Source organism: Schistocerca americana, chromosome 3 (assembly GCF_021461395.2).
Source record: "Schistocerca americana isolate TAMUIC-IGC-003095 chromosome 3, iqSchAmer2.1, whole genome shotgun sequence".
In the NCBI taxonomy this organism is placed as follows: Eukaryota; Metazoa; Arthropoda; class Insecta; order Orthoptera; family Acrididae; genus Schistocerca; species Schistocerca americana.
This window is the reverse complement of record NC_060121.1, coordinates 956,198,442-956,342,620: the sequence shown is the minus strand read 5'-3', so window position 1 is coordinate 956,342,620 and position 144,179 is coordinate 956,198,442.

Below are 144,179 nucleotides of genomic sequence, written 5' to 3'. Positions count from 1 at the left end.
GGACATGTGTCCGGAAAAGCTTAATTTCCATGTTAGAGCTCATTTTAGTTTCGTCAGTATGTACTGTACTTCCTCGATTCACCGCCAGTTGGCCCAATTGAAGGAAGCTAATGTTGACTTCGGTGCTTGTGTTGACATGCGACTCATTGCTCTACAGTACTAGCATCAAGCACATCAGTGCGTAGCATCAACAGGTTAGTGTTCATCACGAACGTGGTTTTGCAGTCAGTGCAATGTTTACAAACGCGGAGTTGGCAGATGCCCATTTGATGTATGCATTAGCACGGGGCAATAGCCGTGGCGCGGTACGTTTGTATCGTGACAGATTTCCAGAACGAAGGTGTCCCGACAGGAAGACGTTCGAAGTAATTGATCGGCGTCTTAGGGAGCACGGAAGATTCCAGCCTATGACTCGCAACTGGGGAAGACCTAGAATGACGAGGGGACCTGCAATGGACGAGGCAATTCTTCGTGCAGTTGACGGTAACCCTAATGTCAGCGTCAGAGAAGTTGCTGCTGTACAAGGTAACGTTGACCACGTCACTGTATGGAGAGTGCTACGGGAGAACCAGTTGTTTCCGTACCATGTACAGCGTGTGCAGGCACTATCAGCAGCTGACTGGCCTCCACGGGTACACTTCTGCGAATGGTTCATCCAACAATGTGTCCATCCTCATTTCAGTGCAAATGTTCTCTTTACGAATGATGCTTCATTCCAACGGATCAAATCGTAAATTTTCACAGTCAACATGTGTGGGCTGACGAGAATCCGCACGCAATTGTGCAATCACGTCATCAACACAGATTTTCTGTGAACGTTTGGGCAGGCATTGTTGGTGATGTCTTGTTTGGGCCCCATGTTCTTCCACCTACGCTCAATGGAGCTCGTTATCATGATTTCATACGGTATACTCTACCTGTGCTGCTAGAACATGTGCCTTTACAAGTATGACACAACATGTGGTTCATGCACGATGGAACTCTTACACATTTCAGTCGAAGTGTTCGTACGCTTCTCAACAACGGATTCGGTGACTGATGGATTGGTAGAGGCCTGACCAATTCCATGGCCTCCACGCTCTCCTGACCTCAACCCTCTTGACTTTCAATTATGGGGGCATTTGAGATCTCTTGTCTACACAACCCCGGTACCAAATGTAGTGACTCTTCGTGCTCGTATTGTGGAGGGCTGTGATACAATACGCCATTCTCCAGGGCTGCATCAGCGTATCAAGGATTCCATGCGACGGAGGGTGGATGCATGTATCCTAGCTAACGGAGGACATTTAAAATTTCCTGTAACAAAGTGTTTGAAGTCACGCTGGTACGTTCTGTTGCTGTATGTTTCCATTTCATGATTAATGTGATTTGAAGAGAAGTAATAAAATGAGCTCTAACATTGGAAGTAAGCGTTTCCGGACACATGTCCACATAACATATTTTCTTTCTTTGTGTGTGAGGAATGTTGCCTGAAAGTTTGCCCGTACCTTTTTGTAACACCCTGTATATTGCCTGTGCAAGTAGTCAGTGGCGCCAGCGGAATGGCATTCCCACCAAAATGAAAACCACCACGGCATAACCTGGTCCCTCAATTGGAACTAATGAGATTAAGGCAGACGTTGGTGATGACACAGCATAATAAACTTTCAATAGAAAACTAAGAATTAGGTAAGTAAGCAGGGAGAAAGATAATTTTGTAGTTAGCAGATTGTTATGACGTTATGAAAAGACACTTAAATTGTCTGTGTGTGCTTTATACCTATCTTCGCCGTTTACAACAGCCATAAAACAATTTTTGCGTTCGGCCAGGAAACGATGGAGAACATACTGAGCATAATTTAGAGTCTGCAAGTCCATATTACTCTTTGTTTGCACTGCATGAAAATGATCCTACTTGCTCTTTACCTAACGGGATCAGGAACCATGACTATAAATAAAAGTTTTGGGTGTTAACTGATTGATCTATTTAGTAAAAGTTCATATGCACAAAATGTAAGTGCTAGTATTCTATTTAACATACCTATCGGGAACAGCACTGTTAAAAGTTCAGAAGCGACCTCTACAGGAAGCTTCAATCAAAGTGATCTATCGCCCTGACTTCTAATCACAAAAAGTTAATTGCTCGTCATAAAAGAGGAAAGTAATCTCACCGCTTGCCACGCGGTTTTGTCAGCATTACAGGCCGTACACAAACAGTTACTCCCGTGAAATCTAAGTGATACTGGATGGTATACTATCTTCGCGAGTTCACTTCCTGCTTTTAACGAAAATAGTTTTGGTGGCTGCCCAGCTCTAACGCCACATAAGGCAGAGCGTACGCAGGCGTTTCATTGACGCGGATAGATTGATATCTCGGTGCGAAATGTCGTATCTCCTTCCTCTATGGCTGTGTTTATTTATGGGCACAGCGAACCGCAGAACGGAACATCTGCTATCAACCGCCCTAGACACAGGTAATGGCATCTGAATGGCCCTCTTCGTCATGTATTAATTCTCTGTCATTTAACAATTTACAGTCTTCTCAATTTTTATACAAATGGAGTTAAGTTTGCTTTGGTTACTGAAAAAGTCTTAACTCGACTTCATTTAAACTTTACTGACTAGAATATTTAGAACTGAACAGACAGTAGAACATGATCTCTGAAGTGCCACTTTAAGATTACTTGTAATTGTTATTATGTAAAATACAGTCTTGAAACTTGGTACATACGTATTATTTCGTGAATGGAATCGGTTGCTGTAACTAGAACTTTCTATAAGTAATGCAAATGAAACTTAATCTACCATGAATAAGGAATTTTTAGTTCAAAATCTTGTTTTTAACAAATAACCTGAAAACTAATTGAGGTAGCTTGTTGGTGCTACATACATAAGTTTTTTACATCCATCTGAGGTTACATACGAATTTTCATCTTCCTAAGTACAACATTTAGCGCCTTCAATTTTTCATAACAACACCGATTGTAACCAAAATATTGCTCTGATCTAGTTGAGGATCGTTAAGTATTAATTTTGACATATTCTGACGAATATTTAGCTACCTAATTTTATTATTTAGCGCTTCTTATTTTTATCTTATGTTCATTTGATCATTTCTGAGACCTTACAATGCTAACATCAATGTATGGAATTATACACTGACGAAGTTTGGAAGAGTTATTTTTATTTTTAACTTCACTGTTAAATAAAGGTGGAATCCTTTGTATGTTAAGCACAGGCACGTTATGCTGACTTGGCGCTGGCATTAGTGAACTAGGGTAAGAGCCGGCCCACTCGCTCGCCTCTGTACTTCTTACAATGATACAGCGCTTGTTTCGCCTCTAGGTCTCATGCTAGTGGTGTAGATCAACATCTGCAGAATGAATTAGAATCAGGATACCAGGTCACCAATTTTCTTGAACATAATGAAGGTCTGGGTCAAGCGACAGAGGATTTAGGTTCATTCTATAAAAACTTCACCAACGAAGACACTGTGGTTATTGTAGGCGTTCTGGGCAGTAGTATTGGCAGAGATCTTGGGTGCGATACGGAGTGTGGCCTGTTATAGACTGTATCAGCATTGATACATACTGGTGTGGGGTTTGCATCTGTTCTGAGATACCATGACTGACCTCATGACCTCATTTGAACTCTTCTCTCAGGGTTAATATCGAGTTGGAACGGCTGTTTGGATCAGGTGCGGTATCACATATTAATGTGATCCCTGTTCATTCTCTCACTAGGTGGGACTATACTAGGCATGATATGGCACGTCAAGTGGAGACGGAAAGGTAAACAGGCTGTCTAATAGCATGAAATTTTATAGGGTGGGGGGGGGGGGGGAGGGGGCGGAGGAATGTCATGTGTGCTAAATATCATTGGTGACAGTTTTATAAGATAGATAGGCCAGAAAGAAGTCAAGTTCTAAGAGACATCATGATTGAAATGTACCTTCACTTTAAGAAAGAAATTTTACAGCATAATTCCGCCACATTGAATTAACAAACACAACTATTGGTTAAAAATTTTCATCAATCAGCAGAAATGTTATTTTCATCCAGTTTTATTTCAATCAGAGTTAAATTCCAGCTACCTTCAGTACATCAAAATATTCGAGGGCTAAGAAGTAAAATTAATGAACTGCTTATCTGCAGTGATGAGTTAGAATTATCCAATCAGTTGAAACAATCGGTCTCTCTGAACATTATGTGACTACTGGTACAGATACGTTAAGCACTGCAGGATTTAGTTTAGCTTCTCACGTTTGTAGGACAGAAATCGAGAACGGAGGAGTTGCCATAAATTTAAAAACGTAGACATTCATAAAATTTTTCCTAGAGCAGCATATGGAAGTTAGTGCAACAGAAGATGAATTTCATAATATATCATTTGTAATAAGAAATGTACACAGAGTACCAGCAAGAAATTTTAATCTGTTCATCATTTTGAAGCTCTATTGATCTATTTAACAGCAGAAAAAAAAGCAATTATCGGTTGCTGGTGATTTTAATGCAGATGTTTTTGAAGACTATTCCAGTAAGAACTTATTGCAGTCAGAATCATTGTTATTCAACATAATTCATATTGTTAACTTCCCAAATAGAATAGGTAAGGGCTGAAAGACTGCTATTGATACCATCTTCATGGAAATACGTAACGAACAACGTTACATTATGAAACAAATAATAAGTAGCCTATGAGACCATGAAATGCAGTCCCTTTTTCTAAGTGTTAATACTGATCCGGATATAAAATCTGCTATATATGAGTTCAAGTGAGTACTCAGTAAGGCTAAAATTGATTGTTTGAGGAAACTCCTCAAAGACATGTTGGAGTGGTGTGTCCTTAACTTACTTGAAACCTGTTTCCCCCAAAACTAACCCAGATTAGACCAAATTCTGCAAAAAAGCTGTGGTTTGCTCAAGGAATAAGTATATCCTGTAAGACAAAAAGGGAACTATATCTGTCTGTCAGAAACAGCTCTGATGTAAATGCTGTAGATCATTACAAGTCAAACTACCAAATATTGAACACAGTAATATGGACATCAAAGCAAATGCGTTGTTAGAACAGGATACTCACACCGGATAACAAAATAAAAACAGTATGGGATACAGTGAAGGAAGAGACAGACAGAACCATAGATGAAAAGTAACAAACGTGTGCAGTGTTGTAGAACTTTCCAGTAAGCAAAGATGGGGTTGTCAGATTCAGTACACGCTGCCACAGAGTGTCACAGACCAATTGCTGCAAATAACTAGAAGAATATGAGTACGAAACTAACAACACCAGTAGAAGTAATGTTCACTATAGAATCCTTAAAATCATACATTTCTAGTGGCTATGATGATATATCAACAAAGTTGATTAAAAATGTGCCTTAGAGTTTAGTGAAATTTTAAGTTATTAATGTAACCAGTCTTTTATCAGTAGAACGTTCCTGAATAGTTGAAATATCCTGAAGTTAAGCCTTTGTATAAGAAAGGAGACAAAGAAATTCATTGACACTTCCATCCAATTTCACTTTTACCTGCATCCTCCAAAATTCTATAAGAGATAATATACAGTCGTCTTCTTAACCATCTGACTGCAAATAAAATGTTATCCAAGTTACTATTCGGATTTCTAAAGCGTTCTGATATTGAGAAGGTCATCTACATTCTGATATTGAGAAGGCTATCTACACATACAATGATAATGTACTTAATTCATTAAACAATAAATTACTGGCTACTGGTATATTTTATGATCTGTCAAAGGCATTTGACTGTGTAAATCACAATATCCTTTTAAGTAAATTAGAATATTGTATTGTAACAGGACATTCTGAAAAATGGTTCAAATAGTATATCCCTGACAGAAAAGAAAGGATGTCAGTGGGAAAGAGAGATGTATGAAGCTATAAGGCATCACCCAGCTGGGAACCTATGACATGTGGTGCTCCCCAAGGTTCCATATTACGACTCTTACTTTTCCTTGTGTACATCAATGACCTTTCGTCAGTAACATTACCCTGATGCCAAATCTGTTTTGTTTGCACGTCAAATAAACACTCTAAAATAGGGTATGAAGTATAGTCTTAGGATGAAATTTTCATGCACGTTAATAAATGGTTTCTAACCAATTCTTAATAACTAAACCTTGAAAAAACATACTATATGCAGTTCAGAACATTTAAAAAATTTCCTGGAAATATACGCCCAAATTGTGCCGACAAACAGATAGAAGAAGTTGACAGTGTTAAATTCTTGGGGTTACAGCTTGATAATAAATTTAACTGGTAGGAGCACACTACAGAATTGCTATGCAGATCTTGCAAGACATAAAATTAAAAAAGCTAGCGTACTATGCTCACTTTCATTCTGTAAAGTCATACGGGATTATTTTCTGGGGTAATGCATCAAGCCAAGATAAAGTTTTCGAAGCCTAGAAGCGTGTGGTACGAATTATTTGAGGTCTGAACTCAAGAACGTCCTAATTAGGGCTGTTTCAGGACCTGGGATACTAACTACTTCCTGCCAATATATTTATTCCTTAATGAAATTTGTCATTAAAAATAAATATTTTTTCCAAACCAGTAGGTCAGTTCATGGAAACAATACAATAAATAAGAATAAGTTTTAGAAACATTTAAAGTCACTTACTTTAGCTCAATTTTCAATAACATGCTAGCAACCATAAAAAGTGTAACTAATAATAAAGTTCAGTTTGAGAAGAGTCTAAACGATTTATTGGTGGCCAACTCCTTCTACTCCATTAGTGAATTCCTTAGCAGAACCGATTGATGTGTGTATGTTATTAATAGTATCATCTAATCTGAATACTGCGTGCAACCTGACTTCTGTACAAATTTTGTGCTGTAATGCAGTTCTGTAAAGTGATTTACGTTTTATTTTGTTTTTATTTGATGACAAGTGGCTGCAATAGTCTAAGAACTATCATATGCAAATAAGAGCATGTAATATTCTGTGACAAGTTTTATATCCATTTTAATTATTTTTTTTAACATCCACACGGGCAATTTCATTTGAAACCTATGGAAGCATACCTGTTCTTCTTTTCTTCCAAATATTTATTGTGTATCCAGGTTTTCTCACATGTTCCACATCCCGGAGGATCTCCCCACTATGGATCAATTGGAATGAAAAATACATCTAATTTTATCTAATCATGACCCTGACCAATGCAGAAGCTGGTCAATAAGCTGGCCCTTGCTTGGGAACTGTTTGCCGAGGCTACTCTTGCATGAGGCCAGAATTCGGCAGCAGCAGGCAACGGTCGTCTCCGCCGCGGGCCCCCGCTGCCCCCCTCAGCTCCCTAACTCGCCCCACCCCCGCTTCCCCACACCAATACGCCGCCGTTGCCTACTCAGCTTCCGAAATCCCCTCCCCCCACACATACAAACGCTCTCACAAATTCAATCACGCGTAAGCCCCTAATCCGCCGCTACGCGCAACGCCTGCTGACCGGAGAAGCCAGGTTCCCCCTTGAGTCAGGTGTTTGGGCGTGTACACGGCACGTCCTAACTCTCGCTAGCAATCGGGACCGTGAATACAAGATGTGGGTTCGATACATGGATTGTTCTTGCTTTCCACTGAAGGCTATCGTAACAAAAATAATATTATTATCCTTGTTCACTAAAAGTTTTGCTTGCCGTCGCTGTATGTATAAGTTACGTAAACTTTCAACATAGGAATTCGTAAGCTCTGAACATAAGAATTGGACTGCGAGAATGTGTCGCAAAACCGGATTATGAGAAAGTAACTTGAAAGTGCCTCTCTGGTTTCCTGTCTGCTCAAACGTACTGTCTGAATTCAAAGCTGTAAGTCATCAAACTTTAAAACTGATAACTTTGCCTTGGAGAAACTAAGTGCTCCCTTTCTTTTATATATATATATTTTTATTTTGGTGTACGTGTTGCACAATAGGAACGCCATGACTTTGCTCTTATCCTGTAAGCGTGTCGCATTTTCTGAGCTACAAATAACTACTCAGATGACTGTGGGGCAATGAGCTCTTTTTTTTAAAAAAGAAAATCATACTCTCTTCATAACGAATCTGAATAATTCAAAATGGTAACTCATATTTTGGCATGGACTTTGGATGCGGACAATGACTTGGGATAAATTATAACGTCAAATGTAATTAATTTTCTGCTTAAAAAAGTTCTGTATTGAAAAATTATCTCTTCTTTGCTTCACAAACATTAATACAAAAAAATTATATTTCTTAAATGGACAAACGTAAGTAATCTGTAACATCAGATGAGATCTTCTTAGAAATTACATTAAATATTCAAGAGTTATTCTTACCCCCAAATTCAAATTCAATGTTATGCGTTGCAGTTTTTTTTTTTTTTTTTTTTTTTTTTTTTTTTTTTTTTTTTTTTTTTTTACCCAAGTCTTCAGATGTCTGAACCAAGAATGCCAAGAATGCGTAACTACAAGCTGCCGCACCGCAGTGAAGCACAAAATCTTAAACCAATTACCTTAAATTAAGTCCTCTTCTATTACTCATCAAAATAATCACAATAAAATATTCTTTTCAAAATGCTTCAATCTCTTTCCTCGTCCTAAACAATTAATCAGTAAATCAACAGGTTCCACCTCCTTAGAATATAATTGAAACCGTACCACTTGGGCTATATCGTACTCCAACTCCGACCACTGTGTTTCATCATCTCACGATTAACAATGCGCATCGTCTCCCGCGCAACTTGCACAGCAGAAATGATCCTGAGAAGATTGCAGGGGACACAGTATCTCTGATGACACTGCACGCTTATAATTTCAAACAGTACAAAGTTTGTTACGCGTTCATATTATTAGCCGCCTATCACAACCCCACGGCCTCCCCGACCAGAATTTTGCAGAGTGAGATTTGTAATTGACTAAAATTAATCTACAAATTCTCTACCTAAGTTAAAAATTTCTTGTTAAGTACTCCAATGATGATGAAAACATACATAATTCAATAACAATATTGATTAGAAAAGGAATAAACCGTTATGCACAGGCGCACAAACATAGTCGTAAATATCAGTGCCCATGCTACACAAGTTAACAAATGTGAAAGTCTTTATGAGAAAAAAATTGCCAGATTTAATATTTTATCTGTTCTTGTCGTATAGTTCCTACTAATTTGTTTTCACAACAATAGTTGCTTCAAGAAAAGCGCACTGCATGCAGTCTGTAAAATTTCTTGCTAAAAATTTCGTTTCGCCACATATGTTAGATTTTCACTACACAAGTATTTGCACTGTCTTGGATAAAGAGCACTGTCAGCGGTAAAATATCTGCAATAGAATTCGGCAATATCATGACTGTACACAGTACAGTACCGAAGTCTTGTAGAATCGTTTTTAGGAGTGACCGTTGTCGAAGACTCGGTGTAAGAGACAAATTTCTTTCATTCCACTGACGTCGACAACTATAGCTCAAGCAGATTAGATCGTGTGTGAGTAGACCAGTAGCAGACTCCGGGGAAACTGTGTTAAATTCTTCGCTCACAATTCAAAGCCAAAGATATCTCACAACCATTGTGCTCAGCGTAAAGTTGCATATTTGACACAAAAGTGTTTTTTTCAGTGCAACTGAAGAGAGCTGTGCTTTCACTGTTGTAAAGTCGTAGGTTTTTTTGCTTAGACCGATCACAGTGCAAGTGCCCAAGCATAAATCTCAATTATATGTGCAATCAAAGAATTACATAGAGCTAAATGTTGTAACATATTTCATACGTGAGCAAACGTAAACGCTACATTTATTCTCGAAATTTGTGGTAAGGTCTTATGGGACCAAACTGCTGAGGTCATCGGTCCCTAAGCTTACGCACTACTTAATGTAACTTACGCTAAGGACAACACGTACCCCCAAGCCCGAGGGAGGATTCGAACCTTCGAAGGGGGGAACAAGACGGACCGTAACAAGGAGCCCCTGATCACGCGGCTACACCCTGCGGCATAAAAGTTACAGAATCAGTCAACAGTGCTTAGTCAGAGTTTTACAAATCCTCACTTTAAACAAATGACACAATCTTACATGTAACACACAATAAAAAAATTGAAGTTCGTCCCTTATCTATAAAATAAAATACTGTCAATGAATCAGCATTAACATACAATGACATCATCGGTGAGAATCCATGTGACAGATATCAGTTACAAAAGAATGTACCTGCCTTATACAGTCATGAATTAATGTTTTTCTGCTTAAAACTATCTTAGATACTTCGAAACACATCTACAATAATTGTATCTAAGAAATTCTACTTCCTGAGAATTTAACGAGCTCGTCTAACTACTGGGAAGGAAAGTAGGTGAGAAAGGAGAAAAAGGGTTCATGCAGTTGTGCACAGCATGCTATCTGTCTCTGTTGAAAGAAATATGTTGTTACAGAGTCAGTAGTCAGTCTGACAAACATAACCTAAGTTAAATTTGTGGCTGCCAGGGTATCTAATCTACATAATACTGACTAAGAAATCTTATCTAAGCAGCATTTGCTTAATGTACTTCAATTATAAGTCAGGTAGAGGGTAAACAATAAGCAGGTGGTGTACGAAGATTACTGCTAAACATCATAGAATAAACTGAAATAAGTGAAACAAAGCGGTGTTGACCTGCTGAGAAAAACAACTGTAGAGTTAGGAACATGAACACAATTTGAATCCCTCGTAACTAGAGTGAACGACCAGTTACCTACAGGCAAAAAAATTCGTTTGGAACATCAAGGCAAATCTGATGTCGTATCCTCTCCGCAGCCTTGTCAACAACTACTTTCTCATTGCATACGAAATCCCTTTCTCAGGAAAAGAAAAAAAATAATTTAACTGTATCAAAGTAAAGTCTCCATAACATCATGTCGTGTCTGATTCATAAGTGTCGGCATAATTGTTCTCTGACTGTCGGTATGGACGTAAGTGTCCTGTATCATTGCATCTAAACAAAGTTTCCTCTTATTACCAACTATATGAGCCGAAATAAGGTTAATGTTGTCTGCTGACTTTTGCACATCATCTTTATGATAGTTGATTATGGTACACGGCCTAGTATTTCCAGTATCGCGTGGCATTTTAGCAAACACAGCAATACATTGATCAGATCAAAATTATAACAGTTGTCCTCTCTAATAGTTGGCGAGAAATACAATTTTTAGTCACTAGCGCAGCGGTATAACACAATTATGAATAATGTAGGAGAAGAGCAGTGCACTTAATTGAATTGAAACAACAGCTCCCTGACGACATGTCCTTGCAGAATGGTTGGCAAATGAAACTTACATATACTTCTTGCTGACATCAGTTACTTCCAAGCTAACGAAAACTTTCAACACAGGAATTCGTAAACATTGATATAAGAATTCGAACGCTAGAAATCAGACTGCGAGAAATTAAACTGAAAGTGCCTAACTGGTTCCCCGTCTGTTTGAACATTCATCATGGCAAGAATACTGTATGAATTCAACACTGAGAATCACTAAACTTTTAAACCGATAAACTGGCCCTGCAAAAAACTCAGTGTTCCCCTTTCTATTATTTAATTTAGGTTTTCCTGTTGCAGAATGGAAACATTACACTGCATTTGCCTGTTGAGATGAGCCTGGTGCAATGAGCTCTCTTTAAAAAAAAAAACCGAAGCATACTTGGTTCTGCTCTTCTCTTACTCATCAAAATAATCGTAATGAAATATCATTCTCAAAGTACTTCAATCTATTTCCTCGTTTAAAATGATGGATAGGTAAATCAACATACACTCCTGGAAATGGAAAAAAGAACACATTGACACCGGTGTGTCAGACCCACCATACTTGCTCCGGACACTGCGAGAGGGCTGTACAAGCAATGATCACACGCACGGCACAGCGGACACACCAGGAACCGCGGTGTTGGCCATCGAATGGCGCTAGCTGCGCAGCATTTGTGCACCGCCGCCGTCAGTGTCAGCCAGTTTGCCGTGGCATACGGAGCTCCATCGCAGTCTTCAAGACTGGTAGCATGCCGCGAGAGCGTGGACGTGAACCGTATGTGCAGTTGACGGACTTTAAGCGAGGGCGTATAGTGGGCATGCGGGAGGCCGGGTGGACGTACCGCCGAATTGCTCAACACGTGGGGCGTGAGGTCTCCACAGTACATCGATGTTGTCGCCAGTGGTCGGCGGAAGGTGCACGTGCCCGTCGACCTGGGACCGGACCGCAGCGACGCACGGATGCACGCCAGGACCGTAGGATCCTACGCAGTGCCGTAGGGAACCGCACCGCCACTTCCCAGCAAATTAGGGACACTGTTGCTCCTGGGGTATCGGCGAGGACCATTCGCAACCGTCTCCATGAAGCTGGGCTACGGTCCCGCACACCGTTAGGCCGTCTTCCGCTCACGCCCCAACATCGTGCAGCCCGCCTCCAGTGGTGTCGCGACAGGCGTGAATGGAGGGACGAATGGAGGCGTGTCGTCTTCAGCGATGAGAGTCGCTTCTGCTTTGGTGCCAATGATGGTCGTATGCGTGTTTGGCGCCGTGCAGGTGAGCGCCACAATCAGGACTGCATACGACCGAGGCACACAGGGCCAACACCCGGCATCATGGTGTGGGGAGCGATCTCCTACACTGGCCGTACACCACTGGTGATCGTCGAGGGGACGCTGAATAGTGCACGGTACATCCAAACCGTCATCGAACCCATCGTTCTACCATTCCTAGACCGGCAAGGGAACTTGCTGTTCCAACAGGACAATGCACGTCCGCATGTATCCCGTGCCACCCAACGTGCTCTAGAAGGTGTAAGTCAACTACCCTGGCCAGCAAGATCTCTGGATCTGTCCCCGCATTGAGCATGTTTGGGACTGGATGAAGCGTCGTCTCACGCGGTCTGCACGTCCAGCACGAACGCTGGTCCAACTGAGGCGCCAGGTGGAAATGGCATGGCAAGCCGTTCCACAGGACTACATCCAGCATCTCTACGATCGTCTCCATGGGAGAATAGCAGCCTGCATTGCTGCGAACGGTGGATATACATTGTACTAGTGCCGACATTGTGCATGCTCTGTTGCCTGTGTCTATGTGCCTGTGGTTCTGTCAGTGTGATCATGTGATGTATCTGACCCCAGGAATGTGTCAATAAAGTTTCCCCTTCCTGGGACAATGAATTCACGGTGTTCTTATTTCAATTTCCAGGAGTGTATTCCACTTCCTCAGAATATAACTGCAGCCGTATGCCGTACTTCAGCTTCGACCACTGTCTCTCCTCATCTTACGATAAACAGTGCACATCATCTCCCGCGCATCTTGCAAAGCAAAGAGTGTCCAGGCAAGCCTCCAGGCGACACGGCATCTGTTGACACTGCGCGCTTGTAATTTCAAACAATACAAAGGCGCTTACGTGTTCGAGACATTCATGTACTAGAGAAACGCCGATGATATCATCTACGGCCCCCTACCACCATTTTGGTTATCTCTTACAGAGGGAGTAGTTCGTGTGGTCTATACGGACAAGCCGAAATCCCTTAGGGCCAGTTGCTTAACAGCACGTTGTTTCACTTTTGGAACGAAATACAGCAGCTGCTCTACGTGACTTGGTGTCGACAAGACTTTGGTCAGTTTCCGGTTGTGTGTTGCACCAGATTATTACCCACAGGTCACGCAATTATCGTAAATTACGAGCCATTAGTATGTGGGCGTGGAGCTGGTTTCAGTTGGTGACCGAGAATGGTTTCCTCGGGTTCAGTTGAGATGAATCTGTAACCTAAGATATCAACGCGACTTCAGTATCATGCTTCTCAAACCACTGTGGCAGAATTCAGAGTTTATAACACAGACATTTGACCATATGCAGATCAGTCATTCGCCTCGATGACGGCGTACCCGGACACCACCAATCGGATAGGTACCGACTGTGCGCGAAATGGTTTCTGTGCGCGAAATGGTTTACTTTTGCCAGTTTCACGAAGTGAGATTCAGATTCTCATTGATTCTTGGCAACAAAAAGCTGACAAACTCGATGAGATTGTTGATTTCATTCCTCTGCAGACTAAGAGCTATAAGCTGTCAAAGAGGTAACAAAAACAACGATACCCAGAGGACACAGGAAACACTACATCTACATCTACATTTATACTCCGCAAGTCACCCAACGGTGTGTGGCGGAGGGCACTTTACGTGCCACTGGACATCCCAGGATGGTCGTATGAATGTGATGAGCTTGAGGAGTAATATCAACTTACACTTTCAAATAAAACAGCAGACTAACTTCTTCAAGCTCTGAATGACCGCAGAAGAGGGAAATGGCAAGAAGCTGCAGGGAGCCTCAACTCCGCCCATTAGAGTCGTAAAGCGTGGGAGCTAATGAAGAAACTGGATGCACATTGTAGCCCTGAGAGATCCCAACACAACATCGCACCAAACGAAGTCGCGACACGCTTGTTCCAGAGCTCTAAATCAGGTATGAACAAGAGCAGCATTAGACTTGGGAAGACACAGTTACGATCTAAGCGCTCTCAGCGAGTCCCCCATGCAAAGTTCTCACACGAGTTCACAACCGATGAGCTGATAGACATTTTGACAAGTTTACGTACAAATAAGGCGACTGGTTTCGACGAAATGTATCCAGAGTTCCTGAAAAATGCGGGTCCGAAAAATAAACCGTGGCTGTTACAGCTATGTAACGTGACACTGTTAACCGGGAATTTGACATCACAATTTAGGGCTGCAAAGGTAATAGCAGCCAAAAAATCTGGTAAAGATGGCAGCGAAGAATCACATTAAAGACATGTACTACTACTTAGTGTAGTTTATAAACTTACAACACTAGCGTGTGTGTCACTCTTCACTAACAACCGAACCTTAAGTCCTGTCACGGGAAAAGCCACATACAACACTAACGTGCAGTGAAACACGCTAATATTACCCTCTGAGAGGATTTCGAAATTTGACAGCGCATGTGTCTAATGGACAAAGGTATCGGACTATAATTTTGAATATGATGAAATTAACAGAAAAACCAAACGGACTTTAACTTTCGTGGTTAGTGAAAGGTAACATCGTAAGTGAATGAAAAAAAGACTGGTTGCCAACACAGTAGGGCACATTAATTAGGAAATATATATTTGAGAAAGTTGAATATTGGTTATTGAAGTTGCCTTCGTTGAGATTTCCCTTTGAATAGCAAACAGGATACAAACTGAACAGTGCACTCTGCACTGTGTGTAGCATCAGTTACGAATAACATACAAGTGAACTGCAGGAAGCAAATATGCAACAAGCTTATACTAACGACTCCTACACTCAAGAGCTTTACCTAATCAAAGCCAGTGGCCACGCAGAGTGGCCGCACGGTTTGAGGCGCCTTGCACGGATTTCGTGGCCCCTCCCGCCGGAGGTTCGAGTCCTCCCTCGGGCATGGGTGTGTGTGTTGTTCTTAGCAAAAGATAATTGAAGTAGTGTGTAAGTCTAGGGACCGGTGACCTCAGCAGTTTGGTCCCTTAGGAATTCACTCACACACACACACACACACACACACACACACACACACACACAAAAACACACTTAGTCAACTACTGAAATGTTACTGCATGAAGTGCAGAACTAAGTTTGGACATAAGGGGCTTTTATCTTAACTGACATGAAAAAACAAATAAAAATGAATAACATCATAAATACATTGTTTATACTCCTCTACATGCATCAGTATTGCCTAGCAACAGTAATAGTTCATTTTATTTTCTAATAGGTGGGTAATATGATGATCACCCATAAACTAGTATAGTTTCACTAGTCAAGCTCTCTGATTATTACAGTAGAAAAGACTAATTCAAAAATCAAATCATTCACTTCACTTGGAGTAGTTCATAATTTATTTTGCAAGACAATAAAATACAACACTGGGTTTAATTAACTTCAAAAAGGAACCATTCATGATAGAAATCACACTATTTTCAAATGAGCTTAACTTATTTCCGTTTATACCACCTGTGAAGCAGGTATTCTAGACAATAATATTTACAGAATCTTGCAGTGTAAGCCTACAAAACGATATTTTGTAATAAACTAAGGATACTTTAACAAAAGCCTATCCAACTTTACTTTTGTAGTTTTAACTTGAACTTTTACTACTCCTCTTATATTAGACAAAAAATCACTTTTAAACATTTGAATGCAAGAATTGTTCATTTAAATCAGGATACTCGGTTTTAGTAACACTGAGGTTCTGTACGTGATCAGGATAGAAAATATGGTTCCGGACACGGATTTATAATGTTGTGAGTATCATTAAAACCACACACAAGTTAACTGGTCCATGCGCATACACATTACTGAATGTATGAAGCTAGTGAAGCAGTGGCGAAGTTTTGGCGGCAAGCGACTTGGAAGCTAACTTTACTCACGGCTCTTGATGTTCGAATGCTCTATAAAATCTGTTCTTCGCGTCGGATTTTCAACATATTAGAGCCATTCCTTTATGCCGAGAATACCAAATAATAGCCAGAACCACATCCGAGGCAAATACTTCGTAAAGTAGCACCGGCCAGAGTGGCCGAGCGGTTCTGGGCGCTACAGTTTGGAACGGCGCGACCGCTACGGTCGCAGGTTCGAATCCTGCTTCGGGCATGGATGTGTGTGATGTCCTTAGGTTAGTTTGGTTTAAGTAGTTTTATGTTCTAGGGGACTGCTGACCCATAGTGCTCAGAACCATTTGAACCATTTGTAAAGCAGCTTCCAGTTGCCAGATCAGAATACACATTCCATAATTGCAGATACACAGTTACATAATAAAGCCTACTTCTAATCGATACAAACTACTAGAAAATATGTTGCTAAACCGAATTCAACCATTAATCGAGAGAGTAACTCCATTGCATCAATCCGGTTTTCGAAAGAATCGTAATTGTTGTTATCAGGTATTGGCACTAATACACTATGTGATCAAAAGTATACCGACACCGCCTAAAACATACGTTTTTCATATTAGGTGCATTGTGCTGACACCTACTGACAGGTACTCCATATCAGCGACCTTAGTAGTCATTAGACATCGTGAGAGAGCAGAATGAGACGCTCTGCAGAACTCACGGACTTCTAACGTGGTCATACGGCTGTACACGAGATTTCCACACTCCTAAACATCCGTAGGTCCACTGTTTTCTATGTGATAGTGAAGTTGAAACGTGAAGGGACACGTACAGCACAAAATTGCTATCCAGACCATCACACAGGATCCACTGCAAGTACTATGACAGTTAGACGGGAGGTGAGAGAACTAGGATTTCATGGTCGCGCGGCTACTCATAAGCCACACATCACGCCAGTAAACGCCTAACGACACCTTGCGTGGTGTAAGGAGCGTAAACATTGGACGATTGAACAGTGGAAAAATTTTGTGTGGAGTGACTAATCACGTTACACTATGTGGCGATCCGATGGTAGGGTGTGGGTAATGGCAAATGCCCGGTGAACGTGATCTGCCGGCGTGTGTAGTGCCAACAGTAAAATTCGGAGGTGGTGATGTTATGGTGTGGACGTCTTTTTGATGGAGAGAGCTTGCGCCCCTTGTTGTTTTGCTTGGCTCTATCACAGCGCAGGCCTACACTGATATTTTAATCCACTATTGAAGAGCAACTCGCAGATGGCGATTGCATCTTTCTTGTTCATAATGCCCAGCCTGTGGCAGAGTAGTTGCACGACAATAACATGCCTGTAATGAACTGGCCTACACAGAGTTCTGACCTGAATCCTATAGAACACCTTTGGGATGTTTTGGAACGCCGATTTCGTGCCAGGCCTCACCGACCGAAATTGATACCTCTTCTCGATGCAGCACTCCATGAATAATGGGCTGCCATTCCCCAAGAAACCTTCCAGCACCTGACTGAACGTATGCCTGCGAGAGTGGGGGTTGTCATCATGGCTAAGGGTGGGCCAACATCGTATTGAATTCCAGCATTACCGATGGTGGGCGCCGTAAACTTGTAAGTCATTTTCAGCTGGGTGTCCGGATACTTTTGATCACATAGTGTATGTTTCTTCGAAGCAGGGTACCAATGCAAATCAAAGACTGCAGTAGCATTTCTTGATCTTACGGCGGCATTTGGCACCGTATGGCGCAATGGCCTGTTACTTAAATGCCAACGCAGAAAACATACGAAATAAAAATACGGTAATTTAATTGATAGCAACATTCGATTTCAAGTATTCGTTGGAGACACAGGGAGCTGATGGCGAAGGCTGAATGACGGGCTACCGCAGCGCTCTGTGTTATCACCAACCCTTTTTATTTATACCAACGATACCAGAATTAATATTGTCTGAAAACAGGCTGGGTCAGAATCGAGTGTAAATGCAGATATTCTTCGCAATGTTACATTGGTATTACTTTACTCCACGGCAGTATATTGTGTTCCAGTATGAAAAAATATTGCGTGACGTCAAATTTCATCAAGCCATAAAAATAATCAGTGGCACTACCAAATCTACACCACTTCCATGGCTACATATATTATGTAATATTGCACCTCCATCAATAAGATGAGAAGCAGCGGCTATAAGAGTGTTCCAAAAGTGTTTCACTCACTTTTACATAATCAATTACAGAATAGAACTGCCAGAAGACTCAAATCTAGGAAACCACGCTGACCAACGGAAGATGCGCCTCTTGCATATGATGTTTGCCAAGAACGGAAAGAGGTTTGATAGGAGTTTCCTCCGACTAATTCTCATGTTATAACTCACGCTAACAAACGTGTCAATAGATTTGGTCTTCCCAGAAAACTGTGGACACCCCGGAAACGATTCCATACAAAACATGGAAGATGTGGTGCCTGTTGTTTCAATGAGGCTTCAAAGATGCCCCGGCGTGTGACTGCGGTGATCTAGTGAAAACTAAGGAGCACCTGATTGAAGAGTGTATACAACGAAAATTTCCCGGTGGACTCAGAAAGCTGTATTTAGTGACACAAAGAGCTATAGAATGGTTCAGATACCTACATATCCAGTTATAATATTTTCTTTGGATTTGTTTGTTTGCTTGTTTACATTACGTATATTTTTCTGTATATTTAACCTTTTATACATAAAGTCCTCAAATAAGACTGTAAAATCACCCTGTAAGCCATATGAGTAAATAAATAAATAAACACAACGAAAGAAAATAGTTTCCGCGTCTCTTTAAATGGCTTGAGATGTGGCTCATTATAGGTGTGAGTATTTTATTAAGCATTTCTAGCTTAGCAGTCATAGAGAGCTCTGTCTCTGAAAATAAGAAGGAAAATGCCGTAGTGCAAACTTAAATTGTGTTTTACTCCTCGCGCAGTTGATTTTACTCATAACCACTAGCACAGTTGACCTATTTCGAAATGTAAAGGCACGCGCAGTTTACTACCTCAAAAGCGGGTAAAATTTTGGGTATGCGGCCATCGACCTGGCGCAACAAGAAACGTGATTCATCTAATCAGATGACACGTTTCCAATGTTCCACGGTCGAAGCTCGATGATCCCGTGCAACAAAAAATCGTAGTTGATGTTACCGTTGGGTCAGCAATATTGCCTACAACAGCACTGTACTATGTCGTCAGACCTGTGACAGATTTGCGTTAATATGTGAACAAGTCTCCGACCGTCTCGTTGTATGATGACTTGCAACACCTTGTCGGCTAGTTGTTTCAACGGTCACCAACCACTTTCAACACATCCTCAGCTTCCTCGTTCCATTCCCAGGAACAGGGCCAGAACAATCTGCGCTTTATCGTTGCACTTATGTCAGTGCATTTCCCCATCTCGGGCCCATATTGTGGCTAGAATGGTTCCCCATTCGCGTCTGTTCCACCTATGTATTTTTCCAGACAGTAGTCAATCTCAGGGTTCAGTGGTCATAATGTTTTCGTTCATCAACGTAAATAAATTAACATACAAAATCAAGTAAATTACTTGCGTAACATAAACAGTTCATTATACCATAGTATAACTTCTTCTTAAGCATGATCACATAATGGGAAGGACATCGTATTGGAAGCCTCAAACTTTATCACATAACTGTACCCCAGTATGAGTTTCATAACATTACAGAAACATGAGCAAAACTCTAGCATTTCAAAATTATTATTCCCGTTCGGCATAGTAAAAGGGAGCAGAGTTTAGGTTTACTGTGTCAACGACGACGAGATTATTACAGCCGGAACACAAGTTCGAATTAAATAAGCATGAGGCAGGAAACTAACATTGACCTTCCCCTGAGGAGTTATCCCGATGGTAGCAATAAGAGTTAACCATGAAAAATCTAAATCTGGATGGACGGAAAGGGATTCGAATCCTGCTCCGTCCCAATGTGATTCTAGCGGCGCCAGCTCCAGTTCTCCAAGCCAGCAGTAAATTGCAGCTTGTGTGTTAGTTGCCGACCGCACCCCATTAGCTCCGACCGATACAAATCATCAGACACACTTGACCCCCGTTTCACGCAGTTGCACAAGGGCGTACACCACATGCAGTTTTCAGCCACCAACGCGCAAAATGATAACAGCTTAAAATAACAATAAAAAGGCAGCCACTGTATTTTTATTCACGTAATACCCTCTGTTATATGATTCGAGAAATAATTAACAGCTACCGTGAAATGCAACAAAGTTAGTTCCATGTAATAACTTTCATCCTTACGTAACGAAGTAACTTTTGTGTGAAACTTAGAGCGCGGAGCACCTGTACCATAACGTTTGCGCTACGTAAGAAAAGATTTTGCGACAACGTACAGAAGATATTTCCTTATTCCAGGTCTATAAAACATCACAAGGCAATATGTACGTATGATAATCACGTCGCCGGCCCTGGTGACCGAGCGGTTCTACGCGCTTCAGTCCGGAACCGCGTGACCGCTACGGTCGCAGGTTCGAATCCTACCTCGGGCATGGATGAGCGTGATGTCCTTACGTTGGTTAGGTTTAAGTAGTTCTAAGTTCTAGGGGCCTGATGACCTCAGAAGTTAAGTCTGATAGTGCTCAGAGCCGTTTTGATAATCACGTCAGTCACTCGCAAAGGGTCATAACCTCAATCAAAGCGTTTTCTTTTGAGTGTACAGTCGCTGACTGCGTCGGGTTTCAACATCAATTCATAATATTAATGTAACCACAATTCTGCTGGGGTTGTGAATATGTGAGGCGTTTTAGTTTTGGAAGTGGATCATTTTCTTGGAATTCCTGATGTTTGTTGAAGAGCTGATACAAAGTTCTGTTTAAGAGATACTTTCTTCGGTTAAATTTTTCACGGGTTCGTCGTTCTACGCCACGCTTTTGACACCTCTGTTTTGTCCGCAGCTCGTGGTCGTGCGGTAGCGTTCTCGCTTCCCACGCGCGGGTTCCCGGGTTCGATTCCTGGCGGGGTCAGGGATTTTCTCTGCCTAGTGATGACTGGGTGTTGTGTGCTGTCCTTCGGTTAGTTAGGTTTAAGTAGTTCTAGGGGACTGATGAGCATAGATGTTAAGTCCCAGAGTGCTCAGAGCCATTTTAAACATTTTTGAAACTCCTCTGTTGTTCTCATTTAAAATGCAGCTACAATCTGCTACGTACTTGACATGTAATATGTTTCACTTTTGAATAGCATTTTGCACAAATACTGTTTATTTCGGTACATATAAATTTTCCCTTCAGCACTTGTTCAGATGGAAAGTAATTGTGCATGGGCAACTAATAATTATTATTACAATATGTCCACTACAAGGTACCAACACCTAATGAGTTTGGTTACTAGGCCTATGCCTGCCACTTTGGTTCCCTTTTCTTTCTGCACCTATTAATTTCGTTCTTTATGTATACATACAGATGAGGGGAAAATGTGACTACGTTCAAAACCTTCCCTGCCCGACACCTCTCTTCACGAAACGGTACATGACTGTGATGGAAAAAACTGAGGGTGGACACACGATAAGGTGAATATACATCTGCTTCTACTTACATACATCGCAAGCCACCGTACGGTGCATGGCGGAGGGTATGTTATACCACTACTAGCCATTTCCTTCCTGTTCCACTCGCAAATAGAGCGCGGGAAAAACGGCTGTCTGTATGCCTCGGTACGAGCCCTATTTTCTCTCATCTTACATTTGTCGTCCGTACGCGAAATGTACGTTGGCTTCTGTAGGGTCGTTCTCCAGACAGTTTCAAATTTCGGTTCTCCAAACTTTGTCAGTAGCGTTCATCGAAAAGAACATTTCCCTCCCACCTGGGATTCCCGTTTGTGTTCCTGAACTATCTCCGTAGTACTTGCGAATTGATAGAACCTATCGCTAACAAATCTAGCAGCGAGTCTCTCAGTTGCTTCTATGTCTTTCTTTAATCCGTCTTGGTGGGGATCCTAACACTCGATCAGTACCCAAGAATGGGTTGCACTAGCGCTCTGTATGCGGTCTCGCTCCATTTCATATCGCTTTGCATCGTTACGCCTAGATATTTAATCGATCTGAAGGTGTCAAGTAGCACACGACTAATGTAACGCGATTGTTCTTCCTACCCATCTGCATTAACATACATATATCTACATTTAGAGCTAGCTACCTTCACTACACATACTAGAAATTTGATTTAAGTCATCTTCTATTGTCGTGCTGTCATTAACCGATCCCTTCCCATTTACCCCAGCATCTCAGAGTAGCACTTGCAACCTACGTCCTCAATTATTTGCTTGACGTATTCCTGTGGTGTCACCGCCAGAAACCACACTTGCTAGGTGGTAGTTTTAAATCGGCCGTGGTCCATTAGTACATGTCGGACCCGCGTGTCGCCACTGTGTGATCGCAGACCGAGCGCCACCACAAGGCAGGTCTCGAGAGACGGACTAGCACTCGCCCCAGTTATACGGACGACTTTGCTAGCGACTACATGGACGAAGCATTGCTCATTAGCTGAGCCAATAGTTAGAATAGCCTTCAGCTAAGTCAATGGCTACGACCTAGCAAGGCGCCATTAGTAACATTGCATGTATCTAAAGAGTCTCACTTGTATCGCCACAATCTCCAGATGTACCAAAAGGATGGATTAAAGTTAAGTATTCCAGAAGCTACGTACTTTTCTTTATAGCATTCATTACGTATCCTGTTTCAGACCTCACGCCCATCTGCGTGAGCGTAGCGTGTGCCTTTCTGCTTCCTCTCATTGTGTCTAGGCTGTCTTGTCTAGACACAACATTTTTTTTGGCGACGAGTCAACGGAAAGGGTCTAGTTCTTTCTAATTGCTTCCATTTACTTGTGTCATGGCTTCGCCAGATGTACTGTCCGAATTTTATCGCTTGCAGAATCAGCAGACGCAGGCGTTATTGGATGCCCTTGGGCAGCTCGTCCAGGGTCAACGTGCACTGCAAAACGATGCGGCTGCCGCCGCTCCACCGAAACCGCAGCCACAACTCGCAGTTCCACCGCCTTTTAAGCCGTTTGACCCAGCTATGGAAACATGGACGGAGTGGTCACGCCAGTTTGGATTTCATCTCGCCGCCTACAGAATTGAAGGTAACGAGCGGCAGCCTCATTTATTGTCGTGTGTAGGGGTGCAAACGTACCGTGTGATAGTGAAATTATTTCCCCGACGCGACGTAGCAACTCTGTCCTACGAAGAAATTTTGTCTGCTTTAGATGCCTATTTCAAAGAAACAGTTAATGTAGTTGCAAAAAGGTATACTTTCTTTCGTACAAAACGTACGGCCGGTCAAACTAATAGGGAGTGGGTTGCAACATTGCAAGGCCTTACAAGGGATTGTGCTTTTGAGTGTGAATGTGGACTCCCTTATTCAGATACTATGGTATGTGATGCAATAGCACAGAACGTTTCTGATGTTCGCATAAGGGAACAGATTTTGAAACCAGTCAATCCCTCCCTTCAACAAGTGATAGACATATTGGATAGACAAGACACGCTTGACTTTGCTCAGGAATCTTTTGCAACTTCGCCAGCCGTGTGTACCATTAACCGGCCCGCCGGGCGCGCTCCGCGGACCGGTAAACTGCCCTCGCGCACGTCCACGCAGCTGCCGCCACGCTCTAAACCAGGGGTGCCGCGCCAGCATACAAATGCAGTGAAATCATGCCCGCAGTGTGCTACTAGACATTCGCGTGAAAATTGCCCATCACGCCAAGCTATTTGCTTTTTCTGTAATAAGAAAGGACATGTTCAAAGTGTTTGCCAGAAAAAGCTCAGATCAGACAATCACAACCATTCCAGGCCCTTTGCTTCACGCCGGAATCGAACCAAGACTGCTCAGGCTCGTGACCCTTCGCCCATGGACATTCAGGTAGTTAATTCCACTTCGTCCAGTGCCATTGTCTCTAACAGTGACTGTGTTCGGCCCACAAATACTGTGCGTCGACGTTGCTGGAAATCACGTCAATTAGCGAGTGATGCTGTACCTGTATCAGTTCAAATTGCACAAGACAGTCGCTCTTGTCGTCAGCAGGACAAATGTGTTTTTTTTGCTTGTGACTTACCATATCTGGGACATGTCATAAATGCACAAGGCATACATCCGAGTCCAGAGCACCTCCGTGCCATACAAGACTTGCCTTCGCCGCAGAATATGAAGCACCTACAGAGTGTGTTGGGAAAAATTAACTATTATCATCGCTTTCTGCGCAATGCCCCTTCCATTTCAGTGCCGCTTCATCGCTTACGCCGTAAAGGTGTTCCGTTCGTCTGGGCGACGGACTGCGAACGCGCTTTTCGCCAGTTGAAATCGGCGTTGCATTCAAATACTTGCCTTACGCCATTTGATCCCCGGAAACCCCTTTTGTTGATGGTAGATGCATCGGATTTCGGGATCGGTGCTGTGCTTGCGCACAAAGATGGATCGCATGATCGCCCTATTGCCTTTGCGTCCAAATTGCTCTCGTCTGCGCAACGAAATTATTCACAGATAGAGAAAGAAGCTTTGGCTCTCGTATTTGGTGTTACTAAGTTTCATGATTTCTTGTATGGTCGTCACTTCACTACCGTCACAGACCACAAACCTTTGACATTGCTTTTTCATCCGAACAAGCCTGTACTTCCCCGTACAGCGCAGAAATTCATTCGCTGGTCTATTTTCCTCTCGCAGTACCGCTACGATATCTTGTATCGGTCCACTGCTCAGCACGGAAACGCCGATGCGTTGTCCCGTTTGCCTGTTGCTGAGGATAGAGCTTTCGATCCTTCCGAACTTGCTTGCATGTTCATTGATTCAGAAACCGATGACGTGGTCGAATCGTTTCCGATTGATTTTCGTCGTGTAGCTACAACCACAGCTGCTGACCCGGTTCTTGCTACCGTTTTGCGTTTGTTGCTACGCAATTGCCTTAGTCAAAGTCTCGGATCGAGGATCCGTTGGTTCGCAGATTTTTTGCTCACAAGGAGAGACTTTTTGTACGACGTGGTGTTTTGTTGTTGCGTTCTGATAATGATCAGTCCAGAGTCGTGGTCCCACGTTCGTTACAGTCCTCTGTTTTATGGCTTCTTCACCAAGGACATTGGGGTATAGTGCGAACGAAACAACTTGCTCGTCAGCACTGTACTTGGTTCGGAATCGATGCTGCGATTACGAATATGTGTTCTTCTTGCATGGCATGTGCCGAACAACAATCCGCACCGCCGCGGAAAGTCTTTGCATGGCCAAAAGCCACTTCCCCTTGGCAACGCTTGCACATCGATTTTGCTGGTCCATTCTGGAATGCTCGATGGTTGGTTCTGGTAGATGCCTTCAGTAATTTTCCTTTTGTTGTCCGGATGTCTTCCACGACATCAACTGCCACCATCCAAGCGTTGTCTGCTATCTTTTGCATTGAAGGTCTTCCACACACTATTGTTTCCGACAATGGCCCGCAATTAATGTCCGCAGAATTTCAGTCATTCTGCCAGGCCAATGGTATTCGACATCTGACATCCGCGCCGTTTTTGCCTCAGTCAAACGGTGCCGCTGAACGATTGGTCCGGACTTTCAAGTCGCAGATGTTGAAGTTGAAAGAGTCGCATTCTTGGGAGGACGCGTTGTTGCTCTTTTTGTCTTCGTATCGCTCTCAGCCCCGAGATGGTCGCTCGCCGGCTGAATTGCTCGACGGTCGTCCTCATCGAACCTTGATGTCTTTGCTGCATCCGCCGCATCAGGTTCCTGTGCAGCGGCAGACTTCTGCTTTTGCTCCAGGCGACGTTGTATTCTATCGCAACTATCGAGGTTCACGGCTTGGCTCGCAGGGCGCATTCGTCGCTGCCTCGGCCGCGCGATGTATTTGGTTTTGGGGCCTCTGGTGAGGTGCGTCGGCATCTCAATCAGCTGCGCCTCTGTCGTCGCACGGGTTCTGCCGCTCCCCGTCTGCTTTCAGCGACGGTGCCGTCCGGTCAGCGCCCTGGGGACCCATCTACTGGCTCGCCTCATCCCCAGGTGTTATCGACGATGCCTTCCATTTTGCCCCATGGCGACGCGCCACCGCCGCTTCCGCCGCCGCCGCCTGTCCTCCAGCCGGCGCCGCCCGCAGTGGACGCCTCGCTGCAGCCGCCAAGCGCCTCCCTGGGTCACGCGCCGCCGATCGCTTCCCGTGACCAGCTGTCCTCCGCCATGGAACTCTTGCCCGCTCCGGACCACATGACGTCTTCGCGCGTCGGGTACCCCGACGCAATGGAGGTCGACCCTTCGGCCCCTCCTGTCTCTTTACGGGCGCATACACCGCATGTTGACGTGCACCCTGGACTAGGTTTTCAGGCGTTTCCTAGATCCCCTCGGACCGAATGGCCGGGTGCGGGTGGCACAGCCTCGCCTGTTGTTAGGCTCCCCACCTCGTCGCATACGTCAACATGGGGTCCTCCCCACGGCGGGCGGAAGCCTTATAACACGACCGTTCGCCGATTTGCGGGGGAGGAATGTGGTGTCACCGCCAGAAACCACACTTGCTAGGTGGTAGTTTTAAATCGGCCGCGGTCCATTAGTACATGTCGGACCCGCGTGTCGCCACTGTGTGATCGCAGACCGAGCGCCACCACAAGGCAGGTCTCGAGATACGGACTAGCACTCGCCCCAGTTGTACGGACGACTTTGCTAGCGACTACATGGACGAAGCATTGCTCATTAGCCGAGCCAATAGTTAGAATAGCCTTCAGCAGAGTCAATGGCTACGACCTAGCAAGGCGCCATTAGTAACATTGCATGTATCTAAAGAGTCTCACTTGTATCGCCACAAAAGGATGGATTAAAGTTAAGTATTCCAGAAGCTACGTACTTTTCTTTATAGCATTCATTACGTATCCTGTTTCAGACCTCACGCCCATCTGCGTGAGCGTAGCGCGTGCCTTTCTGCTTCCTCTCATTGTGTCTAGGCTGTCTTGTCTAGACACAACAATTCCAATCTCTGCTTCCTCTACAGTTTTTGCCCTCTACAGCTCCCTCTAATACCATGGAAGTCATTCCCTCATGTCTTAGCAGATGTCCTATCATCCTGTCCCTTCTCCTTATCAGTGTTTTCCACATATTCCTTTCCTCTCCGATTCTGCGTAGAACCTCCTCATTCCTTACCTTATCAGTCCACCTAATTTTCAACATTCGTCTATAGCACCACATCTCAAATGCTTCGATTCTCTTCTGTTCCGGTTTTCCCACAGTCCATGTTTCACTACCATACAATGCTGTACTCCAGACGTACATCCTCAGAAATTTCTTCCTCAAATTAAGGCCGGTATTTGATATTAGTAGACTTATCTTGGCCAGAAATGCCTTTTTTGCCATAGCGAGTCTGCTTTTGATGTCCTCCTTGCTCAGTCCGTCATTGGCTATTTTACTGCCTAGGTAGCAGAATTCCTTAACTTCATTGACTTCGTGACCATTAATCCTGATGTTAAGTTTCTCGCTGTTCTCATTTCTACTACTTCTCATTACCTTCGTCTTTCTCCGATTTACTCTCAAACCATACTGTGTACTCATTAGACTGTTCATTCTGTTCAGCAGATCATTTAATTCTTCTTCACTTTCACTCAGGATAGCAATGTCATCAGCGAATCGTATCATTGATATCCTTTCACCTTGTATTTCAATTCCACTCGTGAACCTTTCTCTTATTTCCATCATTGCTTCCTCGATGTACAGATTGAAGAATAGGGGCGAAAGGCTACAGCCTTGTTTTACACCCTTCTTAATATGAGCACTTCGTTCTTGATCGACCACTCTTATTATTCCCTCTTGGTTGTTGTACATATTGTATATGACCCGTCTCTCCCTACAGCTTACCCCTACTTTTTTCAGAATCTCGAACAGCTTGCACTGGGTACTATCACTTCAGCAGTCTTCGACCTTCTCACAAATATGGAAACCTATTCCGTATCCTCGTCTTCATTAACATTCTGCAGTGGGGCACCGTGTCAAACGTTTTTCGTAATTTTAAGAATACAGAATCTGCCCATTGGCGTTCATCTATAGTTCGAGGATATTATATGATAAAGGAGCAAGCAGAGTTCCCACGAGCGATGGTTTCTAAGCTTTTCCGTGTCAAGGAGCTTTAATTGAGAATATATTCAAGAATCCTCAAGTAAACCGATATTGATTACATTGGCCTGTAATTTTGCGGTTCAGTTCCTTTACGCTTCTTATAAATAGGAGTCACAGTATGTGCTTTTTCCTAGTTGGTTGGGACCCTACGCTGGGAGACAGATTCACGGCATATGCACGGTAAGTGCGGTGCTGGGGCCGTGCAGTACTAATTTTAATACCTAACTGAGATTCCATTCGAACCGACGATTTATTTGTTTTCTTATCTTTCAGTTGCTTCTCTACGCAAAGGATGCCAATCATTAAGTCCTTCAGTGGAGTGCGCGCGACGGTCACATGATATGGTTGAACGATCCCGCTGCGAGAATAATCTGTTAATGAGAAATTAAAAATTCGGCTTTCCTTTTGCTGTCTTCTATTGCTATACCAGAGAGTTCAGTGAATGAGTGGATAGACGATTGTATGTGAGACCAGTATTTTCTCGGGTTCTCAGCACGGCCTTTTGCTAATGCAGGACGGTAGAAGTTGCTGTATGCTGCACGCACCGCAGAAGCAGGAATTTCTACTAACTTCTCCCTGTCGTCATTCGCGCACAGTCTCTTCTTCTCAGGATTTTCAGAATTTTGTCATTAAACCGCGGTGGTCTTTTCCGTCTATAATCCACTTACTGGTCACATTATTCTCCAGAGCGCGATTTACAGTCCGTTTAAATTTTGCCCATACGTCTCCAACTTCAGTCATACTAGAACGCAGTGCTGTTCAATCACTGACTAAATGGGATGCTAGCAACTACTTATATGATCTTTCTAGCAAAAATACCCTCCTAGTCTTCTTGATTGGTCTTTTAACTTTATTTATTTATTTATTGAAACTGATGTTCCATCATGGCCTTGCTTACATCGGACCAGGGTTTCATACAAAAGTACTTTTTTACATTATAGTTGCCTCAGAAATAAATATGACAAGTAATTTTACAATTATCCGTGTGTCTATGGAAACAATGTCAGTAAATAATACTGACTATGAACTAATAAAGATTCTACTGTCAGTACTTCTACTACTGCTGCTGCTACAACTAATGATGAAAATCAAAACATTAATAACAATAATGTCAATGATAACAGTAATGATAGTAGCAGGTATAAAAAAAATTTAATGTATGGGCATACATGAGTTTAGCATTTCTCACAGCTTGACTGACACTATTCCCCTTATGATTATACGCAATATGATTTTTCATGGTTAGGGCATAGCTTGTATGCCGATGTGCAGCATCTCTGAGATCCCTGATTTGATTTAATTCTTCAACTAGCCAAGGAGCAGGTTTCTTTCTTACTTTTCCTGTCTTCAGGGCAACATATTTGTCACATTTTTGACTAAATTGATGGCCGAGAAGGGAATCGAAGGTGCCCCCATAACCATTAACTGCACCTCAGTTGCAAGTTCAGATAAATTAATGAGTTTGAAGTCTCGGTATGTAGTCAAATGTTTCTCGGACATTCTAGTGTGTATGTCAATGAGATACATCGGGACAGATACCGTGTGCTCGCAAGAACCATCCCACCGGGGACGGACCTCACGAAAGTGGAAAGAGAATCATTCGAAAACTACGGAACGATTCTGAAATAGTCATCCCAACTGGGGACAAAGGAAATGCCACTGTACTACTACCGTTGTCAGAGTACAATCGCCAAATGTATGACCGTCTCGAAGATCCATCATACAGAAAATTGCAGGAAGGCCTGACCATCAGAGTGAAGAAGAAGAGTACTAAAATTGTTCACCAGTCCCTGCCGAAGGAAATGATGAAGGAGCTTCGGCCACGAGCTGCTGTCCCATCAAGGCTCTATAGCTTACCAAAGGTTCAGAAACGGGATGATCCCGTACGTCCTAGGTAAACAACAAAAGCACGCGAACGTTCCAGCTGTCCAAACGTCTATCGGTAGTATTAAGCCCCTACGTCGGTAAATGTTAGCACCACATGTGGAACTGTGTTCATTTCATTCAATAGATGTAAGAACTACGCCTCCATAATGAGGACTTTATAGTGAGCTTTGATGTATACGTCTTTGCCACAGTGTCGTTAACTGAGTCCCTCAAGTTGATCAGGGAGAAATTCGACCTAAAAATGGTTAATTTCTTCGAATTTGCCCTCACATCAACGTTGTTTTCTACGTTTAGTATTTTATCCATCCTCAGTAACTGTAGTTGTATGTAAGGTAATGATAAGAAGCCAGTCACATAAACGAAATTTAATGTCTTTACCGGTTCGCGCACTTAGTGCCCTTCTTCAGAAGGTTATACCTATCGCATTACGGGTGAAGAAAATAAATCTCTTTTATGGAAGTAATTGCTTATCATTTTGCAAATTTTTTCTCTTCAGTGGCGACCGTTATGAACAGGGGTGCCATCGCCACGGAGAGCCCTGCAACAGCAGTTGAGGCAAACTTGTTTATGGCGGATTTCGAAGAGAAAGCTCTGGGAACATCTGCACCTAAACCTAAATGACACGTTTGTGGTGTGGCCACGTGGATTTGAAAATTTTCATGAGTGAACAGAGTATAACGGAGGCGAGATGTAGTGACGAGGCTCGTTGTACAGGTATCACCTGAAGATGAAGGCAAGGTAAGTTGTCGAAATAGCGTGTTACGAAAATGACTGCACCCAGCTGGACACCCGACAACAGTACATGCAATGTCATTCAGAGTTTCCCGCAGGCCTAGCTTACCGCAGGCAGGATTCGTTAGTAATTTGTCGGTATTCTCTCTGCTATTCTCTGGAAAACCTTACAGCCTGAGATTATTGGGTCTCTGATAGCGTTCAATCTCGTCAGACGTCTCAACTAGTTTCTGTTGGAGCAACCGCGCCCTATCCTTTTTTTTTTTTTTGGTCATCAGTCTACTGACTGGTTTGATGCGGCCCGCCACGAATTCCTTTCCTGTGCTAACCTCTTCATCTCAGAGTAGCACTTACAACCTACATCCTCAATTATTTGCTTGACGTATTCCAATCTCTGTCTTCCTCTACAGCTTTTGCCCTCTACAGCTCCCTCTAGTACCATGGAAATTCCCTCATGTCTTAGCAGATGTCCTATCATCCTGTCCCTTCTCCTTATCAGCGTTTTCCACATATTCCTTTCCTCTCCGATTCTGCATAGAACCTCCTCATTCCTTACCTTATCAGTCCACCTAATTTTCAACATTCGTCTATAGCACCAGATCTCAAATGCTTCGATTCTCTTCTGTTCCGGTTTTCCCACAGTCCATGTTTCACTACCATACAATGCTGTATTCCAAACGTACATCCTCAGAAATTTCTTCCTCAAATTAAGGCCGGTATTTGATATTAGTAGACTTCTATTGGCCAAAAATGCCTTTTTTGCCATAGCGAGTCTACTTTTGATGTCCTCCTTGCTCCGTCCGTCATTGGTTATTTTACTGCCTAGGTAGCAGAATTCCTTAACTTCATTGACTTCATGACCATCAATCCTGATGTTAAGTTTCTCGCCGACTTACTCTCAAACCATACTGTGTACTCATTAGACTGTTCATTCCGTTCAGCAGATCATTTAATTCTTCTTCACTTTCACTCAGGATAGCAATGTCATCAGCGAATCGTATCATTGATATCCTTTCACCTTGTATTTTAATTCCACTCCTGAACATTTCTTTTATTTCCATCATTGCTTCCTCGATGTATAGATTGAAGAGTAGGGGCGAAAGGCTACAGCCTTGTCTTACACCTTTCTTAATACGAGCACTTCGTTCTTGATCGTCCACTTTTATTATTCCCTCTTGGTTGTTGTACATATTGTATATGATCCGTCTCTCCCTATAGCTTACCCCTACTTTTTTCAGAATCTCGAACAGCTTGCACCATTTTATATTGTCGAACGCTTTTTCCAGGTCGAAAAATCCTATGAAAGTGTCTTGATTTTTCTTTAGCCTTGCTTCCATTATTAGCCGTAACGTCAGAATTGCCTCTCTCGTCCCTTTACTTTTCCTAAAGCCAAACTGATCGTCACTATCCTTAGTTTCTTCTAATGAATTGTTCAGAGCATGGACCTCACTCTCATTCGCCTCCAGAGTTTCCTGTATTTTGTCCTTCACTGCTGCGGTGAACAGCATCAGTGATGGTCTGGGCAACAAGCAGGAGCGTGTCCTGTGCCTCCGGGCTGGCACTAACCTCAGCCTTGACGAGTGCGCTGAAATCAGCGAGGGCGGGCGATGCGGTCGGTCGCAATTCCCGTTCTCCGCTCGAGCCCAGTGGTCTCGGGGGCACGGCTGTTGGCGATGCTGCCCTTTGTTCGAAAATTTTACATTTAAAGGCCAGATTCACGTGAGATACAATCATAATGAATTGCTCATGTAACACTAGACAATCACCTCACGAATCTCAGATGTATAGAGCATCGTAATTAAATAGTAACACCTCCGAATTTCAGATAAATTTGCGAGCCGAGCTAGTGCACGTCAGTCTTTTTGCGGCTAGTAATTATCATCTCTATGCTGCCTCTATACCGATGTGATCGATAAAGACAAGCGTATCTGCAGCTACAGGCTCTAGTTCCTTTTGATTGTTTGCAGGCTTTTGATTCCAGCTGTTTATCGAAACTGAAATGTCCATACATTTACTTCTCCTTGTGTTTTCTAAAGCTCTCTCGGCGTGATTACGAGAAGGTGTATTTTCAGCCGACAGTCTTTACTGACACTGCACTTTCACACATAAATATGGAATCATCACCGCTGATGGGTATTTACGAGTAATTCTTTATTGCAATTGCGAATTAACTCACCAGGGTAGCCGATAGCGCTAATGCGCTGCTTTCTGGACTCGTTTAGGCGCGCCGGCCCTGGATCGAATCCACCAAGCGGATTAACGAATAGGGCCGGTATGCTGGCTTGGTTTGATGTCGTTTTTAGGCGGTTTTCCACATCCCGCTAGGTGAATACCGGGCTGGTCCCCACGTACCGCCTCAGTTAGACGACTCGCAGACATTTGAAAAACGTTCGCACTATTACATGGTTTACACTAGACCCAGACAGCTGGGGTACAATAATTCCGTCCTGGAGGCGTTCGGGGTGGTGGCAGGAAGGGCAACCGGCCACCAACTAACACTGCCAAATCAATCGTAACACGGCCGACCCCGCGCTCACGCGGAACAAAGGCCCGAAGAAAGGGAGAAAGGATTGCTGTAGCCAATTTAACCACTACTCTGTTTGCGTAACGTAGAGTGAATAATATATATATGCAGTTGTAGCGATAACTGAAAAAAATAACCTCATAAAATCATTAGCAAATTCTAAGTCTCAGTAATACAGGTGGAATAATCTATCTTAAGAACAAGTAATGTAACTCTTTAAAATCAAAGATGAGCTTGATGCATTTACTTAAATTGGATTTGCCATGTTGCACAGGAACTATTAGCTATTGTTGGAACTACAGGTACTCCGATACTCGGGGGTCTATACTGTTTTGGTCAAAGATAACAAAGCATGGCTGCACTTGACGAGTACATTACGGCACTAGAGCTACTACAAATGTCTCTGTTACATGTTATATTACCCACTCTCTAACAAGGGGATCGTGTCTACTCGTTATCAATGATTTCCTCCAAATTTATTCTACACTATTGGCCACTAAAATTACTACACCAAGAAGAAATGCACATGATAGACGGGTATTCATTGGACAGATATATTATTCTAGAACTGACATGTGATTACAGTTTCACGCAATTTGGGTGCATAGATACTGAGAAATCAGTACCCAGAACAACCACCTCTGGCCGTAATAACGGCCTTGATACGCCTGGGCATTGAGTCAAACAGAGCTTGGATGGCGTATACAAGTACAGCTACCCATGCAGCTTCAACACGATACCACAGTTCATCAAGAGAAGTGACTGGCGTATTGTGACGAGCCAGTTGCTCGGCCACCACTGACCAGACGTTTTAAATTGGTGAGAGATCTGGAGAATGTGCTGGCCAGAGCAGCAGTCGAACATTTCCTGTATACAGAAAGGCCCGTGCAGGACCTGCAACATGCGGCCGTGCATTATCCTGCTGAAATGTAGGGTTTCGCAGGAATCGAATGAAGGGTAGAGCCACGGGTTGTAAAATGTAACGCCCACTGTTCAAAGTGTCGTCAATGCGAACAAGAGGTGACCGAGACATGTAACCATTGGCACCCCATACCATCACGCCGGGTGGTACGCCAGTATGGCGATGACGAATTCACGCTTCAAATGTGCGTTCATCGCGTTGTCGGCAAACACGGATGCGACCATCATGATTCTGTAAACAGAACCTGGATTTATACGAAAGAAATGACGTTTTACCATTCGTACACCCAGGTTCGTCGTTGAGTACACCATCGCAGGCGCTCCTGTCTGTGATGAAGCGTCAAGGGTAACCGCAGCCATGGTCTCCGAGCTGATAGTCCATGCTGCTGCAAACGTCGTCCAACTGCTCGTGCAGATGGTTGTCTTGCAAACTCCCCCATGTGTTGACTCAGGGATCGAGACGTGGCTGCTCGATCTGTTACAGCCATGCAGATAAGATGCCTGTGATCTCGACTGCTAGTGATACGAGGCCGTTGGGATCCAGCACGGCGTTCCGTATTACCCTCCTGAACCCACCGATTCGATATTTTGCTAACAGTCATGGGATCTCGACAACGCGAGCAGCATTGTCGCGATACGATAAACCGCATACGCGATAGGCTACAATCCGACCTTTATCAAGTCGGAAACGTGATGGTACGCATTTCTCCTCCTTACACGAGGCATCACAACAACGTTTCACCAGGCAAAGCCGGTCAACTGCTGTTTGCGTATGAGAAATCGGCTGGAAACTATCCTCATGTCAGCACGTTGTAGGTGTCGCCACCCGCCGCAACCTCGTGTGAATGCTCTGAAAAGCTAATAATTTGCATATCTCAGCATATTCTTCCTGTCGGTTAAATTTCGCGTCTTTAGCACGTCATCTTCATGGTGTAGCAATTTTAGTGGCCAGTAGTGTATATGCAGGGCTCAGCCAGAAGTTGAACTGACAGTAGTGGGAGCTCCAAGTGTTTCGAAGAGATAGCATTTTTGACGCAGATCGGGCGACGAATGAGCCATTTATATGGGGACGGGTTTGAAACACTTGCACAGGGTGACATTTGCACGGATCCTGGGGCTCTTGTCGGGATAACCAGCTTTCACAGGTACAGTCTAGGAGCTCAGCACAGCTGCTCGTGGAAGCTGGCTCGCACTCACACGATAGCAGTGAGCAACCACGTATCACTTCAGGAGAGCTCCTTAACGCGTTTCGTGGTAAATTTATTTTTAGGCCTGTTGTATTAATGAGAAATGTCAATGAAATTCAGCCTAATGAGAACTGACAGTGAAATTCGCCTCCTCTTTTAATATTTTGACGATGCTAAGAACGGGTGCCAGGTAAGTAAGAAACATGGTATTTCTTACGACTGTTGCACCCTTACGATGACTGCCGTTTTGCGAGGAAATTTGAACTGACAAATTTACACTTCGTTACAATTTTATTCAAACGTTAAACATAAAAACATATAATGTCAACGAATATTACTTATTTTATCTTTCACTAAAGGATCAACGTCTGGTACCACTTTTCGAGTAATGCTACTTCGAAGACAAGCTCTTAAGTTGACGTCTTCCAGTGAGCTTCTGGGGGTGGATTTTGTTCTCTTCATTGCATGAAAAGCAGCCTGTACATGCAATTTTAGACGTCGAGAAAACAGTAGCTGCAGATTTATAAAGTAGTGAAAATTTACATTGTGGGAACACACGTCTACAAGACTAGTTTTGCTATGAAGTTAATCACGCAAACGTTACACTGTACGTTTATAAGCTCTAGCTGTAGCCGAGTTGTCAAGGTAACCCAAAAATCAGTGAAACTGTGCAACCCTTTACAAAACTGAAATGTAGTGTGGTAACTTGATGTAACTGCAAATTCATTACCTGAGTGTTCCTCCTGAAAACAAAACTGTATTTTCATAGTGAAATCGTTGCAACTATTATTGTGACGTTTATTTCTCTGCTTCCATATGATGAATACTTTCTTCAGTCATATCACATAAAAGTGTTCTTTCTCTCTCTCTCTCTCTCTATGAAATAATCTTCTCGTTGTTTGTCTTCCAAGTGTCCATAATCTTTTGCATCGAATCTGTTGGAATGCTCTTGTAAACTGAATTTTTTCGTGGTGTTCGAAGTTTTGAATCACATTAATAGAACACTAATCGTATGAAGACACCATCTCACCATCTCACACAATAGACCTATAGATTAGACAGGCGGCACTGATACGTTGATGTTGATGTGTAAGACCGTTTTCAAGATCCTAAACGAACCATCAAGCTACCTTTCATTCCTTTAAAAGCGGGTGCTCTGCATTTTAAGGGCAAACTCCAACCCAAAGCTTCAGTTTTTTCGAAAAAAAAATTAAAGGCTATTTCATATCTTTGGACTGTTTACTCTTTTATCCCAAAACGATTTGCATACATTCGAATTACAAGTACGTCTAAGAAATGTTTGACATACGGACTGCGTAAGAGGCTGTGGAACACCGAAGGATGTCAAATATAATTTTTGATTTCCATCACTTTTATTCCGAACTTGCCATAAATTCAAACTGGCAAAAAAAGTAGAAAGATTTCCAGGAAAAGAAAAGCTAAACAGTTATTAGCCAGTCGCTGGAAATCAATTACTTTCCTGTTGGTTGTGTAAATACAAATTTAGGGAATACAGTGACATCCTGTTCTTGTTTGCTTGCAATCGGAATCCCTACCACTACACCTACTCAAGAGTAGATTTTTATTCACAAAATTCGAGAACAAGGCTACCCTGACGTTAAAATTACAGGAAAAAGCCTCATTTAGGCAGTAAGCGAAAAATTTATGGAGCCTGTGAATTTTAATGGGTATGTGTCTTGTGGTAACATTCATTTTTTGAGAAAATGTTAAAATGCATTTCACTGTCTGTTTGGTTTTCTAAGCTGAATAACATTTTTACAGGAAGTAGTCTTGATGTGTTTGCATACTTCTGTGCATTAATATTATCGAAAGTGTAAATTTTTTTTTATTTTTACCAACGCATTTATGTACCTATAATTAAAGAAAATTTAAGACTGAAATTTGATATAAACACCGAAAACGATTTATTAACTTTTCTCATAAAATGAATACACAGAGCCGTTGAGCTATGTCTTGTGAATGTACCTATAAAATCTGGCATGTCAAAATTGAGGTGTGAGTACCAAAAGTTGGTTTTCAAGAATACCATTAAAATCATACTAGCCGGCCGAAGTGGCCGTGCGGTTAAAGGCGCTGCAGTCTGGAACCGCAAGACCGCTACGGTCGCAGGTTCGAATCCTGCCTCGGGCATGGATGTTTGTGATGTCCTTAGGTCAGTTAGGTTTAACTAGTTCTAAGTTCTAGGGGACTAATAACCTCAGAAGTTGCGTCCCATAGTGCTCAGAGCCATTTGAACCATTTTTGAAAGTCATACTAAAAACTGAAAACCCGAAAACCGGAGAAGTTATCAGCTTCAGAACATGGGTATTGGCACGTCTTTACATAACAGACACGATTTTAAATTCTGGTTGCTATTGGCAAAGTAGAAGAAAAGTTAAATTTTTGGGTGGAGTCTTCCCTTAAGCACTGCAGCGTATATACCGTATGTTCGTATCTACCAAGCGGGTCCTGAAGGGCACGACGCTGCCCACCGATCGCCGTGTCATTCTCAGATGATAGGCGTCACTAGATGCATATATGGAGGGCGTGTGGTCGGTGCGCCGCTATCCCAGCCGTTGTCGGTTTTCGTGACCGAAGCCACTACTTTTCAGTCAAGTAGCTTCTCAACTCGCCTCACAGGCACTGAGTGCATGCCGTGTCTAATAATGTGCCGAACCTAATTAAGGCGACTGCTCTGAAGGTAGCGCGGCGTTTGCATTCCTCCTGCCTTGCCAGTCGCCCATGCCGCGCTTCCTAACCTCCCTCGCAACGCAGGTTGCGAGCGAGAGTGGGCGCTCTTGCTCGTCTCGAAAGGCCTGGTATGGTCAACGCCGTGGGTTACTAGAAATTAGTTATAACATGTGTTGAAAGGTTGCAAAATTGCGACTAGTAATCTTCATATGACAATTTATTTGGTATTTACTAGTTTCATGCTGGTTTGCTTATCTTCTAATGGAGGGAGAAAGTAAGGAATTAACTCATGTCATTTGCCTGATAGTCGGTGTACACCCACATAGATTTTGATTCTAAGAACGTCTAAATGCGAATGCTGCGTTTATTCCTGGAAAAGTGTTGGCCACTCAGACAGTCTTGTCAGTGTTGATTAGGAAACGTTTTACTAATTTCAAGAGACATTTAGTAGACATTGTGTCATTTCTAGGGAACACCACCAGAGGAAATCTCTTTTCGTCCCACATTACATTTATTTACAATATTTACAGGATTTTCAATTATTAAATTAAACTGCTTCTCAACATTTAAGATTTTTTTCCATGATTCTGACGTTGTCTTCGTCATTGCAACTTCTGTGTCTAGACCACACAATTCAGAAACGATGTTAAGTTCGCATTAGTTTGGAATTTTGTTAAAGGCTTTACAATCTTTCGTCAGTCTTCATTGCTGACACGTTTCCTATTTTCTTCTAAGTTTAAAATTAGTCGATCAGTCCGGTGCCTTGGTATTCCATCTTTTCGAAGATCTTTCACTAATGAGTAAACATTGAAATGTGGTTTTGATATTAATACATTTATTCTTCGGTTCCAACCTTCTGAGAGTTATTAGTGTGATGGCGCTTTCCACTACTGTTCCTCATATCTCTTGGAATATGTTCATTACCGAGTCACTGGCCCTCAAAGTAGTCACAAAAGTCCTGAAGATTTTGGTTTCATTCGTTCTGTCCTGAATACACAGCCAACCACCATCCAGCATTTCCTCGGGAATATGTGCTGGAGCAGAACACATTCTTATGTAGCGGCGTATTTCCTCGTTTTCCTTGGAAGTTGGAACGACGACGCAACAGTGAACTTGTTTCCACAAACATTGGTTAAAATGATAATTGCAACCAGTAATCTCTGTTGCAGGAAACAGGAAACAAACTGTTAGCTGCTTGGACGATGGCAAACTCAAAGTCCGTCATCAGAAATGCAGCTTTAGAAAACCGTTGGTATGCGTGGAGTATAAACTAGTGTCCAAACTGCTTGCTCGAGCTCTTGAACGTTCCATCCACTAAGAACGAAGCGCAGTTTGATAAGCACGCATTTCCCTATTCGTTCGCAAACACCAGTATTCTGGCATTCGGTCCTCTGCTGTGTAAAAAACAGCTACCATCATTCATAAGTAAATTAGTTTCTTGGAGGAACATTCCTAAATGGTTTAAATGGATCTGAGCACTATGGGACTTAACATCTGAGGTCATCAGTCCTCTAGAACTTAGAACTACTTAAACCTAACCAACCTAAGGACAACACGCACATCAGTGCCCGAGGCAGGATTCGAACCTGCGACCGTAGCGGTCGCGCTGTTCCATACTAAAGCGCCTAGAACCGCTCGGCCACACCGGCCCGTCCACATTCCTCCAAAATCTGTGGGATCTTATGTATTTACCATACATTTTCGCCTAATGCGATGTAAGGGTTGTTCCGCACTTCTGTGTGATGGCAACAATGTTACTAAGTCGTGATCTGGACTGAAGAGCTGCCCTCTTTCTTCAGCGTGACTGATGTAACTAACGTCTGTTTCTTTTTCCCACTTCTTTGCGCTGACAAAGTGTTTTCGTATTTCGTTTGCTGCGTCATCTGGAATACAAATATGGTTATCATTCCCCAAAACAGAGTTATTTTTTGTGGATAGTCTTTCTTTCTTTGCATTTATTATTTATTAAGGTTACCCAAAGGCAGTAAGTCACTTCCTGTTTCTTTGTACAGTTTACTATATATTGACGGCTGTTGTAGATCGGTAAAGGCTTCCCGTTACTGGTCTCGATGAACTACATTTTCTCAGCACTGAAACATGGAACACTAGTTGCCAGCCAGAGATCAACTGCAGCTCTGAACTCTGGGAGAAAGCCACCCACAGTAGGAACTGGTGCGGGGACAGGGAACTTTGTGCAAGAAATGGGCTTTGGCCTCCCCAGTACACGTAGCTTCTAGCGGCGAAGAGGCCAGTGTATCCTGCTTCTGAAACGCCCTGTCCACTACCTACAGTATCCTGGGCTCGGTACAAATGTCAACACATTCCCTGTCCGTACAAGTGTCGCTTCATGCAACGGTCACAAATTCGTGAGGATAGTCCCAAAGCAGCGGTTAGCGCAGCTGAAAGAGTTCAGGACGGCAATCGGAGATTCGTGGCGCCGAGTCCATAGGTGAAGACCTTCTTTTGTTATTTTCAATTTTTCGTTACCTACCCTGCAAGTAAACCGAAGCAATCCTCGGTATAATGAAAGTAGTAATATTTTAATTAAATACATGAGAAAGAAAGGAACAGAAAAATCGTGGTTGCAAATGAATTACCAAGAAAGTATTGTACCTACAGCGTTCACAAGGACTCTACAAACAACTTTCCGAGAAGATAGTTTAATCAAACGCCACGGGACTTCGTATTCCGTTAGTCTCATATTGACCGTTCAGCAGCCGTCGGCAACTGCACGCGGACAATTGGTTTCCGGTACGGGTGAGATTGGCCCAGCGGCCGTAGCGTACAACATTGGCTACGACTAGGAGCTCATTCACTTGCTAACTCTCGACTCCTGTTCATTCCATGTTTAAACAAAAAACTGTTGCACACAGAGTAAAAACAATTTTGGTGAGCCCTGTACTTAGTTCTTGTAAAGTGTTAACTTATTTACATTCAGCGCATATATGTGTTCACATACAAAAAAACTTTCACATAAAGAAATCTTAAGATGCAGTTTGCACGTGTAATACAGTACAAAAATATTTCATTTGTGAATCTAGCTCCAGTCTCTTTTAAATCTAAATTGTGTTTGTATTCAGTGCTTACTTATGTAGGTGTGTGTTAAAGGGATCATATGTAATAAAAAATATTTATAACTACAAAAATTTATAAAATTTTTGAAAACAATATCAGCGATCTTTTAATATTAAAATTTAAAGATTAAAAACAGTCTTGATCGCAACTTTTTCTTTTTATTGGAGTGACCGGTTTCGATTCTATTTAAGAACCATCTTCAGACTCTGAAAATTCATATTACCAGATAGAGGTATCGGTAAATAGTAAGTATATATAGCAAAATGTAGAAATAATAATTAAATATACTGAGAACGATGGGTGGACTCCGTAGAGCAAGTTGCGCCGAACTTCGAAGCTGGAATAACTGCTATTCGGCCAAGGAGGGAACGGTTATTATATAGGCTTGGTCACGCCCACCATCCTAAGTGTGACATCATTGCTAGCCAATCAGAAAGACGTCAATGATTAGGTAAACACAAGAAGTAGATTAAAAAGTGCATTATAATTAAATTGCGTTGTAACATCATTATAAGTGACTATTCGTCATAAAATATAAACTATAAAGGTTCCATGGTTTAAAATCAGCTAAAAGTATGCTGCCCTCTAACGTCTATTCTGCGAAGATGCACCAAAGGCAGTCTTCACATTAGTGCATAGCGAAAGACATCTCCCAGTACCTACTGCAACCTACATACTTCTGAATCTGCTTAGTGTATTCATCTCTTGGTCACCCTCTACGATTTTTACCCTCCACGCTGCCCTCCAATACTAAATCGGTGATCCCTTGATGCCTCAGAACATGTCCTACCAACCGATCCCTTCTTCTAGTCAAGTTGTGCCACAAACTTCTCTTTTCCCCAATCCTATTCAATACTTCCTCATTAGTTATGTGATCTACCCATCTAATCTTCAGCATTCTTCTGCAGCGCCACATTTCGAAAGCTTCTATTCTCTTCTTGTCCAAACTATTTATCGTCCATTTTTCACTTCCATACATGGCTACACTCCATACAAATACTTTCAGAAATGACTTCCTGACACTTAAATATATACTTGATGTTAACAAATTACTCTTCTTCAGAAACGCTTTCCTTGCCATTGCCAGTCTACATTTTATATCCGCTCTACTTCGACCATCATCAGTTATTTTGCTCCCCAAATAGCAAAACTCCTTTACTACTTTAAGTGTCTCATTTCCTAATCTGATTCCCTCAGCATCACCCGACTTAATTCGACTACATTCAATTATCCTCGATTTGCTTTTGTTGATGTTCATCTTATATCCTCCTTTCAAGACACTGTCCATTCCATTCAACTGCTCTTCCAAGTCCTTTGCTGTCTCTGACAGAATTACAATGTCATCGGCGAACCTCAAAGTTTTTATTTCTTCTCCATGGATTTTAATACCTACTCCGAATCTTTCTTTTGTTTCCTTTACTGCTTGCTCAATATACAGATTGAACAACATCGGGGGGAGGCTACAACCCTGTCTTACTCCCTTCCCAACCACTACTTAGCTTTCATGTCCCTCGACTCTTATAACTGCCATCTGGTTTCTGTACAAATTGTAAATAGCCTTTCGCTCCCTGTATTTTACCCCTGCCACCTTTAGAATTTGAAAGAGAGTATTCCGGTCAACATTGTCAAAAGCTTTCTCTAAGTCTACAAATGCTAGAAACGTAGGTTTGCCTTTCCTTTATCTTTCTTCTAAGGTAAGTCATAAGGTCAGTATTGCCTCACGTGTTCGAGTGTTTCTACGGAATCCAAACTGATCTTCCCCGAGGTCGGCTTCTACTAGTTTTTCCATTCGTCTGTAAAGAATGCGTGTTAGTATTTTGAAGCTGTGACTTATTAAATTGATAGTTCGGTAATTTTCACATCTGTCAACACTTGCTTTCTTTGGGATTGGAATTATTATATTCTTCTTGAAGTCTGAGGGTATTTCGCCTGTTTCATACATCTTGCTCACCAGATGGTAGAGTTTTGTCTGGACTGGCTCTCCCAGGGCCGTCAGTAGTTCCAATGGAATGTTGTCTACTCCAGGGGCCTTGTTTCGACTCAGGTCTTTCAGTGCTCTGTCAAACTCTTCACGCAGTATCGTATCTCCCATTTCATCTTCATCTACATCCTCTTCCATTTCCATAATATTGTCCTCAAGTACATCGCCCTTGTATAGAGCCTCTATATACTCCTTCCACCTTTCTGCTTTCCCTTCTTTGCTTAGAACTGGGTTTCCATCTGAGCTCTTGATATTCATACAAGTCGTTCTCTTATCTCCAAAAGTCATTTTAGTTTTCCTGTAGGCAGTATCTATCTTACCCCTAGTGAGATGAGCCTCCACATCTTTACATTTGTCCTCTAGCCATCCCTGCTTAGCCATTTTGTACTTCCTGTCGATCTCATTTTTGAGACGTTTCTATTCCTTTTTGCCTGCTTCATTTGCTGCATTTTTATATTTTCTCCTTTCATCAATTGAATTCAATATTTCTTCTGTTACCTAAGGATTTCTACTAGCCCTCGTCTTTTTACCTACTTGATCCTCTGCTGCCTTCACTACTTCATCCCTCAAAGCTACCCATTCTTCTTCTACTGTATTTCTTTCCCCCATTCCTGTCAATTGTTCCCTTATGCTCTCCCTGAAACTCTGTACAACCTCTGGTTCTTTCAGTTTATCCATGTCCCATATCCTTAAATTCCCACCATTTTGCAGTTTCTTCAGTTTTAATCTACAGGTCATAACCAATAGATTGTGGTCAGAGTCCACATCTGCCCCTGGAAATGTCTTACAATTTAAAACCTAGTTCCTAAATCTCTGTCTTACCATTATATAATCTATCTGATACCTTTTAGTATCTCCAGGGTTCTTCCATGTATACAACCTTCTTTCATGATTCTGAAACCAAGTGTTAGCTATGATTAAGTTGTGCTCTGTGCAAAATTCTACCAGGCGGCTTCCTCTTTCATTTCTTAGCCCCAATCCATATTCACCTACTACGTTTCCGTCTCTCCCTTTTCCTACTACCGAATTCCAGTCACCCATGACTATTAAATTTTCGTCACCCTTCACTATCTGAATAATTTCTTTTATTTCATCATACATTTCATCAATTTCTTCGTCATCTGCAGAGCTAGTTGGCATATAAACTTGTACTACTGTAGTAGGTGTGGGCTTCGTATCTATCTTGGCCACAATAATGCGATCACTATGCTGTTTGTAGTAGCATACCCGCATTCCTAAAGTCCTATTCATTATTACACCTACTCCTGCTTTACCCCTATTTGATTTTGTGTTTATAACTCTGTAGTCACCTGGCCAGAAGTTTTGTTCCTCCTGCCACCGAACTTCACTAATTCCCACTATATCTAACTTTAACCTATCCATTTCCCTTTTTAAATTTTCTAACCTACCTGCCCTGTTAAGGGATCTGACATTCCATGCTCCGATCTGTAGAACGCCAGTTTTCTTTCTCCTGATAACGACATCCTCTTGAGTAGTCCCCACCCGGAGATCCGAATGGGGATCTATTTTACCTCCGGAATAATTTACCCAAGAGGACGCCATCATCATTTAATCATACAGTAAAGCTGCATGCCCTCGGGAAAAATTACAGCTATAGTTTCCCCTTGCTTTCAGCCATTCGCAGTACCAGCACAGCAAGGCCGTTTTGGTTATTGTTAGAAAGCCAGATCAGTCAATCATCCAGACTGTTGCCCTTGCAACTACTGAAAAGGCTGCTGCCCCTCTTTAGGAACCACACGTTTGTCTGGCCTCTCAACAGATATCCATCCGTTGTGGTTGCACCTACGGTACGGCTATCTGTATTGCTGAGGCATGCAAGCCTCCCCACCAACGGCAAGGTCCATGGTTCTAGTATTGATTACGAAAAAGTTAAAAAGTAGAAGCATGATGCTAGTAGATAATCTTTGACAGCCCTGTAGACTGCCACACCGGAATAGGACGCAGTTTCCACTGCAACCCTCGATGTATCTTTGCTAGTAGCGTCTTCCTGTCGATTTAGCAACCTTTGGTGCATCTTCGCAGAATAAACGTTACAGGGCAGCATACTTTTAGCTGATTTTAAACCATGGAACCTTTATACTTTATATTTTATGACGAATAATCATTTATAATGATGTTACGATGTAATTTAATTATAATGCACTTTTTAATCTACTTCTTGTGTTTACCTAAACGTAGACGTCTTTCTGATTGGCTAGCAATGATGTCACACTCAGGTAGGCGTGACCAAGCCTATTTAATAACCGTCCCCTCCTTGTCTTATTAGCTCTCCCCCTGAGCGGCTTCCCCCTCCTACTCCCCCTCCCTCTCTTGTGTCCCCTTTCAGTGTCTCTACACTCCCTCCTGCCATTTCTTCCCTCTTCATCTCCCACCCCCCGTGTCTCCTGCCTCTCCGTTTCCCTGCTGACGCCCCACCTCTCTTCATCCCGCCGCTTCCCCTGCTGCCCCATGCTCTCCCCTCCTTTTCCATCCTCTCTGACCTTTCCCTCGGCAGGTCCCACCTGGCAGTTTTATTCTTCGTCATGTGTGCTACAAGTGGGTTTTAAGTGTGTTGTTCTGCAGTGTTTTTAATACTGTGGCCGACTTTTAATCTGTGCATGTCCATTCAGTGTCTTCTCTGTGTTTTAAGATTCGCCAACTTTGTTTCTTAAGTTTCTGGTGACTTTTTTTGAAATGTCCCCCATTAACGTCTCCATGTCAGTCTATGTTTACCTCCATTTTCTCCCTTTACTCTGTTTCATGTTCCCCTTTTTATCGCCTTATGTATGTACCATTTCATTCTTATTTTAGTTGTCATGTCACTCGGCTGAAGAGCGGCGGATTGTGCCGCTGACAGCCCTCCCCTGCCCGTATGGGGCAGAGGAATGAAATCACAATAAAGAAAAAAAAAAAACCTTGTCCGATTAGCAGTTATTCCAGCCCCGAAGGTCGGCGCAACTTGCTCCACGGAGTCCACCCACCGTTTTGGGTACATTCATTTATTAGTTCTACATTTTGCTATGTATACTTACTATTTTAACGATTCCTCTACCTGACAATATGATTTTTCAGAGTCTGAAAATGGTTCTTAAATAGAATCGAAACCGGTCACTCCAGTAACAATAAAAACTTGCGATCAAGGCTGTCTTTAATCGTTAAATTAAAACATATTCAGTTTTACTTATGCTTATTTGCAGTGTAAGTAAAGTAAAAACGAAAATAAAATTTTCGCCATGACACTCGACCTCACGACCCTCGGATAAGCTTCCTGCTGACTGGATAGCACGCTGATATAAATGGTTCATTCCTCACTTGTGCCGCACCAGAAATGCTACTTCTTTCTAACCCCTCGACCATCTGGAGTTCCCATTTCTGTAAATTTCATTTCTGACCGAGTCCTGCATGTTCCATAGATTTGGTGACGACTAGGCGTGGTCCCCTTGCAAGGGAATATTCTACAACATACGAAAAAATTCCTTAATATTCGAGCATTTTCGTAGTGTCCACTGTGTCATCAGTGTTCTTATTATCACACAACCTCTGAGTGTCTCATAGGTACGACACGAAATATCCAACCTGACAATGAAAAGAATGCGATTATCAGTGGAAAAAAAGAGTTGTAACTGAAGTTTAATTGTGGATGGTGTAAGGTTTACTACTTGTAGGATGTAGAGTTGAATTACTTTAGTTCTGTATGTATTATTGACACCTTTAGATGGGTAGTTTCGAGGAAATCCCTATTTCGTTCTGTTAGGAAGCGTCAGGTTTGTAAGAAATCTCGACTCTGTTTAGATAAAACCTTGCGTCCGGCCTTCCCCCTCAGTCAGACTCACAAAAATCTCCCTCTATTGTCTGTTATTTGTCTCCATTTTTCCACAGACTCGACTACTTGAATCGTTTGAAAGCCTACATCTTGATATTGTTATTTCCTTTTCTGTAGTGGTCGTCAAAACTTCCTTCTTTGTAATTCCTAGTGAACTCTCCAGATGATTGGAACTGACTCCACTTTCATGCTAAGATAAACTGTCGGGAAGCGTTACTCAAGTCGTACTGTTTAAGGAAGAATTATTGTATTTCGTACAGTAGTTTACACAACACAATTTTTTTTCTTATTCTATCAACCAGCTTCCACAAAAATAAGAAAATCTTTTCTCGAAATGAAAAACAATAAAGTTTCCTTACAGTTTCCTCATATTGTACACTGTCTTCGTCACATTGATCAACTGAAACAAATAGTTTTTAGTTCGTCTGTAATCTTCATCAACGCGTAAGTTTTACCTGTACGATTTACAAATTCTCCACATGTACGACGTATGCAGTGAGACCTTTAATGTTTCAAACCAGAACTACAGACATAACCTCAAATTTTCTACCGGTTGATTATGTTTAAATGAATGGCAGAGTAACACTAAAATAGATATAATACAGAACAATTACTTTATCATCATATTCTTCTCTGAAATTGCTCACAATTGAATAAGAGAATGTAATAAAAATAGCGGAAGAAACGTACTTGTTAATTATTTACTCGAGCGGTCTAAGGCGCTGCAGTCATGGGCTGTGCGGCTGATCCCGGCGGAGGTTCGAGTCCTCCCTCGGGCATAGATGTGTGTGTTTGTCCTTAGGATAATTTACATTAAGTAGTGTGTAAGCTTAGGGACTGATGACCTTAGCAGTTAAGTCCCATAAGATTTCACACACATTTGAACATTTTTGAATTATTTACTGCCACGACAACCAGCCGTCTGCTCACTTGTTTTTGCTTACTCGTACGATTGTTTAGTTCAATTTTGCACCATTTCATGTCGCATTTTACAACTGTCGATTTTTATAAACTGAAGTAAGATTTAGAAAGTGGTACGACTAACGCAGCTGTACGCCACAAAGTGGGTGAAATATTTGTGAGAGTGCCACGCAACTGACTCACATAAAACGTTAAGAACCTTGATTTCGATGTACCAGTCGGCTGTTGTCACATGTCTGTGGATGCGTGTCTCTGGCATGCTCTGTCTCGAGCAGGTTCCTGTGTCGTTTTGTCTAATAGTCATACAGGACTGGAATGCAGTTGCAGGGGAGCGAATAGAAGAAAAGGTTACAGGAGTGAGAGAGGAGAAAGACTAATTGAGTTCTGTAAATTTCAGCTAGTAGTAACGAATACTCTCTTCCAGAATCACAAGAGGAGGAGGTATACTTGGAAAAGACAGAAGACACAAGATGAAGCAGGAACTGTACGAAATTAAGACCAACTTCAAGAAAAACAAAAGCAGACACTTTTTCGGGAAATTCAAAAAGAGTCTGATTGCATACAAGGGTAGAGAACTGTTTATAAAAGATAAGAGAGGGGCGCTGGCTGTTAGTGCGAAGGAGAGCTGTAGGATTTTTGCAGAGCACTTTCACGACCTGCTGAACTGTGAACCACCTGAAGAAGAGCTGGAATTGTGGACTCACACAGAAGAGAGAGAGCCATGCCCTCCAACCAGGGATGAAGTCGCACATGCCATAAGCGATCTAAAGAATAATAAGGCAACTGGAGAAGATGGTATAGCAGCCGAGATGATAATGTGGGGAGACAACAAAGCAATAGTCAACATCTCCAACATAATTCACCAGATCTGGTGAACAAAGAAGTTGCCAGAAGGATGGAAGAATGCAACTGTAGTACCAATACGTAAGAAGGGGGACCAGAGAGATGCAAACAACTACAGAGGAATATCGCTAATAGAGGTCGGATACAAGGTGCTGTCAAAACTATTGCTCAAGAATTACTTTTGAATGCATTACGGGAACAGCAGTGATCAATGTCTTATAAATATTTACTATTAAAAACAGTCTTGATCACGATTTATTTATCAAGGTGACCGGTATCGACCACTACTGTGGTCATCTTCAGACCATTGAGGAGGAACCTCTTTCTGTTGGAGATTCTCCAACAGAAAGAGGTTCCTACTCAATGGTCTGAAGATGGCCACAGTAGTGGTCGAAACCGGTCACCTTGATAAATAAATCGTGATGAAGACTGTTTTTAATAGTAAATATTGCTCAAGAGAGTAGAAGAATAGGTAGGAAGTACAGTTGGCGATTACCAAGCGGGATTCAGGAAAGGAAGATGATGTATAGAACAGATATTTATCCTGAAGCAACTGATAGAACATAGGGCATTAAAAGACTTCGTGGACTTCACAAAGGCATATGACTCCATCGACAGACAGACTCTTGTTAGGATCCTGAAGAACAGAGGACTTGATGGAACCACAAAAGAACTCATAAAAGAAATTGTGACAGACACAAAACCAAGGGTGAGATTCAGAGGAGCACTGTCAGGAGAATTTGTGAGCAAGCCTGGTGTTAAACAGGGAGATGGACTGTCACCATTGTTATTCAAAATGGCACTGGACGAAGTGATCAGGAGGTGGAGAGCAATAAACGAGTAAATGGGAATACCAAAGACCACTGTGGGGGACAAAAAGGACAACAGGGCTCAAGTGGACTGCCTAGCCTTTGCAGACGACATAGCAATAGTAAATGAGACAGAAGAAGACGCAAGGACACAACTAGACAACTTAAGTAAGGTAGTCAGAAAAGTGGGACTGACAAAGACATTAAATACCCCTGCAGACTGGGAAACACCGAAAGGCACTGTGCAAGTGGTGGACCTGGGAGAATTTATAACACGAAGGAATAGGAGCAAGGAGGGAATAACAGAGAGGATAAAGAAGATGTAGTCAGCCTTCTGTATGACGAGAGAAAAAGAATATATCCACAGAGGCAAAGATAAGCCACTACAAGGCAACGGTGAGAAATGCAGTATTACATGCTCCTGAGATGATGACACTAGGAAGAAATGGGGCAGAACAATTATAGAAATAAGAACTAAGTCCCAAAAGATGTGGAGAGAGATGGATACAAAGACCTAGGGAAGAACTGTACCGAAACATGAGAACAATATCCGGGGGAATGAGACTCAAAACGGCAAGGCTTGCTGGAGATGTAATTAGGATGAGTATGGACAGAATGACGACGAGAGTGTGGGAAACAACAAGGAGTACAAGGGGAAAGCCTCGGGCACGGGTGTGTGTGTTTGTCCTTAGGATAATTTAGGTTCAAGTAGAGTGTAAGCTTAGGGACTGATGACCTTAGCAGTTGAATCCCATAAGATTTCACACACATTTGAACATTTGAACAAGGGGAAAGACAGGAACCAAGTGGGTTGTTGAACTTTCGAAGGACTGGTTGGAATCGAGGATCAAGGTCGAAGGAAAGGAAAACTGGAGGATCACATACACACCGTCCAATATGCCGGAGATCAATGCCAGAGAAGAATACAGGAAAAGATTAGAGTGTCACCAGTGAAGCCGACAGGAGAAAAGGACACTTAAGATCTCGGAAAAAGAAGAGAGTTCTGGGAGAAGAAGAGGGAAACGCAGTCCACGAAGCTGCTACCCGTGTTCCTACAGAGGCCGTGACGCAAGAGAAAATGAATATGAAGAAGAAAAGACAGGGTGATACTGGAAGATTTAAGTTAGATTACAACATGGTCAGACATAGATTCCGAAATCAGATACTGGATTGTAAGGCGTAGCCACTTTCAGATACTCAGATCGCAATGTGGTAGTGATGAAGAATAGGCTGAAGTTTAAGAGAATAGTCAGGAAGAATCAGTGCACAAAGAAGTGGGACACGGCAGTACAAAGAAACAAAGAGATAAGCTTTAAGTGCTTTGAGGCTATAAATACTGCGAAAATAAATAGCTCAGAACGCAGTACAATTGAAGAGTAATAGACATCTCTAAAAAGGGCCATTATAGAATATGGTAAGTAAAACGTAGGTACAAAGAAGATAATTGCGAAGAAGCCATGGGTAACACAAGAAATAGTTCAGCATGATAGACGAAAGGAGGAGGCACAAAAATGTTCGGGGAAATTCGGAATTTCAGAAACACAAGTCACTAAAGAACGAAATAAACAGGAAGCCAAGGAAGCTAAGGAGAAATGGTTGAATAAAAAATGTGAAGAAGTCGAAAAAGAAATAATTGACGGAAGGACAGACTGAGCATATACGAAAGTCAAAAACAATCTTCGGTGACATTAAAAGCAAGGGTGGTAACATTAAGAGTGCAACGGTAATTCCACTGGGTTAAATGCAGAGGAGAGAGCAAGTAGGTGGAAAGAATAGATTGAAAGCCTCTATGAGGGGGAAGAATTGTCTGATGTGATGGAAGAAGAAACAGGAGTCGATTTAGAAGAGATGGGGGATCCAATATAAGAATCAGAATTTAAAAGAGCATTGGAGGACTTAAGATCAAATAAGGCACAAGGAATAGATAACATTCCATCACAATTTCTAAAATAATTTGGGAAAGTGGCGACAAAACGACTATTCGCGTTGGGGTGTAGAATGTATGAGTCTGGCGACATACCATCTGACTTTAGGAAATATATCATCTACTCAGTTCCCATGACGGGAAGAGCTGACAAGTGCTAGAATTAACGCACAGTCAGTTTAACAGCTCATGCATCCAAGTTGCTGACAAAAGTAATATACAGAGGAATGGAATAGGAAACTGAGGATGTGTTAGATGATGATCAGTCGGCTTTAAAAAAAGGTAAAGGCACCAGTGAAGCAACTCTAACGATAAGGTTGATAATAGAAACAACACTAAACAATAATCAAGATACGTTCATTGGATTTGTCGTCCTAGGAAAAGCGTTCGACAGTGTAAAATGGTGCAATATGTTCGAAATTCTGAGAAAAATAGGGGTAAGCTATAGGGAGGGAGGGGTAATATACAATATGTACAAGAGCGAAGAGGGAATAATAACAGTGGATGGCCAAGAATGCTGTGCTCTGATTAAAAAGGGTGCTCGACAGCGATGTAGTCTTTCGCCCCTACAGATCAATCTGTACATCGAAAAAGCAATGATGGAAATAAACGAAAGGTTCTGTTGTAGAATTAAAATTAAACGTGACAGGATATCAATGATACGATTCGCTGATGACATTGCTATCCTGAGTGATATTGAAGAAGAATTATATGATCTGTTAAACGGAATGAAAACTATAATGAAAACGTCTTCTGAAAGTATTAAGAGGGGTTCCGAAAACAATTATCGTGTGAAGCCCAGTCCACTCAGTTCGTCAACGAGACCCAGAAAGCATGAAACGTCACAATGATATGTTTTTTCTTTCTTAGCCTGTATAATTTATCTTGAATAGAGAGATAAATTTTACTGTGCATAAAACAATATGTTTATGACGAGAAAAGAACTCTCGTAACATTATGGCTTGAATCGTAATGTCACTGATTTAATTTTTATCTCCATGAGTGAAAAGGAGAATATTTACAATGTTTTGTCTCGTGCTATTCATTTTTCTTTTGTTAGCTATTCTCCAGGTCTTCTTCTTACTTGTAGACTACCTGTACAGACAATTCTTTAACAACAGGTAATGACAAACGAAATCATTGTATTGCGCTTCTTCACTTTAATGTTAACATTGAGTTTGAGTATCCCATTTCACGGATCAAGTAGTGAGTTCTTGCGATCAGAATTAATCGGCTTGGTCGCGATCTGTTCAGTTGCCACTGTGACCATCTCACCACTGGCGGAGGTGGCTGAGCGGTTCTAGGAGCTTCAGTCTGGAACCGCGCGACCGCTACGGTCGCAGGTTCGAATCCTGCCTCGGACATGGATGTGTGTGATGCTCTTAGGTTGGTTAGGTTTAAGTAATTCTAAGTTCTAGGGGACTGATGACCTCAGCTATTAAGTTCCATAGAGCTCAGAGCCATTTGAAACATTTTTTGAACCATCTCACTGAGGTAATTACTATTTATATTTATTACACTGAACTTGCTTGTTTTCTCTTGACGAATTCCGATTTGCAAGAGAACACAAAAATCGGCGCACTTGTAACTTTAAATTTTACGGTCATAGAATTTTTAACCAAACGAGTTAATTCCAAAGGTAATATTTCGTGTTCTCATTACTTAGTTACAACTTGAGACAAAGATATATTATCGTAAAACATTTGTTATGAGAAACTTAAATATTTTCTCTCTCATCGGTGTGACGGACCTTTTATGTGATTTGAAACAACGATTCGTTAACGAATTGGTCGGACTTTGGACAGTATTTCATCTGAAAGATTTTTCGTATTTGCTTCTTTGCTGAAATCGCGTGTAGCAGACGTTACAAGAATTAGATACAGGCGGCCAGGTAGATGCCGGGAGGCGTTCGATACAGTTTGCATTCTGCCACCTAATGAACAAAACACAAGCGTACGGAATTTATACTAACTGGTTGACTGAACTGAAGAGTTCTAGCAAACTGAACACAGCATTTCATTTCCAACAGAGAGAAGTCTTCAGACGTAAAAGTAATTTCTGGGGTCCTGCCGATGAATTTTGTATAGGACCATTACATTTCACAATATCTATAAAATGCCTCGAAGGTAATGCCGGGAGTCCCATGAGGCTTTCCGTAGACGATTTTCTTGCATGTAGGAATGTCGCAACGTTAGAAAATTACAGCGAAATGCTGGAAGATCGATAGGGTATCGGCATAAGGTGCAGGTGTGACAACTGACTCTCATCATAGGCAATTGTATCGTATAGTGCATACATAAGCAGAAAGACCCATTATTGTGTGGTTACACGATGGTAGATCAATCACTGGACACAGTTACTTCCATACAAATCTAGGAGAATGCGTACGGAGCGATTTGAAGTGGAACGATCAGATAAAATTAATCGTGATAAGGCTGATACGAGAGTGAGATTCATTGGAAATCCTCCTTCTGCCAGAGCTTCAATACTGTTCGTTAGCTGGGATCCGTACCAGATGGCATGCTAGAAGAAACAAAGAAGTTATAAAGAAGGACAGCACGTTTCGTCATAGGCCGATTTAGTAAGCACGAAGGCATCATATACCTCGTACATGTTCACCCAACTCCTCTGGCATGTGCTGCAAGAGAGACATTGTGCATCACGGTACAGTTTACTGTTAAAATACCGAGAGCTCACGGTCCTAGAAGAGACAACATATCTAGTGCTTTCTCCTACGTATATCTTGTGAAAACACCATGCAGGTAAACTTACACAGTTAGGAGCAAACACAGAAGCATACCAACAATCATTCTTCCGGCGAATCATTCGGGACTGGAAGATTAAAGCGGTAAATTACAATGGAATACAAAGTGCCCTCCGCTAGACACCATAAGATTTCTTGCCTTGTGTAGAAGTAGACGTACACTGCCGGAACACTATAAGGACTGCGTTCAGTGGCACCAAAGTGTAATATGTGCATTTTGAGGGGTTAAAGTGTTAGTGATTCGTTTGTGACGGTCATCAGCGATCAAATTGCGCTGAGAAGTCCTGCAACCTCTGGTCCGAATCTGCAGGCAGTAACTGTCCTGAGTTTACAGGGGAACAATGCTTGGAACATTCATTCTCGGGTACAACCACGATGCACCGACGAGTACTTACTCCTGTTGAACAACTTCAGTCATTTGAAAGAGGTCACATTGGAGGCGTGCTCGGAGCTTGATGGACGTATCAACGGACTGCTGTTGGGCACAATGTATCGGTGGTGTGTCCCTGCTTTCAACAGTGTTCTGTGGAATATTCTCACTTACGTAGACCAGGTTGTGAACGTCCGCGTGGGACAGTCCCACGTCAAGATAACGTATTGTGCAAACAGTGGTGGCCGATCGAACATCATCCTGCCATGAAATCCGGCCAGTTTTGCACCTGCTGTATCATCAGAGACAAATGGGAGTCGCCTGTTTGCAGCACGTTTAAGATCACGTGAGCCTCTGCCCAGACTACCGCTGACGCTATGTCATCGCCAAGCTCGGCTACTCTGTTGTCATGAGACAGTACACTGGGCAGTGGATAGACGACCTCTTGTCTTCATTTATGAGAGTAGTTTCTGTCCGTATGTGAGTTATGGACCTACGTGTAAGGTGTAGACCTGGTGAGCTGCCTATTCCAGAGTTGCTTCACCAACGACACGCAGGCCATGTTCTATGCATCATGGTGTCGGGTGCCATCAGTTATTCGGTTTTTCTGCAGATTAAAGTAAGCAGTTGGTTGGGTTGATTTGGTGGATGAGACCCAACAGCGAGGTCATCAGTCTCATTGCATTAGGGAAGGATGGAGAAGGAAGTCGGCCGTGCCCTTTCAAAGGAACCATCCCAGCATTAGCCTGAAGCGATTTATGGAAATCACGGAAAACCTAAATCAGGATGGCCGGACGTGGGACTGAACCGTCGTCCTCCCGAATGCGAGTCCATTGTGAAAGTAAGCTGTGCCCGCTACATTTCACAAGCTGTTAATTCCGTGCTGCTACCATTGCTTCGACAGGAAGGCGACGTGCTGTTACAGTAGGACAATGGACATCCGTATACGGCTACTGCGACGCACCGTGCTCTTCGAGGTGTTCAAAACTGTCCTAGCTATCAAGATCACCGGATCTCTCGCCAATTGAACGACATTGAACTTGATGAAGCGGGAATTTTTTCGTTCCGCGGGGCGTGCAAGACCCATCGCAATAAAAGGTGCAACATGCTTATGACAATCTATCGCAGGATGACATTCGACACTTTCATGATTGTTTGCATGTGAGAAGATACACCTGCGTTGTCGTCAGAGGGGATACATTTTGTATTGATGCCACTCCTTGGGCGCCGTTTACTGTGACATGCGTGTTTCATTTAATTTGAATTTGTTGTAATTGTCCTCCTGCAGTGTTGAACTACCTGTAACCCCACTTCTCAATAAAATAATTTTGTCCTCGAGAACGTTGCATTTTTTCCGGCAGCGTATGTGAAGTGGCGATTGTGCTTCGTTTACTGGCCCTGTCGGGTCATTCAGTACCGTCCAGTCGCCGTGTCATTCTCGCAAATTGCGTCATTCGGTTGCGGTATGGACCGACAAGGTATACGCACACCTCTCTCTCTCGGTGTTGTCAACTTTCAGAACTTGGAGCTGCTACTTCTGATTGACAAAGCTCCTCAGTTGGTTTCACGAGACTAAGTACACCCCGTTCCACTCTTCCCGCCAAGAAAAATCCCTCGCACTAGCGGGAATGTAGGTAATTATCGTAGTGTTAATTACTACCCGTGTTAATAACTGGAGAAACCTCCTAATATGAACATAATTATCTCATCAGTTTGTACGGGAGTGGTGTAGGGTATAGCCCAGTGATCAAGAGCGATACGATGCGAGCTATCGTGGCGTGATCGCGGTGTCGTGCGAAGACTTTGAAGGAAGGCAGCGAAGGGGACAGCAGAGCCTCAGACTAATTGGGTAGGCGCTCGCCGCCTCCCTTAGTTTAATCAGCTCTGTGAGGCCGTCGGCTCGCCTTCCGCCTGGAGCAGCTTGCCTGCTCCGTTCTGCCGTGCCCTCGCGTGGCCTGGTCTCTGGGAGTCCCTGGAGGGCCAGCCGAGCCGCCGCCTCAGCGCCGTCCGCCCACATGAATAAAACAGGTGGCCGTAGACGCCGCAACACGCCTTGTTCCACTGGGGGCCCTACATCTGTAACGCACTGGCCGTCACATTCATATCCGCCTAAGACAAAAAAAGCGCAGCTCGTACTTGTTATTTCTTTTACAATTGTCTTTATTAATCAGTTCCCTGTAAAATATTGATATCAAATCAGGGGTTCAAAGTGAACACCTGTGCTTATCATTCGTGCCCAGTGTAACAAAGAATCTTCCCTCCCCTACACACACCTTTAACCAAGTAATTACACTACTGGCCATTAAAATTGCTACACCACGAAGATGATGTGCTACAGACGCGAAATTTAACCGACTGGAAGAAGATGTTGTGATATCCAAATGATTAGCTTATCAGAGCATTCATAAAAGGTTGGCGCCGGTGGCGGCACCTACAACGTGCTGACGTGAGGGTAGTTTCCAACGAATCTCTCAAACAGAAACAGCAGTTGACCGGCGTTGCCTGGTGAAACGTCGTTATGATGCCCCGTGTAAGGAGGAGAAATGTGTACCATCACGTTTACGACTTTGATAAAGGTCGGATTGTAGCCTATCAGGATTGCGGTTTATCGTATCGCGACATTCCTGCTCGCGTTGGTCGAGAGCCGATGACTGTTAGCAGAATATGGAACGGGTGGGTTCAGGAGGATAATACGGAACGCCGTGCTGGATCCAAACGGTCTCGTATCACTAGCAGTCGAGATGACAGGTATCTTATTCGCATGGCTGTAACGGATCGTGCAGCCACGTCTCGATCCCTGAGCCAACAGATGGGGACGTTTGCAAGACAACCACCATCTGCACGAACAGTTCGACGACATTTGTGGTAGCATGGACTATCAGCTCGGAGACCGTGGCTGCGGTTACCCTTGGCGCTGCATCACAGACAGGAGCACCTGCGATGGTGTACTCAACGACGAACCTGGGTGCACTAATGGCAGAACGGTATTTTTTCGGATGAATCTAGGTTCTGTTTACAACACCATGATGGTCGGATCCGTGTTTGGCGACATCGCGGTGAAGGCACATTGGAAGCGTGTATTCGTCGTCGCCGTACTGGCGTATCACCCGGCGTGATGGTATGGAGTGCCATTGGTTACACGACTCGGTCATCTCTTGTTCGCATTGACGGCACTTTGAACAGTGGACGTTACAATGCAGATGTGTTAGGATCCGCGGCTCTGCCCTTGAATCGATCCCTGCGAAACCCTACATTTCAGCAGGATATTGCACGACCGCATGTTGCAGGTCCTTTACGAGCCTTTCTGGATACAGAAAATGTTCGACTGCTGCCCTGGCCAGCACATTCTCCAGATCTCTCACCAATTGAAAAAAAAGTCTGGTCAATGGTGGCTGAGCAACTGGCTCGTCAGAATACGCCAGTCACTACTGTTGATGAACTGTGGTATCGTGTTGAAGATGCATGGGCAGCTGTACCTGTACACGCCACCCAAGCTCTGTTTGACTCAATGCCCAGGCGTATCAAGGCCGTTATTGCGGCCAGAGATTGTTGTTCTGGGTACTGATTTCTCAGGATCTATTCACCGAAATTGCGTGAAAATGTAATCACATGTCGGTTCTAGTATAATATATTTGTCCAATGAATACCCGTTTATCATCTGCATTTCTCCTTGGTGTAGCAACTTTAATGGCCAGTAGTGTATTTAGTAATGCGGTAATTTTGTATAATCTTTGCTTTTCTCCGGCGGATTTTCCTTAGAATAAACTATGCCTTTATATCTTTTGTAAATTGTAATTCGTGGAACACAAAGCTTTGCATATACTTCTGTACATGCGAGCGTTTGTATGAATGGGTGTCTTGCAGAGTATGTACGTAGATGTAGATAAATTAGAGCTGGTGCACCGTCTACTGGATATGCCGGGCCATTTGGCACCAGACGGCCGCCATGTCCCACTGATAATTTTGTCAGTTGGGTGCATTATGGCCAGGCATGAAGTCAACGCAACATTCTAGCGGCCTTTGTCAACTTCCCAGATTGTTGCCGCTGTGCATCATTCAAGTAACTCCTCAGTCAGCATCACGAGGCTGAGTGCTCCCTGGTCTAGTCCTCCCAGCAAGGAAACTCCCCGGCAGCGTTGGGAAAGGTCATATTTATTATGGAATTCTATACCTACAGAAGTTAATATACATTCTCTAAACTCTGTCCGAAAAGGTCTACGAAGAACCCAACGCTACTGACCAACAGCATGTCATCCGCAGCCTTGAGCATCACTGGATGCGGGTGCGAAGGGTCATGCTGTCAGCACACCGCCCGCTCTCATAGCCGTTGTAAATTTCTGTGACCGGAGCTGCTGCTTCTCCATCAAGTGCAGTTCGCCTCACAGGTTGAGAGGTGGCACACCACTCTCTCACTTTAGCTACACTGTGCTCTGATTAACATTCATACTTTAGGTTATGATCTCTGTGTTTCCAAGTACTACATTTGGTACGTGTGATTTACGAGTTTTCTACATGAGGAAATTGTGGGCAGAATGTTCGCATAACTGCATGTGCAGCCTGTAGATAGCTTTCACCCGAGGTGCCATAGTGGAGGTGACAGGGAACAGGGAAAAGGATGAATTGTGGGCCATAACTGCTGTGTCCAGCGACGTGGTTTTGCGAATGATTCGGCGAAGCAGCACTTTGTGAACTGTACCAGCAGAGAGACTTCCCACTTAAGGATGGAGCAGGAGGGCGCCAGTTCGAAACACATTTTATCTGAGCCATGTGACAGACTGTCTCGAAGGCGGCCATTTGGCAGAAAGTGAATGGAGGAAGCAATTTAAGAGAGACTGGTGTAATCTGAGCTTTTGTGCAAATGGCGGGACAGCATTCTCATGTTAGAAGCTGGGACGACACAGAGTGGCTGGTGCATGTGTTTAGTGGAGGCAAGACTGTAACTCCCCCGACGCCAGGAAGCGGCCAGGATCTTTTAGCAAAAATATATATTTCATAGGCACAACTTTTACAGAAATTGGAAGTGATCGGCCAGGAAACATTAGATATCTTTGTGAATGAGATACTGTGGTCCTGTCTACGTAGACTTTTTTTCCGAAACATGACCGTCCTTACCGTGAGAACGACGCCTCCCAGGTCTAAAATCTTCTTTTTACAGACAAGACTGATTTTAAGTTTCTGATTGGCTCCTCTCAGGACGTACAAAGCAGAGGCTTGCTCCCCCATTGTGGAACACCGGTACTGTGTCTGGATTGCCTCCAAGGCTAACAGAACAGTCAAGAGGGAAGATTCAATGAGTAAAGGATAGTTCTGTTGGTTTGTACAACGTGGAGACGGCTTTTTTCTGCTGATATGGCTCCCGTACTGAGGCTTGGTTGAAAGTGATTGTGATTCTTTAGGAGCTTCGTCTTGATCCTCCCTTGGTGGAACTTAAGGTCTTTCCCCAGCGGGTGAGACTTGTGGTCTGCGATTTGTGGTGGACCAAGATTCAGTGGCAGTTTCCAACTACACTGACAGTGGAACTGCGTATCTTCTCAGACATATCGTGTTTCACGAGCGTGAACTTATTCGTCCTGAGTCGGCTGCCTGACGTTTGACGATTCCAGTACGCGCCGTCGTGCATGTGACTCAAATTTGTGGGCCAGACCAGCGAATGGCTGCACCTCACAAATCTGCGGGGATTTCAGGGGTCTGATACGGAAGTTTTCCGCGTTCTAGTAATCAGAATGCCAGTCCGTGTAGTTTGAAAGATTTCGTGGACGCGTCAGAACATTATGGCTGTACAGCGCGACGTTTTCTGCTGCCGCCTGAATCAAGGTGAAAGGGTAAAGTATTGCTACACTGGTGTAGGCAGGTTAAATGATATTCACTGTTCCCTGTTCTCTGGTGAGCCTTAGTTTATGGTGTACTTGGTCGTAATTGATTCCATTTGAATAGAATTGGGCCTCACAGTGTATACATGTAGACGAAGTCGGTTTGCGTTGTAAAAGTGATTAATTCAGGGAAGAATTTGTGTAGTTTCCACCCAAATTAATGCTTTGCCAATCAAACACCATCCCTTTTCTGATTTTTGATGTCATTTTTTTAAGGTTTATCAGCTCATTGTAAGTATGAAAGACTTAACAAAAACTTGTCATTATTTTTGTAAACTTAAATACGCCACTGTTCTCATTCATATTACCTCAACTAATCACTCTCTTTATTTTATTGTGGTGATACAGGGATGCACCTCCAATTCAAAACTGAATCGTATTAAATTAGTTAATTTGACTATTAATTTGAGTTCTGAAAGTGACCACAGATACAGGCAACAAAAGCGCCATGCTGGATTCAGTAATTTCATATATAAAACTTAAGGGTGTACCTCACGATTTGAAGATTGTCGAAAAGATAATAATTTTCTTCATGTAAGGATAATAACATTTTGCTCATCACTTGGACCAATATTTATGATTAAAGCGAGCGACTGTGTGCAAGGGCTGAGTGCACCCCACTTGCCAACAGTGCTCGACAGACTGCACGGTCACCCACCCAAGTGATAGTCAAAGCCAGACAGCAGTGAACGTGTGTGGTCTGACGGGAACCGGTGCCACCGCTGCGCCAAGGACTCTGGCGTTAATATACACACATCAAAAAAAGTTTTGCATCACCTCAGTTCCGAGAGTTCCGCTACCTGTACAGATACTTTGAATTGAGATGAACATAAACATCATTTCCGCCCTTTTTATTGCACATGAAAACCACAAACTACATGCTGTACCACCATAAAGCGGGACCTTCAGAGGTGGTAGTCAAGATTGCTGTACACACCGGTACCTCTAATACCCAGTAGCACGTGTTCCTGCATTGACGCAACCCTGTATTCGTCGTGGCATACTATCCACAAGTTCATCAAGGCACTGTTGGTCCAACTCCTCAACGGCGATTCGGCGTAGATCCCTCCGCGTTGTTGGTGGATCACGTCGTCCATAAACAGCCCTTTTCAATCTATCTCAGGCATGTTCAATAGGGTTCATGTCTGGAGAACTTGCTGGCGACTCAAGTCGAGTGAAGTCGTTATCCTGAAGTAAGTCATTCACAAGATGTAACGATGGGGGCGCGAATTGTCGTCCACGAAGACGAATGCCTCGCCAATATGCTGCCGATATGGTAGCACTATATGGTAGCACTATCGGTCGGAGGATGGCATTCACGTATCGTACAGATGTGTTAGCATCCGCGGCTCTGCCCTTGAATCGTATCGTACTTGCTGCACTCGCTGGACAGTGTGTCTAAGGCGTTCAGCCTGATCGGGTTGCATCCAAACACGTCTCCGACGATTGTCTGGTTGAAGGCATATGCAACACTCATCGGTCAAGAGAACGTGATGCCAATTCTGAGCGGTCCATTCGGCATTTTGTTGGGCCCATCTGTACCGAGGTATATGGTGCCGTAGTTGCAAAGATGGACCTCGCTACGGACATCGGGAGTAAAGTTGCGCATTATGCAGCCTATTTCGCACAGTTTGAGTCGTAACACGACGTCCTGTGGCTGCACGAAAAGCGTTATTCAACATGATGGCGTTGCTGTCAGGGTTCCTCCGAGCCATAATCTGTAGGTAGCGGCCTTCCACTGCAGTAGTAGCCCTTGGGCCGCCTGAGCGAGGCATGTCATCGACAGTTCCTGTCTATCTGGATCTCCTCTATGTGCGAACAACATCGCTTTCGTGTCCGTCACCTTAGCTGGGTGCTAACGTGTTCGCCTCCCATGCAAGCGGGCCCGGGTTCAATTCCTGGCCGGTTTGGGGTGGTGTTGTGTTGTCCTCGTCACCATTTCATCCTTATCAGCGGCGCACAAGCCGCCCAATGTGATGTCGAATGAAATAAGACTTGCACTTGGCGGTCGAAATTCCCCGAATAGGGGCCTCCCGGCCAACGATGACATACGTTCATTTCATTTTGTCGCTTTGGTTCACTCCAAGACGCCTGGACACTTCCCTTGTTGAGAGCCTTTCCTGTCACAAAGTGACAATGCGGGCGTGATCTAAGCGCGGTATTGATCTTCTAGGAATGGTTGAACTACAGACAACACGAGCCGTGTACCTCCTTCATGGTGGAATAACTGGAACTGATCGGCTGTCGGACCCCCTCCGACTAATAGGCGCTGCTCATGCATGGTTGTTTACATCTTTGGGCGGGTTTAGTGACAACTCTGAACAGTCGAAGGGACTGTGTCTGTGATACAGTATCCACAGTCAAGGTCTATCTTCAGCAGTTCTGGGAACCGGGGCGATGAAAAACTTTTTTTGATGTGAGTATATTGGAGAGTTTGACTGCCGGCAGGCATACGGTGTCAGGTGTGAACCTCTTCTGTGTCCGGCGGCGTCCTCGCGGTGATCAGCGTACAGATATCGATTAATACCTGATCTGTATGATGTTATAGGGACTTTTTCTTCTCCTCCTCGTTGTTCTTTGAAGGTAATAGAAAGTAATTATATCTGTTGTACTGTTGAGCTATAAATTTACACGATCTTCTTAAAAAAAAAAAAGGTCAGTCCTCAGAATGGTTTGATTTTAATGTATGCTGCGTTCTTTTCTCGCAAGAAAACCACCTTCATCTCCCAGCAGTTGAGTATGGGTGTTGATAAACTCGCTCTTGAGAGTCCTATACGTGATACGCGAGAAAACAGACAAAAGCTGTAAATGCAACTAAATACTTAGGGATTACAATTACGACTAAATTAATTGGAACCATCACGTAGGTCATGTAGTGAGGCAAGCAAACCAAAGACTGCGGTTTATTGGCAGAAAAAAATTCAGCACGACTATTAAAGAAACTGCCTACACTAAGCTTGTTCGTCCTCTTCTGGAGTAACGCGTCGCGGTATGGGATCCACAAAAGACATGATTCAGGGAGGACAGTGAAAATGTTCAGAGGAGGGCCGCTCGTTTTGCACCACTGTGAAATAGAGGAGAGTGTGCCACAGATATGTTGTTGTTGTTGTTGTTGTTGTTGTTTGGCCTTCAGTCCTGAGACTGGTTTGATGCAGCTCTCCATGCTACTCTATCTTGTGCAAGCTTCTTCATCCCCCAGTACCTACCGCAACATGCATCCTTCTGAATCTACTTAGTGTATTCATCTCTTGGTATCCCTTTACGATTTTTACCCTCCACGCTGCCCTCCAATACCAAATTGGTGATCCCTTGATCCCTCAAAACGTCCTACCAAGCGATCCCTTCTTCTAGTCAAGTTGTGCCACAAACTTCTCTTCTCCCCAATCCTTTTCAAAAATTCCTCATTAGTTATGTGATCTACCCATCTAATCTTCAGCATTCTTCTGTAGCACCACATTTCTAAAGCTTCTATTCTCTTCTTGTCCAAACTATGTTTGTCCATGTTTCACTTCCATACATGGCTACACTCCATACAAATACTTTCAGAAACGACTTCCTGACACTTAAATCTATACTCGATGTTAACAAATTTCTCTTCTTCAGAAACGCTTTTCTTGCCATTGCCAGTCTACGTTTTATATCCTCTCTACTTCGACCATCATCAGTTATTTTGTACCCCAAATAGCAAAACTCCTCTACTACTGTAAGTGTCTCATTTCCTAATCTAATTCCCTCAGCATCACCCGACTTAATTCTACTACATTCCATTATCATCGTTTTGCTTTTGTTGATGTTCATCTTATATCCTCCTTTCAAGACACTATCCAAGTCCTTTGCTATCTCTGACATAATTACAATGTCATCGGCGAACCTCAAAGTTTTTATTTCTTCTCCATGGATTTTAACACCTACTCCGAATTTTTCTTCTGTTTCCTTCACAGCTTGCTCAACATACAGATTGAATAACATCGGGGAGAGACTACAACCCCGTCGCACTCCCTTCCCAACCACTGCTTCCCTTTCATGTCCCTCGACTCTTATAACTGCCATCTGGTTTCTGTACAAATTGTAAATAGCCTTTCGCTCCCTGCTACCTTCAGAATTTGAAAGAGAGTATTCCAGTCAACATTGTCAAAAGCTTTCTCTAAGTCTACAAATGCAAGAAACGTTGGTTTGCCCTTCCTTAATGTAGCTTCTAAGATAAGTCGTAGGGTCAGTATTGCCTCACGTGTTCCAACATTTCTACGGAATCCAAACTGATCTTCCCCGAGGTCGGCTTCTACTAGTTTTTCCATTCGTCTGTAAAGAATTCGCTTTAGTATTTTGCAGCTGTGACTTATTAATCTGATAGTTCGGTAATTTTCACATCTGTCAACACCTGCTTTCTTTGGGATCGGAATTATTATATTCTTCTTGAAGTCTGAGGGTATTTCACCTGTTTCACACATCTTGCTCACCAGATGGTAGAGTTTTGGAAGGAATGGCTCTCCCAAGGCCGTCAGTAGTTCTAATGGAATGTTGTCTACTCCGGAGGCCTTGTTTCGACTTAGGTCTCTCAGTGTTCTGTCAAACTCTTCACGCAGTATTGTATCTCCCATTTCATCTTCATCTACATCCTCTTCCATTTCCATAATATTGTCCTCAAGTACATCGCCCTTGTATAGACCCTCTATATACTCCTACCACCTTTCTGCTTTCCCTTCTTTGCTTAGAACTGGGTTTCCATCTGAGCTCTTGATGTTCATGCAAGTGGTTCTCTTATCTCCAAAGGTCTCTTTAATTTTCCTGTAGGCAGTATCTATCTTACCCCTAGTGAGATAAGCCTCTATATCCTTACATTTGTCCTCTAATCATTCCTGCTTAGCCATTTTGCGCTTTCTGTCGATCTCATTTTTGAGACGTTTGTGTTCCTTTTTGCCTGCTTCATTTACTGCATTTTTATATTTTCTCCTTTCATCAATTAAATTCAATATTTCTTCTGTTACCCAAGGACTTCTACTAGCCCTCGTCTTTTTACCTGCTTGATCCTGTGCTGCCTTCACTATTTCATTCCTCAAAGCTACCCATTCTTCTTCTACTGCATTTTTTCCCCCATTCCTGTCAATTGTTCCCTTATGCTCTCCCTGAAACTCTGTACAACCTCTGGTTTAGTCAGTTTATCCAGGTCCCACCTCCTTAAATTCCCACCTTTTTGCAGTTTTAATCTACAGTTCATAACCAATAGATTGTGGTCAGCGTCCACAACTGCCACTGGAAATATCTTATAATTTAAAACCTGGTTCCTAAATCTCTGTCTTACCAATATATAATCTGTCAGTATCTCCAGCTTCCTTCCATGTATACAGCCTGCTGTTATGATTCTTGAACCAAGTGTAAGCTGTGATTAAGTTGTGCTCTGTGCAAAATTCTACAAGGCGGCTTCCTCTTTCATTTCTTACCCCCTATCCATATTCACCTAGTACGTTTTCTGCTCTCCCTTTTCCTACTACCGAATCCCAGTCACCCATGACTATTAAATTTTAGTCACCCTTCACTATCTGAATAATTTTTTTTATTTCATCATACATTTCTTCAATTTCTTCGCCATCTGCAGAGCTAGTTGGCATATAAACTTGTACTTCTGTAGTAGGCGTGGGCTTCGTATCTATCTTTGCCACAATAATGCATTCACTATGCTGTTTGTAGTAGCTTACCCGCAGTCTTCATTATTAAACCTACTCCTGCACTACCCCTATTTGATTTTGTGTTTATATCCCTGTAGTCACCTGACCAGAAGTCTTGTTCCTCCTGCCACCGAATTTCATTAATTCCCACTATATCTAACTTTAACCTATCCATTTCCCTTTTTAAATTTTCTAACCTACCTGCCCTGTTAAGGGATCTGACATTCCACGCTCCGATCCGTAGAACGCCAGTTTTCTTTCTCCTGATAACGACGCCCCCTGAGTAGTCCCCGCCCGGAGATCCGAATGGGGGACTATTTTACCTCCGGAATATTTTACCCAAGAGGACGCCATCTTCATTTAACCATACAGTAAAGCTGCATGCCCTCGGGAAAAATTACGGCCTTAGTTTCCCCTTGCTTGCAGCCGTTCGCAGTACCACCACAGCAAGGCCGTTTTGGTTAGTGTTACAAGGCCAGATCAGTCAATCAATCAGACTGTTGCCCTTGAAACTACTGAAAAGGCTGCTGCCCCTCTTCAGGAACCACACGTTTGTCTGGCCTCTCAACAGATACCCCTCCGTTGTGGTTGCACCGACGGTACGGCTATCTGTATCGCTGAGGCACGCAAGCGTCCCCACCAACGGCAAGGTCCATGGTTCATGGGGTGGCCGGGGGGGGGGGGGAGGGGTAGGGGGCACAGATATAATAAGCAAATTTCGGTGGCAAGCATTAAAACAATAGCGGTAGGATCCTCTCGAGAAAATTCAGTCACAAACTTTTTCCTCCTAGAGAGAAGATATGTTATTGGCTCCCTCCTGTAAAGGGTGAATGGTAATCATAATAGAATAAGAGAAATCAGAGTTCGCAGGGAAACATTTAAGTGTTCTTCTCCCGCGCGCTTTTCGAGAGTGGTAGAGAAATACTTGAAGGTGGTTCGAGGAACCTTGTACCAGGCATTTCATTGTCAACTGTAAATCATGTAATGGTAGATGTAGACTATACCATACCGACGTTACGAAATCCTCTCTTGTGACAAACATTTGTTCTTAGGGTGGTGTTCACACTACGACCTAAATTAATTGTTGGATGTATTTAAATCTCTGTCTTCCTCTACAGTTTTTGCCCTCTACAGCTCCCTTTAGCTTCATGGAAGTTATTCAATGGTGTGGTAACACATGTCCTATCTTCCTGTCCCTTCTTCTTGTCAGTGTTTTCCATACGTTTCTTTCTTGAGCGAGTCTTCAGAGAAAATTGTCATTCCTCCTCTTATTAGTCCTTTCAGTTTTCAACATAAATCTGTATCACCTCATCTCAAACGCTTCTTCTCTTCTTTCCCGGTTTTCCGCAGTCTGTGATTCACCACCACACAATTTTGAGCTCCAAAATTTTGTTCTTAGATATTTATTCTTCAAATTAAGGCTGCGTTTGATGCTGGTAGACTTCTTTCGGTCCTGTATGATCTCTTTGCCTGAGTTATCTTGCTTCTCATTTTTATATCCTCACTGCTTCGTCCGCCTTGTTTTCTTTTTGCTTCCAAGGTAGCACAATTCCTCCACATCGTCTACTTTGTCCTCATAAAATATAATGTTAACCTTATTACTAATCTCATTTGTGCTACTCATCCCTGCTGTCATCTTCCTTCGCTTGAATCTCACTTCATATTCTGTATTCATTACACTGTTCTTTGAATTCATTTGGTCCTGTAATTCTTCTTCACTTTCACTGAGGATATCAGTGCCATTAGCGAACCTTACAATTGATATCCTTTCACCCTGAATTTTAATTCCACTCTTGAAACTTCCTCGTATCTGCATCACTGCTTCTTCGATGTCTAGATTGCGCTGTACAGGTGCGAAAGACAACATCCTCATCTTACAGACTTTTCAATCCAAGCACTTGGTTCTTGATTTTCCATTCTTACTTCCTTCCCTCCGTTCGTGTACATTTTGTATATTAGCACGTCAGTCGCTATAGGCTACTCTTATATTTCTCTGAATTTCGAATATATTGCATCATTTTGCATTGTGGAAAGCATTTTATGTGTCGAATACGTCATTCTTACGCAGATAGAAGGTGCAATTCTGGTGCACTTCGTGATGGTGTATATACTGAGGGACACATACACTAAAGAACCAAAGAAACTGATACACCAGCCTAACAACGTGGAGCGCCCCCGCGATCACGCAGAAGTGTCGTAACACCACATAGCATGGACTCGACTGATGTCTGAAGTAGTACTGCAGGGAATTGCCATCATGAATCCTGCATTCATAAGAGTACGAGGGCGTGGAGATCTCTTCTGGACAGCACATTGCAAGGCATCCCAGATATGCTCAATAATCTTCATGTCTGGGGAGTTTGGTGGCCATCGGAAGTGTTTAAATTCAGAAGAGTGTTCCTGGAGCTACTCTGTAGCAATTCTGGACTTGTGGGGTGTCGCATGGCCATGCTGGAATTGCCCAAGTCTGTCGTAATGCACAACGGACATGAATGGATGCAGGTCAACAGACAGGATGCTTACGTGCGTGTCACCTGTCAGATTAGTATCTGGATGTATCAAGGGGCCAATATCACTCCAACTGCACACGCCCCAAACCATTACAGAGCCTCCACCAGCTTGAAAAGTCCCCAGCTGACATGCAGGGTTCATGCATTCATGACGTTGTCTCAACACCCGTACACGTCCATCCGCTCGATAAAATTTGAAACGAGACTTATCCGACCATGCAACATGTTTCCAGTCATCAACAGTCCAATGTTGGTGTAGACGGGCCCAGGTGAGGCCGAAAGCTTTGTGTCGTGCAGTCATCAAAGGTACGCGAGTGAGCTTTCGGCTCCGAAAGCCCATATCGATGCATGTTTCGTTGAATGGTTCGCACGCTAACACTTGTCGATGGCCCAGTATCAAAATCTGCAGCAATCTGTTGAAGGGTTACTCTTCTGTACGTTGAACAGTTCTCTTCAGCCGTGATTGATTCCGTTCTTGCAGGATCTTTTTCCGGCCGCAGCGATGTCTGAGATTTGATGTTTCACCGGATTCCTAATGTTCACGGTACACTCGTGAAATGGTCTTACGGTAAAATCCCCATTTCATCGCTGCCTCGGAGATGTTGTGTCCTACCGCTCGTGCTCCGACTGCAACACCGCGTTCAATCCACTTAAATCTTGATAACCTGCCATTGCAGCAGCAGTAAACGATCTGACAACTGCGCCAGACAGTTGTTGTCTTACGTAGGCGTTGCCGACCCCAGGATTGCATTCTGCCTCCTTGCATCTCTCTGTATTTGAATAAGCATGCCTATACAAGTTTCCTTTGTGTTTCAGTGTATAATTCCTGTAATGAATAACCATTGCTCAAATTGTTCACACAGATATTTGTTATGTTTGTAAGTTTACTAACAGGCCGGGGCTTAATAACATCCATGTGCGGGAAGAGGAAGTCAGTTCGTATCTATGGGATCAACAATGTTCGTAACACCTGTTTGCCGATCGAGGTAGAAGTACCAGAGATCTGTTCTTCCTAGACCAGCGTATTTGCTAGGCTGTTTGAACTGGCGTATATAAGCTGTAATTTTACTACTGGCTTTACATGAATTTTTCATATTAGGTATTGCGTTAACACCCCTGTGACACAGTTTTTCTGGGTTCATATACCATGAAAACCGAGCGACGTCGTACACTGCAAACAGATTAAGCCTGGTTCCCACAAGCATGAATTTCTTACATATGTGCCTCCCCACCACTACACTTACATGCACGTTAGCGTTTCCACATGTCGAAGTTGGAAATGCTACTTATGCATTTTCAAGATGGCGACAAATTAAATTATCCATACGGAAGCTTAGCAGCTTTTCCCCGAGGAACTTATAGTGACGTTGATGAAGAAACATGAGACCCAAATGTTGGGTATAAAAATGGGCATCTCGAAGAAATTGTTTGGAGCATGCAATACGCTAGAAAGAGTGTTATCTTCGAGGATAACGTTTCGTTCGAAAGTCACTTTTAGATGAGTAAAATCAATTTTTAAATTTTTTGAGCTATATTTCTGGTTTTGTACCGAAGTCTAATCCACGTATGTAAGATGCCCTATCAGTTCACATTAAATTACAAGTAAAATTGAAATATCTGTCAACCGGTGTCATTCCAATACATGTATTACATTCCGAAGATGACTGTTTCTAAATTTTTATATTATCTACAACACGCCGAAGATTCATCGGAAAGTAGTGTCGTCGTCACAACAGCTCAGTTTTGTTTTTATTTTCAGTGTCAGTCAAGCTTCTGATTGGTCACAGGTTCTGCAAATATACGTTTTATTCGGGATAAGTACTTCATTTTGGAAACAAAGTTTGTGCTACTGTGCAGAACAGTCTCTACTCAATATTAGCACCATTACAAACACTTTTATACTTACATTGTATTTTAATGAGGATCGAGTATTTTTAAATCTCTAAGGCCACAAATAAATTACCAGTTCACCGTAATATTTACACTTAGTGACTAAAGCAAAAAAAAAAAAATTTTCATTATACATTAATAAAAATTGCCTGCACAATGTGGACTATTCTGCAGTAATATGAATCTCAGCAAGGTCACACTCTCATTTACAATAACTTGTAATCCATTTTGTCTCTTCTAACGATGTTGTGTAACTCACTACAAATAAGTGATTACAAAGAGTTCCTGAATGCTAGAAAGATGTTATGTCGCACTGCTTATGAATAATTTGCCACTTTAGAAAGTACTTATCTACGTAGTTGAAGAGTAAGAGTATTATTCTAGTATGAGGCTAATTGTTCACGTAAATAAACATTCGGTTGTAGATCCACGCTGTCGAAGGAACCAGATCAGATTGAGAGCAGGCCCACCCATCGGCTATTGCTGAGGCTTGTAGGCGATGGTGCGGGAAGCAACGACAAGAGAAACTCTTTAATTATTGCTAGTAAAACTGAATACGTGGAGAAATTTTTCGAAGACAATGGCATCGTGCCGATTGAGATAGACCCCACTCCCGCGTTGCAAAAAGAGATTATATCAGGACTCCATAACACTAAAGAAGTAATCGGTGAATTTCGTAAAAAATGGCTTATAAACATGAACCCTAAACCGCCTATTTTGACGAGTCAATTTAAGATTCACAAGATTCATCACCCTATCCGTCCTGTTGTGGATAGTACCAACAGTGCGTATCGTAAATCAGCCCGGTTCTTACATCATAAATAAAACAGAGAATTTTGTATTTAGGGAAAATTACACTGTTAAAAGCTCGGTGGACTTAGCTAATAAATGGAAAATTTTAACCTGTTTCCATTTGTCTAAACTCGTGTCTTTTGGTATCACAAGTTTATACACTAACATCCCTGTAGACCAAACCTTGGATGTATTAGGAGCCAATTTTCGTTTTCATAGAAAATTATCCATTATCGAAATAGACGAATTAATGACCCTTATACGCATCACTCTTAAGTATAACTATTTCTCATTTAATGGCAGACTGTATTCACAACCATTTGGTCTAGCCAAGGGTACCCCGTTCGCAGGTATTTTGTCAGAAATCTCAATAAATTCCATGGAGCACCCTTTTTCTTAAAATTACCCTGATTCAGTGAACAGAATAAGTTTTTATGCAAGGTACGTAGATGATTTACTTTTTGTAACTGAAGGTATCCACGTTGATATGCATCAGATTTTCGCTGCGTTTAACAATCTTCATAAGAAAATAAGCTTCAGCCAAGAAACTGAAACAGCTAATAGAACTTTGAATTATCTTGACCTAACTTTGACAGTAGCTGACAATAAAATAAGTTTTAACATTTTCCGTGAAGACACGTTCTCCCATAATATTATTCCTGCTGATACCACACACCCACAAGCCCACAAAATGGCCTTTTTCCACTCAAGTATACAGCGAGCACTATCTATTCCGCTTTCTTTAGACAATTTACAGAATGAATTGAGGACACTTGAATATATTGCCCAAAATAATGCTTACAATCCAAATGTCGTGAAACAGACCTATGACAAGAAAACACATTGAAACATTGCGACCTTTTCTACACTAGGTACCGCTTACAAACATTACTCCATTAATTTCATTTTCATCCCGTTTACAGGCAAAGCTTCTTACATAATAGGGCTCATCTTAAAGAGTCGGGGTTTTAAAGTCGCCTATTCCGCTAATAATAGCCTTAAAAACCTAATCCACTCTCTAAGTAACACCAACGATAAATTGTTACGATAAGGTTTTTACGACATTACTTGTAGCGATTGCCCTCGTTATTAGATAGGTCAGACAGGAAGAGCTTTATCGGTTAGATACAAAGAGCATTTACCACAAAAAGTGAAGATGGCACCCATGGCTCGACATTTGCAGAAAATCTATTCCAAATGGCCCATGCCCTTAACCCACTTACAAACACAGAGCTCTGAAACCAAGAAGATAAAGGCTGCAGGCTGGATATATTCGAAGAAATGCAAATGTTTCAAACACCTTCTTTATGATAATGATAACTTGCGTAATGACCAATTGCAGTTAAAAAATAAGAATTTCTTCGAAGGATGTCAGCCCTTGCTTTTCTACCATGATGATGCGGGACTTTCTATGTCACCCGATGTCATTGCCCTTTTATCTTTATGTTTACATAAGCATTTCACGTAATCGTCGTTATTTTCTGTAAGTTTAAGGCTGTTTCACAATTTGATGCACGTCAAGTGGTGTATCTCTAATTGTGAGCTTAGTAAAGATTGCACGCAACATGACTTGTTATAAGTGCCTTTATAATTACTTGTGGCGTGGTACTCCCCTATGTATTGCTTATTAAACCGTTAAATCTAATACTGTCTATTACTTATCACCCACGCCAATACCTGGCTACGGCATCAAGCCTTTTTGTTCTTATTTTCCGATTATACACTGCATATTTAATACACTTATCTATGTCCAATGCTGTTTCACAGTTTGTTACACATAAAATGATGTATTTATATTTAAGAGCTTCATAAAGTTTTCATATAACTCCACTGGCTATACTGTCTTCATAATGTTTCGTGGCGTTGCACGCACCTATTATCTGATAAATCCAGGAAAATCTCCGATTTTCTGTTTTACAGAATAATCTTACTGCTCGTTCCTGCCGGACACATACTTTATTTACTTTAGAGGTGTTGCCCCAACAGATAACTCAGTAAAAGAGAGTGAAAATATGCAAAAATAAAACATCTTGTCTTCAGGTCAACACAGTGAGGGATACTTCTAAGAGCAACTCGTTTTCTTGATTACTTTATCTACTTGGTTACCTTGCCTGAGCTTCTCATCCATCTGGATCCGACGTGGAACAAGTCAAAGGCGTTACGGCTACACTTCTGTTGTGTTTTCACTCGCGGTGAAATTAATCTGTAGGTGTTCTTGTATTACTTCGCTGTACTGTGAAGTTGCCAAAGTCTTATTTGGATTAATGGCGCCGGAAAATGATGAATGGGGGCAGTAATCATACATTCAGATAACAAAAGATGAAACAGTTTACTACCACAGTAATACAAACAGGAAAATAAAACTGAGTTATCACAAATGCTGGACTCGGAGTCACTTTGAGGAGCGTAATGTGCCAGCCACCCCAAAACACCGCAGCAGTGGATGAAAGATTCCTGCTTGCTCAAGGCCTAAGCTGTCTTCGTTACCTCTTCTGCCGGAAATTTTATTATTATTATTATTATTGACATTTGAGGATTCCCCACGCAGCCATCTACGTAAGTAAATCATATCAACATGCAGCATGTATAAATACAGAAGCGAACTGATAAAAAAAAACACTGATGATGATGACACAAAGCAAAGGCGAAAGTAGCTTGGAATAAGACACAGACATTACGCTGAGCTATTTAGTTTATGTAAATAAGTTCGAAACTTTCTTTTCATTTTCGTTAGAAGGAAGTAAGTTCTTAATGTGCTGCAAAGTCTACGGTTGCCGATAATGTTGAAACAGATATTGGTAACTGATATTTCTTGCATACAGCATTCCTTAACAACTGTGGTGTGAGGTCCCACCGGCTGATGCATCAAAATATGTGTAATAGGTTCACTCTCGGCTGACTGGGAAGTGACGTGAAAAGGATGTGCCATTCGACGCGACAGACACAATATTTATTTCGTCGAAAGTCTCTGTTTACGTATTATAATTGGCTGTATTATTTTTCAAGACGACGGTGCATTGCAGATTTGTCTCAAACACGTCACCCTTGATACGATTTCTTATAGTTAGGTGTCAGGTAACGACCTTGTAGAACAGTGGTCGTCAAACTACGGCGCGCGGGCCGCATTCGACCCGAATCAAGTATTCGTGCGGCCTGCGGTATTCAGGCATATTTTATAATAATGTGTGTCTAGCAGATAACAGCCACATCCAAAAATGTCAAGTGATATTACCAGCCTCTTATGAGTATACTTTTTCTGCTCAATAACAAACAAAAATGCTTAAAGAGACACTAATATCTTACGATGCGCCACATTTTAATTGACGTTGGTGAATTCGGCGGTGAGCTCTATCAAGCTGGCCGCTTACCCCAGGGGCAGACATGTAAATAGTGCGACCACTGCGGGCTTCGCTGTTAAATTGGGAGGGAGACCGTTTTATTGTTCGTGTAGCAGTATTGACAACTCACGGTCGTGCGTGAGTCGTACCGGTCAGCTGCTATGATATAAATTTTGACACGGAAGTAACATGCATTCGTGAATATACAGACGGTCCTTATTTGTAGTTGGGAGCATTAAATTAATTAAGGCTGTTGTAACACAACGCAGTAAGTAGAAGATTTGAATCATTTATCAAACTTCTCTAGTTATGTCTCAAATTCAATAGCGCGGTTGAATAAAAGTATAAATGCCATTATTAATTAATTAATTACCCGCTAACACCGACAGCGCAACAACACTTCGTCGGACAGTTAAAGTGTCAAAACTTTAGGTTTGCAGAGGTAGGCGGCATTCTGAAATAGAGAACAATCGACACGATGTGTCCCAAAACGATGTCGACTTTTAATGATCATCACTACGGGCTCGGGTGTCAACTAATCGCTCCCTTACTACAGCTGTTCTGTTGAGAGCTGAAATGTACTAAATTATGCAGTTTACCAACTAATAATAAGATCGGTACACATGCGGCTCGAGATGCTACCATGTCAGTATTAGTTTTCCAGCAAAACATTTGACGACCACTGCTGTAGAGGGCTTCAAGAGATATTAAGATGAATGATAGCGAAGTCAAAAGTTGCATTTGTTCAGCATCACGTAGCGTTTAAGGCTGTGGAATACAAAGACTAAGAAAGAAGGTTCTATTGTGCTAAGTGCCAACTTTTTTTCTCTTTTTTCCATTTAACTTTATTAATACATTCCAGACAACGTAGTGTAACTCTGTTCCGCAATATTCGATGCTGTATACAGGGTATTACAAAAATTTACGGCCAATCATTCAGGAAACATTCCTCACACACAAATAAAGAAAAGATGTTATGTGGACATATGTCCGGCAACGCTTAATTCCCATGTTAGAGCTCATTTTACTTTCGTCAGTATGTACTGTACTTCCTCGATTCACCGCCAGTTGGCCCAATTGAAGGAAGGTAATGTTGACTTCGGTGCTTGTGTTGACATGCGACTCATTGCTCCACAGTACTAGCATCAAGCACATCAGTACGTAGCATCAACAGGTTAGTGTTCATCACGAACGTGGTTTTGCAGTCAGTGCAATGTTTACAAATGCGGAGTTGGCAGATGCCCATTTGATGTATGGATTAGCACGGGGCAATAGCCGTGGCGCGGTACGTTTGTATCGAGACAGATTTCCAGAACGAAGGTGTCCCGACACGAAGACGTTCGAAGCAATTGATCGGCGTCTTAGGGAGCACGGAACATTCCAGCCTATGACTCGCGACTGGGGAAGATCTAGAACAACGAGGACACCTGCAATGGACGAGGCAATTCTTCGTGCAGTTGACGATAACCCTAATGTCAGCGTCAGAGAAGTTGCTGCTGTACAAGGTAACGTTGACCACGTCACTGTATGGAGAGTGCTAAGGGAGAACCAGTTGTTTCCGTACCATGTACAGCGTGTGGAGGCACTATCAGCAGCTGATTGGCCTCCACGGGTACACTTCTGCGAATGGTTCATCCAACAATGTGTCAATCCTCATTTCAGTGCAAATGTTCTCTTTACGGATGAGGCTTCATTCCAACGTGATCAAATTGTAAATTTTCGCAATCAGCATGTGTGCGCTGACGAGAATCCGCACGCAATTGTGCAATCACGTCATCAACACAGATTTTCTGTGAACGTTTGGGCAGGCATTGTTGGTGATGTCTTCATTGGGCCCCATGTTCTTCCACCTACGCTCAATGGAGCACGTTATAATGATTTCAAACGGGATACTCTACCTGTGCTGCTAGAACATGTGCCATTACAAGTACGACACAACATGTGGTTCATGCCCGATGGAGCTCCTGCACGTTTCAGTCGAAGTGTTGGTACGCTTCTCAACAACAGATGCGGTGACCGATGGGTTGGTAGAGGAGGACCAATTCCATGGCCTCCACGCTCTCCTGACCTCAACCCTCTTGACTTTCATTTATGGGGGCATTTGAAAGCTCTTGTCTACGCAACCCCGGTACCAAATTTAGAGACTCTTCGTGCTCGCATTGAGGACGGCTGTGATACAATACGCCATTCTCCAGGGCTGCATCAGCGTATCAGGGATTCCATGCGACGGAGGGTGGATGTATGTATCCTCGCTAACGGAGGACATTTTGAACATTTCCTGTCACAAAGTGAAGTTACGCTGGTACGTTCTGCTGCTGTGTGTTTCCATTCCATGATTAATGTGATTAGAAGAGAAGTAATAAAATGACCTCTAACATGGAAAGTAAGCGTTTCCGGACACATGTCCACATAACATATTTTCTTTCTTTGTGTGTGAGGAATGTTTTCTGAAAGTTTGGCCGTACCTGTTTGTAACACCCTGTATATACACTGTCCAGTCACATTAACGTGACCACAGTCTATGTTCGATGTCAACGTGCAATAACCACCCACAGAGGGCAGGTGGCAGTACTAGGATCGGAGGGTATGTAAAGCTTGTCGGGGGATGCAGTAAACAGTGAAAAAATTATGTAATGCGGAAACGAAGCGATTTCTCTAATGTCCGAAAGAGCGTGAATATTGACTTCCGAGGGAAGGGGTGGAAGCAAGTCTGAAACTGCTATGCGTGCAAACTGTTCTCTTGCCCCCGTGGTTAAAGTACACCGCACCTGGAAAATGGCGCTATCCAAAACCAACACCGTGGCAACTGTGGTGCACCACGGCCAGAGATGACACGGGTGAACGACGGCTACGGATGTCTGTACGGGCGAACAGACGTGCAAGTTCTGTGCACCGACTGCCCACATAAACCAAGTGTCCTCAACTACTGTTCAGGCGAGCGTGCAGCGGGCGCCTGGCCCATACACGCGCCCTGACCGCTGTTCACGAGCGACGAAGGCCGGAATGTGCACGCCGGTACCACAAGCTTGGTGACCACTCAATGGCGACAGGTGTCCACGTGTTAAGCTCCATCGGACAGACTGCCTTTGGTGTGTACAGTGTGAAACGTCTGCAAACAAACGCCTTGCAGTAATCATCGGAAGTGTCCAGGCCGCTGGAGGGAGCGTTATGGCCGGGAAAATGTTTTCGAGACATTCCGTGAGTGATCTCGTCATTCTGGAAGCCACAATGAACCAACAGAAGTATGCGCCAATCCTTAGGTAACATGTCCACCCCTACGTGCTGTTTGTTTTTCCTCGGTACAATGGCATCTACCAGCAGGAAAAAGCAGAGTTCTCAGTGTACGTGTCTGATTCGAAGAGCATCAGGATGCGTTGTCATACTCCCCAGGCCGTTAAACTCCCCAGATTTAAACTCAGTAGAGAATCTGTGGGACCACCTCGGTCGCGCTGTTCGCGCCACTGATCATCGAGCGAGAGATAGAGCGCAGATGGCCTCAGCATTGGAGTCGGCATGGCTCCACATTACCGTCTGCACCTTCCAGAACCTCACTGAGTCTCTTCCTGGACGGCTTGCAGCGGTCCCCGCTGCAAAAGGCAAACTATCAGCCTTTTCACAGGCGGTTACATTAATGTGACTGAATACTATATAGGAGCGCACTCTCTCAGGAATGAGTTTCTTCGATTTTTTGACATCCGTCTCAATTGTAAATGAAGGATGAAATTGCTGTGTGTGAAACGAGGGTATAGTTAGACAGGAACTTAATAGGACAGCTCAAACTGCTGCCAGTGGAATATTTAGCTGTTGTTCCTGCGATTTCCGATGATCCGCGCTCTCAGGCGATAATCTGGTGTCAGCGTGACGTTCAGCTTACTCTAAACCTGGTACTGCAGACGCAGACGTCATTTTCACTTCACTTCTGGATACGCCGAACGTGGAATAGCTTCTCCCACAAAGGGGTGCCGGCTCCATCTTGGTATCACTTCTCAGAGACTCACCAGCAGCACCGTCTCACTGAATGTTGCTCCGCCGAAATATTGTGTCACCTCGGCTTGATGATCAGATTGCAAACCAGGCAAGATTATCGTAAGTTATTTCAAGGGAAATAAATGTGTGAAGTCCTAAAGGACCAAACTGCTGAGGTCATCGGTCACTAGACTTACATACTACTTAAACTAACTTATGCTAAGAACGACACACACACACACCCATGCCCGAGGGAGGACTCGAATGTTCGGCGGGAGGGGCCGCGCATTCCGTGACATGGCGCCTCGTACCGCGCGGCCGCTCCGCGCGGCTCACGGGAAAGCTTGCGAAGCCACAGTTTTGCTTCTTTGGAAACCTGCTTCGCATAAGGGAGTAGTGGTAACCATCAGACATCTCTGTTCGAAACTTCGCTCTTTGTTAGCCCCATTCAAAATTCTTCCCGTGTTTACCGGATGATCAAAAAATCAGTATAAATTTGAAAACTGAATAAATCACGGAATAATGTAGATAGAGAGGTACAAATTTACACACATGCTTGGAATGACGTGGCGTTTTATTAAAACCAAAAAAATACGAAAGTTCAAAAAATGTCCCACAGATAGCGCTTCATCTGATCAGAATAGCAATAATTAGCATAACAAAGTAAGACAAAGCAAAAGTGATGTTCTTTACAGGAAATGCTCAATATGTCCACCATCAGTCCTCAACAATAGCTGTAGTCGAGGAATAATGTTGTGAACAGCACTGTATAGCATGTCCGGAGTTATGGTGAGGCATTGGCGTCAGATGTTGTCTTTCAGCATCCCTAGAGATGTCGGTCGATCACGATACACTTGCGACTTCATGTAAACCCAAAGCCAATAATCGCACGGACTGACGTCTGGGGACCTGGGAGGCCAAGCATGACGAAAGTGGAGGCTGAGCACACGATCATCACCAAACGACGCGCGCAAGAGATCTTTCACGCGTCTAGCAATATGGCGTGGTTCTAATAAAACCCCATGTCATTCCAGCATGTTTGTCAATTTTTACCTCTCTATCTACATTATTCCGTGGTTTATTAAGTTTTCAAATTTATACTGCCTTTTTGATCACCCAGTATAATTCTCGTATCCATGAAACAAAAATCTGAAAGGCAACAATGCCAGATGTTAACTCATACTCGTATTTTACAACAGGATGCAAGCTATTAGTGTAGTGAAAGTGCACACTGTGACAATGTGGCAAGTGAATACAGTCCTTTTTTTTTATTTTCATTCGCGTAGACGTATTCTGCAATAACGCTGAGAAGAATTAAATGATCTGTAGCTAAATGTTTAAATTTTGTTTATTGTCAACAGTCATATTTCCTTTTGTATGTATCATAGCATGGTCGGTGCTGTCGGCGCACGTAACAACAAAAAAGCGGTATCATGAATCATGTTGCCCGCCTGGAAGATGATCGAGCTGATTTTTGGAACACTTCCCGATTTCCTTCAAATGTCTTTGTAACTATAATCCAATTTTCAGTAAAACTGGAGTGGTTCTCACCGTTCGTTCTTCTCGTCCACACCCCGAATGTACGAGTATTAATCATCACCTCGAAAAAACCTTCACGTAATTAGTATTTGTATGTTTGGTGTTTGGAGGTACATGTTGTGGTGTCACCGCCAGACACCACACTTGTAGGTGGTAGCCTTTAAATCGGCCCCAGTCCGTTAGTATACGTCAGACCCGCGTGTCGCCACTATCAGTGATTGCAGACTGAGCGCCGCCACACGGCAGGTCTAGTCTAGAGAGACTCCCTAGCACTCGCCCCAGTTGTACAGCCGACTTTGCTAGCGATGGTTCACTGTTTACATACGCTCTCATTTGCAGAGGCGACAGTTTAGCATAGCCTTCAGCTACGTCATTTGAAACGACCTAGCAAGGCGCCATATTCAGTTACAATAGTTACTATCTTCAAGAATGTATTCTGAACAGATAATATTGTGAATCATGTACCGTCAAGAGCGACGTTCATCATTAATGGATTAAAGTTAAGTATCAAACTAATTACGTCTGCTTTCTGAATTCCCATTCCTTGTCATGTTCAAGACCTCACGTCAGTATAGTTCTTCCCTCCTCACGCCAGCCTGCGTGAGCTAAAGCGCGTGCATTTCGGCCTCCACTCGTAACTCGGTGTTGGCTCTTCTGCTAACACGAAACATGTCTTCAGTCCTGATACGCAGTGAAATCCCAGCGCCACAGTAAGCCTGCCGTAGCACGCCGCTGGAACTACAAAAAGAAGATGGCGGAGCCCATCGCTAAAGTGGTGTATCGTGTGGAAACTGGATTTATATATTTGAAGGGGAACAATGCTGAGTTGGTAGAACTGAAGGAAAACAATGCGTCATCATACGACACAGTAGTCAGAAATGTACAGGATACATTGTGAGGGGTTCACTGGTACGTTGAGCCCGATTTTGCAATATATTTAATGAAAAATGACATGAAATGCTTATCACATGTAGAAGAGGTTTATCTTGAGCATCAGTGAACCAAAGATGTTGCCTGAGTGGCAGAATAGTTTGTGCGTAAGTGTGGCAGTTACCATTGCACTCTGTTAAAGGTAGGACGTAAGACTTTAAGCTAGTGGCTAGCTGTGAGAATTAAGTTGTTGGCCTATGGACGCAGCATAATACAGTTTTGTAAGGTAATGAAATTTTGTGTATCTAGTTTTAAGTATGCAGCAACGCAAGTGCTTTTTGCTAATTTTACAGTACTGACCCTTCAATGTAGGAACCAAGTATTTTCCATCAGATTTAACGTAGAGGTTGATTAGGTATATCCGATTTGTAATTTTTGTGTGTTTTATATTCCTGATGCAGACAAGTTAAATTTTGGAATCTATTTTGTCAAACTATGTAAAACCTTTTGTCATGTAACTATCCAAGTGTTGTTAACTACGTCAGGAAGTGAGAGTTGTAGAACAGTTGAGAATTTCACTGATTTTGAAGTTAACGTAAAATGTTTCATATTAGATTTTGTGAAGGGAAAACTTTTATTTTGAATACAATTTTCGGTCGCACGGGGTAGCCGAACGGTCTAGGGGCGTCTTGTCACGGTCCGCGCGGCAACCCCCGTCGGAGGTTCGAGTCCTCCCTCGGGCATGGGTGTGTGTGTGTAGTCCTTAGCGAAAGTTAGTTTAAGTTAGATTAAGCAGTGTGTAAGCTTAGGGACCGATGGCCTCAGCAGTTTGGTCCCGTAACACCTTACCAAAAATTTCCAAAATTACAATTTTTGAACTTCGGGGTGCCCCCAGCCTCGTGATGCCAATTGACGAGCTACTCGACCGCATAGTAGCGGCTTCGGTCAAGAATAACATCATAACAGCCGGGAGAGTGGTGTGCTGACCCAACGCCCCTCCTATACACATCCACCACTGAGGATGACACGGCGGTCGGATGGTCCCGGTAGGCCACTCGTGGCCTGAAGACGGAGACCTTTTTTTTTTTTTTTTTTTTTACAGTTTTTGAACTGAAGCATGCGGTCCTAGCATATCCCGTTATCGGTATCTCATCCTCTTCCACATCGTGTTTGTTTAGATTCAATGAGTATTTTTTAAAAGAAATGATTGTTCAATAAGAGTCAGAAAAATATTAACGTACCATGAACAGAAAAGTGTTAATGTTTGTCACAGTTTCAATGCGGACAGCACTGCACAGCGCTGAGCCAGTATACAAAATTATCACTCAACATTTGCAAGGTTATTCATCTACTGATATTATTCGTATGAAGCTATTCTATGGCCGGCATTGCACTTCACTGAGCCAAGATTGAATATTTAGTATGGCTACTACGGAGAGAACAGAATACCAAGATTACGTCCGTTGCGATTCAAGAGCTAAAAAATACAGGCCTATTTCATTGGTTATTTACATAGGGATTTTGATCGGTTCACTGCACAGGTCCTTAGAACTCGGTGCTCACGAGACCGAGAAAATTTCAGAGGGATTGATTTCATTATAGGCGTTACATACTGGTTTTCCAGATTAAGTTGTTTAGTTTCTCTTCGGATTACAGTAAAACTGATTAAGCACACCATTTACCCAACCACACAACACAGTAAATTTTGATAGGATAAATATATTTTCAAAGAACATTACATCATAGATCAACAGTTGTCCCAGAGTTTCGGTCACGAACAAAGCTGCAAATACATTAATCCGGAAACGTGTCGATGTCACTATTTATGGGTCAGAAAATCCAAATGGCCTCCCTTTCTCTCTCTCCCTCTCTCTCTCTCTCACTCTCTCTCTCTCTCACTCTCTCTGTCTGTCTATCTCTCTATCTATCTATCTTTGAAGGAAGAGCTTCACACACGCGCCAGCGTGCTCTATCTGACAAGCGCCACAAAGGTTTAGAGCGGACCCACAAATCCATAGAAATGTGACCTTAATCGCATCTGCTTGCATCATATCGAACAATACGCCTGGACTATGGGCGCACACTTCATCTTTCATCTCCTATACACAGAGGAAAGAATGAGCAGCTGCGTGCTTTAGTCTGAAGAATAGCGTTCCAAAATAAATGCATTTCTTTTATAGCAACCAGGCTCTATGCTACGTGCTATTGTCTTTCTTGCTGCACCAGAGGTGCTCTATAAACCTTGACAGATCCTATTGTCGGAGGCATGTTCTGTGTGTGTGTGGGTGTGTGTGTGTGTGTGTGTGTGTGCAGCACAAAGCTATGTTAGGTGCTAGACCGCTACGAGCGGTTCGCTACCGGTCTTGAAGGTGTTTCTCAGACGTAGAAAATATCTGCTGCAAGTGCGGGCTGGTAGGATTGGAGACGCATATGCTACAAGCTATTTCCATATGCCAACAACTAAACATTGTGATGCAGGGGTGGGAACTGAAGCGAACGCAGTGCCAACGCGTAAATACACATGCAAATACAGTTCACAAACTTTATAAGTATATACTGAAATGTTCCTTGTTACAACTGACATTAATTTTTTTTATAAATATTGTAGAAGAACGGTTAATAATAAAAAAGCTAAGGAAATGCTAGGTTGGTGACGGAGGCCGAAGCTACCAGAATCTTGTCGATGGCAGAGTTCGCATTTCTGCAGTCACATTAACTCAGATAATGTGGCTAGTGAGCGCATAAACTTTTAATGTTACTAGTATGAATTTATTGCTTATGTTTTAACAATAAAAATGTTTGTCCTGGGAGTTATATCTTATAAGACAATTCCGGCAAATAAACTGACAAGGGAACCTCCCCATCGCATCCCCCTCAGATTTTGTTATAAGTTGGCACAGTGGATAGGCCTTGAAAAACTGAACACAGATCAATCGAGAAAACAGGAAGAAGTTGTATGGAACTATGAAAAAATAAGCAAAATACACAAACTGAGTATTCCATGTGCAAGATAGGCAACATCAAGGACAGTGTAAGCTCAGATGCGCCGTGGTCCCATGGTTAGCGTCAGCAATTGCGGAATGAAAGGTCCTCGGTTCAAGTCTTCCCTCGAGTGAAAATTTTTCTTTATTTCCCAAAGTTATGATCTGTCCGTTCGTTCATTGACGTCTCTGTTCACTGTAATAAGTTTAGTGTCTGTGTTTTGCGACCGCACCGCAAAACCGTGCGATTAGTAGACGAAAGGACGTGCCTCTCCAATGGGAACAGAAAACATTTGATCGCAAGGTCATAGGTCAACCGATTCCTCCACAGGAAAACACGTCTGATATATTCTATACGACACTGGTGACGGCATGTGGGTCACATGACAGGAATATGTTGTCGACCCACTTAACTTGTACACTAAGCGAATGGGTAAAAGGATTCTTCTACCATGCCCGATTTAGGTTTTCTTGTGGATGTGATAATCACTCCCAAACAAGTTGTCGCATCGGACGGATGGACGGACAGATAATAATTGCCTGAAAACAAAAAAAATTGAATTTTCACTCGAGGGAAGACTTGAACCAAAGACCTCTCGTTCCGCAACTGCCCACGCTAACCACGGGACCACGGCGCTCCTGAGCTCATGTTCTCCCTGATGTTGCATATCTTGTGCACAGACTACTCAGTTTGTATATTTTGCTTATTTTTTTCATAGTTCCACACAACTTCTTCCTGTTTTCTCGATTGATCTGTGTTCAGTTTTTCAAGGCCTATCCACTGCGCCAACTTATAACTAAATCTGAGGAGGGTGCGATGGGGAGGTTCCCCTGTGAGAAAAAGAATAAAGCATATACTCGTATGTTAAAGAAAATTATTTGAACCACATTCGGTTTGCTGAAGTCACTAAACTGCTAGCCTCTAGTGTTGACAAACAGTTAAGCGAAGAAATTTAACTGAACGAAATTTAGAGATCAATTAGATAAAAACTCTACCAGAAAGAGTACCTACTGCAACCTACATCCTTCTGAATCTGATCAGTGTATTCGTCTATTGGTCTCCCTCTACGATTTTTATCCTCCACGCTGCCCTCCAATACTAAATTGGTGATCACTTGGTGCCTCAGAATATATCCTACCAACCGATCCCTTCTTCTAGTCAAGTTGTGCCACAAACTCCTCTTCTCCCCAATTCTATTCAGTACCTCCTCATTAGTTATGTGATCTATCCATCTAATCTTCAGCATTCATCTGTAGCACCACATTCTTGTCTAAGCTATTTATCGTCCATATTTCACTTCCATACATGTCTACACTCCATACAAATACTTCCAGAAACGACTTTCTGACACTTAAATCTATACTCGATATTAACAAATTTCTCTTCTTTGGAAATGCTTTCCTTGCCATTGCCAGTCTACATTTTATATCCTCTCTACTTCGACCATCATCAGCTATTTGGCCCCCCAAATAGCAAAACTCGTTTACCACCCTAAGTGTCTCATTTCCTAATCAAATTCCCCCAGCATGACCCGATTTATAATTCGACTACATTCATCCTCATTTTCATTTTGTTGATGTTCATCTTATATCCTCCTTTCAAGACACTGTCCATTCCGTTCAACTTCTCTTCCAGGTCCTTTTCTGTCTCTGACAAGAGTTACGGTGTCATCGGCAAACGTTAAAAATTTTATTTCTACTCCACGGATTTTAATTCCTACTCCGAATTTTTCTTTTGTTTCCTTTACTGCCTGCTCAATATACATATCGAATAACATCTGGGATAGGCTACAACACTGTCTCACTCCCTTCCCAAGCATTGCTTCCCTCTCATACCCTCCGACTCTTATAACTGCCATCTGGTTTCTTTACAAATTGCAAATAGCCTTTCGCTCCGTGTTCAAATGGTTCCAATGGCTCTGAGCACTTTGGGACTTTACTTCTGAGGTCATCAGTCCCCTAGAACTTAAAACTATTTAAACATAACTACCCCAAGAACATCACAGACACCCTTGCCCGAGGCAGGAATCGAATCTGCGACCGTAGCGGTCGCACGGCTCCAGACTGTAGAGCCTACAACCGCTGGGCCACACCGGCCGGCTCGCTCCCTGTATTTGACTCATGCCACCTTCAGAATTTGAAAGCGAGTATTCCAGTCAACATTGTCTAAAGCTTTCTCTTAGTCTACAAATGCAAGAAACGTAGGTTTGCCTTTCCTTAATCTGTCTTCTAAGATAAGTCGTAGGATCAGTATTGCCTCACGTGTTTCAACATTTCTACCGAATCCAAACTGATCTTCCCCGAGGTCGGCTTCTACCAGTTTTTCCTTTCGTCTGTAAAGAATTTCTGTTGCTATTTTGCAGCCCTGACTTATTAAACTGATATTTCGGTAATTTTCACATCTGTCAACACCCGTTTTTTTGGGACTGGAATTATTATATCCTTCTTGAAGTCTAAGGGTATTTCGCCTGTCTCATACCCATGAACCATATCTTCTCTCTAGGAGGAAAAAGTTTGTGACTGAATTTTCTCGAGAGGATCCTACCGCTATTGTTTTAATGCTTGCCACCGAAATTTGCTTATTATATCTGTGCCCCCTACCCCTCCCCCCCCCCCCCCCCCCCGGCCACCCCATGAACCATGGACCTTGCCGTTGGTGGGGACGCTTGCGTGCCTCAGCGATACAGATAGCCGTACCGTAGGTGCAACCACAACGGAGGGGTATCTGTTGAGAGGCCAGACAAACGTGTGGTTCCTGAAGAGGGGCAGCAGCCTTTTCAGTAGTTGCAGGGGCAACAGTCTGGATGACTGACTGATCTGGCCTTGTAACACTAACCAAAACGGCCTTGCTGTGCTGCTACTGCGAACGGCTGAAGGCAAGGGGAAACTACGGCCGTAATTTTTCCCGAGGACATGCAGCTTTACTGTATGCTTAAATGAAGATGGCGTCCTCTTGGGTAAAATATTCCGGAGGTAAAATAGTCCCCCATTCGGATCGGGTGGGGACAACTCAGGGGGACGTCGTCATCAGGAGAAAGAAAACTGGCGTTCTACGGATCGGAGCGTGGAATGTCAGATCCCTTAATAGGGCAGGTAGGTTAGAAAATTTAAAAAGGGAAATGGACAGGTTAAAGTTAGATATAGTGGGAATTAATGAAGTTCGGTGGCAGGAGGAACAAGACTTCTGGTCGGGCGAATACTGGGTTCTAAATACAAAATCAGATAGGGGTAATGCAGGAGTCTGTTTAATAATGAATAAAAAAATATGAGTGCGGGTAAGCTAGTACAAACAGCATAGTGAACGCATTATTGTGGCCAAGATAGATACGAAGCCCACACCTACTACAGTAGTACAAGTTTATATGCCAACTAGCTCTGCAGATGACGAAGAAATTGAAGAAATGTATGATGAAATAAAAGAAATTATTCAGATAGTGAAGGGTGACGAAAATTTAATAGTCATGGGTGACTGGAATTCGGTAGTAGGAAAAGGGAGAGAAGCAAACGTAGTAGGTGAATATGGATTGGGGCTAAGAAATGAAACAGGAAGCCGCCTGGTAGAATTTTGCACAGAGCACAACATAATCATAGCTAACACTTGGTTTCAGAATCATGAAAGAAGGTTGTATACATGGAAGAACCCTGGAGATACTAAAAGGTATCAGATAGATTATATAATGGTAAGACAGAGATTTAGGAACCAGGTTTCAAATTGTAAGACATTTCCAGGGGCAGATGTGGACTCTGACCACAATCTATTGGTTATGACCTGTGGATTAAAACTGAAGAAACTGCAAAAAGGTGGCAATTTAAGGAGATAGGACCTGGATAAACTGAAAGAACCAGAGGTTGTACAGAGTTTCAGGGAGAGCATAAGGGAACAATAGACAGGAATGGGGGAAAGAAATACAGTAGAAGAAGAATGGGTAGCTTTGAGGGATGAAGTAGTGAAGGCAGCAGAGGATCAAGTAGGTAAAAAGACGAGGGCTAGTAGAAATCCTTGGGTAACAGAAGAAATATAGAATTTAATTGATGAAAGGAGAAAATATAAAAATGCAGTAAATGAAGCAGGCAAAAAGGAATACAAACGTCTCAAAAATGAGGTCGACAGGCAAAATGGCTAAGCAGGGATGGCTAGAGGACAAATGTAAAGATGTAGAGGCTTATCTCACTAGGGGTAAGATAGATGCTGCCTACAGGAAAATGTAAGAGACCTTTGGAGATAAGAGAACCACATGTATGAACATCAAGAGCTCAGATGGAAACCGAGTTCTAAGCAAAGAAGGGAAAGCAGAAAGGTGGAAGGAGTATATAGAGGCTCTATACAACGGCGATGTACTTGAGGACAATATTATAGAAATGGAAGAGGATGTAGATGAAGATGAAATGGGAGATACGATTATGCGTGAAGAGTTTGACAGAGCACTGAAAGACCTGAGTCGAAACAAGGCCCCAGGAGTAGACAACATTCCATTAGAACTACTGACGGCCTTGGGAGAGCCAGTCCTGGCAAAACTCTACCATCTGGTGAACAAGATGTATGAAACAGGCGAATTACCCTCAGACGCCAAGAAGAATATAATAATTCCAATCGCAAAGAAAGCAGGTGTTGACAGATGTGAAAATTACCGAACAATCAGTTTAATAAGCCACAGCTGCAAAATACTAACACGAATTCTTTACAGACAAATGGAAAAACTGGTAGAAGCCGACCTCGGAGAAGATCAGTTTGGATTCCGTAGAAATACTGGAACACGTGAGGCAATACTGACCTTAGGACTTATCTTAGACGAAAGATGAAGCATTTGTAGACTTAGAGAAAGCTCTTGACGATGTTGACTGGAATACTCTCTTTCAAATTCTAAAGGTGGCAGGGGTAAAATACAGGGAGCGAAAGGCTATTTACAATTTGTACGGAAACCAGATGGCAGTTATAGAGTCGAGGGACATGAAAGGGAGCAGTTGTTGGGAAGGGAGTAAGCAGGGTTGTAGCCTCTCCCCGATATTATTCAATCTGTATATTGAGCAAGCAGTAAAGGAAACAAAAGAAAAATTCGGAGTAGGTATTAAAATCCATGAAGAAGAAATAAAAACTTTGAGGTTCGCCGATGACATTGTAATTCTGTCAGAGACAGCAAAGGACTTGAAAGAGCATCAAGAAAAGCAAAACGAGGATAATGGAATGTAGTCGAAATAAGTCGGGTGATGCCGAGGGAATTAGATTAGGAAATGAGACACTTAAAGTAGTAAAGGAGTTTTGCTATTTGGGGAGCAAAATAACTGATGATGGTCGAAGTAGAGAGGATATAAAATGTAGGCTGGCAATGGCAAGGAATGCGTTTCTGAAGAAGAGAAATTTGTTAACATCGAGTATAGATTTATGTGTCAGGAAGTCATTTCTGAAAGTATTTGTATGGGGTATAGCCATGTATGGAAGTGAAACATGGACGATACATAGTTTGGACAAGAAGAGAATAGAAGATTTCGAAATGTGATGCTACAAGAAGAATGCTGAAGATTAGATGGGTAGATCACATAACTAATGAGGAAGTATTGAATAGGATTGGGGAGAAGAGAAGTTTGTGGCACAGCTTGACCAGAAGAAGGGATCGGTTGGTAGGACATGTTCTGAGGCATCAAGGGAACACAAATTTAGTATTGGAGGGCAGCGTGGAGGGTAAAAATCGTAGAGGGAGACCAAGAGATGAATACACTAAGCAGATTCAGAAGAATGTAGGTTGCAGTAGGTACTGGAAGATGAAGAAGCTTGCACAGGATAGAGTAGCAATGAGAGCTGCAACAAACCAGTCTCAGATCTGAAGACAACAGCAACAACAACAACATACATCTTGCTCAGCAGATGGTAGAGTTCCGTCAGGTCTGGCTCTCCCAAGGCGATCAGTAGTTCTAATGGAATGTTGTCTACTCCCGGGTCCTTGTTTCGACTTAGGTCTTTCAGTGCCACTCTTCACGCAGCGTCATATCTCCCATTTCATCTTAATCTACGTCCTCTTACATTCCCATCGTATTTTCCTCAGGTACATCGCCCTTGCATAGACCCTCTACATACTCCTTCCACCTTTCTGCTTTCCCTTCTTTGCTTAGAACTGGATTTCCATCTGAGTTGTTGATATTCATATAAGTGGTCCTCTTTTCGCCAAAGGTCTCTTTAATTTCCCTGTAGGCCGTATCTACCTTACCCCTAGTGAGATATATCTCTAGATCCTTACATTGGTCCTCTAGCCATCCCTGCTTAGCCATTTTGCACTTCCTGTCGATCTAATTTTTGATACGTTTGTATTGCCTTTTGCCTGCTTCATTTACGGCACTTATATATTTTCTCCTTTCATCAATTAAATTAAATATTTCTTCTGTTACCCAAGCATTTCTAGTAGCCCTCGTCATTTTACCTACTTCATCCTCTTCTGCCTTCACTATTTCATCTCTCAAAGCTACCCATTCTTCTTTGACTGTATTTCTTTCCCCCGTTCTAGTCAGTCGTTCCCTAATGCTCTCTCTGAAATTCTCTAATACCTCTGGTTCTTTCAGTTTATCCAGGTCTCATCTCCTTAAATTCCCACCTTTTCGCATTTGCTTCAGTTTTAATCTACAGTTCATAACCAATAGATTGTGGTCAGGGACCACATCTGCCCCTGGATATGTCTGGCAATTTAAAACCTGGTTCCTAAATCACTGTCTTACCATTATATAATCTATCTGAAACCTTCCAGTGTCTACAGGCCTTTTCCAAGTAGACAACCTTCTTTCATGATTCTCGAAACAAGTGTTAGCTATAATTCAGTTATGCACTGTGCAGATTTCCACCAGACGGCTTCCTCTTTCATTCCTTACTCCCATTCCATATTCACCTATTCCTTTCCTTCTCTTCCTTTTCCTGCTATCGAATTCCAGTCACCCATAACTATTAAATTTTCGTCTCCCTTCACTATTTGAATAATTTCTTTTATCTCGTCATACATTTTATCACTATCTTCCTCATCTGTGGAGCTAGTTGGCATGTAAACGTGTACTACTGTGGTGGGTGTGGGCTTGGATGTATCAACAATCGTACAATAAGACAGGACACTTGTCGGTAACTGAATAGATAGAGAAAGAAGCAGTGAGAAGAACAATGTTTTTTCTCTCTTTCAAGCAGAGAATTTACATTTTGCGTCGTGACAGTGTAAAACTGAATGTAATGCACAAACGATGCATAACCTGCAGGTTTTTCATCAAACCATGGAAAGGGAATTACCAGAAGCGATACGAAAACTAATAAATGGATCAGAAAACAGACTGCTGTTAAAAGAAATGAAAGTACGTGGAACCAGTAGCCATGATAGTGTATAGGTTCTCAGCTGGACTCGAAGAGATAAAAGGTCGAGACGACGACCTAATGAAAGGTCGGTAGGTGATGTCATCAGACATGCAGCAGCAACATGGACGTGTCAAACTTGAACGTCGCTAGTCAATTCCGCATTTTCATTTCTTCCTATTATACACTCAAGGGCCAAAGAAGCTGGTACACCTGCCTAATATCTTGTAGGGCCACCGCGAGCACGCAGAGGTGCCGCAACACGATATGGCAAGGACTCGACTGATGTCTGAAGTAGTGGTGCACTGAACTGACTCCATGAATCCAGCAGGGCTGTCCATAAGCCCGTAAGAGTAGGAGGGGGTGGAGATCTCTTCTGAACAGCACGTTCCAAGGCACCCCAGATATGCTCAATAATGTTATGTCTGGGGAGCTTAGTGGCTAGCTCTGTAGCAATTCTGGACGTGTGGGGGATCGCATTGTCCTGTTGAAATTGCCCACAATGCACAATGGACATAAATGGATGCAGGTGATCAGACAGGATGTTTACGTGCGTGTCACCTGTCACACTAGTATCTGGATGTATCAGGGGCCCATTATCTCTCCAACTGCACACGTCTCACACCATTACTGAGCCTCCACCAGCTTGAACAGTCCCCTGCTGACATGCAGGATGCTTGGATTCATGAGGTTGTCTCCGTACCCGTACAGGTCCATCCGGTCGATACAATTTGAAATAAGACTCGTCCGACCATCCATTCCAATCATCAACAGTCCAATGTCGATGTTGGTCGGCCCGGGCGAAGCGTAAAGCTTCGAGTCGTGCAGTTATCAAGGGTACTCTAGTGGACCTCCGGCTCTGAAAGCCCATGTCGATGATATTTCTTTGAATGGTTCGAACTTGTTGATGGCCCAGTATTGAAATCTTCAGCAATTTGAGGAAGGGTTGTACTTCTGTCACGTTGAACGATTTTTTTCAATCGTCGTTGGTTCCGTTCTTGCAGGGTCTTTTTCCGACCTCAGCGAGGCGGAGGTTTGACGTTTTACTGGATTTCAGATATTCACGGTACACTCGTGAAGAAGTAGTAGGGGAAAATCGCCACTTCATCGCTACCTCGGAGATGCTGTGTCCCATCGCTGCTGCGCCGACTGTAAGAACACGTTCTAGCTCACTTAAATCTTGATGACCTGCCATTGTAACAGCTGTAACGGATCCAACAACTGCGCCAGACACTTCTCTTATACCGAGCGCTGCAGTCGTGGACTGTGGGGCTGGTCCCAGCGGAGGTTCGAGTCCTCCCTCGGGCATGGGTGTACGTGTTTGTCCTTAGGATAATTTGCATAAAAACAGTCTTATAACTGAAGACCACAACAAGAGCAACAACACAAAACTTTCAAGCTGAAAGTCGTAATGCAAGTAAGAGTCAAGAGAAGCACATGACTCATAAGTGGAAGTTAAATAGCTGCTAAAGAAGATGATGAAGAAGGAATATGAAGAAATTAAACATGAAAATACAAGTTCCTCGAAAGGGCCTTCTTTTAACACATAATATTTCTGAAATGCACAGATATAGACGTTTCAGTCGAATTTAGTGCAAATAGTGTCACTATACAATGTGATTGATCTTAGCAGGTTACTATTTAAAGACGTATCTTATATTCTTACAGGACATGGTATATTATCCCTTCCTTTCTGTGGTTATTAATTATTATTATTATTAAGTGAAGCACAAGAAAGGGATCATATATATATATAGGTGGCCAAAGAAAAATATTAATGTATGTTTCAAATGAGCGCCAGGTTCCCTACAAATTATTTCAAATGCTTTCGGCGAAATGTGATATAGGCTAAGTTCACTGACCTAGAATAAATCGTATCATTGAAAGTATGGATTTTTTGGCCAAATAAAATTAGTGAAGCTTTGCACTTTAGTTAATTGAATAACTTGAAATAATTCTTTCTGCTCCGGCTGTGATGATATGTTACACAAGAAAATAAATTTAAATACGCTGCATAATGGCGGCCAATTGTTGCCTGTCAAAGATCACCGCTGCTCGCTTCGCAGAGACTGAAATAATGCTAAATAACTTCTTGTAATTATTAATTCAGGAAGAATTGTTTTCATGGGTTCTTTAAGCAGCACAATGCACTCACTTTATGTAAACATATTTCCATTAAGCACAGAATACACACTTGAATTATTCGCTACGTACGAGAACAAATAGAACAAAAGCTTTCGCTTTACAATAGCAAGCGTTCCTTACATACAGCAGAAGAAATGACTCGAAGTGATTTTAAATGTCTTTTTTCTCTTATATATAATGACAAAGATAATAATGTTAGTTTCGAGGACATTATGTACTACCATCTCATTTAATATAAATAATGTCTTTTTATTACATTGCAATGGGTGTAGCCTTTCTTTGAAGTTAATTTAATACATTTTCATAATTAATTTCTCGTTTATGTCCATATAATATTATCCAGAGTCCTTTTATTATTTACTTCAAATATATTGGCTTGAACATTTAAAAGGGATACTATAATGACTTAGTCTAGCGTGAAGAGCTGCATGAAAACAGTCTTGGAGTGCAGCTCACATCAACATGTTTCAGGTTATACGACTGCAGAAAATTTAGAATGTGTTATAGGAAATGGACTCTAGGACTGGTAACTTCGTTAGATACTTCATAACATATATATCGACATACAAGGGAACTTACGAAAAGTAAATCACTTTATGCAATTCCTCGATAGCGAAATAAATGACTGATCAAATCTTTCTTCTTCGGTGACGCAAATTCCCAATGACTGGGTCGTAAACTATGGTGTAATGCACCATTTTACTCATTCTTAGGACAACAGAAGTCCCACTGTCTTAAATACACTCGTAATTTCCTGTCAGACAATGTAGTTAGATGGTGGAATTTATCGTATCAAGAAACCTTTTTTTAAGCCAAACTGGAGCACATTTTCATGAAAAATGATAAAGATCGGTCTCCCAACCCCTCCATCATCCACCACCGGGCAGACTATTTAACACCATCTTGTGCTCTTTCACTCCGGCAACTTTGGTCTGAAACATATTCTATGCCACTAAAAATATTTTTGCCGTTTGGGTAAAAATATGTTATTTATTTGTCTAGCAACTATCAGAATCGTTGGAGCCAGATGGAACACCGTGCTACAGGCAAGGCGGTTCCACGCTTTGGAAAGGCGAGCCGACGTCATTATCATAAGCTATCCAATCTGCAACGGTAAACAAGAAGCTATATAGATTGCTGCGTGTAGAAGCTAGGCAAACTGCTTCGTGCGCAGAATTGCTAATTGCCCTCTTGGTAGCGCCGCTGTTAACTGACGCAGTGCCGTCTCTTGGGGCACGCTTAGGAGCACGCAGGATTGCCAATAACTGGTTAGGGTGCCCACTCGGCCACAGCGGCTCAGCTGCTGTGGTGAAAGCTATACGGCCGACAAATCTGCAATGTTATCACAGCTCACGAACAAGGAAACAACTCCCGTGATATTGAAATTGTATGTTTTACATGCATCATCCTGCATATTTTGCACGATTTATAGCAGAGTATGCTTGGGTTTGTAGCTACATTTTCACAAAAACTGTGTGTAAAATTATCCCTACTTGTCTCTAAGGTTACCAGGACTCTAGTGGCATTGGAAACGTGATTCCCACGTTTCTAAAAGTATTTGTGTCACATAGAATCTCCTTCTTTGCGCACATAGACCGGTTTTAATCATATCAAAAGGTCATCTTCTGACCTAAATAGAAAAATGGAAGGAAAAAGTCCTTATACAATTTAATGTTGACATATATGACGGTACAGCCTCGTAGTACAGTTTATATATGCAAGCCACCGCGTTGCATAAATAAACTGTATAGCTTGCGATACAGGGTTGAGTAGGAACGACTGTAGATCTGGTACACCGCGAAGGATGTATGTTATATATAGGCAATTTACCACTCACCGTTAGATGAGATCTGGCTTATCTCCAATATTGACCTGAGGAAATCTTCTTCATCTTATTTTTGTTGTGCCTTTCTTCCGCATCGGCGCAGGGTCGGCTTGATTGTTAACAGATTTCCCATGGTTAATTTACCGGGTGGCACAATACTGCATAATAAACGTCTTCGGCCTATTGTTAACCGAAGTAGAACTGTCTTGCTTCGAACCGAGCCCCTATGAACAGCGCTGACGTGTCTGGAGAATACTAAACTAACTGCCACCCGTCATATGAGCGACAACCTGGAGTGATGGTCTGGGGTGCCATTTATTTTCCCATCAGGACCTCTTTAGTTGTCATCAGCGACACCGTTACAGCATGGAAGTACGTCGGCGATATTCTACGCACCGTTCCGTTGCCCTTCATGGCGCGCCATCCTAGGCTGAAATTCCAGCAAGATAAAGCCTGCAAGCACACAGTGAGAGTTTCTACTGCTCATCGGAAATTGGTGCTTGTCAAACCCTACCCTGGTCAACAAGGTTGGCGAATCTCTCTCCAACTGAGAAATTTTTAGAGCATTATGGGCAAGGATCTCCAACCCTTTCGAGATTTTGACGATCTAACGCGCCAGTTGGACAGCAGAATGTGGCACCATGTCCCTCAGGAGAATATCCAACAACTCTCTCAATCAATGCCAAGCCGAATAACAGCATGCATAACGGCCAGGGGTGGACCAACACTTTACTGACATCTACACTTTGCGGAACCCATTCTCTTAAATCAATCATCCAATTTTTCTGATATTGAAATCATTTGTTTGTCTGTACATGTACACTACGTGATCAAAAGTATCCGGACCCATTTTTCATATTAGGTGCATTGTGCTGCTACGTACTGCCAGGTACTCCATATCAGCTACCTTAGTAGGCATTAGACATCGTGAGAGAGCAGATTGGGGCGCTACGCCTAACTCACGGAATCGAACGTCGTCAGGTAATTGGGTGTCACTTGTGTCATACGTCTGAACGCGAGATTTATACACTTCTAAACATCCCTAGGTCCACTGCTTCCGATGTGACAGTGAAGTGGAAAGGTGAAGGGGCACGTAGAGCACAAAAACGGACAGGTCGACTCGTCTGAAGACTGACGGAGACCGTCAACAGTTGAAGAAGATCGTAATGTGTAATATGCTGACATCTATCCAGACCATCACACAGGAATTCCAAACTGCATTAGGATCCACTGCAAGTACTATGAGAGTTAGGTGGTAGGTGAGGAAACTTGGATTTAATGGTCGAGTGGCTGCTCATAAGCCACACATCACGCCGGTAAATGCCAAAATACGACTCACTTGGTCTAAGGAGCGTAAACATTGAACGATTGAACAAAGGAAAAACGTTGTGTGGAGTGACGAATCACGGTACATAATGTGGAGATCCGATGACAGGGTGTGGGTATGGCGAATGCCCGGTGAACGTCATCTACCGGCGTGTGTAGTAACAACAGTAAAATTCGGAAGCGGTGGTGTTATGATGTGATCGTGTTTTTCATGGAAGGGGCTTCACCCCTTGTTGTTTTGTGTGGCACTATCACAGCACAGGCCTACATTGATGTATTAAGCACCTTCTTGCTTCTCACTTTTTGAAGAGCAATTCGGGGATGCCTATTGCATCATTCAACACGATCGAGCACCTGTTCATAATGCACGACCTTTGGCGAAGTGCTTACACGACAATAACATCCCTGTAATGGACTGACCTTCACAGAGTCCTGACCTGCATCATATAGAACACCTTTGGGATGTTTTGGAACGCCGACTTCGTGCCAGGCCTCACGGACCGACATCGAACCTCTCCTCAGTGCAGCACTCCGTGAAGAATGGGCTGCCATTCCCCAAGAAACCTTCCAGCACCTGACTGAACGTATACCTGAGAGATTGCCATCAAGGCTAAGGGGGGCCAACACCATATTGAGTTCCAGCATTACCGATGGAGGGCGCCACGAACTTGTAAGTCATTTCCAGTCAGGTGTCCGAATACTTTTGATCATATAGTGTACATCACATCTATCAATTTTCGACCAATTTCGATAATTCCTTCGTGGTCCGTCCCTTTTTTGTGTTAACGTATGTGCCCCAACTGGCTGCATGTAGTTACTCAGAAAACTTACGCGCAGTGTATAACATCGTTTCGGCTACTGCCATCAACAATCCAAAAGCTAGTAAAGAATGTTGAGCTGTGATCTAATAATTACAGTAGCCGAGACAAAGATATATGTATGGAAACATGTTATTTGATGTAGACAGTTTACTCTGAAAACACAAAGCAGAGCTTACACTATTCGCAGACAGGGAAGTCTCTCATTCGCGTTGGTGTGTGGCGAACGGTACTTTGTGCACCTTTGTTACTTCCCCACCTTTTTGCGGACCAAATCGTGAAGGATGATCGAGGAGGACGATTGTTGCTGTTGGTAATCCCAATCATCACTGCCAGAACAAAAACTGCCTCTAAGAAAGCAACTCTTAAATACAGTTTTTGCTCTGACAGTGAAGAGCACATGTGAAGACCACGTTATTAATTATCACACTTACTGAATTTAGTACCAATTTCCACTTGTATGACAAATGCAACGCAATACTTACATTGATGGCTGACTTGATAATGGACAAGCAGTCCGTAAACGGTCATCAGTAAATAAATAGTCTTCCTATGTAGCTTAAGACAGTTTACATAAAAGGTACTGTAAATTTATTGCATCTGTTCAATGAATAGAGAATTAATTAAATAACTTTAATTTCCGACTTTAATGAAGTTAAGGTGCGTTCAGCCATTGAAAAATTCAGCGCTCGCTTGTGATGGATGTTTGCTATGGGAGTTCGCTTTATTCAGATGTTACGTACTACTGTCTTTGCTACACACACATATGATCTTCGTTGACCAATTGTTGTTGTCATTCGCTAGTGAATTCAATTATATCTAACAAAATAAGCTTTGTCCAGTTTCACTCATAAACCCTTGTCTCCTCGAAGTACTTATTTATCCTATTTTATTAATTTTATTTGCAAATGTTGCCATACTTCGCAATTCTTATCAGTTGGTAGGCAATTCGGAAAAAAAATCTAACGAATTTAAAACCAAGTTGGCCAAAGTGTAATAAATAGTGGGATGTGTAACCACCTCTTAGAAACGTGTTACAGCAAAAGTTTCTACAAGGTAACACAAGTACCTGAGCCTCATCTACTCTAATACGACCACAGCTTATAATACTAATGTTATTCGCCGAAAGAGAGAGGGGGGCTTAAGTTGCCTTAGAAATATGACAAACGGAGTGATTACACATGCCATGTTACTGTTTGAATACTTTAAAAAAGTGGCAGAAAATTCAAGTTCCCATCACTTTCACTCATGTGTATCCAATGTTAAGCCTCCCGTCTCGAATCGTACGCAATAGCAGTTAAACTTTATTGCCCTGAGGTTTCTTTTTATGGAGATCGCAAAATGGTAACTTTTGCGTAAGTACGCACAAATCCCACAAATTTACTTCCTGTCAATGTCGCCGAAATTGATTCTATAATTTAGCTTTTGCAGTTCACATTGTGCTCTATCTCTAGGTGCAGATACTTAACAATGTCTCCTTCTTGTATTTCATTGTTTAGGTAGAGGAGTTCTATGTGAGGTGATTTGTTAAAATTTAGTGGTGGTCCACATTTGCTGAACCATGTGAATATGTCCCTGGGCGAACACTGCGACGGCCTTTTCCTCCAGTCCGGTGCAGCCGGCAGCTGGAGCACGCACGGCCGGGCCTCCTGTCCGTGTGGCACGGTTTTCCGCTCCATTAGCTGTCACTCCCACTCGCTGACCTCTTTCCTCCACATTTGCCTGCAGAATCGTCCAAGCAAAAATTTCCGTCTTCTGTCGTGTAGTTCATCTTCTGCAATGCCAGGGCAACGAACCATGTAACCCTGCATTTTCTACAGGTAAGTAACGTGTTCTTGCGTAATTTCAAACAATTAGCTGTTAAATGGAAACATTCAGCATTCCACGATCCTATAACGAATTCTGTACAGAAACAAGTCACAAGAACCAACGGAGTTAAAAGGGAGGCTATATTGAGAATGTAGTGAGGAAGGATTATAGTCTATCCTCCAGTTACTCGATACATACTGAAAGGTGGCTACACTGTGCCACTGCGCCAGAGATTGCGCCAAAGAGTACTATTAAGCCGCCTCCACAGTGCTTGTTGGGAGTTCGTGGCAGTCAGTGATTGTCGAGAGTTCATAGCAGTCAGTGCTTAGAGAGAGCTCGTAGCAGTCAGTGCTAGTAGAGAGCTCGTAGAGGACAGTATGTGTTAAGAGCTCGTGCCGAGATGTGCTAGTGGGCACTGCTTGTCGTGAAGTCGGAGTGAGATGTGGTAGTAAAGAGTGTTGTTCCATGTTGTATGCAGTTATTTGATGGGAGAGATAGCAGATGTTATTGTGTGCATTTCGTCAATATATATGAAGGTAAAAAACTACAATGTTCTTTTATTAATTGTGTGTGTGAAATAATGCGTCATTACAGGTTCAGTCAACAAAGCATCTGGCTTGTGTTCTTGGATTACAGTGTAATTGTGATTCTCTTGAGTAATTATGGTATTTTTACTTTCTTTAATTAATTCAGTATAAATGTTAATTAAAAATTCTTGTCTTGTTGAAAAAGAACCGTGCCAGATGCGTACGTTGAGTCACACTCCCACATACAGAACAGTTACTCTTGTGCTCATTGGTTTCGTAGATTTTTATAGTTGCTGGGGTCTTAATTAATTAACTGTGTTTACGAAAATTTTCTTACATTGTTCCTTGCAGTCAGATAGCGTAATAATTCTAGTCAGGGCCAACCGTTTACGAGACTTACGTAATCGGACAGACAGTTACTAAAATTAAAAATCATTTTCAATCTTATATATTTAATTAAGCCCCCATGCACGTGGCGACCGCTGCTTCGGATCGTCCCTTGGAATTTTTCTGATTGTGAAAATTGTAGACTGTAGTATTGTTGTAGTAATTTTGAGTTTAGTGATTGTAGTCTGTATTGAGTGTGTAGATTTGGTAATTAGCATTCTTCTAATGGTATTTTTCAAAATTTAATTTTTATTGCCTTGTATACGCGTTTGACAATTTTGTGCAATTATTTCAATTGTTCGATTGATTGTGTTTGAAGGAAACATCTCGTGTGAATAGTCTTGTTGGAGATAAAGAGTCACGGTGTGTAATTTTCGTACAGTGACGAATCTTTCGTATATTTTGTAAATGATTACGCGATCAATGAAAAAGGCAAAAATGATGAATAGTGAGGACGAAATTGTTGACATGGCGAACTCGCCAACAGAGGAAAACTGTATAATGGATAATGAAGTGGAAAACAATGTAATAAGTCGGGAAGACAGTCCGGAACCATTTCAAAATTTTTCTCAATCGGAAAATTCACAGAATCGGAGATTAACGACAGAAGATTCTGAAATAGTATCGAACACAGATAGCCTTACAGCTGTGACGAAGGAAGTTAGTTTTGCGGGAGATGTTAGGGGCGAAAAGAATTCTGAACAATTTAATATGGAGCAGTTGATGAGTGTAATATTAAATTTTCAATCTGAATTAAAAACACAGATAGGAACAATGGAAACACGGATGGGAACAATGGAAACACGGTTTGGATCTGAATTTAAAACAGAGATGGGAATTTTACGGACTGAATTAAAAACTGATATGGGAGCAATGGAAACTCGGTTAGGATCTGAATTTAAAACAGAGATGGGAACTTTGGAAACACGGTTAGATTCAAGAATAGGGACATGTTTCAAAAATATGAAAGATGAATTAAAGAAAGAAATCAGGGAAGAAGTACAACCGATTCTGAATTCTCACAATAATAGATTAATTGCAGTAGAAATCAGACAAAGGGAACAGGATAGAGAACAGGAAGAAAGAGATCGCGTGATAGTACAGAATTTTTCAGAGTTAAATTTACAACGTGCAAAGGATAAGGAAGAAATATTTGAGAGAATCGAAGGATCCGTACCAAATGACAGATTAAATAACCTAACACAACAATATGAACAGCTAGCTACCAAATGTGACAATACTGAAACCCGAGTCGCGACACTTACGGAAGACGTAAATAAACAGAAAGAACAATTTGGTGACTTATCGGAAAGAGTGGAGGAAATTTCAGATAAACTAACAAATCTTAGTTTACATGGGGACAGAGATTCAGATGATACAGTTCCATTACCATTTGCAGAAACTGAAGAGTATCAGAACATAAATAAGCATGTTGAAAATCAGGGAAAATTTAATGAACGTGTGAAAAGGGAATTTGAGGCATTACGGAAGCAAGTCAAACAAATTGAAGGCGAAATAGTAGGAAAGGACAGTAGAAGGAACTTAGAATCACAGATAGCAGAGGGGTATGAAGAAAACAATTTATTTCATTTACGGGATGCAGTAAGAGAGCGCGAGGCGCGTGAATTTAACAATAATCGACATTCGGACTGGGACAGACGCGGTAGGTCTTTGTCGCCACGAGGCGAAAACTTTGACTATAAACACTTTTTGGCTGTCCGGAAATTTAAGATCTTCCGCAACTCTAGGAATGACATACATCCATGTGCATGGTTAGATCAATTTATGTACGCACTTCCACCAAATTGGCCACTAAGTCACAAACTAGAATTCATGTGTGGATATTTAGAAAACGAACCGGCGACGCGGATGCGCGCACTCATTAGAGATTGCAATAATTTGAATGATTTTTATCATGCATTTCTATCGGCATATTGGTCCGAAAACACACAAGACAGAGTCAAACATAGTCTGATTATGCAGCGTAATTTTAAACAGTCTGAGTTCCGCACGCCGGCAGAGTACTTTGAAGACATGATTCGAAAGAATCAGTTCCTGTCCAACCCTTATAGCCCGACTGAATTAATTCGCATTTGTTTAACTAAGTTGCCACAATCCATAAGACAAATTGCTTTAGCTGGAAGATGTAAGGACGACATCGAGACTTTTAAGACTTTGTTGCAAGAACTTGAGTATGACAACGACGACGGGACCTCTTGTAACTTTTTCAGTAACAGTATTTACAATAGATTTCCAGAGAAAAGAGATAGTGATCGGAACGGGCGTTATATGGGTAATTTTGAGAATGACAGACGTAACAGACAGGACAATAGATACCAGCCCTATGACAATAACAGACGTTCTAACAGAAATTACACAGACAATAGCGGTAATTCGTACCGGAATGATCAATCATACGGAAACAGTAATCGGTATCATCAGGACAGAAATTATTCATACAGTAATAAAAATTCTTTCTACAGAAACAATCAGGGTAGTAGATACAACAATAATTTCAGAAGTGACAGTCGAAATTACACAAGGAGTAGTTATGCAGACAGACAGGAGAACAGAAATTTTAATAACAGACACAGCCAAGAATTTGCATCCAACAGACAGGAGGGACCTAATTGGCATCCTCCACGTGACAGAACTTCAGAGAGACAAGTGCAAATCGTAGAAATTGATCCGCGAAATGACGCGAATACTCAAAGACGTGACGCAAACAATCGACAATGACTTGCAGCTTCGGCTTCTGGCAGCAATATAGACGGCTCAGAAAGTAATGACACTACGACTTTACACTACGTACGCCTGGAAGACATGAGAGACATTTTATTAGACGAAAAGGAAAATAATGTAGACGCATTTTTACATCCTGTTATTGAAGTATGCGTGGGTAAGAATAAGTTCACTGCAGTATTAGATTCTGGGAGCCCATTGAATGTCATTAGTGAATCAGTTTTTCGTATATGTGAAAGAACTATTGCCTGTCCTGTGTTACCTATTTCTAAAACTACAATTCGAGGTGCTATTTCTGGAAAAAGTGTGGAAGTCAAACAACAGACCAACTTAAATTTCATTTGTCAAGGATACGAATTTTCTGCTAATTTTATTATTGTTCCATTACTCAGTACACAAATTATATTAGGTATGGAGTTTCTTAACGCACATAAGGCAATTTTGAACTTTAAAGAAGGAAGTGTAAATTTGACTGTTGCTGGAATGCCGAAATGTTTAAAATTTTTCGAGTGTTTAACAAGATCTGAGTCAGATACAAAATGTTTAAGGTTTCTTACTTCTGATGTTTTCGTTGAGCATTATGACGACAATGTGTTTATTCATGATAATGACAATAGATACAGAGACGCGATGGATGATATAATTAATAGCGAAGAATTAATTAATGATAAGGTTAAGAAAGCTGAAGTGCCAGATGACGTTGCAAGAGAAGAGCTGCACCACATTTTGACTTCACATGCTACAGTGTTTAGTCATCACACAGGAACTATACAAGGCTTACAATATTTATTTAAAGTGAAAGAACACACACCATTTCGCGGGAAAACGTACGCTATTCCTTTGGCTTACAGAGACAAGGTTAAGAATGAACTTCAGTACATGTTAGATCAGGGCATTATTGAGCCTGCAGTCAGTCCTTATACTAGCCCATTACACGTTGTTCTTAAAAAGGATGGGTCAATTCGTTTGGTTCTGGATTCCAGACAGATAAATAACATCATCATTCCTGAAACTGACCGCCCACAAAATTTAGATGAACTTCTTCAACATTTTCATGGAATTAAAGTTTTATCCACGATTGATATGCGCGCAAGTTTTTGGCAAATAGAACTCCACCCTGATTGTAGAAAATATACTGCCTTTTTAGCCTTTGGTAACTGTTACCAATTTCGGAAATTACCGTTTGGACTTACTGTATCTTCAGCAGCATTCATTCGTAGTTTAAATGAAATTTTACCTGTTTATCTTCGTGACAATATTACTTCTTATGTTGACGACATTCTTATTGCGAAACGTTCTTGGAGTGAGCACAACAAAATTTTGGATTCATTATTACGTATTTTTGCACGAGTTGGCATGACAGTGAACTTGGAAAAATCTGAATTTGGTCGTTCTCAGGTGAAATTTCTCGGCCACATTATTTCTACAGAGGGTATTCTTACTGATCCAGATAAATTAGATGCTATTCGTAATTATGCTGTTCCTACTACAAAACGTGATGTTCGTAGTTTCCTTGGTGTCTGTAATTTTCTTCGACGCTTCGTTAAATTGGACGATTTGGCCACACCTCGTTTATGTGAACTATCTGGAAAGAAATCTAATTGGTGTTGGGATGAGGAAGCTCAGTCAGAATTTGAACAGCTTCGTGATGCTTTAGTTGCTGCTCCACTTCTTTCACATCCGGATTTATCTAAAGAATTTTGTTTGGCGACGGACTCATCATACAAAGGCCTAGGTGCACATTTATTTCAAGAGATAGAAGAAAACGGCGTTGTAGTACAGAAGACTATTGCATTTGGAAGTCGCGTTCTCTCTAAATCCGAAAAGAATTATTCGATTACGGAACTTGAAGCTTTGGCTGTTGTTTGGGCTTTCACAAAATTTCGCACATTTTTGTTTGGCAGACATTTACACCGATCATCGAGCTCTGGAATTTCTTATGTCAACAAAATTAACTCATGGCAGATTGTCACGATGGGCGTTGTACCTACAGGAATTTGACTTTAGTATTGTTTACATACAGGGTTCTTCTAATATTGTTGCCGATGCTTTATCACGTGCACCTATAGGTTTGAAACGAAGTGCTGAAGAGGACTGCAAAGAAAACAATTATTGTTTGATGTATATTCAAGGTGTTGCGTTTGAGAACTTTATTTCGTCTTCGCTCCAGGACATCGCTAAGGAGCAAAATAAGGATCCAATCTGGAAGGACATTAAGGAGAAGTGGAGGAGAAAGGAAAGCGTAGCGATTAGACAGCATTATTTAGTCCGCAATGACATTCTTTTTAAACGAAAATCGGTCGACAACTCCGTTTGGTTAGTTTGTATTCCTGATGAGTGGGTTAATAAGCTGATTTGGTATACGCATTTCAGTTATGCACACTTTGGTCCCCGAAAATGCTTTCATAAATTACGAGAAAATTGCTACTTCAGTAATATGGAAAAACGTATTCGATCTGTTCTTGCCAAATGTAAATTATGTCAAATGGCTAAGCCTCCAACGATTTCTCACAGAGCACCGTTGTTTCCTGTCATTCCAGCGAAATTAAAGGAGATGGCTGCAGTCGATTTGTTTGGTCCAGTGGTTCGTTCTACTAATAGTTTTGCGTACATTTTTGTAGCAGTGGAGTTGACATCAAAATATGTGTGTTTTACACCGTTACGCAAAGCAACAGCTTGTTCAGTATCTAACGCTTTCATCAAACATTTTCTTAAAGAAGTTGGTCATGTTGATAAGGTAATATCAGATAATGGATCACAGTTTCGTTCTAAAATTTGGCTTCGTACTCTACAGCGTCGTAAAATTAAACCAATCTTCATTTCACTTTTTCACCCTCAATCTAACGCTTCAGAGAGATGGATGAAGGAAATCAATAAATTGTGTCGTCTTTATTGTCATCAGAATCACAGAACGTGGGATCAGTATCTTCATATTTTTCAAAACATTCTGAATGAACTTCCTAATGACTCAACTTCTTTACCGCCTCTATTGACATTAAAAAATAAAGCACCGACAAATCGCATATCTGAAATCGTTCCTTTTCCGCCTTCACGGAAACTACGGCATTCTGAAGTTGTGAACATGGCTCTACGAAATATTGCATCTGCGGCTGCTAGAAGAGAGAAATCAGCTAAACGTCCTGGTCGTTTAAAATTCTTGTCAGTTGGTCAGAAGGTGTTAATTAAGTCCCACCGTTTGTCTCATAAAGGAAAAGCCTTGTGTCGCAAATTTTTTTTGCTTTATAACGGTCCATACAGAATTCGCAAAATTATACGTGATAACACTGTTGAAGTAGAAACTCTTAAATCTCGACGCTCTAAAGGGATACATCATATATCAAACGTTAAAATTTTTGTGGAATGACATACTTTGGAGAACTAACAGCTACATGTAAACACGCAGAGAGTACAAGGATACCGCGCTGTGTTTTGGCGGCGGCACATACTCAAAGCAACAGTGAAGTCTGCGCGCCGCACAAGGCAGTCGTTGACCGCAAACAATAGCTTCCTACGTCACGCGCCTACAGCTGATCGAGCGCTCAGTGCGAATGCACTGACAGCCGTAAACAAACACACAGTCTAATTTCTCCGACTAAATTCTGTATAAAGCTATAAGGATTTGTTGAATTGTGTTATTAACATTCAGTATTTTGCAGGATACGGTTGTATAAAGTATTTAAGACCTTCAGGTAAATTCTGTGCGTGTCTGACGTTAAGACGACCTGCTATCGAGAAAATTTCAGGAAGAATGTAATTTCGAAGAAGAAACTAATAAACTAAAAAAGGTAACTGTTAATTGAGTTCATTTTTCAGATAACATATTTCCACTTAGGTACGTACTTCAGACGTAATTTGCTGCTCGCGATTACGTGATTCATACTTTGTGCTAAATTTTATGTTCTATGAATTTACTTGTGAAGCGACGTGCTTGTGTACATTTACTGATTTTGACAATGATTATTAATGAACTGGGTTGTAACTTGTGTATATTATGCATCGCTTGGCTGCACTGCTTTTTCACTGATGTCATATTTTTTTTTAATTATGTGCCTGCTGTGCTTATTTATTTAAATTATAATTGTAACTTGATTTATTGTGCTGACTGTGGTTATGTATGTAGGTTATACTTTGTGATTTATCTGCTTGCGGCTTCATGTTTACTCATTAAGATTACATATGAACATTTATTTGCTTATGCTGATATGATGCTAATGACTTGTTTATTACGTAAGATATATGTTTGCTGCTTTTCGTATGGATTACATATTTACACATTTCTGTTTTGTTGTCATAACTGCTCTTTAATTTGGTGTATAGAAATGCTGATATACTGTGTATGAACATAGAGTTTAGGTCACACTACTGTATTAATTATAGATTGTTCGCTTGGCAGAGCCTCGTTGTAGGAATTGTGCTGCATCCACTTGTTGACATTTTGTTCTCTACTGGTATATTTACTCGCTATTGCTTGTTTTGCTTACGTTCAGTGCCTTATATTTTTAAGATAAGAAAATTAACTGCTATAATTCGACGAACGACATTAGTACAAGAAAGTCATTGAAGTCACATGAGCTGAGGTTTTATGGAAGCTGTATAAATGTATGCTAATAGGAAGGAAGCTAACGACATGACAGACCAAAACTAGGTTTAGACCATTAACAATTATTACACTGCATTTTTCGTGAGCAATTGAAATAGGAAGTGACACTTGATACAAAAAATACTCTACATGTTTGCTTCTGCTATGATTCTTGAAGTGGTGTACACACTGTGAAATATTATGATCATTCACACTCCGTAGTCGTACTTAATTACTGAGAGTTATTCGAACTAAGTCTGTTAGAGGTCAGGTATGCATTTCTTTTATTTAATGATGGACAAGGAACCAAAATGTATCTTATAATTTATAATGAGTAGAAAATTTGGGTCAGATGGATTACACAGAGGTTGTGTGTGGACACTGTGTCTTCGGATTGTATGGGATGCTGAATTGAAGTTGCACTAGGATTTTATCTGTACTTGTTCGAGGAGACTGACTAGAGGAAAGAGTTGTTATGGAAGTGAAATGATATTGGTGCTGAGGTTTATATGTATCGACGTATTATTGAGGCATTGAGAGTATGTGAAGTAGATGATTATTGGAGTTTTTGTGGACAAGAGGTAAGGTAAATGATATTGATGATAAGACGTATTGAAGAGGTATTATTAAGGTATTATTGAGATTATGTGATGCTGATGATTATTGGAGTTTTGGTGTATAAGAGGTAAAGTAAGTGAGGAGCATATTTTTTTGTTGGTCTTATGGAACAAGGAGGATGAAGATACCAGACTAGAACACTAAAATAGAAGGAAGATAGTCTATACACACACTTTGTTAAATAACTAAGTAGTATATACTTTTGTTGGAGAGAAGAAGTAATTGCATATCTTGGCTCACTGACAGTTGTTCAACAACAGTACATTTTGATCTGGCTTGGCAAACATTGGTCTTGACATGATGACTATGACGTTGACTTAACTATTATTGACTGTTATACATTGCTGCCAGTACTACTTGATACACATGATGAACATCAGATTTTGACAGAATTACATTTACACAATTAACACTATTCAGTTACACACTAGTACTTAATGTGGATGAGAGATGAGTGAGTGTGTTCTGTGTGTTTTCCTTTACTAATCCTACCCACCTATCTCCTAAATATTATTTTATTTTTTTGTAGTGGCTTGCACTGACACCCATAAATATTATAGGTTTACTGGTATTTGTGTATTGTAATAATTAATAGGACAATTATCTGATATCATTTGTGTGTTTGTTATGATTTGTATGTTACTGTAAAAGCATTGTATGTGCATTCAAACTATTGTTCATGCCTGAACTGTCTGATTAGTGAAGATAAATATTCTGAACTGTTACCTGCACTTTTCAACATGATGTGTGACATTTGGTCGTGTTTAATTTCTGCTGATGAACTGTGTGATCAGTGATTGTAAAAAAAATTATGGACTGTTACCTGTACCTTTTCTACATGATTGGTGCCACTAGGACATGTTTAATTTGTGCTCATAAACTCTGATGAACAGTGTGATCAGTGCTAGTGAATTTTATGGAACTGCTTCTGCTGAGAGATGTGACTTGTTGCTGTCTGCACCTACTCAATATTGCTGGGTGCCACTGATGGACTGCTTCTACTGAAAAGATGTCCCCTGTTGCTGTGTGCACCTGATCAACATTGCTGATGCCACTAATGGACTGTTTTTACTGAAATGGTGTCACTTGTTGGTGTTTGCACCTACTCAACATTGCTGGGTGCAACTGATGGACTGTTTTTACTGAAATAATGTCACTTGTTGCTGTCTGCACCTGCTTAACATTACTGGGTGCAACTGATGGACTGCTTCTACTGAAAAGATGTCACCTGTTAGTATCTTTTTTTTTTGTATAAACTAATCATTGAAGGCATTTTATGTGAACATTTGTATAAACTGATTTTTTGTATATTGTGTAAACTATTATGTAAAGCCACATGCATGAAAAGAAGTTGTATTGCTTACTGTATTTCATATATTAGGTTACTGTAAGGTCAGTGCAAAGCCAAAATTTTTAACTAATTATGTGATATTTAGGTATTAATATTATCTTTTATTTTTGTCTGTAATTTTCTGGACGAATTTGGTGGTATTTTCACCACCAATGCTGGCAAAAATACCATCAAATTCTGGCCTGTGGAGGAGGGGCATATGAAAGGTGGCTACACTGTGCCACTGCGCCAGAGATTGCGCCAAAGAGTACTATTAAGCCGCCTCCACAGTGCTTGTTGGGAGTTCGTGGCAGTCAGTGATTGTCGAGAGTTCATAGCAGTCAGTGCTTAGAGAGAGCTCGTAGCAGTCAGTGCTAGTAGAGAGCTCGTAGAGGACAGTATGTGTTAAGAGCTCGTGCCGAGATGTGCTAGTGGGCACTGCTTGTCGTGAAGTCGGAGTGAGATGTGGTAGTAAAGAGTGTTGTTCCATGTTGTATGCAGTTATTTGATGGGAGAGATAGCAGATGTTATTGTGTGCATTTCGTCAATATATATGAAGGTAAAAAACTACAATGTTCTTTTATTAATTGTGTGTGTGAAATAATGCGTCATTACAGGTTCAGTCAACAAAGCATCTGGCTTGTGTTCTTGGATTAAAGTGTAATTGTGATTCTCTTGAGTAATTATGGTATTTTTACTTTCTTTAATTAATTCAGTATAAATGTTAATTAAAAATTCTTGTCTTGTTGAAAAAGAACCGTGCCAGATGCGTACGTTGAGTCACACTCCCACATACAGAACAGTTACTCTTGTGCTCATTGGTTTCGTAGATTTTTATAGTTGCTGGGGTCTTAATTAATTAACTGTGTTTACGAAAATTTTCTTACATTGTTCCTTGCAGTCAGATAGCGTAATAATTCTAGTCAGGGCCAACCGTTTACGAGACTTACGTAATCGGACAGACAGTTACTAAAATTAAAAATCATTTTCAATCTTATATATTTAATTAAGCCCCCATGCAATACTATCCTGCTTGGAGGTAGTATTCCAAATAACCCAAATACTTTGGGCATGCAGGTCCTCTAACCATTTCCCGTTACAGTGGTTAGATTATCCAAAATCGTTAATATAATTCCAAAAACGTCAGCGCGTTAATCAGCACCTGGGCAACTAATACTTGTGGTGCTATCGTATTATGCTGTAGCTTGTAACGACAAGTCAAATTCTAGGACGGTTCTCCTCAGTCTTAGCTTGTACTCCGCCTTCAGTTTCTTTCCTAGTGTCATAATTGTGTTTTCGTTGACATTACAAGTGTCCGTATCCGTATTCCACATCCACGTAATGTTGTTCGAAGTGTCATACATCTTAACATTTAAATGTTTGAGCCACGCACGGCTCGTGTTCATGCCATTTATTGTTTGTCATCTTCAATTACGGTAGTGCCGCCTCGTTTTCTTAAATTCCGTTTACTGGTGCCACTAACTTCCTGCCTTACTTTCCCGTGAGCGGCAGCAGCAGCGCGTATCGATAAGAGCACTGTCGTACCATCTCTGGGGCGACCGATAGTATTTCTGGGACATTTTCGCGAGCAACAACATGTGTGTATTTAGGTCGGCTAAGATTCCAGCCGTCTTCCAGGGGAATTTAACTTAATTTATTCCCTGTTATTGAAGTTCACCATCGGTATCTTCTGTTTTGTGGCCATTGACGTTCTGGTTACGTGCCCTGGTCGTTGACGTAATTTTCGTCGGTCTGTTTTCCTCGTCGTGTCGTTGCTGTCCAGCGCGGCATGTAGTTCGACTTCTGAGCGCCGTTCCGTGTCTGTTACATAGCAGTTTACCTGTTTGGGTTTTAGTTATTTGTTTGATGTGTGGCCTGCAGCCGAGTTTTAATATCTCTTAAATTAATGTTCTTGACTTGCCCTTAAGGCATACGGTTGTGATGTTTTGTATGGGGCCTTCATCCGAATTTTCTTCAATTGTTTTAAGATTAGGCTTTCTGCCGTTGGATTGAAACACTTCTTATTGGTTAATATGCGGCCTCCAGCCAAGTTCCATTAAAATTAAAGTGCTAAGGCCTTCAATCTGTTTAGAATGAAGATTTAGAAAATATTTTTGGGTGACACTTCCAGAAGAACCTTCTATGTCAGTTTCTTACTTAGGCCTTGCGTCTTGGATTTTGAGTGTCGCCTTCAGACGATCTAAGGTTACTCAAAGGAGATCTTGCATTCTTGTGTAATATTGTGTGTGGACAAACATAGTTTGTATGTTGAGTGCAACTGACAGCAATCTCATTTTGGCCCCTTTCCACAACCTAACCCGCTCTGGCCTGCTAGCCCAGGCATTTCAGTGGTGTTTATTTCGTTATTATGCTTTTAAATTGTTTGTTAAATCAAAAGCAAGTGTTCAAGACACTCTCAAACGAAATGTATAATATATAGCTGTGTTAACAATGTACTATTGTACATATTGCATCCAAAAAAATCGTGTTCAGCAAATACTGAAATGTAGCTACGATAGAAATGAACTAGATTATAAACCGAGAAATCATCAACTACACTCTGTTAAACAAAATAACAGATACAGACACTCACACACAAAGCATTCATATTTTTGTCTAGAGCAAATGCTGCTGGAAACAAGATGCAAGGATATTGGTCTGTAATTTTGAGGATCCGTCCTTCTACCCTTCTTATATACAGGCGTCACCTGCGCTTTTTTCCAGTCGCTCGGGACTTTACTTGGGCAAGAGATTCGCGATAAATGCAAGCTAAGTAAGGAGCCAATGCAGCAGAGTACTCTCTATAAAACTGAATTGGAATCCCATCAGGACCTGGCTATTTATTTATTTTCAACCCATTCAGCTGCTTCACAACCCCAGGGATGTCTATCACTATGTCCTCTATACCGGAATCTGTACGAGACTCAAACGGCAGTACGCTTGTACGATCCTCCTGCGTGAAAGAGTTCTCAAATGCTAAATTTAAAATTTTAGTTTTCGTTTTGCTGCCTTTCGTTGCCAGGCCAGACTGATCAGTGAGTGACTGGATGGAAGCCTTCGACCCGCTTACGGATTTTACGTAAGACCAGAATTTCCTTGGGTTTTCAGCAAGATCATTTGCTAAGGTACGACGGTGGTAGTGGTTGAATGCTTCGCGCATCGCTCTTTTTACAGCAGCACGAATCTCTACTAACTTTTGCCTATCCTCGTTCTCCCGATCTTTCTTGTACCGCGAGTGCAACTGCCTTTTCTTCCTGAGCATTCTCCGAATTGTGCTGTTAAACCACGGTGAGTCATTTCCGTCCGTAACCCGCTTTTTCGGCACATACTTGTCCAATGCGTGATTTACAATGTGTTTAAAATTTGCCCATAATTCTTGCACGTTCATCGTACCGGTAGTAAATGAAGTCGATTCATTCACTAAGTGGGATGCTAACATCATCTCTCTATCGCCAAAAGATTCCGAAGACCCTCGTTTGGATATCGAAAAGGACATTGCCAAGGCGCAGGTGACCATAAGAAAATGAATAACCAACGAAAGGATAACGTTCTACGAGGAATGGAGCGGAATGCCAAGTGTTTGAATGTGGTAGGGAATCTACAAAGTCTGAAAACTGAAATGCTGAGGCTTAATCTAGATGCAGTTGGGGTTAGTGAAGTGAAATGAGAGGAAGACAAGGAGTTGTGGTCAGAAGAGTATATCAATAGCAGCAGAAAGTGCTATAATGGGAGTAGGATTCGTCATGACTAAGAACGTAGAGCAGAGAGAGAGTCACTGTGAACAGTTCAGTGACAGGGTTTTACTTATCAGAATCGACGGCAAACTAACACTGACAACAGTACATGGTAACATCGTAAGCAGAAGATGGATAGACACAGTATATGAAGATGCTGGACAGGTAATTCAGTATAAATCTCATGAGAGACTGAAATGCGGTTGTAGGGGAAGGAGCAGAAGAAATGGTTACGGGAGAAAATGGGTTTGGTACTGGGAATGGGAGAGAGGAAAGATTAACTGACTCTGAAATAAATTGCGGCTTGTAACAGCTAGTACTCTGTTCAAGAATGACAAGAGGAGGGAGTGTAAAAAATCAGACATTGGAGTGTAAGGCATACACAGGAACAGATGTAGACTCAGATCACAATGCAGTAATGATGAAGACCAGGCTGATGTTTCAGAGAGTATTCAGAATGATTCAAAACACAAAGAAGTGGGATTCGGAAGTACTAAGGAATGAAGAGATATACTTGTTCTCTGAGGGTATACATACGCGATAATGAGTATCTCAGTAGGCAGATCAGTTGAAGAGGAATGGACATCTCCATAATTGGCAATCACAAACGGTGGTAAGAAAAGCATGCGTACAAGGAATGTAACTGCCAGGAAACTATGTGTAACTGAAGAAATACTTAGATGATCGACGAAGGAAGGAAGTGCAAAAATGTTAAGGGAAGTTCAGGAATACAGGAATACAAATCACTTAGGAACAAAAAAACAGGAAGAGTAGGGAACATAAGGCAAAATGGCTGCATGAAAAATGTGAAGAAATCGAAAAATAAATGACTGTTGAAAGGACTCACTCAGCATACAGAAAAGTCTAAACAACATTTGGTGAAATTAATAGCATGCGCGATAATAGTAAGAATGCAATGCGAACTCCACTGTTCAGTGCAGCGGAGAAAGCGGATAAGTAGGAGTACACTGAAGGCCTGGATGAGGGCAAGACTTGTCTAATTGCATTATGGAAGTTGAAACAACAGTCGCCGGGAAAGAGATGGGGATCCAATATCAGAATCAGAATTAAAAACAGCTGTGGGAGACTTGTAAGCAGCAGGATTTTGCCACCAAACATGTATAGCTCCGACGTGTCATGTTTAGGTTATATGGGATCGCATTTTTTGGTAGGTTTTTCGAATTACGAGGGTAATCCCAAAAGTAAGATCTCCTATTTTTTTATAAGTACATAGACATGTTTATTCCTAGAATGGTTTACATCAGTTTACAGCTTGAACATTTAGCTATTTTTCCACATATCACCGTTTCTGTCGATGCATTTTTGTAGACGCTGTGGCATCTTTTGTATGCCCATGTCATACCAGCTCGCCGCCATGCTGTTCAGAAAGTTATGAACCTCTTCTTTCACCTCGTCGTCGGAGATGAATCGCTGGGACCACAATTAACGCTAAAAGGTACTGTGAGACTCTGAAAAACTTTATTGTATGAAGGGGGTACACATTCTCCATGACAACACTCGCCCACACATCGCTCGGCAAACCGTTGCTGCCGGCCGGAGTGGCCGAGCGGTTCTAGGCGCTTCAGTCTTGAACCGCACGACAGCTACGGTCGCAGGTTCGAAGGTCCGAATCCTGCCTCGGACATGGATGTGTGTGATGTCCTTAGGTTAGTTAGGTTTAAGTAGTTCTAAGTTATAGGGTACTGACGACCTCAGATGTTAACTCCCATAGTGCTCAGAGCCATTTGAACCATTTGAAACCGTTGCTCTCCTGCAACAGTCTCAGTGGAACATAATCACCCACCCACCCTATAGTCCTGACTTGGCGCTCAGTGACTGTCACCTGTTCCCTAGGTTAAAAGAACATTTGGCCGGCGATTCAGCTCCGACGACCAGGTGAAAGAAGTAGTTCCTAACTTTCTGAACAGCATGGCGGCGAGCTGGTATGACATGGGCATACAAAAGCTGCCATAGCGTCTACAAAAGTGCATCGACAGAAATGGTGATTATGTCGAAAAATAGCTAAATGTTCAAGCTGTAAAGTGATGTAAACCTTGTAGAAATAAACAGGTCTATGTACTTATAAAAAAATAGGAGACCTTACGTTTGGGATTACCCTCGTATTAATCATTTATTGGTTGATACTGGGTAGTTTCATTGCAACATTTCTGTACAGTTGCATGTTTTGACGATAATTTCGCACTGGCCGTAACAGCAAGGAGAACGAGGGTTTCTGCAGTCTTCGAAAGCGACATGGGCCGAGGGTTGGGGGCGGACAGTTTACATGCCTACGTAACGAATGGAACGAGGAGGCCGTTTACTGCCTACGACCGCTGCGCCGTCGAGAAGCCGATGAAACGGTCTTTTCGTGCCGGACGTGTCGTTGCAAAAGAAGAGTCAGGGCCGAGGCGATGCTGGAAGCTTAAGATCGCAGAGATAGCAGCTTGCAAGCTCCATCACCATCCTTTTTAGTACGGAGGTATGTGTGAGGAAGACCTCCCGCAGACTCGAGTTAATGGTCACCTAAATTTTCACGCCAGAAACCAAGGCGAATACCTGCTACAAGGTAGTGAAACAAATTTTCTTGGGTGAATTTGTAGACAGACTTAGAGTTTGTTGCTAACTGAGTTTTAACGGAAGACATTTGGCTGATCGCTTGATGTCTCGGAGAGTGGGAGGTTCTGTGACTGACTGCGTGCAGAGTGCACGACAACGGATGATGTTTCCTCTAAACAGGGCCCTGCGCGGTCACATTCTATCTCTGACACATCGCTGCATAGAGTTTGGAGCCAGTGCTGGCAAGGCCAGAGTGAACAGTCTCACTATTAGATTCGATAAAGTGCTGATTTCACCTGTAGGAATGGCATCATTCGTTTCTCTGTCAGCAGAGAAACGAATCTGTATTTCTTTGTGGAGATTAAGGCAATACCAAACGCTTCTTTACGACTGCTCCTGGGTTATTAGCAAGCAGAGCTCTTGGTTCGTGTCCGATATTGTACTGAAGTAGTTTCGACCCTAGGAGTTTGCGGACGCCATTTGACGTCCTCTGTGTAGTCAGAATTTACGTCTGTGGAATGCACTTCGTCTGGGTGACGGCCGGGAGCACTACGCAGATCTGTGTTGCAGAATTGCCAACCCAGCACTGAATTCTGTGATAAACGCACCACGCTTTGGCAGATAGGGAATCTTTAGCAGTAAATGTGTTATCTTTTAGAGGGGAAATATATTATGTTCCACCGATAGCACAGACCTCTTTATAGTCAGTGCTAGGCGGGTTGACTGCTTTCGTAACTTCGATGCTAATCAGTATCAACCATTAACTGTTACCATCGAATGACAGGGTTTGCGATTTTGATTGAAGTGATTGATGATTTCAGATCATATATTTAGATTATTGAATAGGAATTAAATTTTTAGGTAAATACTTGTTCAGTTGTGTACTTCTCTTTGAGTCTTGTTTCTACAATAAATATCTTGTCAGTTCCCTGTTGTTTTACTTTTCATAGTACTAGATTCCAAATACCGTTCCTGATTAAGTTAGAGTATCATCTCAGCTTGAGGAAATAATTCATATTTTATTCCGGTTTCAGGCTGTCAATGGCAAGACTAATTCAATTGACTCTTAGACATGACCAGTCTATTGCAAACATAACATTGATAACCATCACACACATACACGCCGTATGCTGCTAACAGATCAAATTTCACTCTGGTGAGGCACTGGAGTCATAAGATCAAATAAATCAGAAGAGATAGATAATATTCCATTAAAATTTCTAAAATAATCGGGGGAAGTGGCAGCAAAAGGATTATTCACGTCGCAGTGCAGAATGTATGAGACTGGCGATATACCATCAGACTTTCGGTGAAACAGCATCTGCGAGAATTAGCGCACAATCAGCTTAAAAGCTCACGGCTGGTTGGTTGATATGGGAGAGGGGACCAAACAGCGAGGTCATCGGTCCCACCGGATAAGGTAAGGATGGGGAACGGAGTTTCACGTGCCATTTTAAAGGAACCGTACCGGCATTTGCCTGAACCAATTTAGGGAAATAACGGAAAACCTAAATCAGTATGGCCGGAGACGTATTTTAACTGTCGTCCTCAGAAATGCAAGTCCACTGTGCTATGCAATGCCCCACCTCGTTTGTTAAATAGCTCATGCATCAAAGTTGCTGACAAAAATAACATACACAAAAAAGAAAAAGGATAATGAGGATTTGCTAGATGACGACAGGTTTACGTTTAGGAAAAGTAAAGGCACCAAAGAGGCAGTTCTGACGTTGCGATTGATAACGGAAGCAAGACTGATGAAAACTGAAGATACGTTCATAGGATTCGTCAACATGGAAAAAGCTTCAGACAATGGTAAATGGTGCAAGATATCCGAAATTCTGAGAGGAATACGAGTAAGCTATAGGGAAAGACGGGTAGTGTACAATAAGTACAAGAACCAAACGGAACTTTAAAGCAGAAGGCCAACAACGAAATGCTCGGATTGAAAAGGGTGTAAGACAAGGAAGCAGTCTTTCACGCCTACTTTTCAATCTGTACATCGAAGAAGCAATAACGGAAATAAAAGATTGTTTCAATCGTGTGATTAAAATTAAGGGTGAAAGGATGTCAATGAGATAATAAGATTCGCTGATGACACTGCTATTTTCACACGGAAACAGCAGTAGCTTGGCGTCATATCTCAAAGAGAGAAACGCACACTTGCTGGATATCAGCCCCACAACTTGATCCATAGCGAAAACTTCGGCCATAATTCTGATGGGAGGTAGTTACGACCCTCTGAAAGTACAGCTTTTCAACTTTCTCGAGCGCCTGTTGTTCGTGTCTTGCTCTGTTCCACAGAAGCAGCCTAATGGGCGAGTTTTGAGTACTCTAGAACAGAGTAACGACCAGAGCCCTCCTACTCTCGGAATACTGAAAGAGAGAGAACAGTGTTTTGAAATCTTATTCCAGAACACATCTCATTGTACGAAAGAAATAGTAAGCAATATGAGAATGTAATATGTCAACCTCGAGCACATACAATGAAGAACCAAAGAAACTGGTACATCTGCGCAATATTGTGTTGGGTCCCCACGAGCACGCAGAAATGTCGCAGCACGAATTTGTAACGACTCTACTAATGTCTGAAGTAGTACTGGATGGAACTGACACCATGAATCCTACGGGGCCGTCTATAAATCCGTAAGAGTACGAGGGGGCTGGAGATCTCTTCTGAACAGCACATTGCAAGGCATCCCAGGTATGCTCAGTCTTCATGTCTGGGGAGTTTGGTGGACGGCGGAAGTGTTTAAACTCAGAAGAGTGTTCCTGGAGCGACTCTGTAGCGTTTCTGGACGTGTGTGTTGTCGCATTGTCCTGCTGTAATTGTCCAAGTCCGTCGGAATGCATAATAGACATCTGTCAGATACGTATCTAGACCTATCAGGGATCCCATACCACTCCAACTGTTCGCGCCCCATAGCATTACTGAGCCGCCACCAGCTTGAATAGTCCCCTGCTGACATGCAGGGTCTACGGATTCATGAGGTTGTCTCCATACCCGTACAAGTTCATCCTTTCGATAGAATTTTAAACGAGATTCGCCCGACCAGGCAACATGTTTCCAGTCATCAACAGTCCAATGTCGGACTTGACGGGACCAGGCGAGGCGTAAAACTTTGTGTCGTGCAGTCATCAAGGGTACACGAGCTGGCCTTCGGCTCCGAAAACCCATATCGATGATGTTTCATTGTATGGTTCGCACGCTGGCACTTGTTGATGGCCCAGCATTGAAATCTGCAGAAATTTGCGGAAGTGTTGCACTTCTGTCAAGCCGAACGATTCTCTTCAGTCGTCGTTGATCCAGTTCTTGAAGGATCTTTTTCCGGCGGTAACGATGTCGGAGATTTGATGTTTTACCGCATTCCTGATATTCACGGTACACATGTGAAATTGTCGTACGGGAAAATCCCCACTTCATAGCTACATCAGTGGTGCTGTGCCCCATCGCTCGTGCGCCGACTGTAACACCACGTTCAGACTCACTTAAATCTTGATAGCCTGCGATTGTATCAACAGTAACCGATCTAACAACTGCGCCAGACGCTTGTTGTCTTGTATAGCCGTTGCCGGCCGCAGCGTCGTATTGTGCCTGTTTCTGTCTTTGAATACGCATATCTTTACCAGTTTATTTGGTACCTCAGTATATACGTTCAGTATAATTATTACAATCTTTTCATACTGATAGTCTGCAGCTATACATAGGGTTCAAAATCAAAATAAATAAACTTAATAGACTGAAGAATTATTATTAAATGAAGATGGAAACTAATAATGTCAGTCATGCTGAGCAGCAGCTCGTCTCCTACAGATACACCGTACTTAACGTTTTAATAGTTCCTGCCTTAAATTCCAAAAAAAGAAACAACAGCGAAGTTAGTAATGATACAGTACTATGGTACTTCTTTAAAGCCCCACTCATTCGTATCATTCATTTATATTCCGTTTGTGAATCGAAACATACAAATGTTGAAAACAAACAGATATGCGCCAGCTGTTACAGATTAGAAACCCACACCTTGATACAATGAACAGAGTTGTTACCAATGCCAAAACATTATTTCACAAACCTCTTAACTTTGCTGAACAGCACTTGGCGCACGGGCATGAGGCGACTGCAGTAGGACGGAGTGGGTGCTAACTACAACGCGCAAGTTCTTTAAAAGCAGTGTGTTTTAAAGGCTGTAACAGCGTACTATCAGAATTACGACCGAAATTTCAGCGCGGGATCGATTGCTATGGCTGATAGCTTGCAAGTGCGCTTTTGTCTCCTTAAAATATGAGGTCGCATTGGTAATGCTTCCTTGTCAGTTAAGCAGTTAAAGTGAAGAAGAATTCCAGGAGCTGTTAAACGGAATGAAGTCTAATGAGCACAAAATGTGTGCTGAATGAAAATCGAAAGAAGACAAAAGTAATGCGAAGTGGCAGAAGTGAGAACATCGAGGAACTTAGCATCAGAATTGGTGATCACGAAGTAGATGAAGTTAAGGATTTCGTCTACCTAGGCAGCGAAATAACCCATGGCTGACAGAGAAAGGAGGACATAAACAGTAAACTAATACTGGCAGATAGCAAATTCCTGGCCAAGATAAGTGTAATAGTATCAAACTGTATGGTAGTGAAATATGGGCTGTGGGAAGACCAGGACGGAAGAGAATCGAAGAGTCTGACATGTGGTGCTACAGGAGAATACTAAAAATTAGGTGGACTGATAAGGTAAGAAATGAGCAGAATCGGCGGGGAACGGAACGTGTATAAAACACTGACAACAAGAAGGGACGGGTAGGACATCTGTTACACAACTTCAGAGAATAACTTGCGTAGCACTTTAGGCAGCTGAAAAGGATAAATTCTGGAGCGAAAGCAAATAATTGAGGACATTCTGTGATATGAAGAGGCTGTCACGTGAGAGGAATGCGCAGCGAGCTGCAGCAAACCAATCAGACGACTGACGTTGCAAATAAATAAAGTTTTCTTAGCCTGTCTTTCTGAAACTGTCAGAGCATAGTATTGAATCCAGTCATAAGGTTGGAACACGAATCCTAGGTCGTGTGAAGCAAAATTTAGCAAAAAGGCAAAACTTTTATTCTGTGTAACAGAAATATGTGTAGTGGGTATTTACGAGGGTCATTCATTAATTAAACTAATAGCTGTGCAACATAAATGGTACATTAAATGAATACAATATTTTGTCTATTTTTCCACGTAATGTCCACCACCTTCTATGCATTTGTCCTATCTTCGTAAAACTTTTATTTCCACCACCTTCTATGCACTTGTCCTCTCTTCGTAAAACTTTTATTATCATCTCAACGAAGAATCGTTACCTTGATATCGAAGACAGTTTTGTACTTATTTCTTTGCCTCTTGGTTGCCGTTGAACCCGATGTTACGCAAAGCTTCTTTTATCGGACCAAATAAAATCCTAAGTGGTAAGACAGCACTTTAAGGTGAAATTCACCAGTACTTTCCAGCGTCAGTTGTGCCGTATGACGTCGGGAGTTATGAAGAAGAAACACGCTTTCCCTCTGCCATCCGGAACATTTCCGCTTCACCATTACCATGACATCGTTCTCAGTCGTGCCTGAGTGGTACACAGAGTTGATAGTGCATTTCTCCAAAAAAATCACAGAAAATTGGATCATGACAACACCAAAAGATAATTGTGACCTTATCAACCGATGGTTCCGCTTAGAATTTCCCACGGAAAGGTTACTCATGGTATTTCCACAGCACGCTTCGACATTTGAATTCCGGCTGAAAATAAAGTACGCAAATTTTTTCGCAAATTAAAATAATGTCCTAAAATTTATTACCTCCAGTAGTGCAACCATGTTTGAGCTCGTTGAAAATTCGAAATCTCTGTTCTCTGCAGTGAACGGTAAGCCCTTTGGGAACCCATCTTCTTCTAGTGCTGCGGCAGTTTCAGTTGGTTTTGAATTACTACATGAGTTGTGTCAACACTCGACAGCTTTTAGCAATTTCTTCAACCGTAAGTCGTCTGTCTTCTTGGATAAATGAATCAGCACGAGCTTACAACTTTACCGTCGATACTGCCGCCTGATGCCCGGAGCGATGTTTCGTTTACACTTTTGCGGCCACTTCAAAACTTTTTCATACGAGCGTAAGAACTCGTGTGGTTCACACATACCGCTGACGCGTTGTTTGTTCATCTATGAGAATACTTTTGATCACTGTAAAGTTTCCGAAAGTAAAAATTGAAACCCAGAATGATGTTTTTCAGAAGTACTTTTTCTCGAGTGGACACGCCGTTGTAACTAAGACCCTCGACATTATCTTTAGGTGGAAGTTAATCGAAAAAATGAGGTTGGCAACTAACACTTACAAAAGTTTCACACTGACAGCGCCTGTACGCCTTTAAGAGACTCTGTGGCTGGTTGGACTCGCAGTTAGAAGTTAACTAACAGTTGCTCGGCGGAGTTAGCGCAAGCGGATGGTCTAGACGTGTGTCCATAATGGAAATTTAATATATTAGTTGTACATGGATTGTTAAACGTGGGTAATGGAGCTATTGACGATTCTATAATTATTGGAACTGGATGTCACATGCTTGAGGTAAAATATGCTAAATACATTGTTTGCTCTGCAACAAAGTCTTTCCCTTGCTAACCATATGCCTATTAGTTGTTAGAGCCTACAGTAGAATCTTTTTATCTAGCTGGCTGTAGTTCATGTCATGAAGATTTTCTGTGAGGTAAGTGACTTATGAAATGTATGGGCTATTGTTAGTATTTCTTCTAATGCAGGGCCATTCTTTTGTGTCAGTTAGTCAGATTGCGTTATTCTTGTATATTGCGTGTCATTAATGAATAGAATAAGTTTGAGCTGTATTTGTCAGGGAATATTCTGCAGGTCAGTGTTGAAACGATAAAGACAAAAAAGTGGTTCAAATGGCTATGAGCACAATGGCACTTAACATCTGAGGACATTAGGCCCTAGAGAACTTAGAACTACTTAGACCTAACTAACCTAAGGACATCACACACATCCAAGCCCGAGGCAGGATTCGAACCTGCGACCGTAGCGGTCGCATGGTTCCGGCTGAAGCGCCTAGAACCGCTCGGCCAAACTGGCCGGCTATAAAAGCAAGCAAAGTGACAGCACGTTCAGTTTTACTCAGCAGTTTAAGAAGGTTCACTTGCATTCAATTTCACTCAGCAGTTTCAGAAATAAATAAAGAATTTTCAATGTTTACCAATTTAATTAGTGAATGATTCTCGCATTAAGATACGTATCGTGGGGAAACAGAATTATTAATGGACCACGTGACGCTAAGTGGAGCTTCAAATAATACCGAACAGCGTGACACGGACAGTATTGGAAAAATAACATATCCTACACGTAGAGATAAAACAGAAAAAATTAAATGTTGATAACCCTATGCCAGCGAGGATTTTTCCTCAGTTATAACGTACACACAACGAGAAACGATCTCAATCGCTTCTTTTACAAGATACTACGCACTGCCTTTCGTTTCTGATGCCAACATCCTTTTCAGGGCGACGAACTGGATTTAACTACACCAGCCACATAGGTAAACACCGAAGCATTGTGCTGCTTGTAGCTGTGAAACTGCGTGCAGAAAGCTTAATTGCTACGTCATTCGCGCGAAGGCTGCACAAACAAAACTTAATTTTGCGCTGAAAGGTTTTTCCACAGCGTGCGATATGTAACTGCTGACGACCCGTCTGGAGCGGCTGCGTTGCTGCTGAGCCGGAAGCTGGCGTGGCGTTCCCGACTCACTGGCGGAGTATTAAAGGCTTCCGCACTGGGCGGCCATTACCACGTAGAGCGCCCCTTCCATCTCGCACGTGCCAGATAGCCGATAGCGTTAATCGAATACCTCTGTCGACCCCTGCACAGAGTAATGGGGCATTGTTTCAGCTTCCAATTTGCTGAGCGCCGGTCACTTTACCAAACGCCTGAGCGGATAACAGTGTATGCGCCATCGCCCTGCCTGTAATCCTCAGCAAGAGGATCTAAGAGACTGACAGATGGTTTCTGGTTGCTGCGTGTTACTGCCATCTGCTTAATCTGAAGGATTAGGACAAGCAGAAAGGACTTAGGGCGTAGTCGATAACTAGACCTGCACTCGGCAGAATGGGCTTTAGTGTCATATAGTGCAGTTAATCCACGCAGCGTTCTCAGACGTAAAGTGGAAATAAAATACCTGGTGCAGCCTGCATTTGTGATGGTTATTTTATTTTTACAGTCTATCTTGGATAGAGAGACCAGACACTGAAACAGAGGATGACACGGCAGAACCTCGCACTGTACATTCACCTTTAAACCGTTGTACGAACAACAAATCTAGTGATGATTTCTCTTGGTTTAATGAAGTCTTCAGAGATGAGGTACGCGAAACATAGGAGAGAAATGGAGTTGGAAAGCAAACAACTAGAATCCTTCAAAAACTGTACGACAAAAGCTTCATCTGTGTTCACACCCAATTTGGAAGAACTAATTGGTTTATGATTTTTACAGGTTTCAGACAAGGAAGTGTGGCTTCGCCATTATTATATGGACGAAGAGACAAAAGAAGCTGATAGAGGAAGAGAGATAAAGTTATTGCTATGATGTTATTGTGGTCTGGGAACAAATAGTAGGTATGTGCAAGAAAAAATCGACATGTTAAATGAAAAAATATCGAGAAATGAGGAATGAAATGTTGAGTAGAGGAAAGCAAAACTATGGTACTAACCACAGGAGACAGAGAATGCAGTGAACAAATTTATTTCAAAGAATAGGATAACGAAGTTGTGGATAACATTAATTATCTATGAAATTTGATAATGGAGAATGCCGGAATGCAGGCACAAGTTAGCAAAAGGGAGCAACAGAGTAATGCATTTTACAAGTGTGACGGGCTTATAGTCTGGGGAAGAGATGTGGCAGTGAAGTATGAGGAGTCGTGCACAAGACGTACTCTACACCCATGTTGGCATATGCCTCAGAGACCTTGACAGTGACATGAAGACGGGAAACTAGAATCCAAGCCAGGGAAACAAAATTCCCAAGTAGTATATTCGGGAAAACGAGAAGAGACAGAGTGATAAATGAACACGTTTGGAATGAAATTGGAGGAGAAAAACTGAATGAGAGAAATGAGGTGAACGGGTTAAAATAGTTTATACATGTGGAATGGAAGGCGACAGAATACCAAAACGAATGATGCACTCCAAGTCTGAGGGCAGGAGGGACACCTAGAACAAAATAGGTTGACTCAATAACCACCAATTTACGAAGAAATAATCTGGATTGAAACAAAGCAGTTGTAGAAGAAATATGTAAAAAATTTGGGAGAACAGGAGAAGTGGTGTAAATGACTCAGGTTGATCTGATGCTAGGTAAAGGGCAGACGAAGAAGAAGAAGAAGAATACGAATGACAAAATGATAGTACCGAAATCAGTTACCAACAGATATAAAAGCAACTGAAGCGAAGGAAAGGCCGCAGGACCTGACGGGATATCAGCTCGATTCTACACAGAGTATGCGAAAGAACTTGCCCTTCTTCTATCAGCAGTGTACTGTAGACCTCTGGAGGAGCAAAGCATTCCTAATCATTGGAAATATTTTTCAAGGGGCCTAGAACAGTCGCACAAAACTATAAGCCGGTATCTATGACATCAATCTACAGTTAGATTTGGAACATGTTTGATGCTCGCGTATGACGACGTTTCTGGAGACCGAAAATCTCCTCTGAATCAACATAGATTCCGGAAACAACGATATTGTGAAACCCAGCTCGTTCTGTTCGTCCACGAGAGCCAGAAAGCAGTAGACACAGGTGCCCAGGTAGATGCCGTGTTCCTCGAATTCCGCACAGATGCCTAATGAAGTAAATACGAGCATACCGAGTATCAAATCTACCGTGTGATTGGATTGAAGAATTTCTAGCAAGCAGAACACAGTTTCTCATTCTTAACGGAGAGAAGTAGCTTCAGACGTGCCCAGGGTTGCCAGATCAAACTGACAAAATTACCGAGCACTGCTTGGTGAGAGGGCTGGGGATGAACACAATTAAACGCATGGGAACGCATAGGAAACATTGCAAATTATATTTAACATTACGAGGTAAAGCTATCTAGTACCCGTGGTCTAGGGATAGCGTCTTTGATTCATAATCAAAACGTCTCTGCTCCTGCGTTCGAAACCCACCATTGTTTAAATTTTGATTAATAATCAGTTTGGCGGACGAAGACACATTATAAGAATAACCCTATCACTGAACTGTTCTCAGTAACACACTCTCTGCCTTACCTTCCTATTCATAACGAATCCTACTCCTGTTACAGCATTTTCTGCTGCTGTTGGTATACCCCATACTCATGTGACCAGAAATCCTTGTCTTATTTCCATTTCATTTCACAGTCCCCTACTATGTCTAGATTGAGCGTTTGCATTTCTATTTTCAGATTTTCTAGCTTCCCTATCACATTCAAGATGCTGACATTCCGCGTCCCGACTCGTAGAACGTTATCCTTTCTCATAATCACTTGTCTCCTCTCATTTCCTTCCCGGAGATTCGAGTTGGGGACGATTCCGGAAACTTTTGCCAATGGAGAGATCATCATTATACTTTTCAGTTACAGGCCACATGTCCTGTGGATACATGTTATTTGTCTTTAATGCAATGGTTTCCATTGCCTTCTGCACCCTCATACCGTTGATTAAGGCAGAGAGTGTGTTACTGAGAACAGTTCAGTGATAGGGTTATTCTTATCAGAATCGACAACAAACCAACACCGACAACGATAGGTCAGGTGTACATGCCGACGTCGGAAGCTGAAGATGAAGGGATAGAGAAAGTATATGAGGATGTTGAGAGGGTAGTACAATACGCAAGGGTAGATGTAAAGCTAATGGTCATGGGGAATTGGAATGCAGTTGTAGGGGAAGGAGTAGAAGGGAAAGGTACAGGAGAATATGGCCTTGGGACAAGGAATGAGAGAGGAGAAAGACTGATTTAGTTCTACAATAAATTTCAGCTAGTAATAGCTGTTCAAGAATCACGAGAGGAGGAGGTATACTTCGAAAACGCCTGGTGATACAAGAATATTTCAGTTAGATTCCATCATGGCTGGACAGAGAGTACGAAATCAGATACTGGATTGTAAGGCGTATCCCGGAGCACATCTAGACTCAGACACAATGTAGTAGTGATGAAGAGTAGGCTGAAGTTTAACATATTAGTCAGGAAGAATCAATACGCAAAGAAATGGAATACTTAACTACTAAGGAATGAGGAGAGACACTTGAAGTTCTTTTAGGTTGTAGAGACAACAATAAAGAATAGTCCAGTAGGCAGTAAAGTTGAAGAGGAATGGACATCTCTAAAAAGGGCACTCGCAGAAACTGGAAAGAAACAGATAGGTACAAAGAAGGTAAAAATGCAGAAACCATGCGTGACAGAAGAAATAGTTCAGCTTATCGATGAAAGAAGGAAGTACAAAAATGTTCAGGGAAATTCAGAAATATAGAAATAGAAGTCGCTGAGGAATGAAATAAATAGGAAGTGCACCGAAGCTAAGACGAAATGGCTGCATGAAAAATATGAAGAAATCGAAAAGAAATGACAGTCGGAAGGACTGACTCGGCATATAGGAAAATTAACCTTCGGTGAAATTATAAGCTAGGGGGGGACATTAAGAGTGGAACCGGAAGTCCATTGTTAAATGCAGAGGAGAGAGAGGATATGTGGAAAGAACACATTGACAGCCTCTATGAGGGGGAAGATTTCTCTGATGTGATAGAAGAGGAAACAGAAGCTGATTTAGAAGAGCTAGGGGATCCTGTGTTATAATCAGGATTTAAAAGAGCTTTGCAGGACTTAAGATAAAATAAGGCAGAGGGGATCGATAATATTCCATCAGAATTTCTAAAATCATTAAGGGAAGTGGCAACAAAACGACTATTCACGTTGGTGTGCAGAATGTATGAGTCTGGCAATATACCGTCTGACTTTCGGAAAAACATCATCCACACAGTTCCGAAGATTGCAAGAGCTGACACGTGCGACAATTATCACACAATCAGCTTAACAGCTCATACATCCAAGTTGCTGAGAAGAATAAAACACAGAAGAATGGAAAAGAAAATTGAGGATGTGTTACAAGATGCTCAGCTTTGCTTTAAAACAGGCACCAGAGAGGAATTCTGACGTTGAGATTGATAATGGGAGCAAGACTGAAGAGAAACCAATACACGTTCACAGGATCTGTCGACCTAGAAAAAGCGTTTGACGATGTAATATAGTGCAAGATGTTCGAAATTCTGAGAAAAATAGAGGTAAGCTATAGGGAGAGACGGGTAGTATACAATGTGTACAAGAACCAAAAGGGAATAATAAGAGTCCACGACCAAGAAAGAAATGCTCGGATTAAAAAGAATGTAGTCTTTCGCACTTACTGTCCAATCTGTACATCGAACAAGCAATGATGGAAATAAAAGAAAGGTTCAGGAATGGAATTAAAATTCAAAGTGAAAGGGTATCAGTGATATGATTCGCTGACGACATTGCTATCCTGAATGAAAGTGAAGAAGAATTACATGATATGCTGAATAGAACGAGCAGTCTAACGAGTACAAAATACGCATTGAGAATAAATCGAAGAAAGACGAAAGTAAGGAGGTTCAAATGGCTCTGAGCACTATGCGACTTAACTTCTGAGGTCATCAGTCCCTAGAACTTAGAACTACTTAAACCTAACTAACCTAAGGACATCACACACCCATACCCGAGGCAGGATTCGAACCTACGACCGTAGCGGTCGCGCGGTTCCAGACTGTAGCGCCTAGAACCGCTCGGCCACCCCGGCCGGCAGTAATGAGTAGTAGCAGAAATGAGAACAGCCAGAATTCTACAACCTAGGCAGCCAATGACGGACGGGGCAAGGAGGACTCCAAAAGCAGACTAGCAATGGCAAGAAAGGCATTCCTGGCCAAGAGAAGTCTACTAATATCAAACGTAGGCTTTAATTTGAGGAAGAAATTTCTGAGAATATACGTCTGGAGTACAGCATTGTATGGAAGTGAAGCATGGAGTGTGGGAAACCCGGAACAGAAGGAAAGGAAAGCATTTAAGATGTGGTGCTACAGACGAATGTTGAAAATTACGTGTACTGATAAGGTAATGAATGAGGAGTTTCTGTGCAGAATTGGAGAGGAAAGGAATATGAGGAAAACACCGACAAGGAGAAGGGACAGGATGTTAAGACATCTGTTAAGACGTCAGGGACTGAATTCCGTGTTACTAGAGGGAGCTGTAGAGGGCAAAAGCCAAAAGCTGAAGAGGAAGGCAGAGAATGGAACCCGACCAGCAGATAATTGAGGACGTAGGTTACAGGTGGTACTCTGAGGTGAAGAGGTTTTGCACAGGAGAGAAACTCAGGACGGGCCACTTCAAACCAGTCAGAAGACAGATGACTGAAAAAGAAAAGGTAGAGCATTCAACAGGTTTTCGTTAACTTTTCTCTTTTCGTAAAAGACGTTGCATGTTGTAAACTTCCAATTACAATGAATGCATAATATTCTGCTTTATCATATCGACACTCAATTTGTTTCTAGCGCACACCATAAATGATTCAAGTGACTGAAGACTGTTTGCACGTAGGAATTGTTGCATGGAACCGCGATTATACTTTAGATAATATTTTAGTATACAGATCTCTTCGTATAAACTATTTTTATAAATGTCATCTTCAGTACCCACCACCTTTGGAACGTGTACATATTTTGCGTATGTATGAGCTACTTTTCCTTATCTATGTAAGTGAAAAATTTTATCTTAACATTCCTTCGTTAGCTTTTGCTGCGAACAAGCAATCTTTCCTAAGTGATTCAATAGCCTTGTCTAATGTGACCATAATATTATACAATACTACAGAATATATGTATTCGGATTCCAGAAGTTTTATACGTTTGTGAAATAAACTTAATAAAATATGTACAAAGTAAATGTAGCACTCCGGCAATTCCCTTTCTTCATTAGCGGCAAAAGACTGTAGGGTAGCAAATTATTACGAAATAACATTCGATGCAGTAAGGCACGCAACCGTGTAGCACGCTGAATTCAGGTTGGCTACGTTTTTTCTTCGCTCTGATTCTCAGCATAGCTGACTCTACCAGCCGTGAGAACGGTCTCAAGTAACATTCAGTCGGTACGCAAATTCATACCCCCTACGAATCTAAATAAACCGTAATAATTATCATCTGATTTTTTCAAACTTGTTACGCAATCTTTTGTCATTAAGGAAGGGATCCTGTCAAAATTTCAGAATTTTATCTATTATAGTTACGGAGATTGAGTAAATTACTTGTATATCCTAAAACCGACACTTATGTTTCAAAACTCAGTTAGGAACAATAACCAAATGTCTTTTATTATCATCTGAAGTCATAACAAAGCTCACAGTATATAAAATCACTTAATTGGAATTTTCTTTTCAAAACTTTAATTACTCTTCATTATGTAGTATAAAAATAATTCAGAATTATTATTTGGTTATTATTTTTTGTGTGAAATACATGGAAATGAATGAGAGAGTTTATGCGGGACATACGTTAAAACTTAATGTCATTTTATGTAAAACCTTATAAAACTGAAGGGTGGGAAAATTGTGTTTGCAACCACGATGCTGATGACTTATATCGATGTGTGCTTGCTTTTGCAGGAGAGCAGCCAGAATAAAAGTCCGAAGCGGAAAAAGTTTCTATATTAATTTAAAGAATATTTTGCATTTCGTTCTACTTTATTAAACAATATACAGGGTGTTACAAAAAGGTACGGCCAAACTTTCAGGAAACATTTCTCACACACAAAGAAAGAAAATATGTTATGTGGACATGTGTCCGGAAACGCTTACTTTCCATGTTAGAGCTCATTTTATTACTTCTCTTCAAATCACATTAATCATGGAATGGAAACACACAGCCACAGAACGTACCAGCGTGACTTCAAACACTTTGTTACAGGAAATGTTCAAAATGTCCTCCGTTAGCGAGGATACATGCATCCACCCTCCGTCGCATGGAATCCCTGATGCGCTGATGCAGTACTGGAGAATGGCGTGTTGTATCACAGCCGTCCACAATACGAGCACGAAGAGTCTCTACATTTGGTACCGGGGTTGCGTAGACAAGAGCTTTCAAAGTCCGCATAAATGAAAGTCAAGAGGGTTGAGGTCAGGAGAGCGTGGAGGCCATGCAATTGGTCCGCCTCTACCAATCCATCGGTCACCGAATCTGTTGTTGAGAAGCGTACGACCACTTCGACTGAAATGTGCAGGAGCTCCATCGTGCATGAACCACATATTGTGCCGTGCTTGTAAAGGCACATGTTCTAGCAGCACAGGTAGAGTATCCCGTATGAAATCATGATAACATGCTCCATTGGGCGTAGGTGGAAGAACATGCGGCCCAATCAAGACATCACCAACAATGCCTGTCCTAACGTTCACATAAAATCTGTGTTGATGACGTGATTGCACGATTGCAACATTACCTCCCTTCAATTAGGCCAACTGGCGGTGAATCGAGGAAGTACAGTACATACTGACGAAACTAAAATGAGCTCTAACATGGAAATTAAGCGTTTCCGGACACATGTCCACATAACATCTTTTCTTTATCTGTGTGTGAGGAATGTTTCCTGAAAGTTTGGCCGTACCTTTTTGTAACACCCTGTATTTTAAATTGAAATTGTAATGACGTAAATGACTATCTGATTAGTGGTTGGCTAAGGCAAGTTTTGCCGCGAGAATGATCTGGAAGGATCATTCTGATTGGTCATTCATATCAATAGCCAGTCAGAATTAAGCACTTCCCGTGTGCAAATACAGTAGTTAGATAGTCAGAGAGGAGAGGAGCTTCGAGGGAGCCGCTCGCTAACCTGCTTCCGAGCAACACTATGCTAGATGTCTCCGCGAAAATAGTACATTAAATGAAGAGCTAGTGAGATCATTTAAAATGGAACGTGTCGTGACTAAAGCGTTTTAAGTTACGAACACTTTGAGGAAGTGTGATGTTTCGGAATTAACTAGTTGAAGTTTTATAAGCGTGAGATCTTTTGGTCATAGAGAAATTCCTCGTGGCATATTCCGTGTCCTTGATGGAATACTCTGGTGAGCAATTCTGACCTAGATGACCACTGAAACGACCGAATTTTCAACTCGCTAATAGTGGTGGGTCAGTGACTGTTAGGTCGCAAATTTAACAGGGTCGGACTTGCAGGAATTCTGGCTGTTTATAGGTCTGAAATATGTTGAATAGACAGTGAACTTTGAATGATAGAGCATTGCCATAGTAAATACGGATTTGATAGCCATCCTATGTGTCTCCTTATGAAGAAAAAGACGGTAGTAGAATTTTCAAGTGCTTACTACAATTAAACTGCCTTCTCTTACCGCCCGAAATTTGAGAAAATGAACTTACAGGAACTGATTTGCAACTTGAGTTACGCGGCCTCTGTGTGGTAGGTATTAGATAGTGGTTTCAACGCTGATTTACACTGCCTAGCGTGCATCTACTACTGCAGAGTGAAGGGACGTCGGGAGGAAGAAATATAGAGGCAGGTGAACTATTTGGCGAAAATGACTAATAGAGTGTAAGGAGATGAAAGAACGACTCAGCCCCGCTGAAAGACCAAAGAAGCTTATTGCACTTATTCTTGCCTGCTTGGTGGAAGTACATTTTAGTCGCTTTTCCAGACAAGTAAAACCCTTTTCACAGCTGGCAGCGTGGTTGGCCACCCTTATAAGGAGAGTCACGGCAGGATATTCATTATCAAAAGAAAAGCATTCTCTGATCACCTGACAGAACATCACCAAAAACTTCTAGCACAATACATTCAATGTGAAAAGATAATAATTTAGTGCAACGTTTTGCTGCATCATGCTACGCATAGTATTGCTGTTAGCTTTAACGGTATTTGGATTCAGATTTTGTAACTTCTTAAACACTGATCAAGTACGAACATAATTGACCGGATAATTTTCAGCACTATACAGGGCGTTCCAGAAGTGTAGCGACAAATTTCGATGGGGTGTAGAGGTTGTCCTGAGTAACAAGTCGAGGATATGAAATCGTGAGGGGAAGCGTCATCCAGCAAAGCAACAGAGCATCGCATCCATAGGAGACAAAGCCTTTCTACGCAGCAGTTAGCTCCATCTTCTCCACGGTCGATTGTCGCAGTCAGTTGTGATCACTGAATAACAAACAGCATTGCGAAACGCTCCGCCTACGGTCCGTCAGCGTACAAACTCGCGTTAGCTGCCGAAGGGGTGTCCAGTAGCAGGCGCCAGCACCTGTAACTTCGACGCTCTATAGCCTCGTATTATAGCGTTTCCGGACACGGGTTCCTACCCCTGATTCGTTCCTCAAGACACACTCTACAAACCTTCGATGTTTGTAGCAACGTTTCTGGGACTCCCTGTATGCAGCAACATCTGTAAGTTCTAAATAAAGCTTTTCTAGTGCTTTGATAATCGTACTCATAGAAAACTGTTGTTTAAGCTGGTTATTCGTAAAAATCTAATAGGTAATATACTGTTCCGTCTTTGTCATCAAAGATATTACTATAAGTGGAAAAGAATTCTATTGGTTATATTGGAGGTGTCAATAGATAATGAAAATGAAATGTTTTGACATTTTTCTTTTTTTCGTTTCTACTGCATCTATAGAATATCACACCAAAACAGTAGTCATGAGAGCCTCCATTGCTCTAACTGAAAATCTGAAGCCAACTCAAAGGCATTGTAGAGTACAGAAACTAATTTATCGCAACAGTCAGAGGAATTGTATTTGTAGCCATGCTTTACCGCATGACAGGTTTTAGTGAGTTCAACTGCCGCTATTTTTTCTTTTAAACATCCTCCAAATCATTCTACACATCAAAAGAGGGTGAAAAAACTGAAGATCTGGCCTGGTGTTTGTCGTCTGCTTGACTAATCCGACTGGGAAATCTTTCATCTCGTAGCCACCCCTTTTTTAAACGCGTAAGAACCATGACGATGTTATGTTTTCTGGGCGGAGAATCCACATCTTAGGGTGAGTACGTAATATTCTTTCCAGTGCTTCTCTAACAATAAAAATAATAATACATTACAACACTAGGTCTTAAAGGAGGTAACTGTAACTTGCCATAAAGCAAGGAATACGTACGATTAAAATGATCCTGTGGTGCACTAATGTTAACTTATCATATCAGTAGGAATCTTTCTTTCCGTTATGTTTTATTAGTTCGCAGACTGGTTAGTTATGATAAGAAGTACTGCACAGAATAATGCCGAGCCGGAACTGTGTTCAGCTCTAGGGTTCAACTAACTGATCGGTGCGTGGCGTGAGACGTAGAGCGCGGTCCTGCGACAGCCGAATGTGGAGAACTAAGTACCACGTGTTAATGACTTGATTTTGGAAATCAGTCAATAAATTAGTGATATGAATGGAATTCTAAAAATACAGAACCACTCGTATTTCAGTACCGAACGGGGAACACGGGGCTGAAATACCGAACAGTTCGGTAGATAACCGAATACCTGCAACACAGAGCGTACCCAAAGGGAGTGTTATAAGATCATTATCTTTCGCACTATATGTATAAATGACTTAGTGAAAAACGTCGGAAAATCTATGAGGCTTACAAAGGAAAGTCGCCACACTAGAAAATTGTAGCGAAATGCGGGAAGACCTGTGGAGGATTGACGCTTGGCGGAAAGAGTAGTAATTCACCCTCAGCATAAACAAATGTAACTTGTACATAGACAGAAGACCCATTATTACATGATTACACGATTGCAGAATAACCACTGGAAACAGTTACTTCCAAACGATATCTGGGAGTATGTGTATGGAGCGATTTAAAATAGAATTACCACATGAAATTAATCTTGGGTAATCAGATGTCAGACTGAGACTCATTGGAAAAATCGATAGGCGACGTAATTCATCAACGAAGGAGGTAGTTTGAAAAACGCTCGTTTGACCAGTACTTCAATATTGGTCGGCGGTGTGGCAGCCGTACCAGACAGGATTGATAGAGGAAATAGAGAAGATCCTAAGAAGAACAGCACGTTTAGTTACAGTTTCATTCACTGAGATACTTAGGCTCCAGTCGCAGACGCTGCAAGAGGGGCGTCCTGCATCATGGCGCGGCTTGCTGTCACAGTTCCGAGGGCTGCGTCCGCCCCCGTCAGCTGAGTGGTCAGCGCGGCGGAATGCCACGCCAAGGGGCCCGGGCTCCATTCCCGGCTGGGGCAGGAGATTTTTCTCCTCATCATTATTTCATCCCCATCTCCGACGCGCAAGTCGACCGATGTGCGTCGAATTCAATATGTAAATGCCCTCGACGGCCGAACTTCCTCGAATGGGTGACTCCCGGCCCACAATGCCGTAAGCTCATTTCCATTTCCGAGGGCTGCCCCCGTAGAAGAGTCAACGCTTGTACTTCTCCTTCCTTCGTGTATCTCGCGAAAAGACCGTGAAGACAGTATTAGAAAGATTCGATTCCACATGGAGGCTTACCAGCAATCGTTCTTCCCGGGAATCATTCGCGACAGGAAAGGAAAAAAATGGGAATTGACACTGGTACACAAGGTACTCTCCGCCGTACACCTTAAGGTGGCAGGCAGAGTATATATGTTGACGTGGGTTGTACACCTACGGTACTGGCCAAAAAAAAACAAGCACAGAAAATCATTACAGCAGCGGTTGTAATTTTCCACAGAAAAGCGTTTGTTCGCTCTAATTAAGACAGTCTAGGTCAGTGGTCGCAATTTTTTCTGTTTAAGAGCCGATACTGACATTATAGAACGGCACCTCGGACTTCACATTTACTGATCTTATTAGTAATTGCTAACTATATATATATTAGTATGTTAAGATGTCCAAATGCTCTACTTATTGTAAGTGCGCCATAAGCAGAAAACCAGCTCACGCGTACTGATCGTTGAAAGTCGGCACCATTCGGAATCCTTTGTGTCCACTATTCTGTATTTCAGACTGCTGCCACACTCAGCCTTCACAAAGTTGTGACACTGCAAGTGCTGACGAAATGTGTTGTGTTACCTATATAATTGATAAACGGCACTTACATTTAAACGCATTATGCGATATAAGACACGATCGCAAATGTTTGCTAATTTTTTTTAATATTATTTTCCTTGTACTCATTCCGTTGTACCAGAGCAGCCTTCATTTAATTTCATTATTTTTGCTAAAAATTTGTACCGTACGGCATTTGAAGACGACCATCTCAATAACGCGCCTTCAGGAGTCCATGTTACTTCCATTTGAAATTTATGCGAGGCACACAAGCCCGTCAGTACTGTAAGACAAAAAATAAAACAGTCAGACTCTTACACACTTTAACCCTGAAGTGGCTGTGCTGCTTACTTCTCTATCCCTGCAGTAAGCGGCCAGCTTTACTTAGCTCATAGTCGATTTCAGCAGTGTCAGTACCAAAACTAAGCGCATCTTAAAAAAGTATTATCTCTGTACCTAGTTTTGTTTGCTACTAAGCAGAAACACTGCACGCTCGTGATGCTCTTAGCGCTGCTTCAAGATTTTGGATTCTGATGTGCTATATGCATATTAATATGAAACACAGCAGAGTTCAAGTGCGAGTCGCACGAATGCTTGGACCGGGCAGCTTGCGGCACGCGGGCCACGACCTCTGGACACTACTCATATTAGTGCGAGATTTTACAATATACACTCATGCTCATAAATTAAGGATAATGCTGATACATGGTGAAACAACGCTCTGGTGGGCGGTTTGCGGGTTTAAATCACCTCGTTGTATGACCATGAGGTGCATCTGACCTGCGGTCGTCGCACGGTGGCGCTGGCAGCAGTTCACATACACAGAGGTGAGTTGGTGCATGTCAGAGTACGGTGTAGAGAGTAAGTGTGCAGACGTTTTCAGACGTGCTAATAGTGACTGTGTGTTGATGACGTTAGGAGGGGAAGAATACTAGGGCGACTGGAGGCTGGCCAAACACGGCAGGTCGTAGCACGGGCCCTCCGTGTGCCACAAAGTGTGATCTCAAGATTATGGCAACGGTTCCGGCAGAAAGGAAACGTGTCCAGGCGCTACAGTACGGGACGTCCACAGTGTACAACACCACAAGAAGATCGATATAACACCATCAGTGCCCGCATACGGCCACGGACTACTGCAGGTATCGTAACTCGGGACCTTACCGCAGCCACTGGAACAGTTGTCTCCAGACGCGCAGTCTACAGACGACTGAACAGACATGGTTTATTCGCCCGGAGACCTGCAAGATGCATTCCGCTCACCCCTAGTCACAATAGAGCCCGTAAAGCCTGGTGTCAAGAACACAGTACATGGTCATTGGAACAGTGGTCCCAGGTTATGTTCACGGACGAGTCCAGGTATAGTCTGAACAGTGATTCTCGCCAGATTTTCATCTGGCGTGAACCAGCCCCTTAATGTTCTTGTGTAACTGGATAACCTCTTTTGATGCTAGTCAATTGTCAGGATGAGCATTACTGCAAAGGGCATTTGATTCTAAAGCATTATGTCAGGGTGAAAACACTAAATAAATTACTTTTTCTCTCTTAACAACATGTGGGCAGGGTGGGTTCTTCCTTGGCTCGGGTATGAGGTAGAATGAAACAGCATTTTTACATAAGATAACTTTTATTGAAGAGTTGTACAATGGTTTCCTTACTGGATTGTTCTGGCTGGGAGGGCGGCAGCTGTGTCGTTTACGACCCCTTCTGCTTGCATGAGCGGCGGCGTCTGATTACGCCTGGCGGTGTGTACCTCGTGTCGCCGTCTCACCCAGGTGACTGGAGACGCGAATCGCGAGGTGGCCAGTTTAATTATTGAGGACGAAGTCTGAATCAGATGGTGATACCTTGGATGTGGTGTCCCAGTGTTTCTCTTCTCTGTGAGGCCGCTTGTGACAGTGTTGTGCGTCGGCCAGCGGAGCTGCGCGGCGGGGGAAGGCCAGTGTCCCGGACTCGAACAACGGACTCCAGCTTCGTCTCCTTCCCGTCCTCACGAGTCACCTGGGTACGTAAAAATCAGTCTTCAAATGCCTTCTAACTTCTGTCTTCAGGCGGCGAGGCTGCTGCTTGCTAGTCCATTACAGCGGCGGACTTGGTGCTTCTGTGTACGATGTAGTCTCTTCCTGCATGATGGTCTTCAGCACCGGCTGAACTGTACTGGAACTGAACTGAAAACTACTGCTCTCGGGCCCACTGCATCTCGCGTATTTATTTCACTCTGTTCACTGGAGGAGAACGACTTCACGGTCATTGCCTCTTCTGTCACATTGAAAAGCTTGGTCATTGGCTCTTGGGAAGTAAGCGAGGGCCTTTGATCACATGTGACAACTGAGAAACACGTGAGCCGGTCAGGCGATGCCCTGATGGCTGAATCGACAGCTTCCGCTTCATGGTCATTGGCTCTTCTGTAACTGCTGCTCTGCCCGCTGTTTGCTAGTGTGTAATTCTTCTAAACTAAACTAAGTTTTTCATCTATTTTCTAATTTCTACTTCACTTCACATTGATTTCATTAATTTATTTACCTATGTTAGGTACCAGTCAACACTTGAAAAGGACCTCTTTGGAGATCGTTGTTTGATGGTGTGGTGTAGGATTATGATTGGTGCACGTACACCCCTGCATGTCTTTGACAGAGGAACTGTAACACGTCAGGTGTATCGGGACGTCATTTTGCACCAGTATGTCCGCCTTTTCAGGGGTGCAGTGGGTCCCACCTTCCTCCTGATGGATGATAAAGCACAGCCCCACCGAGCTGCCATCATGGAGGAGTACCTTGAAACAGAAGATTTCAGGCGAATGGAGTGGCCTGCCTGTTCTCCATACCTAAACCCCATAGAGCACGTCTGGGATGCTCTCGGTCGACGTATCGCTGCACACCTTCAAACCGCTAAGACACTTCAGGAGCTCCAACAAGCACTGGTGCAAGAATGAGTGGCTGTACCCCAGCAGCTGCTCAACCACCTGATCCAGAGTATGCCAAGCCGTTATGCGGCCTGTGTACGTGTGCTTGGTGATCATCCCATATTGGTGTCGGGGTACATGCGCAGGAGACAGTGGCGTTTTGTAGTACATGTGTTTCGGGACGGTTTTCTCAACTTATCATCAGTACTGTGGACTTACTGATCTGTCTCGAGTGTGTTTGCTATATGCCTATGCTGTTAGCGCCAGTTTTGTGTAATGCCACGTTGTGTGGCACTAGACTCTGCAATTATCCTTAATTTATGTGCATGAGTGTAATTAAATTACTGAATTACTAAAATATCCAACGTTTCGTCATGTTGCTGCTGCTAGTCTCAGGGCGTAAATCAGGCGGAGAGTGGATGCTAATATGGCGTTATTAACAATATAATAGGAACTTCGATGTCAAATTGTATGATTTTATTGGCTCTAAAATACCACTAGTCGATGTAGCGAGAGGAGGAGGGGATGTACAGCAAACGACTTGCACGTTACCCGGTTTGCTGGTAACTGGTGGCGCGCCGCGAATCGACAACAACCTAGTTGTGGTCCGTGTTTTCCTACTTTTAGTGGCGAAAACACAAGGCGAGTTGTGCCTGCGGTGTTTGTTCAGCCGGTAGCGGCAGCTTCCAGTGAGGCCGTTGCCCTGCGATCGTATTTGGCCCGCCGCAACGGGAACGCAGTCAACCGGGCTGTCGGGAGCCTGTAGCCCTACCGTCTGTTATTCGCTGCTTCTGGACTTCAGCTGCCTCTCTTATTTTGCGTGTGTGCATCCTCGGCGATCTCCCAAACTGGTAGTGATGGAAACGTGGCCATAAACCATCGGACTGTTGTTTACGGAAATTGAGTGACCTATGCGTACACATCGCGAAACACACACACCTCTCGAAACCTAATAAGGGCGTTTCATGTGGTGCGGTGATATCACGAGGCTACCTTCAACGCCATTGTAGGCTTCGCTGCCAGCGTCTGGGCGCATTGCCTTCGAGGACAGCTACAAAACAATACTGCGACGACTTCAGCGGAGCGTATTTCAGTGGCACACCGGTGCCTTTCGCACTGCACCTGTCGACGGATTACTGGTGGTTCTCTGGGTATGTCCGATGAATATCGTGGCACTTTACAGGGTAGCGCTGTATTGAATGGGGAGTGGACAATATGATCTTGTGTACGAGATCACAGGAACTCATGTCAGTGATAAAAGGCACTAAAGAGCCTGGAAGTTAGAGGAATGGCAGTCTGACCAGAAGCACTGCAAGGCGGGTTTACAATATTTTCCGGGAACATATTAGATATCTTGGCGATAAACACACCTGGTGTTTTTGAGGACGTGAATCTAGAGGAAAGTATTAGCGACCACAATGTCGCTGTGGCTTCTATGTCACTGGAAGTTGAAAAAAAAAGCATAGAGTTTTCTTGTTTGGGAAAGCAAATGAAAGTGTTATTATTCATAGTCTGCTCCAAGCGTTTATCGCGGGACACAAAGATATTGAGCATCTATGGTCGGAATTTAAAGGTATTGTCCACCACGTGCTAGAGATATAAGTGCCTAGTAAAAATATAGGAGAGGGAAAGGATCCACCTTGGTACAACAAAGAACGCAGAGAATTTTGCACAGTCGTCTTAAACGTAGTCACTGCCCAGCTGACAAACAAAAATTATGCGAAATGAAGTCAGCTGTCAGAAGGACAATGAGAAATTCTTTTAACGAATTTGAAAGCAATATTTTATCTGCAGATTCTAAAAATAACCCCAAAAAATCTTGGTCGTACGTAAAATCTATGAACGCTACAAATAATTCAATACCTTCTTTTGCTGACAGTACGGGTAATGTAACGGATGATGATAAACAGAAGGCCGAAATTCTAAACCTAGCTTTCAAAAACTCGTTTACGGTAGAGGACTGCAGCACCATTTCCCCTTTCAACTATCGAACAAACGCAAGGATTGCTGAATAGTGTTTAGTGTATCTGGGACTGTAAAACAGTTAAGTTCCTTAGACGCCAGGAAGGCATCTGGCCCAGACGGTATCCCCGTAAGATTATATGTTGCCTATGCTACAGATATAACACCATTCTTGTCCATCATCTATCAGAGATCATTGGAACAGTCGAAAGTTCCACGGGACTGGAAGAAGGCCCAGGTCATAGCAGTCTATAAAAAGGGTAGAAAATCGGATGCCAATTTCACTGGCATCGATTTGTTGTAGAGTCATATTTTGCTTTCAGACATAATGACCTTTCTAGCTCATCTGCAGAAACCAACACGGTTTTAGTAAACAGCGGCCATGCGAGACACTACTGGCCCTCTTTGTGCGTGATACACAACAGGCTCTAGATACCGGCTCCCAGGTTGATGCCATATTTCTCGACTTTCGAAAGGCGTTCGACTCGGTTCCGCACTGCCACTTGCTCCAAAAAGTGCACGCTTACGATCTATCCGATGACATACGCTGTTGGATAGAAAGTTTTCTAACAGACAGAGAGCAGTCTGTCGTCCTGAATGGGGTGACTTCAACAGAAACAAGCTAACACGTCCTCTGCTTTTTACGATTTACATAAACGATCTGGTTGCTGGTATTGACAGCGGCATTAGACTGTTTGCCGATGATGCAGTAGTCTACAGGAAAGTAGTATCACACGAAAATTGTGAACAAATCAATGAAGATTTGCAGAAAATAAATGCTTAGTGTAATGACTAGCAGTTATCTCTCAATATTAGTAAGTGTAACCTACTGCGTATAACAAGGCGAAAATCCCCGTTAATGTAAGAGTACGAAATAAATGCCCAGTCTTTCGAAGCGGTAACATCCGTCAAGTATCTGGGTGTGAATTCGAAATGATCTCAAATGGAATGATCAGATTACACAAGTAACGGGCAAGGCAAACTCCAGATTGCGGTTTATTGGTAGAATCCTGAAGCGATACAATCCTTCAACAAAGTAAATTGCTTACAATACGTTAGTTCTTCCAGTCTTAAAGTATTGTTCGTCTGTGTGGGACCCTTACCAGTTGGGTCTCATTCAAAAGATTGAGAAGGTCCAAAGAAGAGTGGCAAGATTCGTGACTTGTATATTTAGCCATCGCTAGAGCGCTACAAATCTCATAGAGAGTTTGAAGTCGGACACTCTTGCAGATAGACGAGGCGCTAAACGGAAGGGGGAGCTCACTAAATTCCGAAATCCGATATTCGCCGAGGGGGGAAGGGGGGGGGAATATGACTTTGGCGGGAATTGTGCCCTCCGCCACATACCGATGGTGGCTAGCGGAGTATATATGTAGACGTAGATGTAGTAAAACATCAATTTATGAATGTGGAAAGAAAATCTCCGCAATTCATGTCCATTTCAGTTGCGCCATTTTTCAGGTAGAGACAGACTGCAGACAGTTAAACTGCTAACTGAAAACAATTGTAAGTGACGGCAACTTGTGGACTACAGTTAATATGATTGCACATAGACTACATAAGAGGTATCTGCTTAAGTTTGATTCTATTAGATCAAGTGGACGTTCTGAATATTAAAATAACGCCAACAGATCACAAGAAGTGTTTCCTCCATTACTTATAACGATAGGTAAGTATAAAATTAATTAAATAAAACTTTGAACTACAGAAACACACTCCTGGAAATTTAAATAAGAACACCGTGAATTCATTGTCCCAGGAAGGGGAAACTTTATTGACACATTCCTGGGGTCAGATACATCACATGATCACACTGACAGAACCACAGGCACATAGACACAGGCAACAGAGCATGCACAATGTCGGCACTAGTACAGTGTATATCCACCTTTCGCAGCAATGCAGGCTGCTATTCTCCCATGGAGACGATCGTAGAGATGCTGGATGTAGTCCTGTGGAACGGCTTGCCATGCCATTTCCACCTGGCGCCTCAGTTGGACCAGCGTTCGTGCTGGACGTGCAGACCGCGTGAGACGACGCTTCATCCAGTCCCAAACATGCTCAATGGGGGACAGATCCGGAGATCTTGCTGGCCAGGGTAGTTGACTTACACCTTCTAGAGCACGTTGGGTGGCACGGGATACATGCGGACGTGCATTGTCCTGTTGGAACAGCAAGTTCCCTTGCCGGTCTAGGAATGGTAGAACGATGGGTTCGATGACGGTTTGGATGTACCGTGCACTATTCAGTGTCCCTCGCCGATCACCAGTGGTGTACGGCCAGTGTAGGAGATCGCTCCCCACACCATGATGCCAGGTGTTGGCCCTGTGTGCCTCGGTCGTATGCAGTCCTGATTGTGGCGCTCACCTGCACGGCGCCAAACACGCATACGACCATCATTGGCACCAAGGCAGAAGCGACTCTCATCGCTGCAGACGACACGTCTCCATTCGTCCCTCCATTCACGCCTGTCGCGACACCACTGGAGGCGGGCTGCACGATGTTGGGGCGTGAGCGGAAGACGGCCTAACGGTGTGCGGGACCGTAGCCCAGCTTCATGGAGACGGTTGCGAATGGTCCTCGCCGATACCCCAGGAGCAACAGTGTCCCTAATTTGCTGGGAAGTGGCGGTGCGGTCCCCTACGGCACTGCGTAGGATCCTACGGTCTTGGAGTGCATCCGTGCGTCGCTGCAGTCCGGTCCCAGGTCGACGGGCACGTGCACCTTCCGCCGACCACTGGCGACAACATCGATGTACTGTGGAGACCTCACGCCCCACGTGTTGAGCAATTCGGCGGTACGTCCACCCGGCCTCCCGCATGCCCACTATACGCCCTCGCTCAAAGTCCGTCAACTGCACATACGGTTCACGTCCACGCTGTCGCGGCATGCTACCAGTGTTAAAGACTGCGATGGAGCTCCGTATGCCACGGCAAACTGGCTGACACTGACGGCGGCGGTGCACAAATGCTGCGCAGCTAGCGCCATTCGACGGCCAACACCGCGGTTCCTGGTGTGTCCGCTGTGCCGTGCGTGTGATCATTGCTTGTACAGACCTCTCGCAGTGTCCGGAGCAAGTATGGTGGGTCTGACACACCGGTGTCAATGTGTTCTTTTTTCCATTTCCAGGAGTGTATATGAATTACCAAGAAACATTTTTTAAAAAAGAGCAAGCAAAGAAAAACAGAAAGAAGCAAAGGCCACCCACACAGGTATGCGTAGACTAGAGGATTGCCGAGTCACGCACATA